The sequence below is a fragment of the Phycodurus eques genome, chromosome 12, assembly GCF_024500275.1.
Source record: "Phycodurus eques isolate BA_2022a chromosome 12, UOR_Pequ_1.1, whole genome shotgun sequence".
Taxonomy (NCBI): domain Eukaryota; kingdom Metazoa; phylum Chordata; class Actinopteri; order Syngnathiformes; family Syngnathidae; genus Phycodurus; species Phycodurus eques.
The window spans coordinates 23,362,732-23,506,910 of NC_084536.1; the positions used below are offsets into that span (position 1 = coordinate 23,362,732).

The following is a 144,179-nucleotide window of genomic DNA, read 5'->3' on the forward strand; positions in this document are numbered from 1 at the left end:
GGTTATCAATATGTGTGTATGAGTGTGTGCGTGCGTGTGTGTGTCTGCATGTATAGTTCTGTGACTCACGATGGCTGACACACATTAGTGAGAAGAGGAAGGGCTCTATTAATGTGAGATCACCGTTTTCTGGTATGAAGCATATGTACAAAAAACAGGCTGACATTCCACAATATCACTTACAAATGACAAAATATGAAGACTATATTCACATAACCAGCATTTTTTCTCTTTTCCTAATAACCAGGACTGAAATCAAAGTTGAGTTTACCTACACTTATTGCACGGCAGCCCCGCCCTGAGCAGCCGTGGGCCAATGGTTAAGATCATCGCCTGCCACCGTGGGGGACCTAGGTTCAACACCCCGACTGTACCATCCGCCAACATCCCCTGGACTCACGGCTGTGGTGTCCTTGAGCAAGACACTGATACCCCGAAATGCTGGGCGCTTCAGCTGCCCCCTGCTCCAGTGTGTTCCACTAACGTGTGTATGTGTTCACTGTGATGGGTTGAATGCAGAGAACAGATTTCGTGTACATGCATGCATGTTCATGACAATAAAAGGTGATTTTTCTTCTTCTTGGGCGCCGCGGCCACAAGGGGGCGTCAAAAAATGTGGTCCAAGTATTTATTTATTTATATATTTTGAGGTTTTTTTTTTTTTTTTTTTGAGCAGGGAGCGAAGGCCCTCGATGCATTCAAAGGCCCCCGAACAGCGCTTAGCACAACAAAACAATTCTTGCTCTCACAACGCCGCCAAACAGCAACACACAACAATAACCACACATAACAGTTCGTTACAATATTGAAGGGCAATAAGAACATCTTAAATACATTAATTATTGAATGTGAAACTAAAAAGTTAAAACAACTGTTTGATGATAAAGATAATGATGATGATGATGATGATTTTGCTTTAACTGATTTGTTTCCTGATCCAGATGATTACGATGTTTAAACTATAACATTCATGTATGACAAGTTTACTCTGAGTGTAAATGTATTTGTTTCATAAAAATGATTCTACAGTTAAAAAATCGAAATGAAGTGACTGTAAAATGATATGAGAATTTGTGCAAACACATGATAAACAGGAGGGAAATGTTAGATATATCGTAGAAGTTATCACTTATTTGCTTAGCTTGCATGAGTATTATGGACAATTTTTAGAAAGAAAGATGTCTCGCCTTCAAGAAGACGACTCAGCAGGAATCATCAGAGAGAAGGACGTGGCCGGGACGTGGCAGGTGTTGGTGCCATGTTTTCACCTTGAAACCCTCCCCTTAGTGTGTTGTGTCTTGTAAACTTAGAAACCTCCCTATTTTCAAATAAATGCAGGAGCGACGGGGGAGATTGTTTAGAGCGTGTTGAGTGGCTGTAACCTGAACAATCTCCCATGCGCCCTCCTCATGAGAAAAAGAGACCAGCGTCTTCATTCCTTTTGTGTCTATTCATTATAATGTTGGGTAAGATAAATCCAACAAGGACGCATATCAGAGCGGGGACAGGGCCCTGTATAATCGAGCTAGAAACCAGCTGACTAAAGAAATTAACATTGCAAAGAGGATCTATGCAGCAAAGTTGGAAAAACAGTTTAGCGCAAACGACTCTAAATCAGTCTGGCATGCATTCCAATCGCTGACTAATTACAAGCGACGATCCCCCCAAGCTGAGAACAATAGCACACTAGCCAACGACTTGAATACCTTCTACTGCAGATTTGAAAAGGACAGCTTCACACCCCACACACACCCGATCGCAACCCCGACCACAATCACACCTCTGACTTCTGCGTTAACCATCCATGAACAGGATGTGAGACGCATCTTCAAACAACAGAAGATTAATAAAGCGGCAGGCCCGGACCATGTGTCCCCATCCTGCATCAAAGTCTGCGTGGACCAGCTCGCTCCAGTCTTCACTCAGATCTTCAATAGATCAATGTGCGAAGTTCCATCCTGTTTCAAACGCTCCACCATCATTCCAGTCCCCAAGAAACCTACAATCTCTGGTCTGAAGGACTACAGGCCTGTCGCTTTGACATCTGTGGTCATGAAGTCCTTTAAACGTCTCGTGCTGGACCACCTCAAGAGTGGCACAGGTCCCTTGCTGGACCCCCTGCAGTTTGCCTACCAAGCGAACAGGTCTGCGGATGATGCGGTCAACATGGGACTGCACTTCATCCTAGAACACCTCGACAGTACAGGGACCCACGCGAGGATCCTGTTCGTGGACTTCAGCTCAGCGTTCAACACCATCATCCCTGAACTCCTTTCAACCAAGCTTCTCCAGCTCAGCGTCTCACCTGCCATCTGCCAGTGGATTTACAGTTTTCTGACGGGCAGGACACAGCAGGTCAGGCTGGGGGAGGCCACCTCATCCACACGCAGCATCAGCATTGGGGCGCCCCAAGGTTGTGTCCTCTCTCCGCTGCTCTTCTCTCTCTACACAAACGACTGCACCTCAGCGAACCCGACTGTCAAACTCCTGAAGTTTGCAGATGACACAACTGTCATCGGCCTCATCAAGGACGGTGACGAGTCTGCATATCCTGCGGCTTCTGAGAAAGCACGGCCTTCTACACAGCGGTCATCAAATCAGTCCTGTGTTCTTCCATCACAGTCTGGTTTGGTGCTGCTACAAAAAAGGACAAACTCCGACTGCAACGGACAATCAAAACTGCTGAAAGGATTGTCGGTACCCCCCTACCCACCATTGAGGACTTGCACGCTGCCAGAACTAAGACAAGGACGTGCAAAATACTCTCGGACCCTCCGCACCCCAGTCACCAGCTCTTCCGGCTCCTTCCCTCAGGTAGGCGCTACCGATCAATGCAAACTAGAACTAGTAGACATTCCAACAGCTTCTTCCCTCTTGCGATCAACTTCTTAAACACCTAACCTATAATTCCATTACAACAAGCTGGAAATGTTTTGACTTGAGTTCGTTGTCACATTTCTGTGGGGCCAATTATGTATTACTTGTGCACTCACTGTAGTTGTCTCGCCATGCTGCACTATTTGCATATACTGGCCACTCATGCCAGAGTAGCATCTGCTCCATTTGCACACTGATTGAGAAGTATCTGTAACATTTGCACAACCAACATTGTCCCAGATGATCACACTACTCGTCACTTTAAACCGCATACACTCCTTGAAGTCTCAGCGCCCTTTGCACAATGGTTATTGCACCGGACTATTGCAATATTAGTCATTCGAACTGCTCTAAGTGCTAGAGGACTCTGCATCTTTTTGCACAATTGTTTTTTTATCAATGTCTTTATGTCTCCAAAGTGTTCTGTAAATTGACTGTCTGTTGTACTAGAGCGGCTCCAACTACCGGAGACAAAGTCCTTGTGTGTTTTGGACATACTTGGCAACTAAAGATGATTCTGATTCTGATTCTGTGATGGTAAGTTTCAGGGACTCATTGTTCCGGGGTTGGGACTCATTGTTTCGATGACATGCATCCCGCGAGTCACAAAGTCTCAAGTGTAAAATGATCTATGATTATAGCTTACAGCAAAGAAAAACTTGAAATTTACCATCTATGGAAACTAAAATAACAACGAAAAAAAAAACAATGAAAATGATTTTTAATGTAGACCATAGGCAGGAGTAGGTTAGTTGATGACTCCAAATTGCTCGTAGGTGTAAATGTGAGCGTGAATGGTTTTTTGTTTAGATGTGCCCTGCAATTGGCTGGCAACCAGTTCAGTGTGTACCCCGCCTTTCGCCCAAAAATAGCTGGGAATGGCTCCAGCGACCCTGGTGAGGATAAGCGGTATGGAAAATGGATGGATGGACCGTAGGCAGGAATTTGCCCTCTGAAAAGTATTTTCTCAAGTGTTGGAATGACTTTACATAATTTATGAGAACTGTAATAAATAAAATTTTCAACCAAATTGTAATTTAATGAGCTGTACCTGTATTGTATTTGTTAAGGCAGAATTTTTAATGCAGCTCTTGTATTGGATCTCATTATAGAGTGTTCAGTTTATACTTATGGTGTGATGTTGGTGAGTGTAAAGTGTATGGATTTAAGATTTATCACGGGAGCTGGCACAACTAAGATGCAGTTTTGCATTTTATGAGAATGAATATCGTGGCACTGATGTAAAATATTAAATAGAACTGACCACCATCACAACAACACATCTCTCTGCACTATTTTTCGTTATTTACTCCCACTAAAGTTGCCTTTGTTAGCTACCTAATTCAATACAAGAACTGTTCTTTTTATACCCTACATAGAAATTTCCACATTTCACCAAATAAGGCTTCACTTACACATTATAGACAATACTGTTTACAGTGTGTGATTGTAGTTGCATTGCCTCTCCTTCAAACAGTCAAAGAGAGAGCACACTTCCAATATGTGAAAAGAACACATGGAGTGGAGATTCCGTGCTGTGCAAACACAATACTGTCTGTAATTTTAGCGCTTTCTGCACTAGTTTCAGTATGTCAAGTAAGTCCAATGTGAAATTTAAATCTTTTTATCCACATTGTGCATCCTTAACGGGAGCAACCATGGACCTACAGTCTGTCAATGTGGACAACGGACTGAAAAAAAGGTAAGAGTTAGGGATAGGTAAAAGTATACTTAAGGCAAAAGTAAAGGTAAGGGTCAGATAACGAAAAAAGCCAATAAGGTAAATGTAAAGGTAAAAATAGAAGTAAGGTCAGATCAAGAAAATGAAAACGGGAAGGTAAGGTAAAGGTAAGGTTAAGGCATTGGGAGGATGAGTGTAAAAGATATGGGAAAGAGAAGGCTAAAAGTAAAGGCACGTGCATAAGTAAGGGAAATATAAACATTGGGAAAAGAAAATGGAAACTAAAGCATAAGGTAAGGTTAAAAGTAAATGAAAGTAAAATGTCAAGGCAAGAGCAAGAACTTTAAATGTGAAGCTAAAGGTAAAAATGAGCCTTTTATGTACAATTTCTGTTTACTATCATTAGTGGTTTTTCAATGGAAATACAAAACATAAATCAATGCATCTTGACTTGAAAGGCCTTATACTGCAGCCACAGCATTTCCCACCATCGACTGAACTTTTCGTGTAGCTGAAGTACTGATTCCAATGTTGGGGGGTGATAAGCACATAGGGAAGCCCGAAAAGAGGATAGGTCCCTGTAAAGAGATTAAAAGCTTGTCAAAGAACTGAGCAGCGACCAAAAAACAATACGGCAGGTCCCTCAGACTCTCACAGTAATTGGGTCCCATCGCCTCCTCGTCTTCCCTGTTCATATCATGATATAAATGCACCACCCTCTGAACATTATTTACCAACGTAGATCAAATTGTTCTTGTAACCTTTACCTTCTGCTTCCACATCAGTGAGGCTCAGAGGCATCCACAACATCCCCCGGTCAATGGAAAATCGATGACCAGTCTCTAAGTCCATAACAGCCTTTCCCAAACGTACCAGTACCCCCTTCAACTTACCCCATTCTGCCCTGCCTGCAGCCTCCAGAATGGTCCCAACAAACCCCATTTAAATGCACCATGTTTAATCACGTAAGCAGGTTTAAAACACAACACAATTTAGTTTATTTAAAAAAAAAAAAAAGGCAGCTACCGTAAACTAGACCCGCACAAATAGATTTTAAAGTAGAAAAAGTCAGGCCGACTGCCAGTACTTGAAATGTATTTTAGGTCCTGCAATTGTTTGTTATTACTGTTATTATTATTATTATTATTATTATTATTATCCATCAATTTTCTACACAGCTCATCCTCACAAAGGTCACGGGTATGCTGGAGCCTATCCCAGCTAACTCCGGGGAAACAAACAACCATTAATACTCACATTCATACCTACGGACAATTTAGTCTTCAATTAACCTACCATGCATGTTTTGGGGATGTGGGAAGAAACCGGACTACCCAGGGGAAACCCACCCAGGTACAGGGAGAACATGCAAACCCCACATAGGCGAGGTCTTGAACCCAGGTCTTCAGAACTGTGAGGCAGATGTGCTAACCAGTCGTTCACCGTGCCGCCTATTATTTTTATTATTATTTAGGTCTTTTTTGTTGATAGTAAAATTGTATAGAGGATTTCTGCCATATTAAACATCTTATGTTGTGAGAAATCAAATTTGGGGGGAACATAATGTAAATATGTAACAGAAAACAATTACACATCTCGCTCACCTGCCAACAGGGAACCGCAGTTTGAGAATCCCTGCAATACAACTACCTTATAAAAATGTTCTGCTTTTGCATTACACACAGACATCTGTAAGTAATGTGACCACTTAGCACTTAGAGCAGTATTCAACCTTTTTACACCAAGCACTTCTCCTTGGTAACAACCTTGCTCCTCAGGTAAGCGCTACCGATCAATGCTAACTAGAACTAGCAGACATTCCAGCGGCTTCTTGCCTCTTGCAATCAACTTCTTAAACACCTAGCCTACAATTCCATTGCAACATGCTGGCAATTTTTTGTCTTTTTGTCTTGAGTTTGTTGTCACATTTCTGTTGGGCCAATTATACATTACTCGTGCACTCACTGTAGTAGTCTCACCACGCTGCACTATTTGCATATCTGTTGTTGACCAACACTGGCCCCTCATGCCACAGTAGCATCTGCTCCATTTGCACACTGACTGAGGAGTATCTGCAACATTTGCACAATCAACATTGTCCCAGACTATCGTACTACTCGTTTGAAGTCTCGGCGCCCTTTGCATAATGGTCATTGCACCACACTATTGCAATATTAGTCATTCAAACTACTCTAAGTGCTAGAGGACTCTGCATCTTTTTGCACAATTTTCTCAATGTTTCAAAAGTGTTCTCTGTCAATTGACTGTCTGTTGTCGTACTAGAGCGGTTCAATTACCGGAGACAAAATCCTTGTGTGTTCTTTGGACATACTTGGCAAATAAAGATTATTCTGATTCTGATAAAGACCTATCAGAGACAGACAACCAAAGAATACTGGAGAAGTAAGAGCTCTCCTTGGCTTCCTAGGTTATTACTGGACATTCATATAGGACTTCTCTAGGTTAGTGAGATCACCTTTTAAGCTTGTTGAGAGTCCCAGTGAGTTAAGTAGACCCACTAAAAACCCATTAAACAACTCTAAGCAGAAAAGTAACAGTGGTCAGCTTCCTTCCAAAACTCCTGTTTCCAGGACGCAAGAACACAGTGCAGTTGTAACACGCTTTGTTGACATATTTGTATGGTTTTCATTGTGGGTTCTCAATAACAACGCCGTTACTTGAAGAATTTACTTTCTATCGGACTTGATGGTATCATGTGTACAGACAGGGAAATCTCCATGTCTCTGCTCTGCGCTTCTCTACTCCAGACCGCAAACGCCCCCTAGTGTCTGGAGGTATAAGCAGCATTCGCATGATAGGCAGAAATGCATTTGCTGTTATCATTACATGTTCCCTTTTTTTTCTAACAAAATAAACGCTTTCAACTTTCATAAACATAAACTCTCTTTTTACTTGTTAAACTAAACTCAGTTAACAATAAATCAGCTTGTACTAACCTCAGTCTGTACTACAAAAGTACAGAACTGTACTTACAACCACAATTCCAATGAAGTTGGGACGTTGTGTTAAACATAAATAAAAACAGAATACAATGATTTACAAATCATGTTCAACCTATATTTAATTGAATGCACTTCAAAGACAAAATATTTCATGTTCAAACTGATAAACTTTATTGTTTTTAGTAAATAATCATTAACTTCAGATTTTATGGCTGTAACACGTTCCCAAAAAGCTTGGACAGGTGGCAAAAAAGACTGAGAAAGTTGAGAAATGCTCATCAAACACCTGTTTGGAACATCCCACAGGTGAACAGGCTAATTGGGAACAGGTGGGTGCCATGGTTGGGTATAAAAGGAGCTTCCCTGAATTGCTCAGTCACTCACAAGCAAAGATCAGAATCAGAATCATCTTTATTTGCCAAGTATGTCCAAAACACACAAGGAATTTGTCTCCGGTAGTTGGAGCCGCTCAAGTATGACAACAGACAGTCAATTTACAGAACACGTTGGAGACAGAAAGACATTGACAAAAAAAAAAAAAAAAAACAGTCACTGAGCAGTAAAGGGTTGCTAGTTATCTGGTAATGCCGGTAAATTTTTTTTTGTTTTGTTTTTTTACAATTGTGCAAAAAGATGCAGAGTCATCTAGCACTTAGAGCAGATGGGGCGAGGTTCACCTCTTTGTGAACAAGTGCGTGAGAAAATAGTCGAACAGTTTAAGGACAATGTTCCTCAACGTACAATTGCAAGGAATTTAGGGATTTCATCATCTACGGTCCATAACATAATCAAAAGGTTCAGAGAATCTGGAGACATCACTGCATGTAAGTGGCAAGGCTGAAAACCAACATTGAATGCCCGTGACCTTCGATCCCTCAGGCAGCAGTGCATCAAAAACCAACATCAATGTGTAAAGGATATCACCACATGGGCTCAGGAACACTTCAGAAAACCAATGTCAGTAAATAAAGTTTGGCCCTACATCCATTAAGTGCAACTTGAAACTCTACTATGCAAAGCAAAAGCCATTTATCAACAACACCCAGAAACCCCGCCGGCTTCTCTGGGCCCGAGCTCATCTAAGATGGACTGATGCAAAGTGGAAAAGTGTTCTGTGGTCCAACAAGTCCACATTTCAAATCGGGCCAAAGAGGAAAAGAACCATCCAGACTGTTATGGACGCAAAGTTCAAAAGCCAGCATCTGTGATGGTTTGGGACTGTGTTAGTACCAATGGCATGTGTAACTTACACATACGTGAAGGCACCATTAATGCTGAAAGGTACATACAGGTTTTGGAGAAACATATGCTGCCATCTAAGCAACGTCTTTTGCATGGACACCCCTGCTTATTTCAACAAGACAATGCCAAACCACAGTCTGCACGTGTGACAACAGCGTGGCTTTGTAGTAAAAGAGTGCGGGTACTAGACTGACCTGCCTACAGTCCAGACCTGTCTCCCATTGAAAATATGTGGCCCATTATGAAGCGAAAAATACGACAACGGAGACCCCGGACTGTTGAAAAACTGAAGCTGTACATGAATCAAGAACAGGAAAGAATTCCACCTGGTTCAACTATGCGTGTCCTCAGTTCCCAAACATTTGGTGAATGTTGTTAAAAGAAAAGGGGATGTAACACAGTGGTAAACATGACCCTGTCCCAGCTTTTTTGGAACGTGTTGCAACCATAAAATTCCAAGTTAATGATTATTTGCTAAAAACAATAAAGTTTATCAATTTGAACATTTAATATCTTGTCTTTGTAGTGTATTCAATTAAATATAGGTTGAACATGATGTGGAAATCATTGTATTCTGTTTTTATTTATGTTTAACATAACATCCCAACTTCAATTGGAATTGTGGTTGTATTAACGATTGCAATTATAGAGTATATATGTTGTGCAATTGAACAGTATGCACAATTATTTTGATTACATAATGTACTGCAATAACTTCCCCTCGTTAATGTTCTTGACAAAATTTTGAAACTGGAAATTCAGACAAATTTGGACGTGTTCGGGAAGTGAATTCCTATCAGTCGGCAGCTCTGCATCTGAGTGATGGTAATCAAACGTTGTTAAATTAATACCACACTCAATAGAGAGCATTACAGGTACATTTCAACAAATTAGAAGTGTCAGAAGCTTAATTAAGTTAGGTAGTTCAATTCAAAATGTGAAACTCATATAGATGCACTATACAAATAAACAAGATGAAAATGTGTTGTGATTTTTATTTTAAATACATATGTATGATTTTGATGATTACACTGGGATTTCATTTGCTTTGTGTCCCACGTCTGAGACGCACAAAAATGAGCAGGGACGCATAAAACATGAACAATCTGCGACCATCGACGCACAGCATTGCTTACCTGTGAGTGTGTGTGCGTGCGTGTGTTTGTCTGTGTGCGTGTGTGTTTATTACTGTGTCACAGTGGAGTTTTTACGCTTCCGCTGTGGTATTATAATTGAGGTTTATTGACAATCAGACTTGATCAGTCGAACAGAACAAAGTTTCTAGAAGGGAAAGAGAAACAGACAAAAGACCAAGCACGAATTGTAAACAGGGTGAGAGGAGTAAGTCATTACATTATCTACAACAATGAAATATTAAATATGAGTGTTGCATGGAGCTGTAGTGCTACACCCTGTGAGGGAATGGACAGGACAAGCTAGAACAGGACAAGGACAGGAGAAGAAGCATGCAAGGGTCGTGAACCCGGCTGTACAAGTGAAGTGTGGTGGGATTAATTATGTAAATTATAAAAGTCTACAGGACGAGAGTATAAGTGAGGGCTTACACAAGCGATTTGCATATTCAGGAGTTATTTGTCGCAGTAAGTGCGTGACCCCACACCCAGTGAAAGAGTCTAGGGGTGTGTGCCTGCAGATACATGCAAGTGAATTGACACCGTTTTAGATGCACAAAGACTGACAGAAGTGTCCTGTAATTGCTGTGGGCGCACTGCGGGGGCTGAGGACCCCACCCAATCAATCAAGGGGCGGGATCGGGCCCAGGGGTCCACCCGAGAGCATCCCGGCGGACGGGACACTTCCCACACCGAGAGACCCAGGGTGGTCCGCCGGCCCCACCGAGGCGCCCCGACAACTGGCCACCCAGTGGGGGCCGCAGGGACCCAATGCCACCCCCCCAGCCAATCCCCCCACCCCTCCTCCACTCCCAGGAGAGCCAGAAGCCCCAGCCCGCAGGGCCCCCGATGCAGCCAGTCCCCGCCCAGCCCGAGGGCAGGAGAGTGTCCCTTGTTTGTTGGAAAGGAGGGCGGATAGGGGCACACGACAAGGGAAGGATAAGGGGGGTGGGGAACCCAAGGAGCAGCCGCGAACCATGAGAGGTCAGCCCCAACACCAAGCAGTCATCCAGCCCAGGGGGCCTGGTCTCAGGATCACCGCCATGCAAGTAAGTGAGAACCACATCCCCCCTGTTACTATGACTACCAGGTCCCCGACTGGCAGTCATTGCCCCCCCCCCCCCCACCTCCGAGTGGTGTGGTGCATTAAAATCTGGAGAGGTCAGTGAGCCGAGGGGGTGGGGGCAGGGCTGCCAGGCACTAATTTTTCTTACCATAGGGGTCTTTGGAGCCCTCACCTAGGACCTGTTTGTCATGGGTGACCCTGCCAGGGGCATAAATCCCCAGACAACTTAGCTCCTCGGATCATTGGGACACACAAACCCCTCCACCACGATAAGGTGGGTGATGTACCAATGTGGCGGCTCGATGGACGACTGGTTAGCACATCTGCCTCACAATTCTGAGGTTGTGGGTTCAAATCGATGTGGAGTTTGCATCGTCTCCATGTGCCTGTGTGGGTTTTCTCCGGGTACTCCGGTTTCCTCCCACTTCCCAAAAACATGCACGGTAGGTTAATTGAAGACCCAAAATTCCCCGTAGGCATGAATATCAGTGTGAATGGTTGTTTGTTTATATGTGCCCTGGGATTGGCTGGTGCCCAGTTCAGGGTGTACCCTGCCTCTCACACGGCTGGGATAGGCTCCAGCACGCCTGCGACCTGAGTGTGGAGAAGCAGTACGGAAAATGGTTGGATGCATGTAGCAATGTTTTTATTGTTATGATTTTATACACAGGGGTCACGGTAGGCCGACTGGTTAGAGCGTCAGCCTCACAGTTCTGAGGACCCTGGTTCAATCCCCGGCCCCGCCTGTGTGGAGTTTGCATGTTCTCCCCGTGCCTAAGTGGGTTTTCTCCGGGCACGCCGGTTTCCTCCCACATCCCAAAATCAAGCATAGGTAGGTTGATTGAAATCTCTAAATTGCCCCTAAGTGTGAATGTGAGTGAGAATGGTTGTTTGTTTATGTGTGCCCTGCGATTGGCTGGCAACCAGTTCAGGGTGTACCCCGCCTCCTGCTCGATGATAGCTGGGATAGGCTCCAGCTCTCCCGCGACCCTTGTGAGGAGAAGCGGCTCAGAAAATGGATGGATGGATGGATGGATGGATTGTATACACTACCAAACCAGCAGATGGTGCTGTAAGTGCTGCTAGAGAGGTATTCCCAGGCACAGCTTCAGAAGTAAACGCTGTGGCCGACTGATGAAAGTCTCCTCTTGTTTGTCCGCACTTGTCCACAGTAGTCTATTGGCTGCACAGGGAATACTACCTGTGTGCCACTTGTTGCAGCTCAGCTTCCCCTAGGGCTGGCGTCGGTGACACTGGCGCTTGATGTGAACGAATGAATCCGCCTTCACATTTCTACCTTCCGCCTCATGCCTAGAACTGGCACTGGTTCCGTCTAACTTGGTAACCACATTTATTATAATGAGTTTCACAATGTTTTCAAGAAGAATGAGAACCTGCCAGTCTGTTTTGCATATGTACAAGTATATAAGTGTAAATTGTGCAGGGTGACCTAATTTGTATAAGAAATATAAAAAATGCCTGACAAACCTTTCTACATTTCTGATGGCTGTTCAAAGTCGGAGACACCGTGATTAAATTTAACTCAAACTGAGAACTCTTTCTAACGCGTTGACCCCCTCGTGGAGCTAGATCAGGACACGAGAATCTAAGAGCAGCTCACAATATGTGGGAAAGAAACATAGATGTGGCTAAAGAGCCACATCAGAGGGTTTGTATTTTACACAGAATCCAGTGAAGGCATGATTTTACAGCCACAGCATACACTTTTATCCAAAGATAGCATCCCTCAATCACATACTGTAATTACATTAAAGTAGATGATATCAGAGTCAGCATCCGTTGTGACGGAGAGGTGGCAAAAGTACCCACACTCTGTACTTAAAGGTCCACCTTTCTACTACTTTTATGCATAACATATAGGTCAAAATGAGTGTGTGACAAAGTTTAAGGTAGACATCTATGCAGTTTGTCATTTGAATGCAAAAGTCCTTTAACACCAAAACCACTTGCAAAAGACATGATTTGAAATCGCGCACAGTGTGACGTAGTTTTGGTAATTATATTCATATATTATACCTGACCACTTCGTGACTGTTACCCGCACACTCAACACAGCATTTCCGGGTTTTAACGACCGAGCCTCAGCCGCTTCAGAGCAATCAAAATACACTGTATACATTTGTTGTGTTGTATAACAATACTTAAATATATTTGTAATTTTCGATCGAACTGTTGTGGATAAAATAGCGAAGCTTGCATTCGTTATCGCCAGCCGGGGTCCTCCGGTCACTTCGACTGATATGACTGGGAGCGAAAGACGAACACAAAATGACCCCTCTGTTGATATTCACCCTCTTTCTGTCACCTGGTTCGAGCGTGCCAGCGGCCTGCTGGCAATGACTGAGGTGGTGGAGGCATGTCCTGCGCCCAGCAAAACATATATTGCCACGGCGACTCCCGTGGGGCTTGGTGAAAGCACGTCGGTGTGGCGTGGGGGATAGTGTTGTTTCGTTCGCTAATGTTTCGTTCAGAAGAACGAATCTTTTTAGTGAACGAACTGAATTGAATCAGTTTATGCAATGATTCCTTCTTTTAGCTTGGCCGCCGTGAGGCGAGGGAGTCGGCTGGGAGCGGAAACGGAACTGTAGAAGCGTTCTGTCACTCACTTCTGAATCTTCGGCGAATGACCAATGAGCAGCCAAGCGTGCAGGCGGGGGGGCGGGACTTAATGCAACGTCAAATGTGATTTGCGATTCGCCAGCGTTGTCACTCACTTCGGCGAATGACCAATGAGCAGCCAGCGTCAAGCAGTCAGGGACTTAAGTGAATTGAGTGATTCGTTCAGTGAACTGGTGTACTGAAGAGTGATTTGTTCGTTGAATTTATCGTTCGCGATCCGTTAGACACGAGTGATTCGTTCGTTGAACTTCATTTGGAGCGATGTACTAGCACGATGAGTGATTCGTTTGCGCAAGGAATAACGTACTACGCAGTGAACGTACTCATGAGTCCTGACGTCCTTGCGGGGATAGCGTTCACTAGCAGCTTCAAGCTAACAGCAAATGTTTGAGTCAGTCAAGCACATGAAAACAAGTACACATTTAATATAAATGTACCTTAATAATAAATGTTTTACGTAAGCCTCACAGTTCTGAGGACTGGGGTTCAATCCTGGCCCCGCCTGTGTGGAGTTTGCATGTTCTCCCCGTGCCTGCGTGGGTTTTATCCGGGCACTCCGGTTTCCTCCCAGACTGTATTTGTGTTCTGTGTGATAAATAATGCGATCAAATACGGCACTTCTATGACCGGTTTAAATTAACAGTCTACAGAACAAATACATTTGAAGCAGAACATAAAGACATCCAATCAAAAGACAGATTTAATTGTTTTATTTCTTAAAATAACATTACAGCTGACAATGAAAAACGGACATTAAAAGATGAGGTTATTTTGTTAGACTCCCATTCGCCCCTATTGGCCTGAAACTATCATGTTTCTCTCAGTGGGCATGTTAACTTTATTTTCACCAGGCAGCAAACGTAACACTAGCTAATGTAACATTCGAAGATTGCTGAACTAGGAATCTAAGAATGTGACCTCTATCCATCAGATGCCATGATATAGACCAATTAGACACTAGGTGTTTTTCATATTTAAATTAGCGAGGATGAGCGATTCAGTCAGAGAAAAGCTCATTTACCAGAATATGAAGATTTGGTGAGGTTTATAGCAAGACACGGGCCCTTTCGCTTCCTCCACACCGACCTTATGACTGCCAGAGACTTGCTTTCCGGAAACCCCCCTGACGTCCAACAGTACAATCTTTCACGTCCGGAGAGGGCGGCCATGGAAAAGTACAGCAGTGACTCATTGGCGGCCAGACTCATCGGACCCTCCTCCTCTCCTCTGGGGGCAGGGTTCTTTTCTGTGACAAAGAAAGACAAGACCCTCAGACCGTGCATTGATTTTAAGACATTGAAGAATATAACATCCATCCATTTTCTGAGCCGCTTCTGCTCACTGGGGTCGCGGGCGTGCTGGAGCCTATCCCAGCTGTCATCGGGCAGGAGGCGGGGTACACCCTGAACTGGTGCCAGCCAATCGCAGGGCACATGGAAACAAACAACCTTGCACGCTCACAGTCATGCCTACGGGCAATTTAGAGTCTCCAATTAATGCATGTTTTTGGGATGTGGGAGGAAACCGGAGTGCCCGGAGAAAACCCATGCAGGCACGGGGAGAACATGCAAACTCCACACAGGCGGGGCTGGGGATTGAACCCGGGTCCTCAGAACTGTGAGGCTGACGCTCTAACCAGTCGGACACCGTGCCACCAAGAATATCACAATCAAAAATAAATACCCGCTTTCGTTCATTGACCCAACTTGTACCTCTCAACCAAGCAACCTGTCACAAAGCGTAGTAAGATCTGAATTGGATTGGACCCAAAAGCAGACTGAGGCAGAGGGAGTAGATTTAGAATAGTTTATTGTAGGTTGGCTCAGGGTAATATCCAAGGTGAGGTGGAAGCAATATTTGGGCTTTGCAAACTTCAACCAGTGACTCATCAGAGACTACAGAGCAAGGTTGCAGCGACCCATCTCTCCAGTTTGTGCTTGAGGTGGATGCCTCTAACTCAGGTGTAGGAGCTGTCCTCTCCCAGAGAGGTTCAAAGGCCCAAAGGTACACCCCTATACTGTCTTCTCCAGAAAATTATCCCCGGCAAAGAAGAACTATGATGTCGGCAACAGAGAGCTGTTGGACGTGGTGGCTACACTTCAGGAGTGGAGAAATAGGCTGGAGGGAGCTAAGGTTCTGTTCCTGGTACTCACCGATCATAAGAAAAAAAACTTACTTTTTTGCAGTCAGCTAAATGCCTTAACTCCCGTCAGTCTCGTTGGGCTCTTTTCCTTGGACAGTTCAGCTTCTCTGTCTCCTATTGCCCAGGCACCCTTAACATCAAACCAGACACTCTCCCCAACATACATGATTCCCCTTATGGCTTCTGTGCAGAACACAGAAGCCATCCTCCAATCTTCCTGCTTCATCGGAGCGGCAGTGTGGGATATCGAGCCGGCAGTTCTGCAGGCACAAGAACAATAACCTGATCCTGGTTCGGGTCCCAGAAACCGACTCTTCGTCCCAGAGCTTGTTCGCTCCCAGGTCCTCCAGTGGGGACACTCCTCCAAGTTAGCTTGTCATCCTGGGTTAACCGAACGCTCCAGTTCCTTCTGCAGCGTTTTTGGTGGCCTAAAATGGCTGAGGATGTTAAGGAGTTTGTCGCCTTCTGTTCAGTCTGCTTCAGGGGAAAGGCCTCCCATTGTCAACCTATGGGTGTCCTGAAGCCCCTTCCTGTCCCTGTGTGCCCCTGGTCTCACCTGGCCATTGATTTCATCACAGGTCTGCCGCCTTCCAATGGTCCGCATTGCCAGATTCGTTTCCGGTGAGGGTTGGTCCCCGCCAAGGCTTCCCTTTGTCACCGATTCTGTTCATAACTTTCATTGACAGAATTTCTAGGCGCAGCCGAGGCATGGGGGGGGGGGTGTCTGGTTTGGTGGCCTGAATATTGCATCGATGCTTTTTGCAGATGATGTGGTTCTTTTGGTTTCATCAAGCCATGAGCTCCAACTCTCACTGGAGCGGTTCGGAGCCAAATGTGAAGCGGCTGGGATGAAAATTAGCACCTCCAAATCTGAGACCATGGTCCTCAGTCGGAAAAGGGTGGAGTGCCCTCTCCAGGTCGGTGATGAGGAGTGGAAGGAGTTCAAGTATCTTGGGGTCTTGTTCAGGAGTGAGAGAAGAATGGAACTGTCATGTGTGTGTGTGTGTGTGTGTGTGTGTGTGCCAGGTTTTGTCTTCCTCTCTCGTTTCTCACACACCTGCTCCTGTGAGCATCTTCACCACCTGTGCCTCGTTCACCCTAATTACCTATTGTATTTAACTTCGTGTCACATTCCCTCTCGTTGCCAGTTCGTTGTACCTTGTCGTCACGTTCCAGCATTCCTTGTCACAGACTCACAGTAAGACTTGGACCCTGTTCCGATTATCGACCTTGCCTCTTTGCCTCATGTTCTTGGATACTGTTGCCCTTCTTGGATTGCCTGCCCGTGTACCGACCTATGCCCGTCTATTAAACCTCTCTTTTTGGAAACTGTCCATTTGTTTTGGAGTCTTGCATTTTTGGGTCCTAGCCTCTGTTCCGTTCATGACAGAACGAACTGGCCATAACATGGACCCAGCAGACTCAGACCCGGTGCGCAAAGCCCTTCAAGCGCAGGGTCAACGCCTCTCGAAGCAGGATGAGCAGCTTGCTGCCCTCCACCTTCATCTAGAGGGACTGTCAAGGCATCAGGACAATATGATGAGACAGGTGGCCTCACAGTTTGAACTTCTTATGAAAATTATCCAAGACAAGGAACCAGTTGGCACCACACCCAATACCGCCACGGTATTTCCATGTGAAACAGTCAACATGCAGCCACCTGCCACCTCCGCTGCTGTCTGCCCACAGCTCTCTCGACCGGAGAGGTTCTCGGGAAATTCTGGGAACATTAAGCCGTTCATCACGCAGTGCGAACTCCACTTTGAGCTCCAGGCAGCTGCCTTCCCCACCGAGCGGGCAAAGATCGCTTTCGTTATTTCCCACCTGACTGGTCGTGCGGAGGCGTGGGCTACTGCTGAATGGAGCCGCAATTCCGCCACGTGTAATTCATGGGCTTTTTTCGTAAAGACTATGGAGCAAATTTTTCAATTTTCCACTCCTGATCGTGAGGCAGCTTGCTCCCTTGTCACCTTACGACAAGGCATGCGCAGGGTGTCAGATTACACGATTGATTTTCGCATTCTAGCAGCTGAGAGTCATTGGAATAATCGGGCGCTACTCGATGCCTTTTTTCAAGGACTATCCCCCGCCGTCAAGGATCATTTAGTGCCGCTAGACCTGCCGACCGACTTGGACACTCTCATCGCTCTCGCCGTAAAAATCGACAGGAGGCTTTTGGATCGCGAGCTGGATGGAGATCGGCGGAAGGCTGCGTCACCGCGCACTTTGAGGACGAGCCTCGGTGACCAGCCAAACCAAGGCAGATCCCCTGGTTCCGGTCTCAGCCCACTGGCTAACGTCCCCACGGAGGAACCCATGCAACTGGGCAGGTTCCGTCTCTCCCCTGAGGAACGTCAACGCCGGCTGAGGGAAGGGCGGTGCTTCTACTGCGGTCAGTTGGGTCATTCCGTGAGCAACTGTCACGTCAAAGTTGCCGGTGCCGGTAGCAAGGGCACGGGAGAGGTGAGTCTGAATTTGATGAAGGAAGACCCTACACGGGTTCTTCCTAAAGTGACACTATGCTCTCCTGATCAAGAAATTCATACACCTGTATTAATTGACTCTGGTTCTGACGCAAACTTACTCAACTCCATCCTCGTTAAACTCCATCCACCTTAGAACCTTTGAAATAAAACGCCACCGCAACACCTATGCTGCAGACGGCAGTTTTATGGGCAAAATCACTCACCGCACTCAAACACTCACATTGACATTTCCCGATTCTCACTCGGAACGCATTAGTTTTCATGTTTTTGACGCCATGAATCAGGACCTTATCTTAGGGAACCCATGGTTGAGATTACATAACCCCCACATTGACTGGTCCTCTGGGCAGGTTATGTCATGGGGCAGCAATTGCGCCCGGAACTGTTTCAAGCCGCCATGTGATGTTCAGGGTCATGTTTCTAAGGACAATCCACAGACCCCATCTGGGGATCCTGATTTATCTCAAGTGCCCACCTGTTACCAGGATATTAAAGACGTTTTTTCCAAGTCCAAGGCCAAATCCCTTCCACCCCACAGACCTTATGACTGTGCTATTGACTTGCTGCCTGGAACCACACCCCCACGAGGCAGGTTGTTCTCTCTTTCAGGGCCGGAACACAAGGCCATGAAGGAGTACGTGGAGGAATCACTGGCAGCCGGCCTCATTCGCCCATCTTCATCCCCTGCGGGAGCAGGATTTTTCTTTGTGGACAAGAAAGACAAGACCCTGCGACCCTGTATCGATTACCGGGGTCTCAACGATATCACTGTAAAAAACAGGTACCCTCTTCCTCTCATCTCCACCGCCTTTGAGTTCCTGGAGGGAGCCAAGGTTTTCACCAAACTGGACTTAAGAAATGCATATCATCTAGTCAGAATAAGGGAGGGGGATGAATGGAAAACAGCATTTAACACACCAACAGGACATTATGAAGTATTTGGTAATGCCTTTTGGGCTTACTAACGCTCCAGCTGTTTTCCAGAACCTCGTCAATGATGTCCTGCGTGACATGCTGAATGTTTATGTTTTTGTTTATTTGGATGACATTTTGATTTTCTCCCCGGATGAGGAGACTCACATTATTCATGTCCGCTCTGTTTTGCAGCAGTTACTGCAGAACCAACTATATGTTAAGGCTGAGAAATGTGAGTTCCACAGGGCGTCAGTTTCTTTTCTGGGTTTTGTCCTGGCTCAAGGTGAAGTCAAAATGGACCCTTGCAAAGTCGATGCAGTAATTAATTGGCCTACTCCCACGTCACGCAAAGATGTACAAAGGTTCTTAGGGTTTGCAAACTTCTACAGAAAATTCATCAGGAATTTCAGTTCTATAGCCTCTCCTTTGCATGATCTTACCTCGCCACACAAACCTTTTGCATGGAACCCGCTTTGTCAGGCAGCGTTTCAAAAACTTAAGTCGAGCTTTACCTCCGCTCCCATCCTTACTTTGCCAGATCTCCAACAGCAGTTTGTAGTAGAGGTCGATGCGTCTGATGCCGGAATAGGAGCAGTGCTCTCCCAGAAATCTCTCAAGGATGATAAATTACATCCTTGTGCTTTTCTCTCCAAAAAACTGACCCCAGCTGAGAAAAATTATGACATTGGTGACCGTGAACTGCTGGCAGTCAAGGTGGCCTTGATGGAGTGGAGGCACTGGCTAGAGGGGGCACAGACTCCGTTTTTAGTATGGACAGATCACAAGAACCTTGAGTATATTAAGACTGCTAAAAGATTAAATGCGAGGCAGGCTAGATGGGCTCTGTTCTTTACTAGATTTAATTTCACGCTATCCTACCGACCTGGTTCTAAAAATGGTAAGCCAGATGCTTTGTCACGCATTTTCTCCGAAGAGAATTCTTTGTCCGACCCAAAGACTATTTTGCCCAAGTCATGTTTTATTTCCGCTTTTGTTTGGGACATTGAAACGGCGGTTAAAGGGGCTCTGAAAGACACTCCTAGCCCTGACAATTGCCCTGAAAACAGGCTTTATGTGGTTCCGACCTTAAGGGGAAGAGTCATCCACTGGGCTCACACGAACCGCACTGTATGTCACCCAGGCATTGCCAAGACTCAATCAGTGGTCGAACAGCGCTTTTGGTGGCCTAATATTAGGAGGGATGTTATTGATTATGTCAATGCTTGCCAGGTATGTGCTGCCAACAAGCCCTCTCATCAACGTCCTTCTGGGGAGTTGCGACCCCTGCCAATACCACAACGTCCTTGGTCAGACATTTCCGTAGACTTTGTGACAGGATTACCGGCCTCTAAAGGCAATACCACCATTCTTACAGTTGTTGACAGGTTCTCTAAGATGGCACACTTCATTGCACTTCCAAAACTCCCCTCAGCTAAAGACACTGCCGAGCTGATGATTAATCAGGTTTTTAAGTTCCATGGTTTCCCCAAGAATGTGGTGTCTGATAGGGGTCCCCAATTCATTTCGCAATTTTGGAAGGAGTTTTGCAATCTCATAGGTGCTACCGTCAGTCTGTCATCTGGGTTTCAATATCTGGTGGACTGGGAGGGCTATGGGCCTGAGGAACGTTCATGGGTACCGTCTGCGTTTATCATGGATGATTCGCTCATTCGGGACTTCCACGTTGCGCATCCAGGGGCCCCAGGGCCGTCTGGGGCCGGCCGTTAAGGGGGGGGTACTGTCATGTGTGTGTGTGTGTGTGTGTGTGTGTGTGTGTGTGCCAGGTTTTGTCTTCCTCTCTCGTTTCTCACACACCTGCTCCTGTGAGCATCTTCACCACCTGTGCCTCGTTCACCCTAATTACCTATTGTATTTAACCTCGTGTCTCATTCCCTCTCGTTGCCAGTTCGTTGTACCTTGTCGTCACGTTCCAGCATTCCTTGTCACAGACTCACAGTAAGACTTTGACCCTGTTCCGATTATCGACCTTGCCTCTTTGCCTCATGTTCTTGGATACTGTTGCCCTTCTTGGATTGCCTGCCCGTGTACCGACCTATGCCCGTCTATTAAACCTCTCTTTTTGGAAACTGTCCATTTGTTTTGGAGTCTTGCATTTTTGGGTCCTAGCCTCTGTTCCGTTCATGACAGGAACAGGACATTGACAGGCGGATCGGTGCATCTGCAGTGATGGAGACTTTGTATCGGTCCGTTGTGGTGAAGTAGGAGCAAAGCTGAAAGGCGAAGCTCTCAATTTACCGGTCAATCTACGTTCCTACCCTCACTATAGTCACAAGCTGTTGGTCGTGACCGAAAGAACAAGTTTCTGGAAACAAGCGGCTGAAATGAGTTTACTCCGCAGGGTGACTGGGCTCTCCCTTAAAGATTGGGTGAGAAGCTTGGTCATCTGCGAGGGGCTCAAAGTAGAGCCGGTGCTCCTCCACATTGAGAGGAGCCAGATGAGGTGGCTCGGGCATCTGATTAGGATGCCTCCTGGACGCCTCCCTGGTGAGGTGTTCTGGACATGTCCCACCGTGAGGAGACCCCAGGGATGACCCAGGACACGCTGGAAAGACTATGTCTCCAGGGTGGCCTGGGAACGCCTCAGGTTTCCCCCAGAAGAGCTGAATGAAGTGGCTGGGGAAAGGGAAGTCTGGGCTTCCCTGCTAAAGCTACTGTCCACACGACCCAACCTCGGATAAGCGGAAGAAAATGGATGGATGGATGGATTGATGGATGGATGGACATCAATGATACTTTGACGTGATAGTTTTGGGGAAAATGTATCGTCTTAAAAATTTGCTATCATTACGGGCTGAAAAATAATATATCGAGAGAGAACAAGAGCAATGGATAACACACAAAAAAAACTGTACAAATGTACAAATACAAATAAAAATCTGAAATATAGCAGGACTGCGACCGTCATATAGCGGACCATTACTGTAACTGTACTTCGTGATGATAAGTTGCAGGGACTCATTGTTCCAGGGCTGGGACTCATTGTTTCTAGACATGTGCATCCAGGGACTCACATAGTCTGAATTGTAAAATGATCTATGTCGTGACAATTCACTGTCATTATGATGCAATACAATGCCATTTCGCCTTTACTAAATTTCTGAAGCCACACACCATCTCCAACATTTTAATATTTATTATGCTTGACCGCCATTAATTATACTCTTGATCTCATGCACTCGAAAATGGCATCAAAAAACTGAAACGGCAGAATACATGTCAATTTGTTGAACAAAAATAGATTTAAATGGAGCAGCACTGTGAAATATGACACCTGCTCTTAATGGTTCTCAGCTTGTGTCGGTTTACTGCCGTAAAGATGATGGAAGGACATTCTTGTGGGTTGTCAGCATGACAGTCACATCTGACACCCTGACACCCAATGGGAGCAAAAATAATATTTAAATGTTTTGCAGTTTCACCTCATGTAGACCAAGGCCAGGGAAACATTAGACCCAGAGTATCAATCCATATTCCACCACTTATCCTGTTCAGGGTCATGGGTGAGATGGAGTGAGAGGATGCATACACCCTCGATTGGTCCACTGGTCCGTTACAGGCAGTGTTGGGCAGGCTACTTGGAAAATGTAGTGAGCTAAGGTACAAGCTATTCTACATTAAATGCTGCTTAACTACATTGAAGCTACCCACAAGAGAACTGTAGCTAGCTAAGCTCCAATAAAATGACAAAAGTGGCTATACAGAGCTACTTCAGATGGGTGGAGCCTCTAAAATAAAAATCAAATTTCCAAATTTTGTAATTGTATTTGTAATACCATTAGGGTATAAATAAACACTGAATTCAAATCTGATGGACAATCATGCTTCTTACTATCACAGCAATATCAATGTTATAAATTAAGTGTATTTTTTATCTGGGGCCCATGGTTCAACGGTGCTTTGGGTGGCTTTCAGTGTGTCATCGCCAGATGTGGTTATTCAGCTGGCCTGGCACACATTGTCACTAAAGTTAAAGTACTACACACTCAACTGACATTGAAATAACCTTTTATGGACAGTTTCACATTGTACAGATTGCATTTGCTGCGTTTGTGTACTCAGAATATTGAACCCCAAAGCGCAGCCACACAAAATGTTATTTAAACAATGGAGCACAACTACGTGAGCAAGGAAAATATACACAATTAAAAAACGTATAAGTGTGTGTGTGTGTGTGTGTATATATATATATATATACACACACATATATTAGTGGTGTCACGATTCATTCATTAGATCAATGTATCGATTTATATTCCGGTGGCACGGTGAACATCTGCCTCACAGTTCTGAGGACCGGGGTTAAAATCTGGCTGCCCCTGTGTGAAGTTTGCATGTTCTTCCCTTGCCTGCATGGGTTTCCCCCGGGTACTCCGGTTTCCTCCCACATCTCCAAATCATGCATGGTAGGTTAATTGAAGACTCTAAATTGCCCGTAGGTGTAAATGTGTGTGTCTTTTTTTTTATGGCTGGTGACGTGGTTACAGTTTTACCAAGGTCAGTTCTTTTTGGGGAAATCTAGCAGTCATTGCTACCTGTTCTGGTGTTAGTCACCTCTGGTGACTGTGTGGCATTTTGTGAGCTGTCGATTAGTAGATGGATGTCCACATAGTTTCTCCTCAAAGCTGTTTCACGATCTGTCTTGATGATGCAAGGTCTGGGTGTGAATTCCAGCTGAACCAGTCCCCTTTCCAGTTGAGTAGCACAGAAGGCGAACTCTGTCCCCCCGTTGGTTTTATCAGGTCTTTATGTACGAACATGTTAGTTCCATTACGACATCCAATCAACATCTGACCTGGTGAGGCACCAATAGGCAGTGGTGCGCTCCTGCAGATCAATAAAGTTGTCTGAAAACCTCTTTTCCTTTGTGAGCCTTTTTTATTAGTCCTTTCATGATATTAACTGAGCTTTCTGCAAGTCCATTTGACCTGGGGAAGTTTGGGCTTGACTTTTTGTGGCAGAAACTCCACTTTATCACAAATTCTTCAACTCGAAGCTTGAAAACTGTAATATGTTATCTAAAAACAGTTCATTTTGGACTCTGTGTCTTGCAAATACAGTCTTCAGAAAACATATTTCACAAGAAGTTGTAGTATGAATGATGTCTGTGTTCATTCGTGGCCAAGAGTTGACTTCGCGTGTCCTCCATTTACATTTTTATTATCGTAGTTGTCCTTTTATTTTTTCTTTAGTTTAGTTTAGTTTTCTAACATTTCCTTGCTTATTGCAGGGAGTATTAAAAAGCTTGTTCCCTTTCAATATGATGCTGTCCACAACTGTCAGTTCTGTTGTACACATCCAATATTGCTGTATGTCTCTGTGTGTGTTCTCATGGTCATGTATGCCTTTCTCTTTTCCGATCTTGTTTGTTCTCTTTTCAGAGACAGGGAGGGATGACATTGACACTATCTACTATCATGTCCACATAAACCTGTATTTCAGCATTTTTTGTTTCGTCTGCAATATATGGCGAACGGGATGTCGATTATTGTAACGAGAGTAAAAGTATCGATCCTTCTTCACATAAATACTCAAGTCAAAGTGAAACGTATAGTGCATTTAAAGTACCCTGACAAGTACAGTGCCGAGAAATGTTATTGAGTAAATGTAACGGAGTAAATGTAGCGCGTTACTCTGCTTAAAATCTACTTCATGGTCGTGATGATTTGTTTTAATTTGAAACCCATGCTTTTGTTTTGAAACCACACCGGAAGCTGTCATAGTTTTATTGAGCTTCTTGGTTTCGGTTCATGTCAGCGTCAGAAACCGATATGACAGGTCTGTTGTGAAGTTTAAAAGCTCAAAATTTACTTCGTTAAGTCGTCGTGTTCTAATCACGGCCATTTTGTATATTTGAATTAGATTCAATGCAATTTTCCTCTTTACAGAAGGCCTCCGTGTTTAATCGCTTCCGGTGTATCTGTCATTTTATTTGCGAAATAGTTCTGATGTATTCGTATGGAGGATTATTATTGTTCTGTTTATATTACATTATAAGTTGCACTGTATTACATTAAATTGCTGACATGCAAGTCAAGATTGTTCGCACTGTGTTATGGCGTCGTAACGTCAGAACTATCAAACAAGAGTTCCTCATGTTACTTGTACTGTACTCTAGTTTTTCAGCGCAGTGTGTTTGTGTTCCAACATAATTTTTTTGTGCATTAACGTACTAGTTTGTGGGAAAATGTCTGGTAAATGTGGTGAATTTGTTCTTGCTTGATGATGCAAAAGAAATGCAGATATATGCCCATGTGTTGTTATGTTTAGTCTCTTTTAGCAAATATGGGGAAATAATATTCATTTGAGTCTGCGGTGCTGTCTATTTCTAGTTGAATTATTAAACACTTTAAAAAAAATCGTTCCTGTTTTTGGTTTATTCGAATAGATTCACTGTAATGTTTTGCAAATAATTATAATATTTATAATAATATCCTGCGTGGCCCCCTAATTTAATATTATTGCATTGATAAAAATGCAAGTGGTCATATTTACTTTGGAGTGTCATCTTTCTACAGATATGGCTGTGTTCGACAAGTGCTCTGTGCTTTTGGACCTGAAAAACTTGCCGTTGAAGGAGAGGAAGAGTCTGAAGTTGTCCGTGACGGAAAATGGAGGCAACCTTTGTTTCGTGGTCACAAAACAAGTAAGACTCCCTCCGACTGTTGTGCGTTTGTTTGCACAGGCTTTCTGTTTTTTTTTTTTTTTTTTTTTTTTTTTTTTACACGATAACCACATTACAATACAACACTCTCTCTTTTTGTAAGTTTTCAATTTCTCAAGAATTTTATCAACCACACACACAGCAAATATTCAGTGTGTTTCATTATAACTCCTCACTAATGAACTAGTTAGCGAGGAAGAGTTACAACATCATGAAGATAATGTTGTTTTGTGCAGCCACTGGATGCTAGAAAAAAAATCCAGGGGTCAAAATTATTTGTACTGGAAGACTAATAAGAAAACTGTCACTATTACGCCTCATTGTGCTGTTTCGCCTCATTGTGCTGTTTCCTTGGCAAATTGGGCCACCTTGCGCCACAAAAAAAGGTGACAGGAAAACATTCAAAGTCAGAGAGACACACACTATGGAATTTTAGAATGACTGGGATGACGATAGGATGAGTTTATTTGCCATATTTTCTCCCTATTTGTTGTCCGGCGACATAGTCCACTCCAAAAACAAACAAACAAACAAAAACATCTCCTTTTGCCCCTTGTGAAAATAATAGGTAGTGCTTTTTGGCTGTAATTACCTTTACCATTACCTCAGAGGCTGCCGCATGATGTGGTAGACTTTGTGTATCTTTACCACAACACACACCATTCTAGCCATCCATTTCCTATACGCCATATGCTCAGCGATAGTTGGAGCCTATCTGAGCTGACTTCGGGGAAAGACAGCCCACACCCTGGTCTGGTCGTCAGTCAATAACAGGGCACATATAGAGACGGACAACCATTTACACCTTGACTGAGTGGGTACTGCAGATAATCTGCCGGGGAAGTGAATCACGAAATCGACAGTGACTCATTACATTATATCTGGATCTTATATTTACATATAAGGATGGGAATGAGGATGGAGCCTGGCAGCTACATCCTCATTACCAATTTACTCACTATCTTTACTCTAAACGTGTCCAAACCATTCAGAGAAGAGAGTGATCACAGGACATTATATTTACATATATTTTATTATTTTCACATACATTGGTCCCTTGAGATAGGAGCCATTTATTGGCTGATTTTTTTTTTACTTTGAGAGGCTTCAAGCTGTTTTTTGCCTCTCTCAGCTGATGGTTACTGTTAAACTAAACATCAAAGAAAGAGAATTACACGTATATTTAAAGCAAGCACATGGGCTCTGCTACCTGATTGCTAACACAATGGAAAACTCCATGAAGACATTGGCTAATAATTAGCATCTATGTGGCGCTGTTGTTACCCTTAAAGCAATGGATATCTGTGTCATGAACGGAACAGAGGATAGGACCCAAAAATGCACGACTCCAAAACAAATGGACAGTTTCCAAAAAGAGAGGTTTAATAGACGGGCATAGGTCGGTACACAGGCAGGTAATCCAAGAAAGGCAACAGTATCCAAAAACATGAGGCAAAGAGGCAAGGTCGATATCGGAACAGGTTCAAGTCTTACTGTGAGTCTGTGACGTGGAAACAAGGAATGCGACAACAAGGTACAACAAACTGGCAACGAGAGGGAATGAGACACGAGGTTAAATACAATAGGTAATTAGGGTGAACGAGGCACAGGTGGTGAAGATGCTCACAGGAGCAAGTGTGTGTGAAACGGGGGGGGGGGGGGGGGGACAAAACCCGGCACACACACACGACAGTACCCCCGGCACACACACGACAGTACCCCCCCCCCCCCCCCCCCTTAACAGAGGGCCCTGGGGCCCCTGGATGCGCAACGTGGAAGTCCCGAATGAGCGAATCATCCATGATAAACGCAGACGGTACCCATGAACGTTCCTCAGGCCCATAGCCCTCCCAGTCCACCAGATATTGAAACCCCCTCCCCCTCCGACGAGACGACAACAGCCGCTTCACAGAGAAGACAGGGCCACCATCCACAAACCGGGGGGGAGGAGGGGGCCTGGAAGGCGGGACCAGAGGAGACTCCCGGGCTGGCTTGAGTAGGCTGACGTGAAAAGCAGGGTGGACCCGCATCGACTTTTGGAGCTTCAGCTTCACGGTGACAGGGTTGATGATTTTTGTGATGGGGAAGGGCCCAACGAGTCTAGGAGCGAGCTTCTTGGACTCCACCCGGAGTGGAATATGTTTGGCCGAGAGCCAAACTCGCTGACCCACTTTGTAGTTCGGGGCCGGCGTCCTCCGACGGTCAGCAGCGGCTTTGTAGGACCGTCCCTGGCGCAGCAGCATCTGGCGGGCTCGCTCCCAGGTCCTCCTGCAGCGTCTCACCAAGGTTAATGCCGCTGGAACTGTGGACTCTGGGGCTATGGCAGGAAACCGAGATGGTTGGTAACCATCCACAACATGAAAAGGCGATAGACCAGTGGATGCAGAGGGGAGGGAATTGTTGGAGAATTCGACCCAAACCAGTTTCTGAGACCAGGATCGCGGCTCCTGTGAAGCGAGACATCAGAGCCCAGTCTCCAGGTCCCGGTTCAGCCTCTCGGTTTGGCCGTTGGTTTCAGGATGAAACCCAGATGACAGACTGACGGTAACACCTATGAGATTGCAAAACTCCTTCCAAAATTGCGAAATGAATTGGGGACCCCTATCAGACACCACATTCTTGGGGAAACCATGGAACTTGAAAACCTGATTAATCATTAGCTCGGCAGTGTCTTTAGCTGAGGGGAGTTTTGGAAGTGCAATGAAGTGTGCCATATTAGAGAACCTGTCAACAACTGTAAGAATGGCGGTATTGCCTTTAGAGGCCGGTAATCCTGTCACAAAGTCTACGGAAATGTCTGACCAAGGACGATGTATTGGCAGGGGTCGCAATTCCCCAGGAGGACGTTGAGTAAGTTTGCGTCAGAACCAGAGTCAATTAATACAGGTGTATGAATTTCTTGATCAGGAGAGCATAGTGTCACTTTAGGAAGAACCTGTGTAGGGTCTTCCTTAATGAAATTCAGACTCACCTCTTCCGTGCCCTTGCTACCGGCACCGGCAACTTTGACGTGACAGTTGCTCACGGAATGACCCAACTGACCGCAGTAGAAACACCACCCTTCCCTCAGCCGGCGTTGACGTTCCTCAGGGGAGAGACGGAACCTGCCCAGTTGCATGGGTTCATCTGTGGGGACGCTAGCCAGTGGGTTGAGACCAGAACCAGGGGATCTGCCTTCGTTTGGCTGGTCACCGAGGCTCGTCCTCCAAGTGAGCGGTGACGCAGCCCTCCGCCGATCTCCATCTAGCTCGCGATCCAAAAGCCTCTTGTCGATTTTTACGGCGAGAGCGATGAGAGTGTCCAAGTCGGTCGGCAGGTCTAGCGGGACTAAATGATCCTTGACCGCGGGGGATAGTCCTTGAAAAAAGGCATCAAGTAGCGCCCGACTATTCCAATGACTCTCAACTGTTAGAATGCGAAACTCAATCGCGTAATCTGACACCCTGCGCTTGCCTTGTTGTAAGGTGACAAGGGAGCAAGCTGCCTCACGATCTGGAGTGGAAAATTGAAAAATTTGCTCCATTGTCTTTACGAAAAAAGCCCATGAATGACACGCGGCGGAATTGCGGCTCCATTCAGCAGTAGCCCACGCCTCTGCACGACCAGTCAGGTGGGAAATGACAAAGCGATTTTTGCCCGCTCGGTGGGGAAGGCAGCTGCCTGCAGCTCAAAGTGGAGTTCGCACTGCGTGATGAACGGCTTAATGTTCCCAGAATTTCCAGAGAACCTCTCCGGTCGAGAGAGCTGTGGGCAGACAGCAGCGGAGGTGGCAGGTGGCTGCATGGTGACTACTTCACATGGAAATACTGTGGCGGTATTGGGTGTGGTGCCAACTGGTTCCTTCTCTTGAATAATTTTCACAAGAAGTTCAAACTGCGAGGCCACCTGTCTCATCATATTGTCCTGATGCCTTGACAGTCCTTCTAGATCAGAAAAAAGTCCGGCCCCCGGGCCAAATCCGGCCCGTGTTCATATTTCCACTGGCCCGAAGCCTCTGTCATAAAACCAATAATATGTGGCCCGGCAGTGCAAAATACACGCGCAATTTTATATTTCACCACAGGATGGCAGTAAACTTGTGGCTGAACTCTCGCGGGGCCGTTTTGCTCATGATCTGTTTTTTGCCCATTTCTAAAATGGCAACTGGAAGTAAGAAAAAGAAAGTTGATTGCGAGGGCCGACGTTTCCAGGACAAAATGGAAGTCTGAATATTTTTTCACTGAGTTTCGAAGCAACTGCGTCTGCCTAATTTGCCAAGAGACTGTGGCTGTGTTCAAGGAGTTCAATATAAAGAGGCACGACCAGACGGAACATGCGAATTACGACAAGCTAACTGGGAACGAACGCAGTGAAAAATTGAAGCAACTGGAAGCTGGTTTAACGGCACAGCAACACTTTTTCACAAACCTTTTACTGAGGGTGGATTTATTAAAGATTGTGTGATGAAAATGGTGGAGAACATTTGTCCTGAGAAAAAGCAACAGTTCGCCAATGTTTTCCTGGCTCGTAGCACTGTGTCACGAAGGAGCGAAGAAGTTTCTTCTGATATTAAGAGACAGTTGGACACAAAAGGAGTGGAGTTTGAATTTTTTTCGTGAGCCTGTGACGAAAGCACGGATGCATCCGACAGCGCTCAGTTACTGATTTTTTTTTTGAGAGGAGTGGACAGTGAAATGAACGTGCGTGAAGAGCTACTTGACCTCCAGAGCCTTCAGGACCAAACAAGAGGGAAAGATTTATTTGCTTCCGTTTGTTCCGCCGTACATGACATAAAATTAAAGTGGAATAAAATCACGGGGATTATTACGGATGGCGCACCTGCCATGGTTGGCGAGCACAGTGGATTATCAACCCGAGTGTGTCACAAAGAAAGCGAAGAAGGAGGTAAAGCTATAAAACTCCATTGTATTATTCGCCAAAAAGTTCGATGTGCCAAACCGTTTCCGTGGATCTCAGTGACGTTCCAGCCCACCTGCAGCTGGAGCTCATTGAGCTGCAGTGTGACACAGAGTGTCGCAGCCGGTACCAACAACTCCCTCTTGTCAACTTTTACCAGCAGCTGGATAAAGACAGGTTCCAAGAGATTCGTACATTTGCTAAGAAAATGTTGAGCTTGTTTGGCTCGACATACTTGTGTGAGAAGACATTCTCAGTCATGAACATGAATAAGAACAGCGTGAGGACAAGACTAAGTGACTCCCACCTGCGTGACATCTTGCACATTAAAACCACCGCTTTTGAGCCAGACCTGCCCCATTTACTGCAGTCGAGATCTCAGTATCCCCCTTCACATGAATGCAAACATGTTGTTTGTTGATTCTGATGAATAAAGTTTGAGTCAAATTTCATAAAAATACTTTATTTTGCATTTCATTAATTTTTATTTTAACCTTCATTTATCCAGGTCAGGCAGTTATAAGATCTACCTAGCAGCAGACAGCATAGTAAAATAAAAAATACAAAAAAGCATTTCCCTCGTCGGTAGCATGTAAAATTAATGCTGTCTCATCCTGCTTCGAGAGGCGTTGACCCTGCGCTTGGAGGGCTTTGCGCACCGGGTCGGAGTCTGCTGGGTCCATGTTATGGCCAGTTCGTTCTGTCATGAACGGAACAGAGGATAGAACCCAAAAATGCACGACTCCAAAACAAATGGACAGTTTCCAAAAAGAAAGGTTTAATCGACGGGCATAGGTCGGTACACAGGCAGGCAATCCAAGAAAGGCAACAGTATCCAAAAACATGAGGCAAAGAGGCAAGGTCGATAATCGGAACAGGGTCAAGTCTTACTGTGAGTCTGTGAAACACAAAGACAAAACCCGGCACACACACACATGACATCTGAACACAAACGTTGCTCGAACACCCCTGGTATTTGTTTTTGTGTAAAGCGACTTCGGGTATCAGGAAAAGCTCTATATAAGTCCCATCTATTATTATTATTATTATTTTTTTTTTTTTTAGTATTATTATTATTATTAGTAGTAGTAGTAGTATTATCACATGTAGACAGACCATATAAAAATACTGACAAGCATATATTCTTAATCATTTGTGAAGAATGACTAATAGTGCTGTTCTGATGAGCTGAGGGGAGTTGAGACATCGCTGTATATCCATCTGTCTGCCTTATATTGCTCCAGGTGGCCAAATACACACACCAGAATGAGCAGCACAATTGAAGGGGAAAGTGTGACACAAGCTGTTTATTTTTTGTAATTGTATTTAATAATGTCATTACTGTATGTTTTATAAAGTATTATATAGAAGGCTAATTCTCTAATTTAAAAACACATTACACATTTTTGGCCAGCGGAGGCTGGAACGGATTAATGGGATTTCTATTCATTCAGTAGGGAAAAGATTAGTGAAAGATTCGTGGTTTGAGTTACAAGCGTGGTACAGGAACAAATTAAACTTGTATCTCAAGGTACCACTGTATTGTGGTAATTATGTGAATTATATATAATTTCTTATTTTGAAGAACTAATTATAAAAACAAAAGTACAGTATATCACATTTAATATTGCAAACATTTCTTGACGACCCCCAGTTACCTCACAATTTTTTATTTTATTATCTATTATTATTTTTTTTTTTTACAGTAGCCTTTATTAATAGCCTAACTTTAATCCCCAAACATCCATCCATCCAGTTTACAAACCGCTTATCCTCACTAGAGTCGCGGGTGTGCTGGCGCTTATTGTATCTCAGCCGACCGGGCGAGAGGCGGTCTACACACTGCCAGCCAATCACAGGGCACATACAGTATAAACAAACAACCATTCACACTCACATCCATACCTACAGACAATTTAGAGTCTTCAGGTGACCTACCATGCATGTTTTTGAAATGTGGGAGGAAACCGGAGTACCTGGAGAAAAGACACACAGGCACGGTGAGAACATGCAAACTCTACACTGGGAGGCTGGATTTGAACTCAGGACCTCAGAACTGTGAGACAGATGTGATAACCAGTCGTCCACCGTGACACCTAATCCCAAAACAATTTTATATAAATTCACACTTATTTTTACAATATTACTCTTAAAAGTAAATGGCCTCCAGATGATTTGTGGCGTAGAGACTCTAAACTTTCAGTATCAACCCGGGCTTCCCCGACATGCAGTGCTTGTCTCTCAATCGAGATGTATTGCTTTCACATACCTTGGGTCAATTTCCTGTTTAGACTGGTTTGGCGCCAACTTGTGGTATCTTCGAGCATTATAGGAACCTTATAAAAACTCCAAACAGGTCTGTTTTCAGCGATTAATGGATAGTTTCCAAAAGAATGCAAATAGGAGAATTTGTGAACCGCGACTAGGTGGGGGATTACTGTACACAAGATAACTACGGCAATCATTTCCACTGCGAAAAATGGCTGACATCACCCAGCTAATCCGGAGTAACACATTGTTTTGAATGGGTAAAGAACCATATCAACTATTTGCTTCATTTGCAGTGCTCCTTCGTCGTGGTCAGCAACGTGTCACACCTAAGCTCCAACAGGCTGCGCAGCATCCACAGGTTCCAAACGCCAGTAGTGGGGCTGGAATATGTGCACAGCTGTCTGCAAAGAGGTGTCCTACAACCTGTAGAGGACTACAAGCTGGACGTGTCCTCCTTCGACACGTTCTCTCACATGCTTCCTCTCTCTTCAACTAAGCCAAGTCCATTCAAAGATCAAGGTAACATTTATTTCGCAACTGTCCATCCATCCATGGCAATTGAGAGCAGATTTTCACTTGCAATGCCGACCTAGCAGTAGACAGCACAGTAAAACAAAGCAAAATAAAAGCAAATAAAACCTTTTGTTGCAGCAAACTAGATTGAGTCATACCTCAAATCAAATGTGTTGACGAGGGCTTTCCAGATCTGCAATTCTTTTTGTCAATATGTAACAAAATAATTTTTGGCTTGAAAAGATCAACTCCTCTACGCAAATATGTAATTCAACACAAAATAATGTATATTCACGACATGTTTTTTTGAGAGCTTCTTACTGTGCAATATTTATCTGATGGTCTCCAAAAGTATGTCAATAGCCACTCAGCTGATATGTATTTGGTGCCTCTTGACCTTGACCTGTAGGAGGAGCCTCGACGTCAGAGTTCAGCAGTAACAAGGTAAAAAATGTGTTATAAACCATATCCAGTCATCCTTCAAATTGAAGTAAATACTTCGGACATTCCGCCGCCATTTGCTTTACGGAGACCTGGCTTTGCGACGCTGTACCCGATGGCGCCGTCATGCTTCCCGGCTTCCATCTTCACCGGGCAGACCGCGACATGGAATCATTGGGGAAAACAAAAGGTGGCGGGATATGCTTCTATATCAACGGAAAATGGTGTGCGGACGTCACGGAGCTCAGCACACACTGCAGCCCGCATTTGGAGTCGCTGTTTTTGAACTGTAAGCCATTCTAATCGCCGCGTGAGTTTGCATCATTCATTCTGGCTGGCGCGTACATTCCGCCTCAAGCTAACACGAAAGCCGAACTGCTAACGCTCGCCGAACAAGTCAACAAAATTGAAAAAAAAACACCCCGACTCACCCATCATTAACCTCGGGGACTTTAACAAAGCTAAACTCAACCACAAACTCCCTAAATACAAGCAGCACATCGACTGTCCTACCAGGGAAAATCACATTTTTGACCACTGCTATACTACGCTAAAAAACGCATACCGTGCTAATACCTCGTGCCACCCTGGGCTCATCTGATCACTGCTGAATTCACTTAATACCGACGTACAGGCAGGAACTTAAATGCGCAAAGCCTACAGTGAAAACAGTGAAAAAGTGGACCAATGAAGCAAAGATGGAACTTCAAAGCTGTTTAGACTGCACAGACTGAATTAGAAAATTCAGCTGGCAGCCTGGATGAATATACGGACACTGTTACATCCTATATCAGTTTCTGTGAAGATGTGTGTGTACCAACAAAGTCATTTCGCACATTCAACAACAACAAGCCGTGGTTCACTGCCAAACTTAAGCAGCTTTGCCAAGCCAAGGAGGACGCATATCACAGCGGGGACAGGGCCCTGTATAATCGAGCTCAAAACCAGCTGACTAAAGAAATTAACATTGCAAAGAGGAACTATGCAGCAAAGTTGGACAAACAGTTTAACGCTAACGACTCTAAATCAGTCTGGCATGCATTACAATCGCTGACTAATTACAAGCGACGATCCCCCCAAGCCGAGAACAATAGCACAGTAGCCAACGACTTGAATACCTTCTACTGCAGATTTGAAAAGGACACTTTCACAATAGATCTCTGGAACTGTGCGAAGCACCATCCTGTTTCAAACGTTCCACCATCATTCCAGTCCCCAAGAAACCTGCAATCTCGGGTCTAAATGACTACAGGCCTGTCGCCTTGACATCTGTGGTTATGAAGTCCTTTGAACGTCTCGTGCTGGACCACCTCAAGAGCGTCACAGGTCCCCTGCTGGACCCCCTGCAGTTTGCCTACCGAGCGAACAGGTCTGCGGATGATGACACTCACTGTAGTTGTCTCGCCACGCTGCACTATTTGCATATCTGTTGTTGACCAATACTGGCCACTCATGCCAGAGTACCATCTTCCCCATTTGCACACTGATTGAGGAGTATCTGCAAAATTTGCACAGTCAACATTGTCCCAGATTATTGCAGTACTCGTCACTTTAAACCTCATACACTCCTTGATGTCTCGGCGCCCTTTCCACAATGGTCATTGCACCGGACTATTGCAATATTAGTCATTCGAACTGCTCTCAGTGCTTGAGGACTCTGCATCTTTTTGCACAATTGTCAAAAAAAAAAATAAATGTACCGGCATTACCAGATAACTAGCAACCCTTTACTGCTCAGTGACTGTTTTTTTTTTTGTCAATGTCTTTATGTCTCCAAAGTGTTCTCTGTCAATTGACTGTCTGTTGTCGTACTAGAGTGGCTCCAACTACCGGAGACAAATTCCTTGTGTTTTTGTGGACATACTTGGCAAATAAAGATGATTCTGATTCTGATTTATATGTGCCCTGCGATTGGCTGGCGACCAGTCCAGGGTGTACTTCGCCTCTTGCCCAGAAATAGGTGGGATAGGCTCCAGCATGCCCGCGACCCTAGTGAGGATAAGTGGTATGGAATATGTCACATTTATGTTTGTTTGACGTAGGGCGGGGCGATTCATCGTTTCATTCAATATATCAAATTTTTTTGGGTCACGATTTAAAAAATGTCCTCCTCCTGTAGCCTGCTGATGTGCACTGTTTACACTAACGCCATGGTGGTGAACTAAAAGGAGCTACTTTACTAAAGAGGCATGGTTTTGTCAGTCATTTGGAATTGGTGCGGGTGTGCAGGGTCAGGCAATGAGCAACAAACAGTGTGCTGCAAAGTATGTTTAGAAAATGTTGAAACAAGGCAAGTAATACGACCAAATTATTTCAGTATTTAAACTGAGACATGCGGCAGCAAATGTTGCTCTGTACACGACACAGAAGGGTAAACTCCCGGTAAGAAATGGACAACATGAGTAGTATCATATCATTGTTTAACATACAGTCCCCTCCAAAAGTATTGGAACGGCAAGGGCAATTCCTTTGTTTTTGTTGTATATTGAAGACATTTGGGTTTCAGAACAAAAGATGAATATGAGACAAAAGTTCAGCGTTCCAACATTTATTTCATGGTATTTAAATTTAGATGTCTTAAATAACTCAGGACTTTTGTTTGAAGCCACTCACTTTTCAAGTGAACAAAAGTATTGGAACAGACATAATTAAATTAACTTGAGTGAATGTACATTTAATATTTGGTGGCATTACCTTTACTTGCAATAACTGCATCAAGCCTGCAACCCATTAACTTCACCAGATTGTTACATTCTTCATTTGAAATTATTTTCTAGGTATTTACTACAGCCTCTTTCAGTTTTTGTTTGTTTCTGGGGGTTTCTCCCTTCAGTCTCCTCTTCAGGAGGTAAAATGCATGCTCTATTGGGTTAAGGTCCAGTGATTGACTCGGCCAGTCTAAGACCATCCACTTTTCCCCCCGATTAAGTCGTTTGTTGTGTTGGTAGTTTGTTTGGTTCATCGTCTTATTGCATGATGAAGCTTTTCCAGATTAGTTTGGATGCATTTTTCTGTAAATTGTAAAATGGTTTTGCAGACTTCAGAATTAATTCTGCTGCTACCATCATGAGTTACATCATCAATAAAGACGAGTGAGCCCCTTCCAGAAGCAGCCATGCAAGCCCAAGCAATCACATTACCTTCACCATGCTTCACAAATTATGTGTTTTCATAAACAGATCCCTTCTTTCTCCATACGTTGGCCTTTCCATCACTTTGGTAGGGGTTAATCTTGGTCTCATGAGTGCATAAAACCTTGTTCCAAAACATTTTGTGGCACAGCTCTGTAGTTCTTTGCAAAATCCAATCTAGCCTTCCGATTATTTTTGCTGATGAGTGGTTTGCATCTTGTGGTATGGCCTGTATATTTCTCCTCTCAAAGTCTTCTTCGGACAGTGGATTGTGATACCTTCACCCCTGCAATGTGGAGTGATGTCGCTGACTGTTGTCTTTGGGTGTTTCTTCACAGCTCTCACAATGTTTCTGTCATCAACTGCTGTTGATACCCTGGGCCGACCTGTTTGATGTATGTTGCTCACTACACTAGTATTTTCTTTCTTTTTCAGGACATTCCAAATTGTTGTATTGGCTATGCCCAATGTTTGTGCAATAGCTCTGATCGATTTTCCCTCTTCTCTCAGGTTCAAAATTTTATGTTTTTCTCTCATAGACAGCTCTCTGGTCTTCATGTTTGGTTAACAGCAAATGCAGTTTTAACAGATGAAACCCAAAGCCAAAAACAAGACCTAGCTAATGTTGAAGCAATCAATCTAAAAGGCAACACCTGAGCAACCAGAAACACCCATCAGTCACATGTTCCAATACTTTTGCTCGATTGAAAAGTGTGTGGCTTCAAATAAAAGGTGCTCTGTCCTGAGTTGTTCAACACATCTAGATGTAAATACCATGAAATAAAAGCTGGAATTCCGAACTTTTGTCTCATATTCATCCTTTGATCTGGAATCCAAATGTCTTCAGTATACAACAAAAATAAAGGAATTGACCTTGCCGTTCCAATACTTTTGGAGGGGACTGTATGACAAGAAAGAAGCTCGATAAATGGCAATCACTGAGTTGATTTCACTGAATGTTATTAAAGTCAAGTTGCCCATTTATACGTTGCAAAAGTAGTAAATTATCCACATACTGATCCACTAAAATGGTGGGTGCGGCTGGTATGATACACTACTGTAAATAAAATCTGTCCTACAGCTTATCCACATGAATTACACATTCATCGGGCCTGTGTTGATTAGTGCAGCATTAGTGATTTTGGCCGCCAAAATGTTCTGGGCAAAAATAGCCCAAAAGTGCATTTTTGGTTTCGGAGTGAAAGACTTTTTTTCACCGAAATAAAACTACTGAAATAATATGTCACATATTGATCAATGACAGCCGGCGTACGCAAGTATGTACACCTCAGAGTGAAGAATCATTTACTATTAACAAGCAATGCCCTATCGAGATTTGCTGAATATTGAGTTGAATGGGAGATCACTTGTTATGACATAGTGCCATAAATCAACCATAAATATAAAATAAGCATAAATGTTAAATAACACATATTCAACAAACTACTGGTAACATAAACACACATTCATAACAAAGATAAACACTTTTTTTACTGTAATAATTCAAATTTGCATGTCACAATGAATTATGTGAACCACGGCTACGAGCCCAAATGGCGCGTTCTTATTGTCGCCTGCAATCTTGTCGTTGTGGGTTTTTATTACAAAAAAGAATGAAAAGTCTTTCCAAAGAGAGGAAAAGGTACAAGTCTTACGAGTTGTCACCCCTTACAGAACCCCAGACAAAAAGCCCCTTCGTTATATCAAAGTGAGGGAGACAGAGAAGGAAAGCAAACAATTACCTATGTCCAGCTGTACTAGTAGTCACAACATAACTAGGAACAAGTATTACGCACACAGTGCCCGATAGGACTCCTTCTTCAGCTTGACGGCATCCCTCACTGTTGGTGTCCACCAACGGGTTCGGGATTGCCGCCACGACAGGCACCAACCACCTTACGGTCACAGCTCCGGTCGGCCGCCTCAGCAATGGAGGCGCGGAACATGGTCCACTCGGACTTGATGTTCCCCGCCTCCCCCGGAACATGAGCAAAGTTCTGTCGGAGGTGGGAGTTGAAACTCCTTCTGACAGGAGATTCCGCCAGACGTTCCCAGCAGACCCTCACAATACGTTTGGGCCTGCCACGTCGGACCGGCATCTTCCCCCACCATCGGAGCCAACTCACCACCAGGTGGTGATCAGTTGACACCTCCGCCCCTCTCTTTACCCGAGTGTCCAAGATGTGTCCAAGTCGATCATCAAACTGCGACCTAGGGTGTCCTGTGCCAAATGCACGTGTGGACACCCTTATGCTTGAACATGGTGTTCGTTATGGCCAATCTGTGATGAGCACAGAAGTCCAATAACAGAACACCGCTCGGGTTCTGATCGGGGGGGCCGTTCCTCCCAATCACGTCCTTCCAGGTCTCACTGTCATTGCCCATGTGAGCATTGAAGTCCCCCAGCAGAATGATGGAGTCCCCAGCGGGAGCACCCTCCAGCACCCCCTCCAAGGACTCCAAGAAGGGTGGGTACTCTGAACTGCTGTTTGGTGCATAGGCACAAACAACAGTCAGGACCCGTCCCCCCACCCAAAGGCGGAGGGAGGTTACCCTCTCGTCCACCGGGGTGAACCCCAACATACAGGCGCCGAGCCAGGGAGCAATAAGTATACCCACACCAGCTCGGTGCCTCTCACCGTAGGCAACTCCAGAGTGGAAGAGAGTCCAACCCCTCTCGAGAGACTGATACCAGAGCCCAAGCTGTGCATGGAGGCGAGTCCGACTATATCTAGTCTGAACTTCTCGACCTCACACACCAGCTTGGGCTCCTTCCCTGCCAGAGAGGTGACATTCCACGTCCCTAGAGCCAGCTTCTGTAGTCGGGGATTGGATCGCCAAGGTACCCGCCTTTGGCCACCGCCCAGCTCGCACTGCACCCGACCCCTATGGCCCCCTCCCACAGGTGGTGAGCCCATGGGAAGGGGGACCCACGTTACCGTTTCGGGCTGTGCCGGCCACCAGGCGCTCGCCTTCGAGCCCCACCTCCGGGCCTGGCTCTAGAGAGGGGTCTGGTCCCTCACCTAGTACCTGTTTGCCATGGGTGACCCTGCCAGGGGCATAAAGCCCCACACAACTTAGCTCCTAGGATCATTGGGACACACAAACCCCTCCACCACGATAAGGTGACGGCTCAAGGAGGGGCAACTTTATACTAACGTAATTATTTCCCGTATTTTTCCAATACGTTTGGGCATGCCAGGTTAGACTGGCATCTTTCCCCACCATCGGAGCCAACTCACCACCAGGTGACGATCAGTTGACAGGTCCGCCCTGCTCTTCACCCGAGTGTCCAAGACATGCGCCCGCAAGTCCGATGACACAACCACAAAGTTGATCATCGAACTGCAACCTAGGGTGTCCTGGTGCCAAGTGCATGTGTGGACAGCCTTATGCTTGAACATGCTGTTCGTTATGGACATTCCGTGATGAGCACAGATGTCCAGTAACAGAACACCGTTCGGGTTCTGATCGGGGGGTTTCCTCCCAATCACGCCCTTCAAGGTCTCACTGTCATTGCCCACGTGAGCATTGACGTCCCCCAGCAGAACGATGGAGCCCCCAGCGGGAGCGCTCTCTAGCACCCCCTCTAAGGATTCCAAAAAGGGTGGGTACTCTGAACTGCTGTTTGGTGCATAGGCACAAACAACAGTCAGGACCTGTCCCCCCACCCGAAGGCGGAGGGAGGCTACCCTCTCGTCCACCGGCGTGAACCCCAACATACAGGCGCCAAGCCAGGGGGCAATAAGTATACCCACACCTGCTCGTTGCCTCTCACCATGGGCAACTTCAGTGTGGAAGAGAGTCCAACCTCTCTTGAGAGGACTGGTACCAGAGCCCAAGCTGTGTGTGGAAGCGAGCCCGACTATATCCAGTCGGAACTTCTCAACCTCACACACCAGCTCTGGCTCCTTCCCTGCCAGAGAGGTGACATTCCACGTCCCTAGAGCCAGCTTCTGTCGTTGGGGATCGGATCGCCAAGGTCCCTCCCTTCGGCCACTGCCCAGCTCACACTGCACCCGACCCCTATGGCCGCTCCCACAGGTGGTGAGCCCAAGAGAAGAGGGACCCATGTTATCCTTTCGGGCTATGCCACCAGGCGCTCGGCCTTCGAGCCCCACCTCCAGGCCTGGCTCCAGATGGGGGCCCCGGTGACCCGCTGTCCGGGCAAGGGAAACCTCAATCCATTCATATTTTTCATTTTAGGAGTCTTTTAGCTGTGCTTTGTCTGGTCCCTCACCTCGGACCTGTTTGCCATGAGTGATCCTACCAGGGGTGTGAAGCCCCAGACAACTTCAGTCCTCGGATCATTGGGACACACAAACCCCTCCACCACAATAAGGTGACGACTTCTAGGATTTTCAGCCAAATGTCTTCTCGCTATGTTCCTACCTTGATCTATGCTCACAAGCTGTGGGTCCAAGCTGTGGGTCGTGACCAAAAGAACAAGACCACAGTAAGGTGTTCTGGGCATGTCCCACCTGGAGGAGGTCCCAGGGATGACCCAGGACACGCTGGAGAGAGTATGTCTCCCGGCTGGCCTGGGAACGCCTCGGAAGAACTGGACGATGTGTCTGGGGAGAGGGAAGTCTGGGCTTCCCTGCTAAAGCTTCTGCCCCCTTGAATAAGTGGAAGTAAATAAATGCAATATTTTTTATTTATTCATGTTAAATTGTCAGACATTTACACTGTTTTATTAAAATCAAATAAAGGGTTAAAATATTATATTTGCGTTTAAAGGGACACTTTTCTGAGTTTTGAATAAAGTCATTATCCTTTGATGTAATAATTGTTTTGAAGGGAAAAAACAATCGGGAATAAGATTTTGGGTAAAAAAAGTTTGGGTTTTCATTTTAAGGCCTTATCGCCCAGCCCTAGTTTAAAGTCAACAGGAGAAAGGCAGGTGAAGGATGGAATATATAGTATATGTGTGTAGGTGGAGGAAAAAAAACTGTAAAAATTTAGGTTTTGCTTGCACAAATCCCACCTTGATATATCCCCACAGGCGGTGCAGATAGAGTGCCATAAATATGTGGTGCAGACGTGAGGACTCATGGAAAAACATCCCATGCAGCATGTGCACTCTCCTCTGTTTACACAATGCAGACAGATTGAATCAGTTCCAACACCCACCCAGTTCCAGCCAAGCGACTTTTGGCTCTTGTCGATCACGGCCGTCATTTGCTCACGGCACCGACGCGAATCAAAGTGTTGTGCTCTCTTCTGACTGATGTATGGGCCCATTGATAAAGCGTCAGGCTCACTTGGCTCAACACAGACAACTCGAGGTCATTCAAAGGTTTCTAGCAGCAAACTGGAGCCACAAAAAGATTGTGAATTTGAACATCAGGTGTGTGTGTAGGAGTTTTCAGTCACATTTCTTTGGAAGTAGAATGTCAGAGGTGTGGATTCCCTACTTGTCCAGGCTGTCACAGAGCTGATGACACTGCTGTATCATGTGACTAACTGTGTGTGTGTGTGTGTGCGTGTGTGTGTGACTGTGTGACTGTGTGACTGTGTGACTGCTTTTGTATTTGCAGTGATCGGAGCCATCGTCAAGCCTTCCAAGGATGAACCCTCCCCTCCAGATAAGATTGGACGTGTACCAGACAAGTTCAGGTGCGTATCGTGCCTGGGCACATCAAGGTGTTGGATTATCAAAATAGGATTAGGTATAGAGAGACCAGCCATGCAGCGTAATCAACCTGTGGACGCATGGCACCGCTCCCTGGTTCTCGTCAGCCTCTTTCACACCGGCTTTGAAGGCAGGCCCATTTGTGTTGAAAGCAATTTCCGAGAGGCTGATACTATCCAGTGTTGGGAAGATTACTTTGGAAAGTTTATTTCGTTGAAAATATTATAGGAGTGTAACTGTTTCAATTATTTTCTCATTTATATAACTAATTACATTAGATTACATTTGGATTGCATTTGAATTACATTTCTTAATTTCGAATGAATGCATCCACACGACCCTTGGATGTTTCCTCTATAAAAGTGGATTAAAACCTAAAATCATTATTTTGGAATTAACCACATATTTGTTCTTCACATCAATAATAAACTGGTAACAAAACATGATGAAATGTAAATACATAATAAAAGAAAAAATGTTTGTTGCATTACTGTAATGGATTACAATTACATAATCTAGTTATATGCAATTAGTTACTCCCCAACACTGGTACAATCTTCAATAGACATTTAACTATTTGAATGTGCCACTACAGCGATATGAAAGCGCACGGTCCCCTTTTGACGAAGTTCTGTCTGACAGATGAATAAATCGCTACCATTGCGCCACTGATGCATCACGTTTGCCTATACTGAAATTACGTTTTTAAATGCATGTAAACAAATTAATCTGACTGTTTGACCTCTGAAAACAGATTTATACTCACAGGCTGTATATGTTTGCCGAACAAGGAAATGAATTCATGCTACATCAATTAAAAAAAGACAGTATTTATGGTATATAAAAAAGGAAAAGTGTTTAGAAAGTACAAATTACAGACATAAAAATCTGCACTACACAACCCTGTGTCAGATTTTTGTGATATCAAAATTAATCATTTCAAACTTTTTCTACCATTAATGTGTCCTATGTGACAAACACGTGTGCTGTCACAAGTGGGTCTTCTACACGGAGGCAACCAATCAGAGGAAAGGGGCGGTCTTAGCCAAATATGGACAAAGCGGATACAAAACTGGGTCAAACAGAAGTAGCTCTCAGAGGGGCCTTTTCTGGACACTCGTATAACAAAACCAAGGTGTTTTCTGAAATGAAATTGACACTTTTATTCTAAGTTCATGTTAGAGAGTCGCTCTATGGAGGTCTAAATAGACAAAATACAGGACCTTTAAGACAATTGAGATGCTCCTCAATATGATGAGACCAACTTCCAGGTTGTGGTCAAAGCATCGAGGAGGTAGAAACGTTGCAAGTAAGAAAAATTAGTTACAGCATTAGAGTCTTCAGTGAATCTCACATTTTTTGAGAATGTAGGAGAGAAAAAAAAACACATACAAACTCCACACAGGAAGGCTAGAAGCCATATTCGAACTCCGAACGAATGTTTCACACAACTAAAAGAAAATATTGTATTCCACTGCATGTGCAGCATTCTGAACAACAGCTTTCACTTGCAAAATTATTATAGATGTCATGGTTGTTGAGTTATATAAAGCCTGTATATATGAGAACGATTCCCTTCTCTCAGCTTGCACATCACTGCCATCTGCTATAGACTACCAGGCTTATCACTCTAAAGCTCCTTCAGAATGGACTCCTGAATCACTTCATTGAAAATACTTATCTTGGCACTTCTGCTGTGGATTTTCCTAGGATTTATAAGGAACAGGATGAAGATATTCTAGGATATCCAGATGACTTCAATGTGGCCAAGTATTCCATGTTTCATAAGGTGGCTGTGAGGCGCCATCACTTTGTGCCTAACTTGTCAGAGGTAATAATGTGCTATAATGAACTCGTCTGTCTAGGATGACAGCAGAACTTGGTGTGTGTTGGAGCTGCAGAGTGCCAAGGGAAAGAAGGGGCAGCAGTACCGCGTGATTTGCTACTGGCAGGACGTAAGTAAAATAAACTATTTCTTCTCAAAGTTTTTTGAAATATTGGTCACATCTAGTTTGTTTTTGTGCTAACTTGCAGACGGTACAAAGTGACATGGTGACGTTCCCCTCAACCTCAGAGCAGGCTGTGGAGGTCTTCCAGACACTGACTGACACCCTGCTGGCTTCGGGTCTACGCCTAATGGCTATAATCCCTCTGCAGGACCAGAACCTTGGCTCGCACGCCCTGCAGCAGGTTCTCCAACCCACCTCACAATTTAAAACACAAATACAGAGTAATTATGAAAACAGTAGCAGCCAATTAGTCTCTCCAGGGCGTTACTGAGACATAAAAGACTGTTATACCATAAAACAGCTCAAGCTTCCTCTGTGGATCAGAAGTAATACTGGCAACATTGTGAGGTAGCATAACATTTATTGTGAGGGACACAAATACTATTCCAAACAAAACTGTCTCTGTTACCTTTTTGTGTTTAGTTGTTTTAATGATGTACTTCGTCACTCTTGTTTTGAGAAGACCCATAAACACAACCCACATCAAGTTTACAATGATCCAATACGAACAACATAATAAATAGTAAAGTGAGAAACATTTATGTCTGGGGCGATCATTTTGCAGCAAAACATCAGCTTATTATGGCATTAAGTTAAGAGGCAATTATTATCTAGTCAAAATGCAATTTAAGGCAAGACATGTTTCTTCTTCTATTTGTGGGTCATTTTGTCTGCATCACCTGCAGAAAGCACCGAAACACGTGATATTCATTCGAAAGTATTTTGGTCTGATTTTGTTTGTTATATTTTTTTGCGTGATCAACGTGCGTAGTGCGTAGTTTCCTAAGTGGAACTGTGATTTATCAAGGAAAATTCCCGACAGGTGTGCATATTGCAATAATACCCAACAGGTGTGTATAATATGCGTATTGATTCCAAATTAGCATTTGGCGTGTAGCATGCGTGGGGGATCGAAGGGGGGTGGCTAGCTGCCGCCTACCAGTGCTCACCGACTGCTCCCAACTGGAATAAACGAAGGACTGAACCCATCATCCATCCATTCATTTTCTGTACTGCTTATCCTCACTAGGGTCACGGGCGTGCTGGAGCCTATCCCAGCTATCTTCGGGCAAGAGGCAGGGTACATCCTGAACTGGTCGCCAGCCAATCACAGTCTCTATGTCATAAAATCTCATATTTTTGTTATTATTATTTTAAATACATTTTGTTTGAACATTTACGACTGGGTATTTCGTTAATTTGGAACATCATATTATGAATTATTATATTATCTTACGCGGCACGGTGGATGACTGGTTATCACATCTGCCTCACAGTTCTGAGGACTGAGGTTAAAATCCCCGCCTGTGTGGAGTTTGCATGTTCTCCCCGTGCCTGCGTGTTTTTTCTCTGGGGACTCCGGTTTCCTCCCACATCCCAAAAACATGCAGGGCAGGTTAATTAAAGACTCTAAATTGCCTGTCGGTATTAATGTGAGTGCGAATGGTTGTTTGTTTATATGTGCCCTGCGATTGGCAGGCGACCAGTTCAGGGTGTACCCCGCCTCTCACCCAGAGATAGCTGGGATAGGCTCCAGCATGCCCGCGACCCTAGTGAGGATTAGCGGAACGGAAGATGAATGAATGAATATTATCTTACATTTTCCTTTATTTTATTTTGAAAAGCACAAGAAGGTTACACTGCAAACTTCATAGTAGGAGTTGGATTGACCACTCCAGCAAAAAAAGAAAGTGAAGACGTATTATTTCCATCAGGAATTGGAAAACAAATTTCTCTTCACGTCATCAAATGGGAAGACGTTATGCCTCATATGCAAATACTGTGCAATTATAATCAAACGAGCCAAGCTCAAGAGGATGCACCTTACTCATGACAACCTCAAAGATACTGCCACAGAAACGTATTTCCGAGTTAGCCCTTTATTGGCTAAGCACAAGGAACCATAGGGCTGGTGAATTGAGAGCTAATGAGTGTGACGGCACCCATCTTATTTGCTGACTTTGAATACAAAGAGGAAATTAAAGCAAAGATTCAAAGTGTGCACAGAACCTCAGAGATGGAAGTTATTTCCATGATCCCAAACAATTATGTGCCCGTCTGAACCAATTATTAATATGATTTGTCCCTAGATTTGTGAAAGTACAAAGCATGAGTCAATTAGTTGGTTTTGTAACCAACCCTTTCCACAAAATTGACAGAAGAGCTGAGGGAAAATGCAGGAGCTGTTTACATTAGCGTTGGACATGGAAATTATCCATTCATCCATCCATCCATCTTCTACCGCTTATCCGAGGTCGGGTCGCGGGGGCAGTAGCTTTAGCAGGGACGCCCAGACTTCCCTTTCCCCAGCCACTTCATCTGTCTCTTCCGGGGGGATCCCGAGGCGTTCCCAGGCCAGCCGAAGGATGTAGTCTCTCCAGGGTGTCCTGAGTCGTCCCCGGGGTTTCCTCCTGGTGGGACGTGCCCGGAACACCTCACCAGGGAGGCGTCCAGGAGGCATCCGAATCAGATGCTCCAGCCACCTCATCTGGCTCCTCTCAATGTGAAGGAGCAACGACTCTACTTTGAGATCCTCCCGGATGACCGAGCTTCTCACCCTATCTCTAAGGGAGAGCCCGGACACCCTGCGGAGGAAACTCATTTCGGCCGCTTGTATCCGGGATCTCGTTCTTTCGGTCACGAGCTGTGGGTCGTGACCGAAAGAACGAGATCCCGGATAGGTGAGGGTAGGAACGTAGATTGACCGGTAAATCTTTACCACAACGGATCGATACAAAGTCCGCATCACTGCAGACGCTGCACCGATCCGCCTGTCGATCTCCCGTTCCATTCTCCCCTCACTCGTGAACAAGACCCCAAGATACTTGAACTCCTCCACTTGGGGCAAGATCTCATTCCCGACCTGGCACGCCACCCTTTTCCGACTGAGGACCATGGTCTCAGATTTGGAGGTGCTGATTCTCATCCCAGCCGCTTCACACTCGGCTGCGAACTTCTCCAATGAGAGTTGGAGGTCACGGCTTGATGAAGCCAACAGAACCACATCATCTGCAAAAAGCAGAGATGCAATACTGAGGCCACCAAATCGGATCCCTTCTACGCCTCGGCTGAGGCTAGAAATTCTGTCCATAAAAGTTATGAACAGAATCGGCGACAAAGGGCAGCCTTGGCGGAGTCCAACCCTCACCGGGAACGAGTCCGACTTACTGCCGGATATGCGGACCAAACTCTGACTCCGGTCGTACAGGGACCGAACAACCCGTATCAGGGGGTTCGGTACCCCATACTCCCGAAGCACCCCCCACATGATCACCCGAGGGACACGGTCGAACGCCTTCTCCAACTCCACAAAACACATGTAGACTGATTGGGCGAACTCCCATGCACCCTCGAGGACCCTGCCAAGGGTGTAGAGCTGGTCCACTGTTCCACGGCCAGGATGAAAACCACACTGCTTCTCCTGAATCTGGGATTCAACTTCCCGACGGACCCTCATCTCCAGCACCCCTGAATAGACCTTACCAGGGAGGCTGAGGAGTGTGATCCCCCTGTAGTTGGAACACACCCTCCGGTTCCCCTTCTTAAAAAGGGGGACCACCACCCCAGTCTGCCAATCCAGAGGCACTGTCCCCAATGTCCACGCGATGTTGCAGAGGTGTGTCAACCAGGACAGCCCTACAACATCCAGAGCCTTGAGAAACTCCGGGCAAATCTCATCCACCCCCGGGGCCCTGCCACCAAGGAGCTTTTTAACCATCTTGGTGACCTCAACCCCAGAGATAGGAGAGCCCGCCTCAGAGAACCCAGACTCTGCTCCCTCATGGGAAGGCGTGTCGGTGGAATTGAGGAGGTCTTCGAAGTATTCTTCCCACCGGCTCACAACGTCCCGAGTCGAGGTCAGCAGCGCCCCATCCCCACTATACACAGTATTGATGGTGCACTGCTTTCCCCTACTGAGACGTTGGATGGTGGACCAGAATTTCCTCGAAGCCCTCCGGAAGTCTTTCTCCATGGCCTCACCGAACTCCTCCCATGCCCGAGTTTTTGCTTCAGCGACCACCAAAGCTACATTCCGCTTGGCCAGCCGGTACCCGTCAGCTGCCTCATGAGTCCCACAGGCCAAAAAGGCCCGATAGGACTCCTTCAGCTTAACGGCATCCCTCACCATTGGTGTCCACCAACGGGTTCGGTGATTGCCGCCACGACAGGCACCGACCACCTTACGGCCACAACTCTGGTCGGCCGCCTCAGCAATGGAGGCGCGGAACACGGTCCACTCGGACTCGATGTCACTCGCCTCCCCCGGAACATGAGCAAAGTTCTGTCGGAGGTGGGAGTTGAAACTCCTTCTGACAGGGGATTCCGCCAGACGTTCCCAGCAGACCCTCACAATACGTTTGGGCCTGCCACGTCGGACCGGCATCTTCCCCCACCATCGGAGCCAACTCACCACCAAGTGGTGATCAGTTGACAGCTCCGCCCCTCTCTTTACCCGAGTGTTCAAGACATGCGGCCGCAAGTCCGATGACACGACCACAAAGTCGATCATCGAACTGCGACCTAGGGTGTCCTGGTGCCAAGTGCACGTGTGGACACCCTTATGCTTGAACATGGTGTTCGTTATGGACAATCCGTGATGAGCACAGAAGTCCAATAACAGAACACCGCTCGGGTTCTGATCCGGGGGGGTTCCTCCCAATCACGCCCTTCCAGGTCTCACTGTCATTGCTCACGTGAGCATAGAAGTCCCCCAGCAGAACGATGGAGTCCCCAGCGGGAGCGCTCTCCAGCACCCCATCCAAGGAATACAAAAAGAGTGGGTACTCTGAACTGATGTTTGGTGCATAGGCACAAGCAACAGAGGGAGGCTACCCTCTCGTCCACCTGGGTGAACCCCAACGTTCAGGCGCCGAGCCGGGGTGCAATAAGTATACCCACGCCTGTTCGCCGCCTCTCTCAGTGGGCAACTCCAGAGTGGAAGAGAGTCCAACCCCCTCTCGAGAGGACTGGTACCAGAGCCCAAGCTGTGCGTGGAGGCGAGTCCGACTATATCTAGTCGGAACTTCTCGACCTCACACACCAGCTCGGGCTCCTTCCCTGCCATAGAGGTGACATTCCACGTCCCTAGAGTCAGCTTCTGTAGCCGGGGATCGGATCGCCAAGGCCCCGCATTGCACCCGAGCCCCATGGCCCCTCCCACAGGTGGTGAGCCAATGGGAAGAGATTATTGATGTTGAATTGAAATCAATGTGGTCACTCATGAGTGGAGATAAATTTCCTCTGATTATCTCATGTATGTTATTTTATTTTTAAATTTGAGCATGTTTCTAAATGCTATTTACTTGAACTGAAAGTTATTGTGCATTGAAGAGAAACACCCATAGCACTATTTCATGTTCCTTGTTTACATTTTATTTTATTCCTACTTTTGAGCATTTTTCTGAATTTTACTTGAGTTATTGGATATGGAAGAGAAGATACAAAAAGCAGGTAGTTCATGTCCCTGTTTGACATTCAATTTAATTACATTTAATGTTCATTCTGACATTTGTTACAACGCTACATTGGTATATTTTTTACTTTTTTAATAGTTCAGACTAGCGGTACTAACCTTTGCATGTAGGTATGCACTGGTCCTGTCAAAAGTGAAAAAATAAATGACAGAACAGCTTTACCTGTGGCTTTTGTGTTTTCAGAAGATATTGTCTTGGTAGATCTCAGCTTACAGTGTGTGGAAAAAAAAGTGGTCTTGGGGTTGAAGAGATTGGTTACCAGTGGTATAAATTGTGCACATTTGTCATTTGGTCCACATGGTATGGTAGTTTTCCAAACGCTGGCTATACACATATAATGCAACAAACAAAAATTTCAACGTGTTTTATGTGTGTATATTTGTTTTGTTATCAGTTCAGTGTGTAAAGAACAAAAATGTTGAAAATAATGATCTGCGGTATGTTTTTTTTTTTTTTTTTTTTTTTTGAGGAAACATCCATGGGCCCTGTTGATGCATTCATTAAAAAATTAGAAATGTAATCAAATGTAATTTGTTATATTACTTTGAGAAATACTTACACTACAAATACATTTTTAACAGGGTAACTTGTAATTTTAAGCAACTACATTTCCAAAGTGATCGTCTCAACACTGCCCTTTATAATGGTAACCTTATTATAAAGACTTATGCATGCTTCAGCATTCACAGATTTTACTGTGCACTCGTGCTAAAAGTGCCTAGTATGACTAGGCTTCACAGAATAAATGGTTATTCCACACTTGAGTAGGATTCACACATCAATAGGCTGATGTCATGCAAGGTGCCGAGGACACTCCGACACAGTCTGAAAGAGTCTTGCAAATGTCACAGGGTTACTCAACTGCCTGGCAAGTCTTTTATGTCACTATTTTGCCGCTGATTGATACGTAGCTTGTTCAACTGGCAGCTACTGTTGGAGGAGAAGGTGAACGCTGGAGTCTTGTCACAAGATGTGGCCGTCTTTGTGGAGCTGCTGTGGACTGAGGCCCTGGGTTGCCTTGGCAACATCCTCCGAGTGCCTGTTAGCAAACTCTGCCTCACTGACGTAAGGCTTTCCTGTTTGTACCATATCCAACATATTTTTTTATTGCAACCCCCAGGAGAGATGATGAATATTGACTATTGCATCATGTACAGAGTAGAATTCTTCGATAAACTCAATATACGTGTGTTATAGATTTTCCAGTCCTGGTTTCACAAAAGATATGATTTGAAATCCAAACTACAAGTCACTCCCTTTGACGTTATCCCCCTGGAGTCTAACGCACTTTCCCAGCCTTCTCGGCCACATATTCATGCAGCCCTGAAAGGATTCTTCTGGGATCCTCTGTAGCTCAGTTGTCACAACTATCTTGATGTCATCTTCCACATCTTCAAAACATCACCTTGAGTTTGGGAAAGAGCAAAGGTTCACATGGAGAGAGGTCAGGTGAGTATGGAGGTTGCTCCAGCACTGCGATATTCTTGTTGAGTGCTTCGGCCAGTGCATTGTGAGAAGGCGCTTTGTCATGCTAAAGCAGCCCCGAGCTCTTCTCCTGCCTCAACTCCCACCACTTCTCGCGCACTGAATGAAGAAAACACCGCAGGATGTTTTTGTTGAAATGCTGGTTGATGGTTTGGCCAACACTGAGGGGGAAAACTCGGAGTTTGTCGTTTGGGTTTGAAATAATCTTTTGTGACACCAGTCCTGGAGGTTTTCCGACACACCTCAAATTGTGTTTGTTACCCAACATACGCTACGTGCTTTTGTAAACCTGAAGACTATTGAGTCATCAATGAACCTAAAATATGTTTTGGAAACGTCGAAGACAAACCTAACATGCATTTGTAAACTGAAGACATCAATTAACCTTACAATGCTTTTGGCAACATCAAAGACATTTTAGTCGTAAATAAATTGTCTTCAAATGTGATTGTGAAAACTGCAACCCAAGTAAGCATAAGTGGTATAGAAAATGAATAGATGGATGTGTTTTTGACAACCTAGACAATTACGTCTTTGTTATAAACATGCATGTATTTTGTAAATGTCAAGTAATCGTTGATGAACACTGCAGATAGTTGAGTCTTCAATTAACCTAACATACATGTTTTTGTAACTAAATATAGTTGTCTATTTGCAAAGAGAATTAGAATTAGAATTAGAATATTTTATTGTCATGAACATGCATGCATGTACACGAAATTTGTTCTCTGCATTTAACCCATCACAGTGAACACATACACGTTAGTGGAACACACTGGAGTAGGGGGCAGCTGAAGCGCCCTGGGAACATTTGTAAAAAGTATTCATCGCTGAATCTAAACAACTCCATATTTTTGTAAATATAAAAAATATGAAAAATATAACTTAATCTATGAATTCAACATTGTTTGTATCAGTGCTTTTCGCAAGTATTAAAACCAATTTTTAATTTTGTCAACAGTCTGATAAACCCAAACGTGTTTTTGTAACATTGAAGACAATTCGATCCAAGTTTCTGTCATTGGAAACAATTTCGGCACCAATCAATATTTTTTTTTAAGATAAAATAATTTTAATCTCCAGTCAATCAAACATCTACGTGTATGTAAATCCCAAAAAATGTTAAGAATCTTCAGTGAAATAAACATACCTGTTTTTGTAAGCATTGAACACAATTTAGTCTCAATAAGAGAAAGTCTGACTACCTGGGGAGAACTCACAAAACTCTACACAGAAAGGCCCAAGCCCACATTGATTCAAGCAGAAATATGACTCTGTTTTTGTGCTCCATCCTGTGTGTGTTATTAGGTGAGCAGAGCGGAGGGCTTGTTGATTCAAGCGCAGAGAAGACTAAAGGAGGGCAAACATGATGGAGTGCTCTCTCTTCTGCTTGAAGTTTACTCGCTGCTGCCACACATAACACCCAATGTAGCTTGTGATGCCAAGCTGGTCTCCCAAAAACTGGACCTCTGTCAGGTATGACAAAACACACGTTCAGTGTGTGTAACATGCACTAATAAGTACGCTGTAATAATAATCATAATAATAAATAATTAATAAAGACTTAAGTGTTTCCACACTTCACATTTGTGATGCAACAGATAACCGTCCATTGTAAATAATATTGGCGGCTTGTAACAAGCCACAACCCAAAGAGGGTTTTGTTTTGCCTCCTCAATTTGGTTGCACTTTCTTCTGTTTCTAAAGCCTGTCGAGACCACTTTGATGAACTCACAAAAATACCCTCAAGCCTGTTCTTTTTCTGCTTTTGAACATTTGAAACGCTGACAGCCTTCAGCAGCAAATAATATACTCATTTATATATATATATATATATATATATATATATATATTTTTTTTTTTTTCATCTCATTTCATGGATAATTGTTACATTTTTTTCTAATTGTCACATACAGTATTAGATCCTTATGGGTCAATTGTAGAGACAAAAAAAACTGTAAGCTCAACTTAAAATAGCTTTAAAATAACCTTAAATATTTTTCCACGTTACCCCCTACAACTGTTAAGTGTAATGTATTTTAAACACAAAGAAGCAGTGGTAGAAGCACATTTGTAAAGCAATAAAGACATGATTAGAATTTACAAGCCAGGAACAACAGTCAGCAACTCTTAACCCTGAGTGACTAGAACCTATACTTTTCCATAAGTTGGGCAAAAATGACTTATCAGAATCAATGTGTTTCATGCCATTTTGGCTAAGAATAGTCAGTTGTATTATTACATTTTGGTCCACACAAGTCTGTTTTTATGTTTGAAGTTGTTTTAGTTTGTAACTTTTTTTAACCTTTGTAACAAGGTCTGTAGGATCGTATTGAATTAGGTTTTCAGGTGGTCTAGGTCCACCTAGACTACAGTTTTGGGCCAATCCCGTCACTGACTCTTGAAATAGCTTAGTTGTATACCTAGCAGCCATGATCGCTTGGATAAGACATGGAAGGGAGTGATTTGAGTGACAAGCAAACCTATTTATCATTATGTGGCTATATAAATGAAAGCAGACTCACACAAACATGCATACAACTGCATTATATGCAGGAGCTTTAGCACGCTTCTTGCTACAAATTGTTAAATAGCCATATTTAGATGTACAGATAAACACTCTTTCACACATTAGTTATGAATGAGGACACAAGACACACTCAGTAATGTTGGATCATTTGTTGATACTTGATAATAGCATGCACTGTCACATAATAGTCATGAATGACACACATCTACGCACACAGAGCAGTACAAATGTTAGCTTGCTAGCTGTTTTTAGCAAACTGTCAGCTTACCGATTGTGTTGATACGTGATAATAACACATACTCTTGTATACAGTTCTCATGAATGCTATGCAAACACATTTTTTTGTTTTGGTTTTTGCGAGTAAAATATGTGGTGTAGAGTTGATACTTTTAAACAGTCTCGTGTGTTCGATTAAAAATATATCTGTATTCCTGACAGTCACAGTTGATAAGAATAATAGGTTCCCATCAAATTCCATAGGAAATGAATGCAGGTCATTTGTGACCCACTTATGGAAGTTTGGGGTTGTAATACAAAAATAAAATAGGATGTCAAAAACATGTTTTTTTAGGAATACCTGGAATGTTTACTTATGATAATTATTTTAATTACAAAGATATTGCAAGAAAATTACCTCTCTGAGTCATTTTTGATCCACTTGTGCATTTAAGGGTTAAAATATAAGCAAAAATTTAGTGTGCGGCAAAGCTTGTACGTTTGGATGGAACGCTTTTGTAGTGATCCTTCCACAGGTTCACAGATGGAAGCGATGGCGTTATGACTTTTACTTTACTCTTACTTTTACTAGATCCAGGGTGTAAAATTCATTTTTGTCGTGGGCCACATTTTTCGTAGGGTTTTCCTAAGAGGGCCGTTATAACTGCGAAATCATATGCACCTCTGCTGGTTCGTGAAAGCCACAATCTTTTCCTTGACAAAAATGCAGTCTTCTTGACCTGATTCCAAATCAGTGCCTGGTAAATTATCAATGCACTTTGTCCCTCCCACCTGTATTGTTGCAGCCAAACACAATAAAGTAAGTCACCATTTTTTGCTATTTTTTTGGCAATCAGTCAAATTTCTCTATTCAAACACTCAAAGTAACAAAAAAAAATGCATCGACCTCCAACATTGGGCGTGTCCACAGGTGTGTGACGTCACAGGAAATGTATTTATACATAAAAATTTTAAAGGTAACGGTAGCACTGACGCTAGCGCTAACACAACACATGAGGTGTCTGGCTGGAATTCACTCTGGAGGTGAATTCTGATTTTTTTGCCCAATGTGAATTCACTCGACATGGTGGCCGACTGGTTAGAACGTCTGCCTCACAGTTCTGAGGACCGGGTTCAATCCCCGGCCCCGCCTGTGTGGAGTTTGCATGTTCTCCCCATGCCAGTGTGGGTTTTCTCCGGGCACTCCGGTTTCCTCCCACATCCCAAAAACATCCATAGTAGGTTAATTGACAACTCTAAATTGCCCGTAGGTGTGAATGTGAGTGTGAATGGTTGTTTGTTTGTATATGCCCTGCCGATTGTCTGGCAACCGATTCAGGGTGTACCCCACCTCTTGCTCAAAGATGGCTGGGATCGGCTCCAGCACGCCTGCAACCCAAATGAGAATGAGTTGTACGGAAGATGAATGAATGAATGAATGATCATACAGTCTGCAGTGGCCCGATGATAGCCGGATGATAGCTGGGATAGACTCCAGTACGCCCGCGACCCGCGTGAGGAGAAGCGGCAGAGAAAATGGATGGATGAATTCAGTCTGCAGGTGAATGCAAATTTATTAATTAATTTACATGTACTGTATCTAATTTTTTCATGTTAATGTCAACAGTACAATTATGATTTTTTCATATCCAACCCCAGGCCTCTTTCGTATGTGGCTGTGAATTGGATATGTATCGGACGCGAGTGCAATATGGACTGTCACAGCGCGCTCATCCGACTTATACGTCCAACTCGGGCCACCTCGCCTTGTTTCCGCGTTTTGTTTTTCTTTTTTTTCCGCGGAAACTCAGCTTTGTCTTCTTGACTTGGCGAAGCTCGTTATCCTGCTTCCTCCACCTGCGAACCATGGATTCGTTGATCTTGAATTCTCTCACGGCTGCTCGATTCCCATGTTCCTCCGCGTAACTGATAGCTTGCAGTTTAAACTGTGCTTCGTAAGCGTGTCTCTTCGTAGGTGACATTTTCGGGGGTCCTTAGCCAAACCGATGTTGTTTTGCACAATGCACACCCCGGAATTTCTCCCAGTCAGTCAAGCGGTTAAAAAAACAAAACAAAAAAGCCATGTCCGCTTTTCCTCTGTGTAAGCAGCGTGTCGGCAGGAAATGCTAAAAAATCTTTTTTTTTTTTAAATAAATAAATATCTAAAAACAAGTCAAGCGGAGAGCTCATCACACAACAACATTTATAGATGTTGGAACTCGATGCACACATAAGGCACGCTTGCATTATAAGGTGCCCCGTCCATTTTGGAGAAAATGTAAGACTTTTAATTGCGCCTTATGGTCGTGAAAATACGGTACATAAAAAGCACTTGTCGCTCTGCCACACACATGCAGCTCTCATCACGACTGAGAATCATTGTTTCTCCTTGTCTAGCTAATTCGAGACATCCTGAACGTGAGTGAGATGACTCTGAGAAGCCCCGCCCCTTCCTGCGTTGGCAAGTTTCGTGCCCTGAGGTGCAGCATTGAAACGGTCGAGCCCAGCTGCCGCGAATACCACACTGTGTTGTCTCTGTTCCGGGGCAGGTAAGATGACATCCACGATATCAAAGAGGCACAAGGAAATCGTGCAAAGCCAGTCAAGATAGAAGCTAAAGTAGCATACAAATCGCAAAGCAAAAGTCAAAACCAATCGACCTATACAACCAGAAACAGCTTGCTCGCGCCACCAATTGTTACTCAGCCTCATCATAGCATTTTGGTCGACAAGCTACAACAGAATACTATTAATATACAGATGATACCAGTACATTTTTTACCTTCCCGTGATAAAAGGGGCCCCGAGAGACAGCTGACATTGGCCCATATCAGTGACAAAACATTAGTACTGCTTGTGCCATTGTTTTGTGAATCCCCCGCAAAGAGACCCTGAGAGACGGCTGATTTTTGACCATGTCAACGACACAACTGGAAACCAGACACTGCAATGACATGTCGGATTTTGGGAATCTCCCTAATCTCTCTTTACTAGCAAGCTTGTTGTCAACAAACAGACAACAATTCAGTTTTTGCCTTCCAATCCCTTTTGTTTTTTTTTTACTTGATTTTTTTTCATTTCGAAAATATTGTACATGCATCATCCATGTTCGATACCGCTTATCCTCATTAGGGGCGCAGGTGTACTGGAGCCTATCCCAGTTGACTTCGAGTGAGAAGCGGGGTATGCCTAGACTGGTCACGAGTGCATTGCAGGGCACATATAGACAAGCAATCGTTTACGCTCACATTCATACCTAAGGACAATTTAGAGTCTTCAATTAACCCAAAATACATGTTTCTGGAATGGAAGGAAGGAGAAAACTGGAGAAAACCAACGTGGGGGTAAGGCCAGAGTGTGGATATCATGAACCCATCACCTCTGAACTGTGTGGTGGATATGCTAACCAGTCGGCCACCCTGCCGTCCATATTGCATGCTTTTTTTTTCAAAAAAAAGCTATTTATACAATGTACACAGTATGTGAAGTTTGCTTTCAGTGTTGGTACTTCAGTTATTTGTTATTATTTTTATTTGTATTTGGCAGTTATTGACTAAAAGTTATCTTTGCTTTTCCGTTGTGCTGGTTTTTGTTTTTAAAAAGGAGGAGCCTCCATGGTCCTTCTTACCTGTGGTCCGCAGTGAGTATAGAAATGCCTCTGACCATAATTACCTTTAAAAGAGCAAAAAGAAATGAAAAACTATAAAATGTATCATTGAATAAACAGAGTGCCACCAGGAAAGTGTAGCTTCTCTGTGGTGTGCTTGGTCTGTTTGATAGTGTTGGTCTGTTTGATAGTGTTGCTGAGCAAAAGGTCAGTTGTGTGACGCGTATGCAGTCGTCCGTCCCACCTTATTGTATGTAGCCATTTTGTGTAGCGAGTTTCTTTAACACACGACACTTGGAGCCTTTCTGACAAACTCAATAGATGACTAGCACACGTATTTGGAGACACTGTAGTTTCATCCCCACAGAGACCTTTTCAGCTAGAGCTCCCGTGGGTCTGCTTCAGGCTTGATTGATCCCCAGTGGGCTTATAAAAGCTTACTTTTCATTCATAAGTGCCACTTGTGAAGTACTTTATTTGGCTTTTTCAGAGCCATGCAGATCCATCAGGTGCTGCGTGTCAGCAGAGCCGTGGAGCTTCAGACCTTTAAGAGCAAGTTCGGCAACGTCAAGTCCCTCCTTCACTCCTCCAGAGCCAGCAACTTTGTCGGAATTCTGTCGCGGTGAGTTTAAGCGTGACAAACACATACAGTACATGCATATACCGACAATATACACGCAACACACAGATGCCAAATTGTTGGTCGTAGGTGATCCACTACATGCTGAGCATCTTACTCCAACCCTAATACAATCCATTCTGGACCTTTAAAAGCCAAAGCCTTGTATCAGTGAAGTATTAAACACGTCCCCCCCCCCCCCCACACACATAAAATGTCCTGTTTATTCTCCTAATATAACTTTTTTCTCGATAAATTTGACTTTTTCCTCGTAACATTATGACTTTGTTCTCATAATATGACTTTTTCTTGAAAGAAACCCCAACTTTTTCTAGCCAAAATACTACTTGTGTAATTCCACAAATTATGATTTTTAATGTAAGATTATAACTTTTGTTTTAGGTGAATGTCAATAATAGTCATTTCACACTATATCAGGCTTCAGACATAGCCGCCCTCGCTACTTATGGATTTCAAATGTGAAGAAATAAAAAAACAATTTCTTGCATATTCCCCACTTTTTCATGCCATCCGTCTACTGCTTATTGTTTTATTAAATTTTATTAAAGAAGCTCATTTCTGCAATATGTAAGAATATAAATACATATTCATTTCATTATGTTATACTTTCTGCTCAGAACTAACCAGGTTACACAGTGTACTCCTTGTAAATCTACTGTATATACTTTTTCAATTATTAAATGATTCTTCATAAGTTCGTGTCTAGAATGTGTTTTCAGCAGTGTGGGAGGGTGATTCCGCGCTGAAAATATAGAAACCCTATTTTGGGCGTAACGTCTGTTATTTGCCGATTTTCACATGCAGGAGTTTCTTGAACCCAATGATCGATAGATATGTTTGACCTTCACTCTTCTTAGTGGTTTGCTGCTACCTTGTGTTGGAGTGGAACATCATGGGATTGAACGAACAGATGCTGGCAGTCTTGGAAATGGCATATACTTCAGCGATAGCATGAGGTCAGTAAGCATTGACAAAATTATTTTAAACATTGAATATCCTCACACACGTGTTCCTCAGCGCTCGACTGCTGTGCATTGTTTCCTCATTTTACCATCCCAAACCATCTTCACTATGCATGTCATGCTATGCCCTCCATACAGCACCTGCCTAAAGTACTCGAAGCCCAGTACCACGGATGGCTCTCGGCTGTTGCTGGTGTGTGACGTAGCCCTGGGGCGCTGCCTGGAGTTTCACCAGAGAGACTCCACGCTGACTCGGGCCCCTGAGGGACACAACAGCGTGCACGGTGTCCGCCGCACTGCCACCAATTACTCTGAGTTTGAGGTAGGGCTGCAATTTTGTACATGTGAATAAGTTAGTTCAGTTTAGTTTGATGGTGTTAATCAAAACAATATTGGTACAGTATTATTATTGTAGAGGCAGATTTGTGTGGTACAGCTCTTGTAGTGATCTCAATGGATTTGGAGGCGTATGATGAAGTATTTATCTATCTAGCTACCTATCTCATATTGAGTATACAGTGAAACCTGCAAAATAGAACACAGTTAGTTCTGTGATTCTGGCTTATCTCCAAGTTATTCAAATTTCAAAACATGAAATAATTGACAATATGTAAACAATGTTAAGCAGAGATGTCAAAAGTACTGTTATTCACCACTTACTGTAAGTAAAAGTACTGATACTTTTGTAACTCTGGTAAAAGTAAAAGTACTGAAGCCACTCCCTAACATAAGTAAAAGTACAAAAGAACACCAAGACCAGAATTGACACCTTTCCCGAGTCAGTATTCAACGTTATATCAGTTAGCACTTTGGTAAGAGCAGATTCTGTACTGTGATGAGTTTGTAAACATGATTGAAATTTGTCAAAAAGTCCATTTAAGTTCAAGAAATTGCTGAGTTGATTAAAAATAACTTCCTCAACAATCTTGGCTATGAAAGGGAGATTTGAGATGTGTCTATAGCTTGCGTGGAAGAAGCATTCTATTTTTTAGAAGGGGCAAAATGGCACCTACTTGAAGCACTTTAGGAAACTCACCTGACTGAAGTGAGCAATTGAATATTTGCTGCAAATCAGCTAGCACAGACTTCGCAATAGCTTTGAAAAAGTCAGATCGTATTGAGTCAAGACAGCTCGTTGATTGTTTCAGCTGCTGAACTTTTCTCTACAGATTTCTGGTCAACTGTATCATTCATATCTATCATTCTGGTCAACTGTATCATTCTGGCATGGTAATGGAGTTTTTCCTGGGTGTATTCAGATGTAGTATCCCCGTACAGGGACCGAACAGCCCGTATCAGGGGGTTCGGTACCCCATACTCGTACCCATACCCCCACAGGACTCCCCGAGGGACACGGTCGAACGCCTGCTCCAAGTCCACAAAACACATGTAGACTGGTTGGGCGAACTCCCATCCACCCTCGAGGACCCTGCAGAGGGTGAAGAGCTGGTCCACTGTTCCACGGCCAGGACGAAAGCCACACTGCTCCTCCTGAATCTGAGATTCGACTTCCCGACGGACCCTGCTCTCCAGCACCCCTAAATATACCTTACCAGGGAGGGTGAGGAGTGTGATCCCCCTGTAGTTGGAACGCACCCTCCGCGATGTTGCAGAGGCGTATCAACCAGGAGAGCCCTACAACATCCAGAGCCTTGAGGAACTCCGGGCCAATCTCATCCACCCCAGGGGGCTTGCCATCGATGAGCTTTTTAACCACCTCGGTGACTTCAATCCCAGAGATAGGAGAGGCCGCCTCAGAGAACCCAGACTCTGCTTCCTCATGGGAAGGCGTGTCGGTGGAATTGAGGAGGTCTTCAAAGTATTCTCCCCACCGACTCACAACGTCCCGAGTCGAGGTCAGCAGCTCCCCATCCCCACTATACACAGTGTTGGTGGTTGCTTTCCTCTCCTGAGACGCCGGATGGTGGACCAGAATTTCTTCGAAGCCGTCCGGAGGTTTTTCTCCATGGCCTCATCGAACTCCTCCCATACGCCGGGTTTTTGCTTCAGCGACTACCAAAGCTGCATTCCGCTTGGCCATCCAGTACCCATCAGCTGCCTCAGGAGTCCCACAGGCCAAAAAGGCCCGATAGGACTACTTCTTCAGCTTGACAGCATCCCTCACCGTTGGTGTCCACCAACGGGTTCGGGGATTTCCCGCCACAACAGGCACCGACCACCTTACGGCCACAGCTCCTGTCGGCCGCCTCAGCAATGGAGACGCGGAACACGGTCCACTCGGACTCAATGTCGCCCACCTCCCCCGGAACATGAGCAAAGTTCTGTCGGAGGTGGGAGTTGAAACTCCTTCTGACAGGGGATTCCCCCAGATGTTCCCAGCAGACCCTCACAATACGTTTGGGCCTGCCACGTCGGACCGGCATCTTCCCCCACCATCGGAGCCAACTCACCACCAGGTGATGATCAGTTGACAGCTCCTCCCCTCTCTTTACCCGAGTGTCCAAGACATGCGGCCGCAAGTCCGATGACACGACCACAAAGTCGATCATCGAACTGCGACCTAGAGTGTCCTGGTGCCAAGTCAGGACCCGTCTCCCCACCCGAAGGCGGAGGGAGGCTACCCTCTCGTCCACCGAGGTGAACCCCAACGTAGAGACGCCGAGCCTAGGGGCAATAAATATACCCACACCTGCTCGACGCCTCTCACCGTGGGCAACTCCTGAGTGGAAGAGAGTCCAACCCCTCTCGAGAGGACTGGTACCAGAGTCCCACTATATCTAGTCGGAACTTCTCAACCTCACACACCAGCTCGGGCTCCTTCCCTGCTAGAGAAGTGACATTCCACGTCCCTAGAGCCAGCTTCTGTAGCTGGGGATCGGATCGCCAAGGTCCCTGCCTTCGGCCACCGCCCAGCTCGCCTTGCACCCGACCCTTATGGCCCCTCCCACAGGTGGTGAGCCCACGGGAAGATCTATTGTTCTGCGCAGCCATATTGTACTGAGGAGCCAGACATTTTCCGATGTGAATAAATTCTTCTCCTGTTCTACAGTATGTCTAGCATCACATTTTTCCTCTTTGAGTTTATCCTTTTGTTTAGATGCTGTCCAAGCTGACCAAGATTTGCTGACATTCTGCATTATGACTCCAAAGTTCGACTTTTGATGCATATTTTTACAAAACCTCCAAATTGTTCCACTTACGGTGGAGTTTGACTTTGGATGTTCCAATGTAGTACAAATGAGGTTGCAGAGCACCAATAGTTTCCTGGGTGAGACTGCGGTCTAGTGTTGAGCGCATCCACCTCACAGTTCTGAGTTTGGTTGTTTGAATCCAAGCTCTGGCCTTCCTATGTGGAGGTTGCATGTTCTCTCCATGCGTGAATGTGTTTTTTTCCTGGTACTGCAGCTTCTTCCCACATTCCAAAAACATCTTTCTTAGGTCAATTGAAGATGCTAAATTATCCGTAGATGTGAATGTTAGTGGGAATGGTGTTTGCCTACGTGCCCTTTGATTGACTGAGACTTTACCCTTCCTCTGACCCAAAGTCAGCTGGTATAGGCTCCAGCTCACCCTCTACCCAGGTAAGGACAAGTGGTATAGAAAATGGATGGATGGATAATAGTTTCCTCAATAATTATAGTAGCTAAACTTACCTGGTTGCGGTAAGAAACAATCCCTTTCTCAGTTGTCACAATGATATCTCTATTTAATTCCTCTTAGAAAGAAAGGTTGCAGTTCAAATATGGCTGTCGCTAATTCTGTTCCACTATATTCTCCAGGGTGATGAGTACGTGGTGTACAGTCCAGAGCAGGTCAAGCTGAAATATGTTGTACGGTTCAGCGTCGATGGAGACCAACTGAAAGTGTTCAGTCCAGCTGTGGACACCTCTACTGAGTCGTGTGTGCCCCCTGCTGACATAGGTGAGCACTGCACAGCACTTGCATGCTAGACTTTGCTGTCGAAAAATTATTCACGTTTTTTTTTCTTTCATTTGGGAAGTCAGTGGTAGGTCATCCTGAAGTGTCTTTTCTTTAAAAATGTATATCATAAGGTCTCATCTCCACAAGATGCCATGTCGTTGCTAATTCCATTCAAGCCACCGACACGAAAAGAAATGAATAAAAATACAAAAGTGATTTCACGTTGAAGAACCTCAGGGGTCGGGTTCACAAAGCTTCCTCTTGTAGCATCGCTCCTAATTGGCAGTAAAACTTCCTTCGCCAAGAGTTTCCTCTCAGGATCAGTTGGCAAAGTAGCTGAGCACAAGTTTTTAGTACAGTAACTGATAGAAGATTTAATGGACCAAACTGCCATCCCCACGGCAAGCACGCGTGTCAGTGAGCTGCATGGGAAGTACTTATCATTCATTAGGAGCGCAATGAATTAGAACGACTTCTTTTGTAAGCCAACTAAGTTGATCTTTATAGAGAAAATAGAGGCATTTAAATATGATTCCACTGCCTATAACACTCAGGAGGGGAGATAATGACATCATGATAGTGGTAATAACGTGTGTGCTGCGTGTGTGCGCTACGTATGTGTATTTTCTCAGCAGTCTTTCCTGATGATGATGGCGTTGGAAGCATAAAGAACCCATTGGACGACGTGACTGCAGGATTGCTGGACAGCGCAGGGCAGCAGCTTCCCCTGCTGGCCGTGCATGTGAAGTGCAAGTTGATGGATTTGCTCTCTCATGTAGGAGCAATTTTTACTTTCAGTGACTTCGGTTATATGTCTTCAAGTTGCAGCATCCAAGAAGACTGACATTTATTTATTTATGCCTTTATCCTTTTGTAGGTCATCATCTTCCAAAGGTACACCAATAAGAGCGATGTGCCCATTGAGGCCAAGTATGTCTTCCCTTTGGACGATTACGCAGCCGTGTGTGGCTTTGAAGCCTTCATTAATGGGAAACATGTGGTGGGACAGGTACATTACCTCAAAATGTCCTTTTAGTTCAAGGAACAGTAACAAGCTAAGGCTGGATTTACACGTTGTCACCAAATGACTCAAATCTCATCTTTTTCTCCCATGTGGCCGAGATCAGGTATGCCTCAAGGCAGTGTAAGCAGACAAAAAATACATCCTTAACAAGTCATACAATCCTTAATAAGTCTTCAATTACATTTTCTCAAATTGAGGACCTAATTATCTGTGCCAAAGACACTTTCCCTTTAATGTGGCATGTGGTGCTAATTTGAGCAGCATTTAGGAGTTGGAAGATAGACCAGTGTGGTAATGGAGTTGGTTACGATTACAGGTTACCCATGTGTAATCCTATTTTTAAAATGTAAGAGTATTTTCACTCTTTCAAATACTTTGTCAAAGTAATACAACTAATTACATTTGATTAAATTTTTATTACTTTTCTTTATTTTGACTGAATGCATCAACAGAACCCTTGGATGTTTCCTCTGAAAAGGTGGATTAAAACCATCCATCCATCCATGCATCCATTTTCTGACCCACTTCTCCTCACTAGGGTTGCGGGCATGCTGGAGCCTATCCCAGCTATCATCGGGCAGGAGGTGGGGTACACCCTGAACTGGTTGCCATGCTAGCCAATCGCCGGGCACATCCAAACAAACAACCAGCCACACTCACATCCACACCTACGGGCAATTTAGAGTTGCCAGTTACAGTACCATGCATGTTTTTGGGATGTGGGAGGAAACCGGAGTGCCCGGAGACAACCCACACAGGCATGGGGAGAACATGCAAATTCCACACAGGCGGGACCGGGGATTGAACCCCGGTCCTCAGAACTGTGAGGCAGACGCTCTAACCAGTCAGTCACCGTGCCGGATTAAAACCAAAGATCATTATTTTGGAATTAACCACATATTTGTTTCTTACATTTAAAAAAAAAAAACTCATAACGGAACATGAGGAAATGTAAATATATAATAAAACATTTGATTTTGGATTATATGTGTACGTCAGCGGCACAAATTGTTCACTGATGTGAATGGTTCTTTGTCTATAATTTCCCTGTGATTGACCTTGTAAATAAAATCAGCTGGGATAGACTGCAGTTCCCCACAACCCGAATGAGGACAAGCAGCATAGAAAATGAATGGATGGGCCTTTTTAACAAGTCTTAAAACTTTTTTTTGCTCTTCCATACGCCCACATCCTTAACGTTCATGCATGTCCAAGAATAGGTTAATCAGTGACAAACCAACAAAACAGACATACAACTGCATCATGCTACACTGTAAATTTACTTCGATAACATGTAACAAAACATAGTAACGCTGGGTCTTTTTTTTTTTTTTTTTGCATGCCACGTAACTTTCAGTTTATATTTTTCTTATTTGCTCACGTTATTCTCTTAAAAATGTGTTAAGACTAATCCTTGTTTTGAAATAAGGGTTACAAAAAAGACAGAGAAAAAGCAAAACAGCAGAGCAGTGTTAATCCTTAACTAAACTCTGCGTGGCGGTCAAGCTTTTGAAAAAGTATGACAAAAAAAGCCACCTAAAGCCAAAATAAGAACAAAATGCATGCACACATCACACACATTTGACAATCTTTTTGACGAACAGCAACTGTAGGTACTAATACGGAATTGGGGGTTCAGTGTAAATCCTGCCTTGTCTGGTATTTTTCAAACCAGTTTACCTGCATGTCCTTGGCTATCAGGTGAAGGAGAAAGAGCAGGCTCGTAAGGAGTACAAACGGGCTATAGAGAAGGGCCATGGAGCCTACCTCATGGATCAGGACGCTCCAGTATGCACACATCACACACACACACACACACACACAGACATCCCCACTCTAAAGGAGCCAGTAGAGTTGACGTGACCTGCATTGTGACCACTGCACGCTTCCTTGCAGGACGTTTTCACCATCAGTGTGGGGAACCTGCCAGCAGGTGCCAGCGTCCTCATTAAAGTGACCTTTGTGTCCGAACTCATCGTCAAGGATGGGAGTGTTTTTTTCACCCTACCTGCTAGTGTTGCACCATGGCAGCAAAGTGCAGCGTTAAATCAGACTACACAGGTAAGATGGGCCTGGCTAGGATTCAAAGAGAAACTATTGTGCCTTTTTACTATATTTTTAGGACAAATAAAACATGAAAAGAATTCTGATTCTGGTGGCCTCAGAAGGTTTTTGTGCTTTCAACAGGTGACTGTGGACAAAGTATGTGTGACGGATAATGCAGCAAGTACAAGGTTTGGTTGAAAGTAGATGTTTGATGATGATTATTTTTTTTATTTTATTTAACAAATGGAAAAAAAGAGCACAGAATTGGAAATAAAAACTCGTCTTTTTTTTCAAATAAAAAAGAAATTCCCCCTAATTAATCCATACTCAAACATTTAAATTAAAAAAAAAAAGATTCTTTTTCATTTGGTTAAACTGGTGCTTTATATAAAAAAAAATAAGATGTCAAAAATATAATTTCATAAAGTAGAATTTAGAGTTTATAAAAGCCTGAAAGAACCCATATTGCCCCATTTGATCGACGTGGCCATAAAAGTTTTCTTAACGTCTCTGCACCCCTGTGGTCCTTTAAAGTTTTGTTTGTATAACAAAGAAAAGTTGCCTTGAGGAAATTTATCTAGCAAATAAGAGAAACCTTGTCTCTGACAGTTTCAGTTTTGGAATTTGAGTTTCGTATTTGTAATAAATATGCTCATGTGGAACTACTGTAGTTCTAATTATATGTAAACAACTTCATTAAAAATGATTACGAAAAATGAAGCAAAGACGAGCTTGATTGATGAATTGTCAGTCTGGCATCAAAGCAGACCTGTCTGATTTTTGCATTCAGTATAAAACCACTGCCATTATAATGTTGTGAGCACTCACCTGGAAAAAAAAGTAGAGAAAAAGCCAAGCAGACTAAAATATTAATCCTGCAAATGGAGCACAACATCTCAGCTTTTTGGGCGAACGTCGAACTTACTTAAACATGTAGGTACCCTTTTACCACTTCTACCATATGTTTCCTTGATTCAGCGTTGTTATTGTGCTGATTCAGAAATCGGTGTTCAAGTTTCTGATCGGCTAAAACAGTGGTTCTCAAACATTTTACATCGACTACCACCTACAAAATACTTAAGTACTTGTATTAAAATAGAATTGTGTCATAGGACGTCACAAATGAGACAAAGGTCTCATTCTTTCAAGGTATATTTAATATTGTAAGACTGTAACATTATGAACAGTTCTGCGTTTAAACGTAGGAAAACAAAATATATTAATTAAAATGTTCTGCGTGTAGAACTTAACTTAAAACTACACCAAAGTAAAAACTAAAGTAAATTAAGTCCTAAAAGATTAAATGCAAATATATTATCCTTAAAAGTTAAACACAACTGTAGTTACATAGTAAATATTTCACATACCACTAGATAGAGCCTGCACTTGTGGCACCAGTACCACACTTTGAGAATCACTGGGCTTTGAAATGGCCTCATAGCACTGTTATTTTGGCATGTGACATTAGTGTATCAGAAAAAAATGGACTGTTATAATATGTGCTTATACTGTATGTAGAGTGTGTGCTAACAAAGTCATTGGTCCCCATCAGAGAGTTCAGCCTTGACATGTCCATTGAGATGCCATATGAGATCAGCAGCCTGCAATGTATCACACACAAAGTCAAGATAAAGGTTGGTCACATTGCCTTGATTTATTATTCTTTAATTGGAACAAACTAGTTTTCATGTCTTTTGAACATGCAGCTTCATTACAAATGTACAGTTTTTGTTTTTTGTACTTTTCAAGACATATTTGCATATTTTAGTTCACATTTAAATGTATGATCTGCAATGCTTCAAGAGCTCACACAGATGCCTTTCAACATCACACATCATCACAATGCCGTGACAGCGCCGATCATTTCAGCTCTCTCTGATCACAATGTTAAAGGTAGTAAATGTTATCCCGCAGAGGACTGACTGCAAGGCAGTGGTGAGTGTGCTGCCAGGGCAGGTCATGACTCCAGAAGGGTTCCAGCTGTCAGTCACTCTGTCGGAGGTTCATCTTCCCAGGATGTGGGTGGAAAAACACCCTGACAAGGACAGCCAGGTCTGACAGTTTGGTGTCCGTCTGTGAGCCTTCATCTACAGCTTCGCTCCTGGAATTAGTTTTTTATGACATCATTATCTATCCCGTAGGCCTGCATGTTAGTTTTCTACCCTAACTTTGAGATGAAACCCACTTCTGGAGCCGATGAAGTTGTCATTTTGCTGGACACGTCTGAGTCCATGCGTGGAGAGCCTCTACTCTGGGCACAGAGGATTGCCCAACATGCCATCAAAACCCTCAAGGGTGACCTTAAAATCAACATCGTCTTGTTTGGCACAGGTCAGTAATGCTTTTTTTTTTTTTTTTTTAGTGCAACTGCCCCTCTTATTTAATTGTTGCGAAGTCCTGTCAAGTTTTTGGAACCAATAACACATCACTAACCAGCCCAGGAACTTTAAATCCTTAGTAGTAGGAACTTAATCTTATGTTCATCTAAATTTCAAATATTTTTGATACATCTAAAAACTAACCTTTTATCCAGTTGAGGCAATTGAGAACTGTTTGTCATTTGCAATGCCAACCTGGCTGCAGACAGTCTTTGAGGTAGGGAGTTATATTATATATAGGTACATTGAATTAATATATTTATGCTGTTTCCTGAAGCCTTACACAGTTTCACAACAAATCTGAGATAAATAAATCACATCTACTGTATAGTCATCTGCAGGCTTCTACATTTATTTATATAAAGTGGGTATGGAAAGTATTCAGACCCCCTTAAATTTTTCACTCTTTTTTTATATTGCAGCCATTTGCGAAAATCATTTAAGTTAATTTTTTCCACATTAATGTACACAAAGCATCCCATATTGACAGGAAAAAAACTGAATTATTGACATTTTTGCTGATTTATTAAAAAAGAAAAACAGAAAAATTCACACAGCCATACGTATTCAGACCCTTTGCTCTGTATTTAGTAGAAGCACCCTTTTGAGCTAATACAGCCATGAATCTTTTTGGGAATGATGCAACAAGTTTTTCACACCTGGATTTGGGGATCCTCTGCCATTCCTCCTTGCAGATCCTCTCCAGTTCTGTCAGGTTGGCTGGTGAACATAGGGGGGCAGCTATCTTTCCAGAGATGCTCAATTGCGTTTAAGTCAGGGCTCTGGCTGGGCCATTCAAGAGCAGTCACAGAGTTGTTCTTAAGCCACTCCTTTAGTATTTTAGCTGTGTGCTTAGGGTCGTCTTTTTTGAAGGTGAACCTTCGGCCCAGTCTGAGGTTCTGAAGCACTCTGGAGAAGGTTTTCGTCCAGGATATCCCTGTACTTGGCCTCATTCATCTTTTCTTTGATTGCAACCAGTCGTCCTGTCCCTGCAGCTGAAAAACACACCCACAGCATGATCCTGCCACCACCATGCTTCACTGTTGGGACTGTATTGGACATGTGATGAGCAGTGCCTGGTTTTCTCCACACATGCCACTTAGAATTAAGGCCAACAATTTCTATCTTGGTCTCATCAGACCAGAGAATCTTATTTCTCACCATCTTGGAGTCCTTCAGGTGTTTATTAGTAACCCCATGCGGGCTTTCATGTGTCTTGCACTGAGAAGAGGCTTTCGTCGGGCCACTCTGCCATGAAGCCTCCCGACTGGTGGAGGGCTGCAGTGATGGTTGACTTTCTAGAACATTCGCCCATCTCCCGACTGCATCTCTGGAGCTCAGCCACAGTGATCTTTGGGTTCTTCTTCTCACCAAGTCTCTTCTCTCCCAAATGCTCAGTTTGGCCGGACGGCCAGCTCTGGGAAGGGCTCTGGTCGTCCATTTCAGGATTATGGAGGCCACTGTGCTCTTAGGAACCTGAAGTGCAGCAGAAATTGTTTTGTAACCTTGGCCAGATCTGCGCCTTGCCACAATTCTATCTCTGAGCTCTTCAGGCAGTTCCTTTGACCTCATGATTCTCATTTGCTCTGACATGCACTGTGAGCTGTAAAGTCTTATATAGACAGGGGTGTGGCTTTCCTAATCATGTCCAATCAGTATAATCAAACACAGCTGGACTCCAATGAAGGTGTAGAACCATTTTAAGGATGATCAGAAGAAATGGACAGCACCCGAGTTAAATATGAGTGTCACAGCAAAGGGTCTGAATACTTATGGATGTGTGATCTTTCAGTTTTTCTTTTTTAATAAATCAGCAAATATTTCAATAATTATGTTTTTTTTTTCTGTCAATATGCGGTGCTGTGTGGACAACCCCAATTCCAATGAAGTTGGGACGTTGTGTTAAACATAATTATGGGTGTGTGTGGGGTGTGAAACTGTCCTTTTCAAATCTGCAATAGAAGGTGTTCAAGTCAGCAGCTAGTCCTTTATTGTTCTCAGTTTGGGGGGATGGTCGCTTATAATTGGTTAGCGATTGTAATCCATACCAGACTGATTTAGAGTCGTTAGCGGAAAACTCTTTTTCTAGCTTCCATCCATCCATCCATTTTCTGAGCCGCTTCTCCTCACTAGGGTCGCGGGCGTGCTGGAGCCTATCCCAGCTGTCATTGGGCAGGAGGCGGGGTACACCCTGAACTGGTTGCCAGCCAATCGCAAGGCACATACATACAAACAAACCATCCGCACTCACATCCACACCTACGGGCAATTTAGAGTCTCCAATTAATGCATGTTTTTGAGATGTGGGAGGAAACCGGAGTGCCTGGAGAAAATCCATGCAGGCACGGAGAGAACATGCAAACTCCACACAGGCGGGGCCGGGGATTGAACCCGGGTCCTCAGAACTGTGAGGCTGACGCTCTAACCAGTCGCTCACCGTGCCGCCTTTTTCTAGCTGTACTGCATAATTCCTCTTTGTGATGTTAATTTCTTTAGTCAACTGGTTTCTAGCGCAATTATACCGGGCTCTATCCCCACTTCGATAGGCGTCCTCTTTATCCTGGCGAAGTTGCTTTCATTTGAACCACGGCTTGTTGTTATTGAACGTGCAAAATGACTTTGTTGGTACAAACACCTCTTCACAGAAACTGGTATACGATGGAACAGTGTCCATATATCCATCCAGGCTGCCAGTTGAATTTGTGTCCACAGACTGGAGTGGAGACAAAAGAAAAACTGAAAGATCACACATCCATAAGTATTCAGACCCTTTGCTGTGACACTCATATTTAACAGACTGGAGTGGAGACACTCCAGTCTGTGCAGTCTAAACAGCTTTGAAGTTCTATCTTTGCTTAATTGGTCCAATTCTTCACTGTTTTCACCGTAGGCTTCACACATTTAAGTTTTTGCCTGTATGTTGGTAATAAGTGAATTAAGCAGTGGTCAGACGAGCCCAGAGCTGCATGGGGGATAGCACGGTATGGGTTATTTCGCGTAGTATAGCAGTGGTCTAAAATGTGATTTTCCCTGGTAGGACAGTCGATGTGCTGCTTGTATTCAGGGAGGTTGTGGTTGAGTTTACCTTTCTTAAAGTCCCCAAGAATAATGAGTGGTGAGTCTGGGTGCTTTTTTTTCAATTTCATTTACTTGTTCAGCGAGCGTTGGCAGTGCGGCGTACGTGTTATCTTGAGGAATGTAAACACCCGCGAATATGAAATAATATTCTATTTTATAACAACAAAGAGTAATAACATACCGTATTTTCGCGATCATAAGACGGACCGTATTAAAAGGCGCAGTCTCAGTTACGGGGTCTATTTCTGTATTTAACACATACAAAAGGTGCACTGTATTATTGGGTGCAGGCATGGTAAAACATACGATAGCTTAAAACATACGGTAGGATGCATGCTAGCGTATGTTTTTAAAAAGGCAGTGGGAGCAAAACTGAGTTCGGTTGTACTTTATTGAGTATTTAACAATGTAAACGGTGAGTTCGGTTGTACTTTATTGAAGTATTTAACAATGTACTCACGTTATTTTTTGATCAATCCTCATCCACAAATCCATCAAAGTCCTCATCTTCTGTATCCGAAATGAACAGCTGGGCAAGTTCTCCATCAAACATGCCGGGTTCCCTCTCGTCATAGTCTTGTAGCCGGGGGGCTGTTCAGCAATGATGCCGGCGTTTTCCTGCTTCCTCCTCTTGCGAACCATGGATTCGTTGATCTTTAATTCTCTCGCGGCTGCTCGAGTCCCATGTTCCTCCGGGTAACTGATAGCTTGCAGTTTAAACCATGCTTCGTAAGCGTGTCTCTTCGTACGTGCCATTTTCGACGGTCCTTAGCCAAACCGATGTTGCTTTACACAATGCACATACTGGCGCTATATACAGACTGGGGGCGTGCCTTTCGCGTCCTCTTTCACGTGCACCCTTCCCCCTTTAATGTCTGCATGTTGTACTCAGTCACGTCCACCTTTCCTCTATAAAAGCAGTGTGTCGGCAGGAAATGCTCCCAGTCAGTCAAGCGGAGCGCTCATCAAAATCACACATTTACAGATTTTGGAACTCTGTGCACACATAAGGCGCGCCGCATTATAAGTTCCCCATCCATTTTGGAGAAAATTTAAGACTTTTAAGTGCGCCTTATGGTCGTGAAAATATGGTAATTAAATAGAATTTAAAGCATTAAAAAGTTTGTGCATCAGGATTTAATGCTGCGTTCAGTACAGTGTCCCGCGCCTTCTGGTCTGCCCGCCTTGGCCACCGGAAGGCAGTACTGTATCATACATTCATACAGACACAAACAAAGAAGAATAGACTTCTTCTTCTACTGTACTACTGCTCAGTAAGTTGCTGTAATATTAGTCATTTTTCAGTTGAAGATGAAGAATATAGGGCTGTGAGTATTGTCTACATGTGCTGTTCCACCATATGTGTTCAAATATCCGTTGCTTGAAGGGTTGTAAAATCGTGACTTTAGATGCTGATTATAGCATGTTAAAGGCATTTTACATTCATGTTAGCACAAAGTCAGCGGGCCGTTCTCAAGGCAACATAGTTTGCTCATTTTAAATACACAATGTGTAATTCTATTTGTTTGATGTTTAGTTTGACAGTAAACTTGAACTGGAAGTAGCATTAAACAATTTGAAACCTTTTTTTGATTAAATGTTTGCTATTTGACAAACTGCTGCTTGTTGTGAAATGAGTTTAATTGACCCCTCCTTGAGCCGTCACCTTATCATGGTGGAGGGGTTTGTGCGTCCCAATGATCCTAAGAGGTAAGTTGCCAGGGGCTTTATGCCCCTGGCAGTGTCACCCATGACAAACAGGTCCTAGGTGAGGGACCAGATTACCATGTGGTGGTGAGTGTGCTCCGATGGTGGGGGAAGAAGCCGGTCCGACCTGGCAGGCCCAAACGTATTGTGAGGGTCTGCTGAGAACGTCTAGCAGAATCCCCTGTCCGAAGGAGTTTCAACTCCCACATCCGGCAGAACTTCACCGACGTCTTAGAGGAGGCGGGGGACATTGAGTCTGAGTGGAACATGTTCCGCACGTCCATTGCCGAGGCGGCCGACCTGAGCTGTGGCCGCATGGTGATCGGTGCCTGTCGTAGGGGCAATCCCCGAACCCGTTGGTGGACACCAGCGGTGAGGGATGGTGTCAAGTTGAAGGAGTCCTATCAGGCCTTCTTGGCCTGTGGGACTCCTGAGGCAGCTGATGGGTACCGGCTGGCCAAGCGGAATGCAGCTTTGGTGGTTGCTGAGGCAAAAGGTTGGACGTGGGAGGAGTTCGGTGAGACCATGGAGAACGATTTCCGAATGTCTTCGCGGAAATTCTGGTCCACCATCCGGTGTCTCAGGAGGGGGAAGCAGTGCACCATCAACACTATGTATAGTGGGAATGGGACACTGCTGACCTCGACTCGGGACGTTGTGAGTCGATGGGGAGAATACTTCGAAGACCTCCTCAATTCCACTGACACGACTTCCCATGAGGAGAGCAGAGTCTGGGTACTCTAAGGCGGGCTCTCCTATCTCTGGGGTTGAGGTCACCGATGTGGTTAAAAAGCTCCATGGTGGCAAGGCCCCAGGGCTGGATGATATTCACCCGGAGTTCCTCAAGGCTCTGGATGTTCTAGGGCTGTCCTGGTTGACATGCCTCTGCAACATCGCGCGGACATCGCGGACAGTGCCTCTGGATTGGCAGACTGGGGTGGTGGTCCCCCTTTTTAAGAAGGGGGAACGGAGGGTGTGTTCCAACTACAGGGGGATCACACTGCTCAGCCTCCCTGGTAAGGTCTATTCAGGGGTGCTGGAGCGGAGGGTCCGTCGGGAAGTCGAATCTTGGATTCAGGAGGAGCAGTGTGGTTTTCGTCCTGGCCGTGTAAGAGTGGACCAGCTCTTCACCCTCGGCAGGGTCCTGGAGGTCCATTATTTTACAGATAATACATTGCTTACCTTGGAGCTGACAAAAGTGCGGCTGATGATTTTTGAGGGAGGCAACTGACACTGCGGACAACAACTTTCAATCAATAGAGAAAAACAAAAACATATTGAAACCTTTTAAAATATTCAAAATGGATTGTTCGATTCAAACTTGGAAAGTGCCAAACCGCTGTCAAAGCTGTTCTGTGATTGGCCAGTCAGTATTTTGGGGATGTGGCTTACCATAAATCAGTTGGATATGATTACATGGAAGCACAAAGGACCACCTACCACAAGCTATCCATCCATCCATCCATTCCTGGTCAAATCATTGCTATCATAAAACCAGTCCAATAACACATTTTTAATGATTTCCTATTAATTTTTAGCATCAAAAACCATCACATATATTTGTCCTTTGTGTTTTAGATTAAAGTACATAAACTCCAAAAACTCCACAAATTGTGTGATTTGATGATGGACTACAAACACAACGATGAGCCGCAGTATACATGCATCATTATTTTATTTATTACTGTCGACTCATTCCAGATTTTCCACCGCACATTCTGACTCGGTTGGTTTTGTCCTCAATAGCACTGTGAGAAACTGCAAAAACCAGCCATATTAAATGCATAATTCACAATGAGGCGGCACGGTGGACGAGTCGTGACAGCGTCAGCCTCACAGTTCTAAGGACCCGGGTTCAATCCCCGGCCCCGCCTGTGTGGAGTTTGCATGTTCTCCCCGTGCCTGCGTGGGTTTTCTCCAGGCACTCCGCTTTCCTCCCACATCCAAAAAACATGCATGAATTGGTGACTCTAAATTGCCCGTAGGTGTGAATGTGAGTGTGAATGGTTGTTTGTTTGTATGTGCCCTGCGATTGGCTGGCAACCAGTTCAGGGTGTACCCCGCCTCCTGCCCGATGACAGCTGGGATAGGCTCCAGCATGCCCGCAACCCTCGTGAGGAGAAGTGGCTCGGAAAATGGATGGATGGATGAATTCGCAATGAGACACTTTAATAAACAACAAAGGAGGAGAACAAGGGTCTCCTGTCCTCTCGCATTGTGGCTGTTGGTAAAGAGACACGTTTTATCCAAGAGGAGACTGTGGAGAGCAGAAAAGTGTTAAGGAAGGAAGTGGAGGAAGTGTTAAACATGTTTGTGTACTTTTGTAATTTCCAGCAATGTATTCTCAAATGTAATGACATGGCAATGACTTGTGGTCATCTTAAACTATATATATTTTTTATTTTGATTTGTGTTGTAATGTCAGATCACACACAAGCTTTCCTGACACCGCAACCGCTTGATGAAGCGAGACAGGCTGCTGAGAACTTCATAAAGGTCAGTCCTGACTACTAATGATCAATTTTTTTATATTATCGTCATGCTTTTATGTTATTAGGAACAAAGGGTTAAACTTACAAAGGACATTTGTAGCTAAATGTCAACAAGAAAATCTGTCAGAAGAAGCAATAAAATTCTCAACTTGCTTATCCTCAACCAGATGGTCACCCTACTGGGACTCACTAGTGACTCTTAAAAACGTAGCAGGTGTAAAATGTAAAAAAAAAAAAAAAAGTACAGTAGGGGAGAGTGGAGTGAGATGAGCCAGTGGGTAGGTTGGCATGTGACTAAATATTTAGGCAGAGGAATGTATTTCATGGCATCGGTGAAGGTAAGAGTCACATGGCAGAAGTGGTTTGACGTTTATGTCCCGAAAAACGTTTTTTAGTCATGAAAGTAAATTTACTCTATCATAAGGTTCATAATGTTTGTGTCAAGACCAAAGTACATTGTTTTCTATGTGTTTTATGCATTTGTGAATATATCTATGAGCTGTGAAATTGGGTGCTAAAGCGAGCATAAAAGTGCACCGTATTTTCTGTCGGGGTTAATAAATTTAAAATGGTAGCCATGGGGCAAGTTGCGCACTATGGGAAGCCGCAAGTTGAGCAGCATGCAGTTGTTGTTGGCATGCATGGGGTAAGTTGTGCCAACTTTTTGGGAACTTTGTTTAATTATTGCAAGCTGAAGCTGTTATGTGCCCATTGAATCTGCTTGTTTGTAGACGGGTGCAGCATCCTGAAATATACAATCATATATTAGTCTTCCCCCAAAATTTTATTACTTTCCTGTAGTCATCCTGAAAAAGAAAAGTGTCGCTGTCAATTTACCCCACTGTCCCCTATTGTGTGCTCCTCCTTGCTGTTTCTCCAATCAGTCTCTTTCGCCAGTGGGGGGCAGCACTGAGCTTTGGCGGCCCCTGCAAGCGCTTGCCCTGCTGCCTCCATCCAGTGGCGTCCGCAATCTTTTCCTGCTGTCCGACGGCCACCTCCAGAATGCCGATGTTACCATGAAGCTGCTCAGGGACAATGTTGAACATAGCCGCCTCTTCACGTGTGGCATCAGGTCAGACAAGGATCAAGTGGGTCACAGGTCACAATGAAAAATGTAGGACATTTGCTACTGGCTTATGATTAAAATGCAGGTAGCACTTTGGATAGGTTGAAGTAACTTTCTTAGAAAGAGACATTTTGACTCATGCTGAAACACACACTAGAATCTCATATTTGCAACAGTTTAAAAATTCATGCAAGTCTTTTGAGAAATTTCAAGTAAGGCCTCGTACACATAAAGACAATTGTCCTGTTTTTTGTGCCGATTTTGCCCTTTCCCGACCAAGCACCTCAAACGCCAGACAATCTTAAATCTTATAAGATTATCTTATAAGATTGTCCTTAGGTCTGAAGTGTGTTAAGAGTGGATTTGTCCCGATTTTAGGGACCAAAACGGGTCGGGGCCGACAACGTTAAATAACAAACGTGTTCAACATTTACGACGAGAACTCTTCGTGTGTAGGGAACGCCGACTTCGCCCGAGTCATGGCGCCGAGAATGGTGACGTGGAACAGAATGTAGCCAATCAAAGAAGCACCCAAGACTGACGAACACGGAAACGACCGTAAATGAAAACAAAAAAGTCTTACCCAATGTCGTTTTGTGTAGAAAATGGGTTCCCCAGACGGCAAATATTTCCAAAGCAAGTCGTTTTTTTTTTTTTTTTTTTGACAACATCGCCATTTTACCAGGCTCGCGGTTCCGGCAACCTTCGTGAACACTCGGGTAAAAGTGTTTCTTCTTCTTCAGTTTTGTGAGATCACGTGTGATCACGCGAGACTTCGAGATTGGTGGTGCAACAGAATCTTTTTGTGTGTGGTCTGCTGTGTTGAGGACAACCAAAACTATTGAATGCCCGATTTTTTAATCTTTATGTGTGGGGTCTGTAGCAGATACAAAATCTTTTAAAAGTAGAACAAAAGTTTATATGTGGGTCTTAGAGAATATTTTGGGTTCTGACTGCAAAATAATAAGCAAATATACTATATAATATACAATATATATATAATATACAGCTTTTTAGCTCCCGAGGAGCTAAAAAGCTATTAATTTTGTCTTTAACGCAGAGGAGGTTGTTAAAGGCAAAATTAATAGATTTTTAGCTTTAAGGGATATGATATCAGGCCTGCCATGCAATTCTTAAAATAAATAAATACATAAATGCTTAAAATGTTTTTGTATTTGGCTGGCCACCCGAAGTCAGCTACAATAGACTCCAGCTCACCCCCAACCCTTTTAAGGATATGCTGTATAAAAAAATGGATGGTTTATTATTTTTTTAAATGAAAAATATATTTTGTTCTTTTTTTTTTATTTTAGCCCACAAATGCTCGTAATGAAATAAAATAATAATTTAAAAATCAAATTCAAATCCTCTTCTATGGAAATCTGGAAGACACCCTCTCACTATTGAAGCGCAAACTTAAAACATTCTTCTTTGATATACAGTTTTACAGCTAGGATTGATTTATAATCAAGCTACAATGTCACTTTACTTCTCTGATGAGGGATTATAATATAATTTAATTAGGGATAATTGTCTCATTCTTTTCTGCCTTTTTTCTGATGATACAGATGGTCAGTTACAACATGATCTTTTCTAGTTTCACAATGATGAGAATTATTTAATTTGGGGTTTGATGGACAGTTATGAAATTTTCCAATATTTTTCTGTAACGATGGACAGACATTTTCCAGGTTACGGATCTTTTGCATTATACATACATACTCTAGCTGTTTACTTGTTTTTCTATTCATCTACTGTATATCTAATTTACCGGTTACTCTTCACTGTAGTAGCAGAGGCAGAGCCAGGACCCCCCCCCCCCCCATCACGTGGAGTGCTGGGTAATGTGCTGTATCTAGAAAAATGTCTATTATCACCTCCATCATCATTTCTACCTCTCTGCCTGTATCCAACTTTGTCCCATTCCTCGCGCACCAGCTGAATAACAAAATCAGGGCAACTAGATGATACCTATTGTTTTTTACAGGAAATCATGAATGATACAACTATGGAATCATTGTTTCCAATGGGTATCACTCTGCTGGAATGTTCTCACAATATTGATACTCAAGCTGCCTTTAGAGTTACTTTAACATTTAACGCCCTGTCGGCCTCTTCTGTAAGGTGGAATTGACCAGGACGACACTCCTTCACTACCTAAAGTGATGGTTAAATTTAAAACGAATATTATATGCAACATAAGTCAACAATAAATATGACAGCTAAACAAGGTTACTACACATTCAACAAACTACTGGTAACATAGACAGAAACGACAATTAACGTAACAGTAGGGATGTTAATTAACATTAATTATTGCAAAGAAAATCCACACTGCATTGTAGGAATCGCGTGGCTTACGTATGTATTACGTATGCTTGTTTTTGTTAGCATTAGCAGGTAGCTTTGTGAGCAATCACGCAAATAGTTTCACAGTGGGCCGACTGTGCGCTGTCTGGGCTTCCTGTTCATTACAGGTAGTTAGTCATGGTTTAGTGTGGTGTTCTCAAGAATAAGTCTTGTATTTCTTTTTTTTTTTTAAATTCAATTTATTTAACAATCTGCACATAGCTACTGTTTAATAGCATCCATTCGTTTGACATGAGGCTGCATTTTTCTGCAATTTTCTTCTTTATTGACGTAATATTTTTCTTGGTGCCCCCTAGTGTTCTGACTGAGATACCCCAGTTGGTTAAAATGGTACAAGATTATCTTGTTTTAATTAATGCCTTGTTTTTGATACTGGAAAAAAAAGAAATGGCTAGTTTAAACTGAAATCTTTTTATATTTGCTTGATTTATTTTTATTAGTGTTTGAAATTGCCTCACTAGAAATGTGTGAAGAGAAGAAAATGCAGTTTTCTGCTATTTGCACAATGTGAATTTAAGAAAAATACTCTTATCTAAAATGGAAACCAGTTGGTCGTTCATCCATCCATCCATTTTCTGTACCGCTTTATCCTCACATATTAAGTGAAATGTCTCAATTTCTTTTGTGTATTCATAATTGCTCTTTAACCTAGCAAATATTAATTTTATCCAAATACTTGATTAGTCAATAGAATTCTCAGTAGGATACTCGATTACTAATTGCAGCATGACTGGATGCATTTCTCAGTTGTGACAGGTCTTTTTGATTTCACTTCCGAATTAAGTGAGAAAAACGTCATAGCATGTTGTATAATTTTTCATAGAATAACTGAAAATGTGCTATCAATCGATTTTGAATGAGCAAAATGTACATCGACGATCGACTTCGAAGGTGGGACATTTTTCATCAGCACACAAATCCCCACAAAAAAAAAAACTAACATTCTACCCGTGCACTGAGCAGCTATTCACATTCAGAACCAAAACAACAGAAATCTGTAGAAAGCAGACCAATTTTAATGCAGTTACTTGATTATCATTAATGTTGTATGTTCACAAATTTAATATTAGCAAGGACCAGAAAGGGGACCAAACCATTTTTGCTTCTGAAACTGAATTATCTTTAATCACCAAAGTGTTATGCAGAGAAATGTTGTCACGTGTTGCGGGCTACAAAAAAACGGACGACGGGCAGCAAATGGCCCCCGGGCAAAAGTTTGGATAGCGTGCTTTATTAAATCTTAATTTCTTTATTAAAAAAATATATATATATTGGAAAATTTCAATGATACTTTGCAAACTGTTCCTTTTATTCAAATTATAATTATGGGCTCTTTTTGTATCTGTTTTCTTCTTTTTAGCTCCACTGCCAATCGACACATGCTGAGAACGCTGGCCCAAGCAGGGTGTGGAGCCTATGAATATTTTGATGCCAAAAACAAGTACGAGTGGGCAGAGAAGGTGAGGAAATAAATGGGACACTAGCGGTCATGTTTGTCGTACGTTATGCTTTAAACATTTGGACTGCTGACAGTTGCTATGGAAACAAACCTAGGACTTGTCCTGTCTCGGTTGCAGGTGGCATGTCAGGTGAGGCGCATGGCCTCTCCTGGCTGCAGTTCTGTATCAGTGAAGTGGCAGCAGTTCAACCCATCGGCACCTCCTCCTGTGCAAGCCCCCAAGCAGCTCCATGCACTCTTCAACGACTGCCACACACTGGTTTATGGTTTCGTGCCACACTGCACACAGGCATGACAAATTTCTGTTATTAAATTCAATTAATTTGAACATGAACAGCACGGCGGGCGACTGGTTAGCACATCTGCCTCACAGTTCTGAAGTTGTAGATTAAAAGCCGGGCTCTGGCCTTTCTGTGTGGAGTTTGCATGTTCTCCCTGTGCCTGTGTGGGAATTCTCCGGGTGCTCCGGTTTCCTCCCACATTCCAAAAACATGTATGGTAGATCAATTGAGACTCTAAATTGTCCACTGGTGTGAATGTTTGTTTGTTTATATGTGCCCTGCAATTGGCTAGCGACCAGTTCTGGGTGTACCCCCACCTCTCGCCCAAAGTCAGCTAGGATTGGCTCTAGCACACCGCCAATCCGAGTGTGGATAAACAGTACTGAGAATTGATGGATGGATAATTTGATCTTCATCTTCAGAATCATCTTTATTGGCCAAGTACGTATGTTCAACACAAGGAATTTGTTTCCAGTCGTTGGAGTCACTCTAGTACAGTGATTCCCAACCAGTGTGCTGTGGCACATTACTGTGCCATGAGCGATCTTCAGGTATGCCGTGGGAAATTATAAAATGTTACTTCACTGCTCAAAAGATTATTCATTTAAAAGAAATAATGTATCTTTGTTCCTCTATTTATGCCAGTGAGGCATAGTGACAGACAGAACAAATAAATGCTCTACTATTAGATGGCAGCATATACATACAGTAATTATTGTGTATCTACTTTTTGTGACATTTTTGTTTGTTGGTGTGCCGTGAGATTTTCCGATTGTAAAATATGTGCCTTGGCTCCATAAAGGTTGGACATCACTGCCTTAGGTGTCCTCTTAGCCTGGCGGAGTTGGTGAAGTATGGCTTGATCTTAGTGAACATGTGGATCGTCTTGGTTTGAACACAAACATTTTCAAAAACCTGATTTAGTATGTCACTGTTTGTATACATCCAAACTGCCAGTGGATCTTTCAAAGACATTTCAATCTGTGCTTTCAAAACAGTCATGTAAATTCCAGAGGAGCTTTGTTTATTCCACCTCTTCAGTGTTTTTACCACAGGCTTTGCAGATTTGTGTCTTTGCGTGTTTGTTGGTATTAAGTGGATTTAACTGTGATCAGATGAACGCAAAGCTACACAAAGGAAGTTATATGAGTCTTACAGCATGCTATAGCAGTGGTCTATAATGTTAGTCTCCCTGGTGGGACAGTCAATGTGCTACTTATATTTCGGAAGTTTATGGTTGAGTTTTGTCCCCAAGAATAATGAGTTCATCTGGGTTTTATTGCTCCAATTCAGCTGCCAGCTCTTCACATTAGCCTGAGGTGGAATGTAAACAACGGCGAAGATAAAAATAGAAAAACTTCTACGTTGAGTAGAACTGTCTTCAGTTCAGAAACAGTCTCCAAATCTGGACTGCAGTGTTTGTTGTGACATCCATACTCCAACTTTCGTTCCCTTACAAGCATATTACACCACCTTTCATTTTACTTGAAAGCTCAGTGAGATGGTTTGCTCGGTGAAGTTGGAAGCTGGCCTGTTGTAGCAAGGATGCATTCAATGAGCCAAGTTTCAACGGAGAGTAGCAGAACTTGCAATGCTTTCATTTGAAATCCTCGCTGGCGAAGCTTCACCAATAAGATGGCGCCCCAAAACTTTGTGGATTTGTCAAAGTTAGCAAGAAAAGGGTTCGGAGTAGACTGCCTGAAGTTTAGCTAGTCTTCCTTTGTATAAGTAAGTGGCATAGGGTCACCAAGAATGAAGAAAAATAACAAAAACAAAGAATACAGTACATACGCTACATACATATTAAATAAGTTGAGATGCTCACTAAACTGAAGTCGAACAGTATTTGCTGAAGTTGGTTTGGACTCAGAATTTATTTAATTTAGAAGAGCATGTTTTCATATTTTACAAACAGAAAATGTTTGAAGCCTTGGTCTATAGCTATTTGATTCCTGATCTCAGTTTTCCGCACTGTTGTAGGCCACCCTGCTCGGAAATCTTAGCGGCCAGGAGCTGAGAACCATGGTGTCCACTAGTGAACTGCAGAAGACCAGGGGCACTGTAAGAGGATGCGGCGCTTTGTAAAATAACATGGGGTTGTTATGATCCTAATGATGATGTGGTTGGTCATGTAATGTCTTTCCATTCAGTTTCTTCACAAGCTGACAGCGAGAGCTCTCATCAGAGACTATGAGGATGGAAACTTGGATTCCAACGAAGCTGAACATGAGGTGTCATACAAATATATATAGTAGTTTAACACCGTCCTTGTGATTTATACAATTGCCATAAAGTAGAACTACTTACCCTTTGAAGACTCCTGGCAGACAGGATCTGGGTAGTAAAATTGCAATTTACTGTCATAAAAGCATAATCACAAGTGAATCATTCTAATATCAATGTGTTAGAAAGACCTTTAAAAACACATTTTTAACATGAACTGTCACAAGTATGAAATAAAATAAACTAGTATTGAAATGTAAAAATGATCAAACACGTACTTTATAACACAACCTTTTGATAACAAGTGAGCAAGCATATGGCGGCTTGCCTGTCACTCAGTCTTCCTTCTTGATGGGACTCAAATACATGACACCACTTACAGAAGATCTAAATCTAAGTCAATTGTTCACAGAGAGCTAATGCCAGTGAAAGCCCTGTCAAGCCAAAGAAAATCAGAAAGTGGTGAAAAGTGTGTTATAATTCTTCATCCTTGGGGTATTTTGACAAAAGCACCTCACAGACATTTATTACGACACCTGGCAACTGTTTTAAATGGTATGTCCTCTGTGTCCTCAGGGGATGAAAAACCAGTTGAAGTCCTTCATCATTGACTTGAGCAAAGAGTTCTCCATCCTGTCTCAGTTCACCAGCTTTGTGGCCATTGAAGAAAGGGTTTGTTGTGTTTCCTTTTCGCTTTGACTGATTCATGACTGTTGCCACACAAATATGTCATGACAAAGGTCTTTTAGAGCTTTCAGGAGGCGGTTCAAGAGGGGGAGGGCTTCACGGATGTCCCCAAGTTGTTGGCGGAAGAAGATGTGGACATCCTCCCCTACATCAACTGGGCATCTCCTCAGGCCGGCATAGAAGATGAGGAGGAGGACAACATGGGGATTTGTGACGATCTGTTTGGCTTTCTGCACAGTGTAATGTCACATCACTTGGTTGTTCATTTTACCTATGGTCATCTTTTCAAGTGTCTGTCTTTCCAAGTGTCTATAAGTGTCTTATGTCTGTGGTTTCTTGCAGGATTCAGTGTCTCAACCAGACTTCATTGGGTCGTTAGCGTATTCGTCTACGGTTTGTCGCTCTGCACTAATGTGTTTCTTTTATTAGGCATATCTGCGTAAAGCCTATACTAAACTTTTCATATTTTGTTTCTTTTCATAGAGTCCCAGTCTAGCTTCATCCCTTTCGTCGTCAGAAATGTTCTATCAAAATACTTGTGGCTTTGAGACGCCACCCAAAAGGGCCATCGCAAAACGCCCCAATTTGAAGGGTATTGCAGCAGGATTTGGACTGATGGACACCAACGTTTCCCATACTTCTCTTTCTGTTGAGGGTGCATTTTCAACCTCATCTTTTCAATCTCTTGATGCTCCTCCAACTTCTGCTGCAACAAGTGATCCAAATGTAAACAAACCTCCACCAGGCAGCCTGTCAGAAGTTCACCGCTTCCTGTGCAGCGCTTCCTGTGCACCGCTTCCTGTTAGCCATCCTTCCTCTGTTATTCCTCCACCTGTTGGCCAGCCTTCCTTTGTTGCTCATCCACTCCCACATTTTGACCTAAGTGCTTCTGCTCCTTCACCACCACCTCCTGGCAGCCTTTTTGTTCCTCCTCCACCACCACCTGTTGACCGTCTTTCATTTGTTCGACGTCAATCTTTTGGCCAGCTTTCCTTTCCTGCTCATCCACTTCCACATTTTGTGCGTGAGTCTTCTGCTCTTCCACCGCCACCTCCACCTGGCAGCCCGTCATTTGTTCCTCTTCCACCACCACTACCTGTTGGATGTCCTTCATTTTTTGCTTATCCACCTCCATCCGTTGGCCATCCACCATTTGTTGGTTTTCCACCACCACCTCCACCTATCAGTGTATCTTTCGATGCTCCTCCACCTCCACCTGGCCATCCATCCATCACAGTTTTTGGAAGTTCAACTCCGTCGCTTGGCCTGGCTGCATCCACATACGAAAAGAAAGAAAAGAAAACAAAATTCCAATATAAAACTTCAACCCAGCGTGAAAACAAATCCTCTGCTGTTGGTTTTTCATTTGGGGGCCAAGCTGCAAGCAAGGCTGAACTTGCCAAAGTGCAACAAAAAGATGATTTTGGAAGCAGAAACTTTGCTTCAGCCATGCCAAAATTGAAAGTAGCTCATCACACTCTCTTGTAAGTCTTTATACATAACTCCTATTTTTATTCAGTCATTTAAAAATTCTTTAAATTGTTGTTGTGTTTTAATCTTTGTGATTGTTTTAGTTTTTGTATTGTGTGCTTGTACTTGTGTGTGTGTGTATATATGCATTATCATTGGGCAGGTCAATACTGAAATATCAATATTCCAACATTCCCACTACTAAAATTGATTCCCATGACAAAATGTTAATATTTATTAATATTTTTGTATATATTTCTTCAAATAATACTTTTTAATGATATTAACTATGTTAGACAAGTAGTAAACCCCTTTCATGCATAGTGGTCACTACAGTGGACACCTATCGAAAAGCTGTTTTTCTTCTAAACACATGAGTCTGGATATTATAGTTGCGCATCAATGAGCCCAAGTGTGCCATCCCATCCCACTGGTCTGCTGTTGTAAGTGGAAGAAAAAAATGTCTTCAAAAGATGTCACACAGACTGCCAAAACTGCAGCACACTGATGATTTGATCTGTCCATTCCGCCAATGACTTGACACGTGACCATCCACTGATGTGCAACATTGATACACAGACTCATGCATATACTGTAGTAGAAAACAGGTTTATAATAGGTATCTACTTAGTGTCTATTACGCAGCTTTGACATCGAGACTAAAGCATATAAAGTAAACAGCTTTTCAACAGCTGTCAAGTATAATGAGGTTGAAAATTTTTTTTTATGCATTTATGAAAAAAAAAAAAATGTAAGCACATTAATTAAACATCAGTGTTGGTATTGTGGGTATGTTAATCACACAATATACTAATCTCATCATGTATTGCAGGCCCATGTATGGCAGCGCAACGTCTTGCGGGGCAGAGTCAGCAGGCGGTGTCGATTACATAATGCATAAATTGAAATGGTCAAAAATCTTCCCAATGCAGACTTCAGTAAGTCAAAAAATGACTTATGAAATGCATCTATGATTAACTTTGTAACCATTTTGCTGCACACTTATCGGCCATCTCATTTGGTACACATGCACAGACCGCTTGAGATCTATCGCAGCACCAAAATGTTTTAAGCCACACACCCTCTGCAACAGCTTATATTTGTGTTGCAGGACGGCTACTGGGAGTTGACCACAGAACTGGGCAAATGCGTCAACATTGACCTCGATGTCTTTGCCAACGTGTTCCTCGAAAATAAAGGCATCCGCTCTCTCGGTGAGATCCAATTCCTCCCCTGCGCATCACTGAATAACGTGATACAATATTATCGCAATATTTTGCCAATAGCGTACGTCTACGTCAACGTCTACAGCATGCAACGATTACGCAGTAATCGATGTACACTGTGTTTCACCACGTACCATTATGCTTACATCCATTATTAAGCATACTGTTTTTGTTCCTTTACCTAAATTATGGGGATTTCGAGTGAATATATGTATATATTTTTTTACAAAAAATAAAAAGAGTTTCGAACTTATTTTTATCACGTCACAAATGGTAGTAGTTTTGTGATTGGATGATTGAGGATATGGAGGCAGAACTTCCGCCTGGAACAGATTTCCACCTTACGCCACGGAGCAGACAACGAGTTTTCAGCCTTACATCAAAGTGTTATGCACAGAGTCAATGTTTGTCCAGCAGAACGAGTTGAAGCACAGCATACTATAAATCCCTCCGTATGGCCACACCAAGACCGTTCGCAAACTGAAATTAATACGTAACTAGAGTGAGGCTGTCACGATTGAATCTTTTTGGAATCAATTATCCAATAGAAATCATTCCAAAAATAATATTATTATTATTATTTTTTTTTAAAATAATGATTTATTTACAAAAACAGGCAACCACGGCTCGTGGAAAAAAAGCTAAAGGTTCCAAAACCAATAATCAAAGTAACAAATAAACACTTGAGTGAACCCAAAACAGGAAACACGACATTACGAGTGACGTGACTTACAGAAACAACAAACGACATTACAAAATGAACCATCAAGCACTGAAAGAAACCAGGGAACTAAAAACAAATTGACGAGACAAGGAGGAACACCTGGACAAGAGACAAGTGGCTGGAGGGAGCTGATTGGTTGACACAAGGTCAAGGGTTGACGACAACAGGTGGACACAATAACCAAATGAGCACACAAGACATGAACAACACGGGACACAGGAAAACATCCATCCATCCATCAAGGCCAGTCTCGTGGCCGTCCAGGCGTGTGGTGCTTGGCTGGGCTATTCAGGAGGTCGTTCAGGACGCCAAGCATGAGGGTTTTTCATGGGTGGTTCAGGCGGATGGCCATGATGCCGGACCCAACGGGAATGTAGTGGCCAGGCAAGAGGGCCAGGGGGCTGTCACTGGGCGCGGGTCGCCGGAGCAAGGTCGGGTGGCGGCCACACAGTGTGTACCGCTGGAGCCTGCAGCTGCAGAGGAGCAGGAACAGGAGCCTGCTGCGGCTGCTAAGGAGCAAGAACAGGAGCCTGCTGCGGCTGCCGGGGAGCAGGAATGGGAGGCTGCTGCGGCTAGCGGGGAGCAGGAACGCAAGCCCGCTGCGGAACAAGGTGACTTGGGGACAGGTTTGGACGGACGTGACTTGGTCGGAGGCGTGGAACAAAGTGTGGAAACGGCTGACAAATGGGGTTAGAAATGGGCAGAAAAACGGGCCAGCGGAATTTGACCTTTACTTGTGCGCCTCCATTGGCCACCACGCAGAGGTCCCGGATAGATGGCCAAACGGGTGCCCAAGTAAAGGTCGGAAGGAAAGGACTTGCGTGTGTACTCAAAATCATTATCTGCATGATGAGGGATACTCAAGTGAGTACACGTGGCCAAAAAAGAAAAGATTGGCAGAGTGCAGTCTTCCACCGAGGTGAAAATGTTCGCAGGAAAAACCGTCAGGTAACTGAACCCAAGGTACTGCACGGATGACCGGAAGAAAGTAGAGTGGGATCAACCACCGCATGGCGGATGGTAAAGAGTCGAAAGTGGAGCCGGATAACCAAAGCATGGCAAAGAGTCGTCTACCTGAGTCTTTGGGATGGAATTTGATGAGAGCTAGCTATCTTGGCTATCACCGGCTATCTTGGCGAGCTATCTTGGTTCCTCTTTGTGATTGCAGGATCAGAAAAGGGAAGACGTGACAAAAATTGACTGGGACGAGAAAAATGACTAGTGGAAGAACCGTAAAAATGAAAATCGGTGTCAGAAAGAAGCTTAACTAATTCTTCATAATTGGATAAATCTGAAACAAAAAAAATAAGTGAAGGGGAACTGTTAGGGCTTGGTGAATAACTAGGACAAGTGGGGGACACAGGTGAAAAGGACAGAGAAGAGAGAACAATAGGGCTTACTGGAGGAGGGTAGGTTTGGTCGGCAGGCTGAGGGCGCTGGGACGCAGACTGGCGGCGTGCAGGGCGACGCCGTGCTCTTCCTGCTGGGTCCTTTTGTGGTCGGTTCATTCTGTCAAGTTCGGGCTTTCACAGTGTTGGAAGACAAGTCAAAACTTGGAGGACCCAAGTGCAGGGAGGCAAGGCAGGAGTGCAGGAATTACAAAAAAAAAGTATTTATTTACAAAAATAGGCAACCAAGGCACGTGGAAAAATCTAACTAAAGAAAGTCCCAAAACCAATAATCAAAGTAACAAAGAAACCCAAAACAGGAAACAAGACATTACTAGTGACAAGACATACAGAAACGACAAACGACATTTGACAATAACCAAATGAGCACACAAGACATGACAAACATGGGACACAGGAAAACATGAAACAAAATAGATAGAATCTAAACTAAAACACAGACCATGACACCGTTCCACTTTTTTATGTTGAGAATACCCTTATCACGGGAAATACCGTCCACATTTAGCCTGCCACCTTGCTTACATTTGGTACTGAAGCTCTGTGTGGCTCAGCCGATAATAACAATAATAAAATTATAAAAAGAGGCAACTGAAAGCACCGGATGAAAGGATGGACATACGAAAGTTTTTCAAGAAAGTAAGTCCTCATCACTGCTCAGCTAACAGCAGAACGTCCCATACTAATTAGCTATTTAGTGTGCTAATTCTAATTAGTCTGAAATGCATTGAGTTCTGGTTGATTTTTTGTGTTGTTGTTTTTTGTTGTGTTTGTGAAATTTGTGCTTGTGCGAACCTCCCTTATTCACTGAAAAACTCACTGTTTCGCATTTTGTGGCACCAAAAAACTGCCAAGTGAGTTGAGGAGCTTCGCTGAGACAAAGGTCATGCTTTGCACCCCTCTTGTGACATCTACAGGTAATGGGAAAAACGTTTTTGGGAGGCGTCAATTACTCACAAATATTCCCTCCCCTGCGAGAATAGCAGGGAAACACTGTCGTATCAAAGTCACAATTGTGGTATTGTGACAACATAGATGTTACACATGTAACACAGATGGAACCGGAAATGGAACTTGTAGGAAAGAGTCTGGCTGCAAAGAATGATATGAGCAATACATTTAATTAAATGTACATTGCATACATAAATAATTTAAAAAATAATAAATGTTACAAAGCGGATGCTATTGAGCTCAATCGCCTTCTTATTTTCTGCAGAATTCAGCAGAATTCATAGTCCCAAAAATATTTTTGGATTGGTGGTTTCCATGCAGTTGTTGATGTCGTATTGATACTTTTATTCCCGGTAGTGACCTCATGCTTCTGCTATTTTTTTATTTTCATTTTTTGCTTGTGGCGCGGCACAGGCGTAAAAGCCCGTGCCAACATTCTGAGGCTCCTGGCAACTCTTCTGGTCCTGCAACTGATGCGGTTGGAGAAGCTTCCGGAAGGTGCACTGCTGCGCACGCTCTTCTGTCTGGAGGACACTCCTGTCAGGTGAGGCTCACACAGTGATCATCACAAATAGAAGGCTCAGAATTCCCATTGTAGTCTTTCCGTAGTTCAATCAACAGGTGAGATGTTTTCAGACGAGTGCCTCACTTCATTTGCAGACTGGTACAATCAGACACAGTGTTCTGTCATCTAACACAGTCAAAACTAAGGGTACGTTCGGAAATTCACTCCAAGCTATCTCTCTGGACTCCGGAACGTTCCGAAACTCAGACCTTGGTTGGAGTGTGCCGTTCGGTTATGCAGAGCGCCACACTCTGGGAGTGCCGGAGCGCACTATCGCCGCATTGACTGAGGAGACAGAGCGCCCGCAGCGGCAGGCAGATATTTGCAGGCAGGACTGACACAACCTATATGGCCGATGCACTGACGTATCCCTGCCAATGGCCAACACACTCATTCATACATTTATAGAAACTACCACGTTCTGCCTCTCTGAATACTGCACTCTCAGAGCGCAGTGAGAGCATCAGACTGAATTTCCGAATGTAGCCCAAGTATAAATGAACACAGCATCAGTTCCATGATCAGGACAAAATACAGTGAAGTAGGGCTGCAGGATTATGGCCAAAATAATAATCACAATTATTTTTGATCAATACTGTAATTGCGATTATTCCTCATGTTAGGGAAAAATCTGTATTTTTTTTATTGCACTACTTTTCAACAAACAATATGAAACAATTTTCAGTGCAAAATGAATCTTTAAATAAGAATAAATGATAGATAATAAAAACTACATGCACCAAAAAAAAATTCTACTTTACCAAGGGCTAACTGAATAAATATGCTATTACACAGTGCAATCATGAATTGCAACTTAACGGAAGCAATGGATGCATAGAAGGCAAGAACATTAGTCTGCAAGCACCGACTTTTCATTTGAAAATCCCCATAAATATAGTGAATTGTCAAGGACGGACGGGTAAAGTCTCCGTTGCTCTGCTTGATTGGTCAGTTGTGTACGGTCATAAACTGCAAAGAACTTGACAGTTGTGATTTCCCTCTCTATTTGCCCCCGGCGTTTTTTCATTGCGGTCAGGCCAGCCGAAACGTTGAAGTCAAGGAAGCCACTACGACGATTGTCTTGACATGCCCCCTCACTGCCAATGTGCTGAAAGGGCCAACTTCAAATAAAAGCTTCATATACTGCATTGGGCATTGTAGCGTATATGAGTTAAATAAAAATGTAATTAATTTCAGAGAAAAGAATAAACTGGAAGCGACGCCTGCGTTACTTCTGGTTTAGCGTAATTTTAAATTACAGCGTTATATATCAAGCTATCATATCTCGTAAAGGGGGCACCACGTGACTTTTTATCTGTATAAAATTTAGAGGAAGTGATGAGAAACGTTTTTTTCCTCAGTCTCCTTTTGAAGGTTGCTATATGAGAGCCATAGGTTTTTTCTCGAACCCAAACACAACAATGCAGGTAGTGAATTTTTAGAGAAAATTGAATGAGCTCTAACATGGGGAATCTACAAAAGGGAAATAATGCAGGAAAACAAAACAAAACAAAGGACAGACGAACATTGGCAAAGGAGACTGACTTGGGATGTGAGGTTGGAATGACTGGGTAGTGACAAATGCATATAGTTGGGGATTCCTGTTCTCGTTAATTTAAACCCAAATATGCACTAATCTGTACTTTTAGTAGACCGCAAGTTGGACTTACGTGTGTTGACCAATTCAGGCAGGTGGCTCCACCTTCCGGGGTTGGCAAGAGCGCTCACGAGTGATGGTTTGAAGAAAAAGGAAGGAAAGAAGAAAAGACGCACTTCAGGTGCAGGATGGCCGGTGCGCTGGCAGTGGCATTTAGGGCTTTCATTTTGAAGTTGGCGCCAGAATGCGGTGCCGGCCCTTCATGTAACCTGAACCATACGTTTGCCCCCTGGCGGCTGGCTGACTAGGTTGCAAATTAAGCACTTTTCAGCTGTCCCCGCATTTTAAAGTGGCACGAAACAGACCCAAAAATTCGACACACCACAGAGAAGAGTAATATTAACAAGCTTGCCAAATTTAAATGAATAATATTTTTTTCAAAATCGCAAAGTATATAAAATCAGGCTTCAAAACTTGAATAATCAGGGCCACCTCTCAGCTCTCAGACACTGTGGGTGTGTCGAATGGGACGACGTCACTTTGTCCTTATATAGGGGGGAGGGAACTCGCGCTAGAAGGTATACGTCCCAGTCCCGTTTTTTTAGCCCTGCCCATAAAATCAGGAAAATTCAAACGGTGAAAGAGATGCTTAAACAATATCTGAACAATTCAGCACTATATTGTTATGTCTTTGCATATGTTTTCAGCACCTATCTTTAGACATATTTCATGTATTTAGAAACAAAACAGATATCTGCTTAGTGCCACTTTAAATGTAAAACAATCGCAGACGATCAGGAGCATTTAATTATGCCAGCCAAAATCGCAATCACGATTAAATTTGATGAATTGTGCAGCCCTACAGTGAGGCATACCTCTTTTTGTAAACACAATGAGAATTACCTCGTTCTTGCCAAGGGAGGTTATCTAAAATTTGAGACTTCAGCTGTTTCTTCTTTCTGAAGCTTTGGTTTGTATGTCTTCAAATTCAGGACTTTCTGTATGTGTGTCCATTTTTTTGCTGACTCTCTTCTTTCCAAATTCTCAGCGAGAACTAATTTCTTTGGACCGCTAAGCCCAATTCTATGTGACTTAAAGGAGTAGCTCTATTTTCGTAGACAGTGTTTCCGCGGTGAGGTGCAAATGGCGACGGAATCTGATTTTCAGGCAAGTGCAAGGCTCGCTGTGCATGTTCACCAATTTGGCAAACCAGTCTGCACCAAGCTGGGCATTCCGGCACAGCGAGGGTGTTACTTCTAAGATGCACCTAGTGAAGAGACAATTTGGTGACAGAAAGTCGGTCTAAATATCCGCCTGCTCATACCACGTCTATATACTGGCGCAAGATATAGACTGCTGGTTAAATGCGATTTTGATTCATTTTGGGCACAGGCAGACAGATACTGAGTTCCGCGGACATTTTTAAGTCACCGGGGGTTATCACCAGCTTGTTCTCAATACCAGCTCATATTGTCTGTTGCCATATGAGCCAAGAGCGGTGACATTGCTCCACTCACGCACAGATCGCTGCGATTGCGTATCATCGTCTTCCGCACAGAGATGTCTCAGTTGAGACTGTCATTGCGCCGCATTTAAAGGGAATGAGACGACCCGCTTTGATTGCCAGTGAATGAAGTCCACTTTAAACACAACCACAGTGGTGCAGCCCACCGACTCACAGATCTGCCAGGCTACTCGCCAGAATTTTACCAACACCCGTCAAACCCGCCCCTGGCATACTTGGCCACCCTGCACGCCGGATTTACACAGGTCACAAAATTATGGCCATTTATGTCATATAAAAGCTGTGTGACATGGATGTCATTTACATGTTTTGTTGTTTGATTCAAACCAGGCCGCCCCACTGGCAGAACGTGAAGAAGGCGGTGTACTGGGTTCGCTGGGCCGACCGCCAGTACCCGTGCATCTGCAGCCGCCTGGAGTTCGGTTTCACGTGGGAGTCGGCCAGCCGCCAACTCCTGGGCTATGACGCCCTCCCTGCCTTCTCGCCTCTTGCCAGCCTGGAGCTGAGGAGCAACATACTTGCTGCTGTGGTCGTTGGCTGATTATTACACACTTACGTACACTGATTAAAATCAAAAGTATTGGGGAACAATTTGAAAAAAAAATTCTGTTGACTTAGATTTTTATCCTGATTAAAAATAAAATTGCCATGCTGATTCCAAAATTGCAGTCAGTTTTTGTCGAGCACATCAAGTTTTTTCTCCACAGTTTACCCTCCAGATAAACAAAATTCCACAGATTAGCTATAGTAAGGCTTGCCAGCTGATTACGATTGGACTCATCTACAGCTACTGTACGTGGCAACTTGTTTGTGCAGTCACAATTGAGATGAGAGGTGTGTGCAGCTCCCAATAGGTCAGTACTATCAATATCCGCAAACAGAAAGCTAGCATAGTAGGAATTAAGAGGATCTTTTCTCTTAACCTTCTAACCATGGGCATACCATTGTAAGTTCTATTTCGTTTCATGCTGTTTTTTTTTTTTTTTTTTAGTTTTTAAAGCTCGTAACTATTCCATCTTAGTGTTTTATTTACATAGGTATATATTTCCTTTGTTCCACTTTGTTCAAAAACCTGACATGATAGAGAAAAACTGAGATCAGTTTTGGATTCTGCACCCAAATATTTATTGAAAACAGCTGTCAGAGCTAATGCAACAAAGAATTGTGTTGCCCAGTGTTCGCGCCTGTTCTTATGCCAAATATGACCAGGTTTTTGATATAATTACAATGTCAAAGTTGCCCCCGGAATGGGCGCGTCCTGTTTTGACCAATCAAAAGAAAAGGATATGTCCCAAAATACTAAAACACGGTGTTTAGCCCACTGGAAGTCAGTTCACTTTCCATGCATGGATTGTGTGCTCAGGATTTGTCTGCCTTGAATAAATCGACTGTGATCTGCCAAGCTTGGACTCCAGAATCTTTTTTTTTTTTTCATGTTTGACTATTCTTAAAATAATTTGCAAATTTTTTTCCATTGAACGCTAGGCTTGAACGCTAGGACAACTTTGCCCCGTTGTCTGTGGACCTTTGCTCAGGTCCACAGACAACTTTTGGAGTGTGGGGCACTGAGGACAGACAGGGGAGCTTCACTGCAGCTAGTTCACCAAGGGGTGACTCCCCAGTCTGTCGTCTGCCTTTTTGGAAAACACAACACTATCCCAGCTGACTTTTTGGGCGAGAGGCTACAACAACCGCAAAACACAAAAACCCCAAGAATAGTGCCAATTGAGATTATCATTCTACCAATTATCCCTTTCCATTTGCCAAACCATCTTTTAATGAGATCATTAAACGGGTTAGTTATTCCCGATTATTCTTTAAATTCATTGGATAAGGCTCTCAGACCGTTAAGCGTTTTGCTAAGGCTCCCATCTGAGGCCGTATTATTGGTAATGAACGTGCAGCAGCTTGCGCCAAACATGAAGCACATGCCTCCTCTTTCTGCCAATATGGAGTCGAGTGCCAGCCTGTTCTGATAGGCAACTGATGAGGTGGCAACCAGTTGGGCATGCATGTGGTTTATGCGATCTATGTTTTTGTTGGGTGTTATCCATTTGAAAACCTGCTGCAATTTCATCAACTAATTTATTAGTAATCCGGGATGCCTCGCGGGACTCCTACGGTGTCAATGTAGACTGGACTCCCAGGCATGGGGTCCACGGCCCTTTTCCTCTTCGTTAAGGTGGACAGCGGGATGGACAACTGTTTGGCAATATCCAGGTCCGATGCATTGTATATCTGTATGGGCGAGAGAAGAGCGAGCAAGGAACACCTCCCAGCCCAATTTGGGGCCAGGAATCAAAACCTGACATCCACAGAACCACCATACGTCAGCTCTAGCCATAGTCAATTGAGAGACAGAAGTGCGAGCTGACATCAATGGTTCGCACATAGATCTTTTCATTAATTTCGGCAACATAAAACAGATTGGTAGATTCATCACACAATTTGGAGTAAGCCAACAGGGGCCACTTTTTCCCTATCCTGCGATCTCCAAATTCCATCTATCTCTGATTTGGTTGCTCCTTTCTTTTTCCACTGTTGTTTTTCGGTTGGGGCAGCTGCCTTGCTGATCCTCTTTGCGTTTGCCAATTGTCCACTATTTTACACACCAGGTGGGGTTTGATAGCAGCCTGCTTGGCTACTACATCGGCACTGGCATTACCATGTGCCTTAAATGTACCAGCTGTGGAGTGACCTACTACTTTGATGTGCAAGACTTTTGGTAATTATTGTATACTGATTCTACCAATTCCAGGAGCAATTTGTGGTGTTTCACGAGTGTGCCTGTGGTGGTCAGGAAATCAATTATTTGCCATGTAGCCATGTCTTTAAGCAGTGCCCTGCAGACAGGCCGAGTCTGTGTATATGTTTACAGTCTTACCTTCCGCTAGTTGACATGCACGGTGGACCGCATGGAGTGATGCCGAGTGTGGTGGAGGTAGTTTTTCTGCTTTCCGGATTGAAAACACATTCTCTTCTATGTTTGGTGTCGTGATTGCATATGACGCGACTACATGTCCTGTGTTTCGGTCGAAGTGACTGTGCCCGTCTGTAAACGTTGTCATGTCTGGGTTTTCCTGTGGTGTGCTGTGTAGTCTGATTGTTTGTGCCAATTCCTCTTCCATGGCTGCCTCACAATTGTGTACAGTGTCATCATGGTCTCCTTGTCTCTCATGGTCGCTTGTGTATTGGTTGGGAAATGTAGGTTAGTTTGTTTTAACATCTGAGTAAGCTTTAGATGTCTTTTGGGTGAAAGTGTGACTCTTTTACTGTTCAGGATTGATGTTAGCGCATGGTTGGTATGTATGTGTATGTCGCCCTCTGTTGTTACGCGAGGTGTGACGACAGCGGGACGGTAAGAGGAAGCCCAGATAGTTCGACAGTCGGCACTGCCCCATTCACTAGTATCAAGTTACCCATAAAGCCATGTTTTCTCTGGTGGAGGTTTACAAAACTATCTGTCGTAAAATGTGCACTGCAGAGTCTGGTGGTGTTGATGTTCAGCTCGCTATCTGCGTGTGTCTTTTTTATTTCCTCATTTTTTTGGAGGTTAAATAACATCACCGACCTGTTCTGTAAAATTGAGGTATCCAGCAAAGACGCATTTTCGGGGTCTAGCCATCGTTAGCTTGCTAACTGCATGCTGGAGTGTTTAACGGGTCTTGTTATGGAAGCTAAGCACAGCTAACTCACAACTGAGCAGCAGCCAAACGAAATGACGTCACTTTGTACTTACTGAACAAAAATATAAACGCAACACTTTTGTTTTTGCTCCCATTTTTCGTGAGCTGGACTCAAAGATCTAAAACCTTTTCTACATACACAAAAGGCCACTTCCCTCAACTATTGTTCACAGATCTGTCTAAATCCGTGTTAGTGAGCATTTCTCCTTTGTCAAGATAATCCATCCCACCTCACAGGTGTGGCATATCAAGATGCTGATTAGATAGGATGATTATTGCACAGGTGTGCCTTAGGCTGTTCACAGTAAAAGGCCACTCTGAAATGTGCAGTTTTGCTTTATTGTGTGGGTCTGGGGGGTCAGAAAACCAGTCAGTATCTGGTGTGACCACCATTTGCCTCACGCAGTGCAACACATCTCCTTCGCATCGAGTTGATCAGGTTGTTGATTGTGGCCTGTGGAATGTTGGTCCACTCTCTTCAATGGCTGTGCGAAGTTGCTGGATATTGGCAGGAACTGGAACACGCTGTCGTATCCGCCGATCAAGAGCATCCCAAACATGGTCAATGCGTGAAATGTCCGGAGCGTATGCTGGCCATGCAAGAACTGGGATGTTTTCCAGGAATTGTGTACAGATCCTTGCAACATGGGGCCGTGCATTATCATGTTGCAACATGAGGTGATGGTCGTGGATGAATGGCATAACAATGGGCCTCAGGATCTCGTCACGGTATCTCTGTGCATTCAAAATGCCATCAGTACTGTAAAATGCACTTGTGTTCGTTGCCCATAACATACACCTGCCCATACCATAACCCCACCACCACCATGGGCCACTCGAACGTTGACATCAGCAAACCGCTCACCCACATGACGCCACACACGCTGTCTGCCATCTGTCCTGAACAGTGAATAACGGGATTCACCTCTCCAATGTGCTAGACGCCATCGAATGTGAGCATTCGTCCACTCGAGTCTGTTACGACGACGAACTGCAGTCAGGTCAAGACCCAGATTAGGATGACGAGCATTCAGATGAGCTTCCCTGAGAGGGTTTGTGCAGAAATTCTTTGGTTATGCAAACCGATAGTTGCAGTAGCTGTCCGGGTGGCTGGTCGATCTTGGAGGTGAACATGCTGGATGTGGAGGTCCTGGGCTGGTCTGGTTACATGTGGTCTGCGGTTGTGAGGCCGGTTGGATGTACTGCCAATTTTTTTTTCTGCCATTCCTGCAGTTAGCATGCCAATTGCAGGGTCCCTCAGAGCATCTTGCAGCATCTGTGGCATGGTGCTGTGTGATAAAACTGTACATTTCAGAGTGGCCTTTTATTGTGGCCAGCCAGTGGCTCACCTCTGCAATAATCATGCTGTCTAATCAGCATCTTGATATGCCACACGTGCGAGGTGGAATGGATTATCTCGACAAAGGAGAAATGCTCACTAACACAGATTTAGAGTTTAGATTTGTGAACAATATTTGAGGAAAATGGCCTTTTGTCTATGTTGAAAAGGTTTTAGATCTTGGAGTCCAGCTCATGAAAAATAGGAGCAAAAACAAAAGTGTTGCGTTTATATTTTTCCTCAGTTCATATAGTGGGGCGGCACGTTGAACGACTGGTCAGAGCGTCTGCCTCACAGTTCTGAGGAGCGGGTTTCAATCCCCTGTGTGGAATTTGCATGTTCTCCCCGTGCCTGCGTGGGTTTTCTCCGGGCACTCCGGTTTCCTCCCACATCCGGAAACATGGATGGGAGGTTAATTGAAGACTTTAAATTGTCCGTAGGTGTGAATGTGAGTGCGAATGGTTGTTTGTTTATATGTGCCCTGCGATTGGCTCGGCAGTTCAGGGTGTACCCCGCCGCCTTCCCAATGATAGCTGGGATAGGCTCCAGCGCTCCCGCGAACCTTGTGAGGATAAGCGGCACAGAAAATGGATGGATGGATGGCATATAGTGGGGGAGGGAACTCACACTAGGAAGTATACGCCCACGGGGCTGTGTTTTAGCCACACCTACAAAATCAGAAAAAATCACACAGTGTAAAAGATGCTTAAGCAATATCTCAACAATTCAGCACTATATTGTTAAAGGTTTTCAGCACTTATCGTTTTTTTCCCATTTTTTTACAACCCCAATTACAATGAAGTTGGGACGTTGTGTTAAACATATATAAAAACAGAATACAATGATTTGCAAATCATGTTCAACCTATATATAATTGAATACACAACAAAGACAAATTATTTAATGTTCAAACTGATAAACGTTATTGTTTTTAGCAAAAAAAATAATTAACTTAGAATTTTATAGCTGTAACACGTTGCAAAAAAGCTGGGACACGGTCATGTTTACCACTGTGTTGACCTTTTCTTTTCAGAATTAGAATCATCTTTATTTATTTGCCACTTCAAGGAGTGTATGCAGTTTAAAGTGACGAGTAGCGCGACAATCTGGGACAATGTTGATTGTGCAAATGTTGCAGATACTCCTCAATCAGTGTGCAAGTGGGGCAGATGCTACTCTGGCATGAGTGGCCAGTATTGGTCAACAACAGATATGCAAATAGTGCAGCGTGGCGAGACTACTACAGTGAGTGCACGAATATATATAATTGGTCCGACAGAAATGTGACAACAAACTCAAGACAAACAAATTGGCAGCATGTTGCAATGGAATTGTAAGTTAGCTGTTTAATAACTTGATTGCAAGAGGGAAGAAGCTGTTGGAATGTCTGCTAGTTTTAGTTTGCATTGATTTGCATTGATTGAGGGAAGGAGCTGGAAGAGCTGGTGACCAGGATGTGGAGGGTCCGAGAAGATTTTGCACGCTCTTGTCTTAGTTGTCTTGTCTGGCAGCGTGCAAGTCCTCAAGGAGGACAGGCAACCTGTGGTCTTGAGGTGGTCCAGCACGAGACGTTCAAAGGACTTCATGATCACAGATGTCAAGGCTAGAGGCATGTAGTCATTCAGACCCGAGATTGTAGGTTTATTGGGGACTGGAATGATGGTAGAGCGTTTGAAACAGGATGGTACTTCGCACAGTTCCAGAGATCTGTTGAAGATCTGTGTGAAGACTGGAGCGAGCTGGTCCGCACAGACTCTGAGGCAGGATGGGGACACATGGTCATGGTGTCCTTTTCAAAGGTATTCAAGTCGTTGGCTATTGTGCTATACTTCTCAGCTTGGGGTGATCGTCACTTGTAAGTGGTCAGCGATTGGAATGCATGCCAGACTGATTTAGTCGTTAGCCCTAAACTGTTTTTCCAACGTTGCTGCGAAGTTTCTCTTTGCAATGTTAATTTCTTTAGTCAGCAGGTTTCTAGCTCAATTATACAGGGCCCTGTCCCCGCTCTGATATGCGCCTTCCTTCGCTTGGCGAATTTTTTGGCAGTGAACCACGGCTTGTTGTTGTTGAATGTGCGAAATGACTTTGTTGGTAAACACACATCTTCACAGAAAATAATATAGGATGTGACAGTGTCCGTATATTCATCCAGGCTGCCAGGTGAATTTTCAAAGACACTCCAGTCTGTGCAGTCTAAACAACTTTGAAGTTCTATCTTTGCTGCATTGGTCCACTTTTTCACTGTTTTCACTGTAGGCTTCACACATTTAAGTTCTTGCCTGTATGTTGGTATTAACTGAATTAAGCAGTGATCAGACAAGACCAGAGCTGCACGAGGTTTGCCACAGTATGTGTTATTTAGCGTAGTATAGCAGCGGTCTAAAATGTTATTTTCCCTGGTTGGACAGTCGATGTGCTGCTTGTATTTAGGGAGTTTGTGGTTGAGTTTAGCTTTGTTAAAGTCCCCGAGAATAATGAGGCGGGGGCCGGGTGTTTTTTATTCAATTTCGTTTACTTGTTTGGCGAGCATTAGCAGCTAACTTCGTGTTAGCTTGAGGCAGAATTTAGACACAATCAGAATCAGAATCCTCTGTATTTGCCAAGTATGTCCAAAACACACAAGGAATTTGTCTCCGGTAGTTGGAGCCGCTCTAGTACACCAGACAGTCAATTTACAGAACACTTTGGAGACATAAAGACATTGACAAAAACAATTGTGCAAAAAGATGCAGAGTCCTCGAGCACTTACAGCAGTTCGAATAATATTGCAATAGTCTGGTGCAATGACCATTGTGCAAAGGGCGCTGAGACTTCAAGGAGAGTATGCGGTTTAAAGTGACGAGTAGTGCGATCATCTGGGACAATGTTGGTTGTGCAAATGTTACAGATACTCCTCAATCAGTGTGCAAATGGAGCAGATGCTACTCTGGCATGAGTGGCCAGTATATGCAAATAGTGCAGCATGGCGAGACAACTACAGTGAGTGCACGAGTAATACATAATTGGCCCCACAGAAATGTGACAACGAACTCAAGTCAAAACATTTCCAGCTTGTTGTAATGGAATTATAGGTTAGGTGTTTAAGAAGTTGATCGCAAGAGGGAAGAAGCTGTTGGAATGTCTACTAGTTCTAGTTTGCGTTGATCGGTAGCGCCTACCTGAGGGAAGGAGCTGGAAGAGCTGGTGACCGGGGTGCAGACGGTCTGAGAGGATTTTGCACGCCCTTGTCTTAGTTCTGGCAGCGTGCAAGTCCTCAATGGTGGGTAGGGGGGTACCGACAATCCTTTCAGCAGTTTTGATTGTCCGTTGCAGTCGGAGTTTGTCCTTTTTTGTAGCAGCACCAAACCAGACTGTGATGGAAGAACACAGGACTGATTCGATGACCGCTGTGTAGAACTGTCTCAGCAGCTCCGGTGGCAGGCCGTACTTTCTCAGAAGCCGCAGGAAGTACATGTTGACTACATCATCCGCAGACCTGTTCGCTTGGTAGGCAAACTGCAGGGGGTCCAGCAGGGGACCTGTGACACTCTTGAAGTGGTCCAGCACGAGACGTTCAAAGGACTTCATGACCACAGATGTCAAAGCGACAGGCCTGTAGTCATTCAGACCAGAGATTTCAGGTTTCTTGGGGACTGGAATGATGGTGGAGCGTTTGAAACAGGATGGAACTTCGCACATTTCCAAAGATCTGTTGAAGATCTGAGTGAAGACTGGAGCGAGCTGGTCCGCGCAGACTTTGAGGCAGTGGGGACACATGGTCCGGGCCTGCCGCTTTGTTAATCTTCTGTTGTTTGAAGATGCCTCTCACATCCTGTTCATGGATGGTTAACGCATAAGTCAGAGGTGTGGTTGTGGTCGCGGGTGCGGCCGGGTGGGTGTGTGGTGTGAAACTGTCCTTTTCAAATCTGCAGTAGAAGGTATTCAAGTCGTTGGCTAGTGTGCTATTGTTCTCAGCTTGGGGGGATCGTCGCTTGTAATTAGTCAGCGATTGGAATGCATGCCAGACTGATTTAGAGTCGTTCGCGCTAAACTGTTTTTCCAACTTTGCTGCATAGATCCTCTTTGCAATGTTAATTTCTTTAGTAAGCTGGTTTCTTCATTCATTTTGAGAATGAATGATGCAAACTCACGAGGCGACTAGAATGGCTTACAGTTCAAAAACAGCGACTGCGGGGTGCAGTGTGTGCTAAGCTTTGTGACGTCCGTACACCTTTTTTCGTGGATATAGAAGAATATCCCGGGGCCTTTTGTTTGCCCCGATGATTCCCGGTGAAGATGACACAAAGCCAAGTCTCCGTAAAGCACAGGGCGACGGAACGTCCGAAGTCTTTACTGGTCTTTATCAGTTTTAACAACATTCAAAAAACATTTGGGAACTGAGGACACTAATTGTTGAAGCTTTGTAGGTGGAATTCTTTCCCATTCTTGCTTGATGTACAGCGTCAGCTGTTCAACAGTCTCTGTTGTCGTATTTTACGCTTCATAATGCGCCACACATTTTCAATGGGAAACAGGTCTGGACTACAGCCAGGCCAGTCTAGTACCGGCACTCTTTTACTATGAAGCCACGCTGTTGTAACGTGTAGAATGTGGTTTGGCATTGTCTTGCTGAAATAAGCAGGGACGTCCATGAAAAAGACCTTGCTTGGATGGCAGCACATGTTTCTCCAAAACCTGTATGTACCTTTCAGCATAAATGGTGCCTTCACAGATGTGTAAGTTACCCATGCCATTGGCACTAACACAGCCCCGTACTATCACAGATGCTGGCTTTTGAACTTTGAACTTTTTGAACTTTGCGTCCATAACAGTTCTTTTCCTCTTTGGCCCAGAGGACACGACGGCCACAATTTCCAAAAACAATTTGAAATGTGGACTCGTCGGACCACAAAACACTTTTCCACTTTGCATCAGTCCATCTTAGATGAGCTCGGGCCCAGAGAAGCCGGCAGCGTTTCTCCAATCCATGTGAGACTTGTGTAAAGACGCAGCACAAGACCAGCGTGTCGCCGCAGCACAAGACCAGCGTGTTGCCGCAGCACCAGACCAGCGTGTCGCCGCAGTAAATTACAGCAACATGCGCAAAGGCGCATGTTGCTGTAATTCATGACTGACAGGCAGTATCCCCGATTGTGATGGAACTAAAGGACCGTGCGGGTTATGAAAAGCGATTCTCCAGGCAGAGCAAAGATTAATCGCTTTACTTTGAATGAAGTGACACGCTTGTATGAAAAACACTTTATTCATTAACATTTTTCTTCAGTGTTGAGACATCTTTTTTAAAGGTTTGAAAATTCATTCATATGCAGCAAACACTGATTTGACCATACATGTAAGTAGATTTTTATTTAATTTTTTTATTTAGAAGGGGTTAAAATGGAGAAAAGGAGTTCAGGTGGTGTTAAACGCAGAGCTGAAATCCACGAACAGGATCCTCTCGTAGGTCCCTGCACTATCAGGGTGTTCTAGGATGAAGTGCTAGGGTCACGGGCGTGCTGGAGCCTATCCCAGCTAACTTTGGGCAGGAGGCAGGGTACACCCTGAACTGGTTGCCAGCCAATCGCAGGGCACATACAAACAAACAACCACTCGCACTCACATTCACACCTACGGGCAATTTAGAGTCTCCAATTCATGCATGTTTTTGGGATGTGGGAGGAAACCGGACTGCCCGGAGAAAACCCACGCTGGCACGGGGAGAACATGCAAACGTCACACAGGTGCGGCCGAGGATTGAACCCCGGTCCTCAGAACTGTGAGGCTGACGCTCTAACCAGTCGTCCACCGTGCCGCCCTGACAAGAACAAAGAAGATAAAACATAGCAACGAACGGGAAGCAAACACACGAAGAAACACTTCTGGCTTTTTGCCAATGTTTGCCGATTCGGGACGAATCTACTCTTAACACACATCAGACCTAAGAACGATCTTATAGGATAATTTTATAAGATTTAAGATTGTTTGGCGTTTGACTTGCTTGGTTGGGAAGGGGCAAAATTGGCACAAAAAACAGACCAATTGTCTGTATGTGTGTGTGCCTGAGTAAAACAAAATGGTGAGGCCACCTGAAATGGTGATTATAATGTTATTACAACTGGTATTACTTTATATGAAGTACGACCGTATATAACCTTTGTATTTCATGTACTCTACAGAGCCAGGTCCAGATTCTTTTTACAAATATGAGTATATAAAATCACTAAAATGCATAGTTTTATGCGAAGCAGTATCAAATTTTTCCGCATGCCATTTGGCCTGCTGTTTAGAAACCCAATAAAATTTCTTTTCATGGGGCCCAAAATCCATGGCAGCGCCCCTGCTTGAGATTGCAACACAGCAAAGCGCTTTCCAACCATTAATGAGCATTTTACATGAAACAAAACTGTCACTGCACACCACCAAACAAAAATGGCACAAAAAAGATCAATACTTAAATAATGATGAATTTTTTTCAATTTATTCACAGATCGTGGTCAGCGTGGCTGACGAATGTCACGGACTGTTCATTTTAAAATGCTTGCTTTTGGTCAAGTAATGTCAGCCACCACCCATTCACGCTGAAAATGGTTTCCTAACGTCCCTCGTTGTACAGTATGTAAACTGTTCTAAGCTATTTTTTTGGGGGAAAAAAAGTCATATAAAACGATTTGAGCAAAACCTTTCAAATGAAAGCCCTTAAATAGTCATGAAAAATGTTAAGTGATGCCCATGCCACATGAACTGCTCAAATAAATGACTTAATTCAATTATTGTGAATTAATTTGCTCCCTGTGGCTCAATTTAAAACATACTTCAAAAATGTAAACAAAAAAAATGTCCGACAGTAATTCATCCGATGATCTAGCTGCAGCTTTTCTTTGTTTTTGCCAATTTAATTTCGTCGACGCGGGTAGATGAGTGTTGGGTGCTGTCCGTCAATTTTTTTTGTCCATTTCAGTTCGGCCCCCTGAGAACTGCCATTGTTCACAAATGGATACTATTGGTCAGTATCCACATGGGTGTTGTTAGGTCCGCTGTCTCAGCGCCCTGAGCTCTGCCCCAGAGGGCGTTTGTGTGTGTGTGTGTGTGTGTGTGTGTGTTGATTTCTTGCAAGTGTGGTGCATTGGAGCTACTCAGCAGCTGTTTTCCATCTCCAATTAGCTGCCCTATTTAAGATGGCCCACCACACCACCAGATTTATCTTCTATCACCTTTGAGTTTGTCATCTTAGCACCCTTACAGTTTTTTGAGAATTGTTCTGATCCAATCTTGCTTTGTCTCCTGCCGCTCACTGACCACTGGACTCGTTCCTTGCAAGCCTGCTCATCTCCAGAACCTGCCGACCCGGACACAGCCCACAAAACCACCTCGCCCACCAAGTGATTTCCCAATAAACATTTGTTCTTTAACTGTCCATTCCCTCACCTCTGCATTTGGGTCCAACTCATTACCAGAGGCCTGACAGGTGTTTTATTAAAAGAAAAAATAAATAAATTGCTGACCAATGTAAAGTGTTGAAAATGGCGTGCTCTCTTTCACTGTTAAATGTTAATGGCTCAACAAACATGCTGTTTGTTTGTTTTTAATTTCCCCAAAAGTAAGGGTTTTGGAGATGCAAGGTTTCCACCCGACGCCAGCGTTGTACCTTTTATCACTCTTTTTACTTCTACTCTGTCTGTACTTCTACTTAAATAGTGTTTGAGTTGTTTTGCCATCTATGAAAATGGTTCAATATAACAGCATGGAGAATGTTTTGAAACATCAAATGGTCCAATAACAGAATTTCACACATTTGTTTCACCTCTTTGTATAATATGTGGCTCAGACAGCCCAACGGATAACCTTGCGTTAGTGACGGTCTGTTGTGTCAATGATACGACTCAAATAGCAATTAAAACATTTGGACACACAAAGCAAATGGTACTGGAAAAATAACCTCTACGTGGGATGATCATAAGCACTGATGTTGATCTCTCACTTACATACTGACGCCCCCTACGCCCACACCCACTGAAGTCGCTCGTCCCAGCCTTTTAAAAAGGTGCCCTGTGAGCAGTGTGTCCCATTCCACTCCAGGACCCACCGACCATGGGCATCGCTACTCCGCTCCTCCTCATCCTTCTCCTTCATCCAATCAGCTCAGCCATCGGGAGCACGCCAACATGCAAAGCCATATGGTGAGTTGATATTTTTGAACCATACATGCACATCAGGTTCAGACAGCTTTACTTGACATTTTGATGCTGGTGTTTCTGTCCGCGCAGGTTATTTGAGATGACCTGTGCCCAGCCCATGGGAGCATTAAAGCAGCAGGTGAAGCCCTGGAGCACCAAGACCTGCAGGGACAGCCAGGAGGAGTGCATGTATGAGGTCAAGTCTCTTATATCATTATGAAAATCTATTACTGTACCCATCACACGTCAGACTAGATTTTTTTTTTTTATAAATAGAGAAAATTACTTAAAACACTTGAGAAGTTTAATGTAGAAATTAACTACTGTTGAAACCATGTGTTTACTTACGCTATATAAAAAGACATCTCCCCTCATTGTCTGACATGAAAGCAGTTTAAACTTTTGTTTTGGTCAATTAGGATTACCAAAATGATTTCTCTTTGTAAATGCCAGAACAATTAATGTTTTTTAAGGCAGTTTGTATTACTTTTTTCAAAGTCAGAAGCTTACACACAGCAAGATTACTATCCCTTTAAACAATTTGGGAAAACTCAGATAATGATGTCATTTCTTTGGAAGCTTGCAAAAGTTTCAGTCATTATGGGGGCGGTGGGAGGTGTGCAACAATACAGGAATTGAAGGTCTTTCTTGTTTTACAAAGTGCTTCTCTTTATTGTCACATTAATGAAGTTGAAGAGCAGAACATTAGTGGTGGTCTCGACACAAAATACAGCACAACAAGGTGGCCTACAAACTTGACTCTGTTACACCAGTTCTGTCAGGAACAATGGTCCAAAATTCCTGCCAACTATTGTGAGAAGCTTGTGGAAATATATCAAAATGTTTGACTCTAGTCATACAGTTTAAAGGAAGTCACTGATGGTGTAGGCAGCGTGGGTTCAGTTCCCACTTAGTGACGGTGTGAATGTGAGTGTGAATGGTTGTCCGTGTCTATATGTGCCCTGTGACTGACTGGTGACCAGTTCAGGGTGTAGTCCGCCTTTCGCCCGAAGTCAGCTGGGGTAGGCTCCCGTGACCCTAACCAGGATAAGCGGTGTTGAAAATGGATGGATGGATACAGTTTAAAGGCAATTGTACGGAATATTCATTAAATGTATTTAATTTAATACCCACCCACCTGAATTTGAAGAAAGTCATGAAAAATTGTCTTGAAAAAAATCCTACCTGGATTATTCTGGCGTTGAACAAATATAATACATTTTCGGAATCTGCTTGACCTAAAACAGGAAACGTTTAGTCTGATTTTATTCTTTCTTCCAGGCTTTTTATATAGTGTATGTAAACATCTGGTTTCAACAGTACTGTATATAGTCACAGTCTAATGTATTGAAACTTTACATTTTCACATTAAAAAAATGTTCCTTCAACTGATAAGAAATTATTTTTTGGGACTAAAAAAAAGAAAGAATAATTACGCCATGAAAATATATTTTTTTAAAGATTATAACATAACGTGGGTCCCCCTTCCCATGGGCTCACCACCTGTGGGAGGGGCCATAGGGGTCGGGTGCAGTGCGAGCTGGGCGCTGGCGATCCGTTCCGCAGCTACAGAAGCTAGCTCTAGGGACGTGGAATGTCACCTCTCTGGCAGGGAAGGAGCCCGAGCTGGTGTGTGAGGTCGTGAAATTTCGACCAGATATCGCCTCCACACACAGCTTGGGCTCTGGTACCAGTCCTCTCAAGAAGGGTTGGACTCTCTTCCACTCTGGAGTTGCCCACGGTGGGAGGCGCCGAGCAGGTGTGGGTATACTTATTGGTATACATTGGGGTTCACCCCGGTGGGCAAGAGGGTATCCTCCCTCCGCCTTCGGGTGGGTCCTGACTGTTGTTTGTGCCTATGCACCAAACAGCAGTTCAGAGTACCCACCCTTCCTGGAGTCCTTGGAGGGGGTGCTGGAGAGTGCTCCCGCTGGGGACTCCATCGTTCTGCTGGGGGACTTCAATGCTCACGTGGGCAATGACAGTGAGACCTGGAAGGGCATGATTGCGAGCAATGGCCCCCTCGAGCAGAACCTGAGCGGTGTTCTGTTATTGGACTTCTGTGCTCATCACGGATTGTCCATAACGAACACCATGTTCAAGCATAAGGGTGCCCACATGTGCACTTGGCACCAGGACACCCGACATCGCAGTTCGATGATCGACTTTCTGGTCGTGTCATCGGACTTGCGGCCGCATGTCTTGGACACTCGGGTGAAGAGAGGGGCGGAGCTGTCAACTGATCACCACCTGGTGGTGAGTTGGCTCCGATGGTGGGGGAAGATGCCGGTCCGACCTGCCAGGCCCAAACGTATTGTGATGGTCTGCTGGGAACGTCTGGCAGAATCCCCTGTCAGAAGGAGTTTCAACTCCCACCCAGGTCTCGGGGGGGGCGGGGGACATTGATTCCGAGTGGACCATGTTCCCCGCCTCTATTGCCGAGGCCTGTGGGACTCCTGAGGCAGCTGATGGGTACCGGCTGGCCAAGCGGAATGCACCTTTGGTGGTACCTGAAGCAATAGCTCGGGCATGGGAGGAGTTCAGTGAGGCCATGGAGAAAGACTTCCGGACGGCTTCGAGGAAATTCTGGTCCACCATCCGGCATCTCAGGAGGGGAAAGCAGTGCACCACCAACACTGTGTATAGGGGTGATGGGGCACTGCTGACCTCGACTCGGGACATTGTGAGTCGGTGGGGAGAATACTTCGAAGACCTCCTCAATTCCACCGACACGCCTTCCCATGAGGAAGCAGAGTCTGGGTTCTCTGAGGCAGGCTCTCCTATTTCTGGGGTTGATGTCACCGTTTTTAAGAACGGGGACCACTACAGGGGGATCACACTCCTCAGCCTCCCTGGTAAGGTCTATTCAGGGGTGCTGGAGAGGAGGGTCCGTCGGGAAGTTGAATCCCAGATTCAGGAGGAGCAGTGTAGTTTTCATCCTGGCCGTGGAAGAGTGGACCAGCTCTACACCCTCGGCATGGTTCTCGAGGGTGCATGGGATTTCACCCAACCAGTCTACATATGTTTTGTGGACTTGGAGAAGGCGTTCGACCGTGTCCCTCGGGGGGTCCTATGGGGGGTGCTTCGGGCGTATGGTGTACCGAACCCCCTAATACGGGCTGTTCGGTCCCTGCACGACCGGTGTCAGAGCTTGGTCCACATTGCCGGCAGTAAGTCGGACTCGTTCCCAGTGAGGGTTGAACTCCGCCAAGGCTGCCCTTTGTAATCGATTCTGTTCATAACTTTTATGGACATAATTTCTAGGCGCAGCTGAGGCGTAGAGGGGTCCGGTTTTGTGGCCTCAGTATTGCATCTCTGCTTTTTGCTGATGATGTGGTTCTGTTGGCTTCATCAAGCCGTGATCTCCAATTCTCACTGGAGCGGTTCGCAGCCGAGTGTGAAACGGCTGGGATGATAATCAGAACCTCCAAATCTGAGACCATGGTCCTCAGTCGGAAAAGGGTGGCGTGCCCTCTCCGGGTTGGGGATGAGATCTTGCCCCAAGTGGAGGAGTTCAAGTATCTTGGGGTCTTGTTCACGAGTGAGGGAAGAATGGAACGGGAGATCAACAGGCGGATCGGTGCAGCATCTGCAGTGATGCGGACTTTGTATTGGTCAGTTGTGGTAAAACGGAGCTAAGCCAAAAAGCAAAACTGCATAGGTGAGCTACCCTCACCTATGGTCACGAGCTGTGGGTCGTGCCCGAAAGAACAAGATCCAGGATACAAGCAGCTGAAATGAGTTTCCTCCGCAGGGTGTCCAGGCTCTCCCTTAGAGATAGGGTGAGAAGCTCGGTTATCTTAGAGGATCTCAGAGTAGAGCTGCTGCTCCTCCACATCAAGAGGAGCCAGATGAGGTGGCTGGGGCATCTGATTCGGATGCTTCCCGGATGCCTCCCTGGTGAGGTGTTCCGGCCACATCCCCGGAGACGACCCAAGACACGCTGGAGAGACTACGTCTCTCGGCTGGCCTGGGCACGCCTCGGGATCCCCCAGAAGAGCTGGAGGAAGTGGCTGGGGAGAGGGAAGTCTGGGCGTCCTTGCTAAAGCTACTGCCCCCGCGACCCGACCTCGTGTAAGCGGTAGAAAATGGATGGATGGATGGATACAACAATAGCAATGTGATTTTCAGTGCATACTATTGATTGCTATATTAATAGGTAAAGAAAAGCAAAGGATAAAAAAAAACATGATTAAATACTGCACATATTATGCATTTCCCCCCCCCACAATTTGAAACAGTTCCCAGGTCTCTTGAAATACGGTCACTGACATACTTCAGTTGAAATGTACAAAGCATAAAGCATGACAACACATTTATTATCCACTTGTAACACTAGTTAAAACTACTCGAATAATGGGGGCCCTGTCTCGTGGAAATTTGCCACATGTGCAGCAGACATATCGTCAAACACAAATACCCTCACTCCCACATCAACAGCTTTGCTGAACATTCAAGTATGTACCGGTTATCATTACCGATAATGATGCAAATTCATGTAAATCAGTGCTGGTCTGCTTGGCATGATCGTGTCAAGCTCTGGCCGTCACTTGAAAATGTCGGATCTTTGCCCAGCCCAGCTGCCAAATTACAGGCTTAGAAACATGGTGTGCAGTGTTGGGAAAGTTAATTTTTAACTTCTTTCTAAAGTTCAATTCACCATTCCAAAAATGAACTAGTTGAGTTCATAGTTCATAATTTTCAATATGTTGCTGACAGGCTGTTACCCTCAAAATACTGGCATTTCATTTCCCCATTTTTGCCATCCATTCATTCCACACTAGTAGCCAACTGCAGCTTTCACCCTACAATCTCAAAATCCATCCATCCATCCATTTTCTGAGCCGCTTCTCCTCACTAGGATCGCGGGCGTGCTGGAGCCAGCTGTCATCGGGCAGGAGGCGGGGTCCACCCTGAACTGGTTGCCAGCCAATCGCAGGGCACATACAAACAAACAACCGTTCGCACTCACAGTCATGCCTACGGGCAATTTAGAGTCTTCAATTAGCCTACCATGCATGTTTTTGGGATGTGGGAGGAAACCGGAGTGCCCGGAGAAAACCCACGCTGGCACGGGGAGAACATGCAAACTCCACACAGGCGGGGCCGGGGATTGAACCCGGGTCCACAGAACTGTGAGGCTGACGCTCTAACCAGTCGGCCACCGTGCCGCCCAATCTCAAAATCATGAGAACAAATTTGTTGCTTGAATGGCCTTTTATTCAATCTCGAACAAGATGGCGCCTACCAGTGTGGTCGCCTCGGTTACGCGCTCTCTAGTATTGTTTTTGTTTTTGTGTTTTTCGTTCGTCTTTGGAGACATTACACGACTCACTTACACAAGGGGAGACTTGCTCACCATAAAGGAGGCTACTCAGGACTTTCTTTCACCAACAGTTTTTCCCCCGAGTTACTCACCGGAGCAGCGACCGCGGCGCATGGGAACGGAGACGACGCCACAGAGGGAAGTGAGCCGGCATCCAGGTGAAACTCCGCAAGAGAGGATACAGATTGGCGTTTCCGTCCATCCACCTCACGAATGTACGCTCCCTACCCAACAAAATGGACGGGCTTCATCTTCTGATAAAGACCAGTAAAGACTTCGGACGTTCCGCGGCCATGTGCTTTACGGAGACTGGGCTTTGTGAGGCTGTACCCGATGGCGCCGTCATGCTTCCGGGTTTTCATCTTCACCGAGCAGACCGCATCACGGAGTTATCGGGGAAAACAAAAGGCGGCAGGATATGCTTCTATATCAACGAAAAATGGTGTACGGACGTCACGGAGCTCAGCACACACTGCAGCCCGCATTTGGAGTCGCTGTTTTTGAACTGTAAGCCATTCTAATCGGCGCGTGAGTTCGCATCATTGATTCTCGCTGGCGCCTATATTCCGCCTAAAGCTAACACGAACGCCGCACTGCTAATGCTCGCCGAACAAGTCAACGAAATTGAAAAAAAAACACCCGGACTCAACCCTCATTATTCTCGGGGACTTTAACAAAGCTAAACTCAACCACGAACTCCCTAAATACAAGCAGCATATCGACTGTCCCACCAGGGAACATAACATTTTGGACCACTGCTACACTACGGTAAAAAACACATAGCGTGCTATACCTCGTGCAGCCCTGGGCTCATCTGATCACTGCTTAATTTACTTAATACCGACATACAGGCAAGAACTTAAATGCGCGAAGCCTATGGTGAAAACAGTGAAAAAGTGGACCAATGAAGCAAAGATAGAACTTCAAAGTTGTTTAGACTGCACAGACTGGAGTGTCTTTGAAAATCCAGCTGGCAGGCTGGTTGAATATACGTACACTGTCACGTCCTATACCTCTTCTGTGAAGAGGTATGTGTACCAACAAAGGCATTTCGCACAGTCAACAACAACAAGCCGTGGTTCACTGCCAAACTTAAGCAGCTTTGCCAAGCCAAGGAGGACGCATATCAGAGCAGGGACAGGGCCCTGTATAATCTCGCTAGAAACCAACTGACTAAAGAAATTAACATTGCAAAGAGGAACTATGCAGCCAAGTTAGAAAAACAGTTTAGCGCTAACGACTAAATCAGTCTGGCATGCATTCCAATCGCTGACAAATTACAAGCGATGATCCCCCCAAGCTGAGAACAATAGCACACTAGCCAACGACTTGAACACCTTCTACTGCAGATTTGAAAAGGACACTTTCACACCACAGACCCACCCAGCCACACCACCAACCACAATCACACGCTCAAGACTGTAGAGATGATCACGGACTTCAGGAGGCATCCTTCACCACAGCTGCCGCTCACGCTGTCCAGCTGCCTTGTGTCAACCATCGAGGCCTTCAAGTTCTTGTGAATTACAGTCTCTCAGGACTTGAAGTGGGCGACCAACATCAACTCCGTCCTCAAAAAGGCCCAGCAGAGGATGTACTTCATGTGGCTTCTGAGAAAGCACGGCCTGCCACAGGAGCTGCTGAAGCAGTTCTACACAGCGATCATCGAATCAGTCCTGTGTTCTTCCATCACAGTCTGGTTTGGTGCTGCTACAAAAAAATGACAAACTCCGACTGCAACGGACAATCAAAACTGCTGAAAGGATTGTCGGTACCCCCCTACCCACCTTTGAGGACTTGCACGCTGCCAGAACTAAGACAAGAGCGTGCAAAATCCTCTCGGACCCTCCACATCCCGGTCACCGGCTCTTCCAGCTCCTTCCCTCAGGTAGGCGCTACCGATCAATGCAAACTAGAACTAGCAAAGATTCCAACAGCTTCTTCCCTCTTGCCATCAACTTCTTAAACAGCTAACCTACAATTCCATTACAACATGCTGGCAATTTTTTTGACTTGAGTTTGTTGTCACATTTCTGTGGGGCCAATTATACATTACTCGTGCACTCACTGTAGTAGTCTCGCCACGCTGCACTATTTGCATATCTGTTGTTGACCAATACTGGCCACTCATGCCAGAGTAGCATCTGCCCCATTTGCACACTGACTGAGGAGTATCTGCAACATTTGCACAATCAACATTGTCCCAGATTATCGCACTACTCGCTTGAAGTCTCGGCGCCCTTTGCACAATGGTCATTGCACCGGACTATTGCAATATTAGTCTTTGGAGCTGCTCTAAGTGCTAGAGGACTCTGCATCTTTTTGCACAATTGTCAAAAAATAAAAAATAAAATAAAATGCATTACCAGATAACTAGCAACCCTTTATTGCTCAGTGACTGTTTTTCTCAATGTCTTTATGTCTCAAAAGTGTTCTCTGTCAATTGACTGTCTGTTGCCGTACTAGAGCGGCTCCAATTACCGGAGACAAATTCCTTGTTTGTTTTTTGGACATACTTGGCAAATAAAGATGATTCTGATTAAATGAGGAATTAAAGCAAAAACAGGACTTTTGTCCTTAATGTGCAAAGAAAAACTGGAATGATGGTGAAATCACATTGATAATTTTGCATTCCTCACAGCTCTGGCTGACTATATTGACAAAATATTTTATCTCATCTATTCTTATATTACAAAAAGTAAATTCCATATTATCACAGTGTGATCGCGCAGTGTTTTAACTAAAGCATTCTATTCAATAATTTTCAGTCATACATTTTTACAATGATGCACTACATTACAAAACAACCAAAGAACACATTCAATCCCATTTACGCAGTGTCCCTGAACGCACCTCGCGCACACAGGCTGCTGCGATGTGCCTGCCGAATGTAAACATGAATGTCAGTTGCCAAATATGGCGTTCAGTTGAATTTTCGAACTTCGTATATAGTGTCCAGAGGGGTTTTGTCCTGGAAGTCCCTAGCAAAACCTGGCACTCATGAATGAAAATGAACTTTGGTTCGAAAACCCCTTTTTGATGCCAGAATGAACGCGTTCTCAATAAGGTTGTGCAGTTTAGTTCACGTTCACCCAAGATTTGAACTAGTTCATGAACTTTCGTTCATTGAACTTATTCAGGTAAAACACTGGCGGTGTGGATGCGGTATCATGTAAATTAGCCACAATCTGGTGTACCTCAGAATGACATTGTGTCTTTCTTTGTGGATCTAGAGCATAGGTGTCAAACTCAAGGCCCAGGGCCTCTGGTCCGCCACATCATTCAATGTGGCCCGCAAAAGCAAGTCATGTGCGTCGACTTCATGTTTCTTCATACCACAATTGATTGAAAGGTTTTAGCATTTCTTGGGTTACCAATGCCCCTTTTAAAATAAAATGAATAATAGTTTAACAGTGTTCATTAGCTTCTGATTTCGAAAATAGTTATCCATCAATTTGTTGTGTATTTGTAGTAATATGAGACGATTATACATTTACATGGTTTCACAATCATAACGCCCCTCTAAGGGAAACCATAACAACGATGTGGCCCGTGCCAAAAATGAGTTTGACACCCCTGATCTCGAGAAAGCCTATGGCACCACCTTGAATGGGGCCTGTTTGTTTGGTTTTGTCAGTTGGTGAAGGACTCTGCCTCATACCTTCAAATCAGGCACACGTCACCCAGCACCCACTCGACCAGCGAGCTCTTCTTTGACTTCAACCCCTCATCAGCGCCCAACTTCTGCTGTGTGAAGGTGGGTGTCATTATGCTGTTCGATTATTCCCAACTGAAAGTGTCATTCTGTCACAGGCCACTTCCACCACAAAGTCCTCCAACTCCACCAGCAACAACTACTGCCTCCTCTACAACCTAATGAATGGTGAGTGATAATGGATGGACAAAAATTTGGGAAACACTTTTTAATAGATTAATCAATCAATCATAGGTTGGACTAGATCACTTAAATTGAATTCATAATTGTTCATCTTATCAAGAAATGTTGGACAATTGTATGCTTCCATTTGTATGGGAACAGTTCCATCTGATGCAACATTGAGAGCAATTCCTCAGGGAAATGTTTGTGAGTTACATTTTTTTTTTCGAAAAAGGCTGTAAATTCTCTAATTAAAAATTCCATATAACTACCACCCAACTCCACCGGGAAAAATATATAAAACACAACATTCAAAATGGTGTCGCTACAATACTCCAATATTCTTCCAAAGTAACGATCAGCGAGACGCAATATTAAGTGGAATTTCTCAGGGAAATGTTTGAGGTCCACTTGTTTTCTATAGAACACGCAAGTTAAAATTCCCTAAGAACAAATTCAGAATAGTCTTACCAGCAATGTCAGCTGCCTTCACAAATGCTCTGTCTGGACAATTGAACAAAAAATCCCACACACACCATTACACAAAATAATTAAATTAAACCTTCTATTCATTTTCTATACTGGTTATCCTGTTCAGCATCATGGGAAGCTGGAGCCTATCCCAGCTGGCACATATGCAGGGCACATATTGAGACAGACAACCAGTCACACATTCACACTGTACCTGAGTGCGTAATAATCTCATGCTGCCTTTCCCATACACACTCTAAAATGTAGTAAATGGACCAATGGAAAATCGGTTGACCGCCGTGTTTGGCCCACAAGCTGGACTTTGGACACCACTACTATTTGTAGAATAAACATGTCCCAATACCTTTGTCCATACACACTATTTGTACCCATTCACACTTACTAACCTAATATGTTCCCAAGACATTTATGTTCATACTGTGTATGTACCGTTTTGGTTATGATGACAGTCAGAGCCTTTTTAAGGTACATTAGTGTACTATACAGTTGTACATTGACTTATGCTTGCCCCAACTTACAAATTGTTTGTAGTTATGACCTGTCGCTTGGTCGATTTGAGTTAAGAGTGAGCTTCAGACATGCCTCCACTTGAGTAAAGTGAAAAAAAAATGCCGCAATTAGGGTAATTGTTAACTTTGCGATGCCCTTGCATGTGGGCAAAGAGAGCCACTGTTGCCAATGCACATTCAAGTGTTTAGTGAAAGGGACAGTCAACCACTCAATACAAAATGAGACGCTAACACACAAACTAACCAGTAAACCTGGCTCCAGCTCCTGACGTCACTCTCGAGGCCACGCCCCTTACTCTAAACCACACACATTCAACACAGCGTGTATAGAAATTAGTCTGTATACAACCACTTTATTTGTTTACCTTTTATTTTGTTTTATTATGATTTAATACAGTAATGTGCTATTTTCTTTATTAAAAATACATTTAAATGTATAATTTGATAAATGGACTAAAACTTCTTAGTCAAGGTAACACTCTTGTATTTGTCACGGTTTCTGATCCTGAATGTGTGTTTTCCGCAAATCAGGAAGCGGGCTGACCCAAGTGCCAGGCGTCAGGGAGATTTGCAACGAGAACATGTGTCCTTCGAAGAAGATGGCCATGTGCCGTTAAGATGGACGTGGAATCATTGAAGTGAATGTAAATCACTCCAAACATATAAACTAGTGGTTCTCATCTCTTGTCACCCAGGTGCCCGCATTTTCCTATTGTTGCAAATACACACCCCACTTTCATAGAAGTACATTTGTTGAAAAATAGCCTCTGAAAACATATGTAGTATACTCATGTTCCCTAGCTATATCGCTGCTCACTTACTCCTGATTTAGTGCATTACAGAGTTTTTTTTCCATAGTCATATCACGCAAAAATCATATTGCGGGACTTCGTGTATACTGTAATTTATTTGGAGGTGGGGGTCAAATAAAGGCTTCCGAGCCTAAAACATAACAAAAAAAAACAAAAGAGAAATTCATTAAAACACATATTACAAGGAATAAAACAGTTCTACTGTACATTACTGTATGTTTAATAGTTTAAAAGGTGTAAAAGAGTATCGAAAGTTTTTCGAAGTAACCCATTTAAAAAGCACTCGCTTACTGGATCAACTATGATGTTTCGAAATGATTCAGGTTTAAAACTACTGAACTACGCAAATACATGTTGCATTGTTGTCATTTTTCTCAATAAATTCATTTGTTTCTGTGTCAGACGTGCTTATTTGTTGTGTGGATCCAGTGCGGAATTGTAAATGTGTACGCTGTTTTAACTAGAAAGAGTGTATCTGTTTTAGCTATTGTATAACAGCTTACATCGCTCTGGGTAGACTTTACAAGATTTTGGAGAGTTTGGAGTGTGTGTCCATCCATCCATCCATTTTCTACCGCTTATCCGAGGTCGGGTCACGGGGGCAGTAGCTTTAGCAGGGACGCCCAGACTTCCCTCTCCCCAGTCACTTCATCCAGCTCTTCCGGGGGGATCCAGAGACGTTCCCAGGCCAGCCGAAAGACGTAGTCTCTCAATCGTGTCCTGCGTCGTCCCCGGGGTCTCCTCCCGGTGGGACGTGCCCGGAACACCTCAGATTTGGAGGTGCTGATTCTCATCATAGCCGCTTCACATTCGGCTGCGAACCGCTCCAGTGAGAGTTGGAGATCACGGCTTGATGAAGCCAACAGAACCACGTCGTCTTCAAAAAGCAGAGATGCAATACTGAGGCCACCAAACCGGACCCCCTCAACACCTCGGCTGCGCCTAGAAATTGTCCATAAACGTTATGAACAGAATCGGTGACAAAAGACAGCCTTGGCGGAGTCCATCACCAGAAACGAGTCCGACTTAGAGCCAGCTACACGGACCAAATTGTGCCACTGGTCGTACAAGGACATATCAGGGTGCTCAGTAGCCCATACTCCAAAAGCAACCACCACAGGACTCCCTGAGGGACACGGTCGACTGCCATCTCCAAGTCCACCAAACACGTTGGGCGAACTCCCATGCACTCTCGAGAACCCTGCCGAGGGTGGTCCACTGTTCCACGGCGAGGACGAAAACCACACTGCTCCTCCTGAATCTGAGATTCGACTTCCTGACGGTCCCTCCTCTCCAGCACCCCTGAATAGACCTTAATCAGGGAGCCTGAGGAGAGCGTGCGTGTGTGTGTGTCACAAACTGCTACTGCACCAAGGAAGTACATGAACAACCGCCCCAGTGAATGATAGTCAAGGCTACTTTTTTCATCTTATCATTATCATTATTATCTTTTCTTCTTCGTTTCCTTTTCTACACCTCACTTTTCTGTAGTGCCCCTAGATTGGACGAGAAATCACAGTTTCTGTGAGTTTTTTAAGCATTTTTAACATTTAAGATATCGGTCTGTCTGGTGGATGGCAAATGAGGAGGCGGCTCGCGAGAACGTTTCAGGCACACGCTTGTGCTACAAAGAGCAGGTTTGTTCATCTATTTAGCTCTCTATGAATTATTAACAATATTCCTAAAACAAATTCACCGTGAAAGCCTCACCAGTGCTTCGTTTCTAGCCATTAGTATTAAACTGTTTTGAACAGGGATTCCTGATAATGGAGACATTTTTTCCAAGGAACCCCTCAAATTCTAACACCAATTAAACATGTTTTTTCTAGGAAAAAATGGCCCAACAAGTAAAATCATAGCTGAAACAATATAAATAACAATAGGTTGCTGTTTTCCTCTTTGTTTTATTGCCAAGCAATACAATCAATCAATCAACTTTTATTAAACAGACTTATAGTCCATTAGAAAAGATGTACTATATGTGTTTTCTGCACAATAAGACACATAAAAGTACATCAGGAAAATCAGGCTTTTAACCCTTTTAACCCTATGCAATTACAATAACACAAAAATGAATCTTAGAAATTTCACCTGCACTGTACAGTACACGCAGGTATTTATTTCACAGTCACAGTGAATTCACTTTTGGTTAAAAAGTTACTGTATCGATTTCCAGCCACTGAATTGTTTCAGATCGTATCAATCTAAATAAATCAATATCGTCCTGGAATCGAATCGGCAGCCACGAATCGTGATACCCCTAATATTATATATTATATTATATATATTTGGCGGCGTAGGTTAATTATCGGCTCTAAACTGCCCGTAGTATGAATGTGACTGCGAATGGTTGTTTGTTTCTATGTGCCCTGCGATTGGTTGGTGACCAGTTCAGGGTGTACCCGCATCTCACCCGGCGATATCTCGGATAGGCTCCAGCACGCCCACGACCCTAGTGCGGGCGTGCTGGAGCCTAGTGTGTGTGTGTGTGTGTGTGTGTGTGTATATATATATATATATATATATATATATATATATATGTATGTGTATATATATATATATATATATATATATATATATATATATGTATGTGTATATATATATATATATATATATATATATATATATATATATGTATGTGTATATATATATATATATATATATATATATATATATATATATATATATATATGTATATATATATATATATATATATACATATATATATACTATGCTACACATATATATATATATATATATACTATGCTACACACATATATTATACACACACACACACATATATATATATATATATATACACACACACACATACACACACAGTATATTTAAAAAAAAACATTGCACCCGCTTTCTTTAACCTTTGTGGACAACGTCAAACGGTCAAAGCAAGATGATGTTTAACTCCACTTTTCCTAACCGACGCATTGGGCAAGTATTGCTGAAATAATTCTTTCGCATGAAATCGCTGTAAACTTCATCAGTGGCGTGTTGCTTTAATATTGCTGCCATAAAGGGTTATGCGCAGCGTAGCACATCTCCCTTGCTTTCGTAAAAGGTTGGTCAGGGCTCAGGAGTAACCTATGCTAAAGGTGGGTTAAAAATTGCATCGAGGCACCTGATCTTTTCTAAGCATTTTTAGAATTCAAACAACCTTCCTCCAAGTACTTGCGGTCATCTCACTTAGCTAGGAAAGTTCCTCAACAAAAAAAACACATCCCGAAGAGGCCCTACTTTTCTCAACAGTCTCATCAAGTTAATGTTTATAGTGTGCAGCTGCTGCAACAGAAGGACACGTGCTTGCAAATTGCTATGAAGACAATACCGCTGCAAGTAACCCAGTGTGAGTAACAGAGCCAGGTTCAACATGCTCAGAAACTTGTTTGCAAGTTGACCATTGTGAAATAAACAGCCAGAGAATTTCCAGATCAACCAGTCTGTTTATTACTTGAGCAAACAATTTCTATTGTTGCAAGTCTATCATGGGTGGCTGTTAACCAAAATCATCCTTCTGTACAGTTTATTATAGTGTAACTATAATCAAATAATAAGTAAAATAAATACAAGCATTGCATTGCAAAAAACAAAAAAAACAACCTTTTGCATGGAATACTGTCTCATCTGTGTTTGGACGTAGTGATAGATGATTCCACTTACATGTATACATTCGACAGCAAGCATAGATTTGGCAATTATGTGAAAATGTCCAAAGACGTCAAATTAAAGATGTGTCAGACATAGGCCTGTATGAGGACTACGTGTAGTGACACCTAGTCCTCAGTACCTCGAATCTAATATTATGAAACAAAACGGGTTGAAAGTAAATTATATACATTAATTTACTTTAGTCAAACGAATGGACCTGTTTACGTGGGATTCTCTCAGTGTAATCACCCATCAAGTAGAGAGGCTTTGTACAGCAGCTGAATTTCAAATCTTAAGTCAGTAATACTTTCGTAATAATAATAAAAAGTGGAATGTATTCTATATAATCACATGTAACCTAAGAAAAGTTGTTGACTTTCGAAACATTTAAAGCTTTTTCATACCCATTAACACCTTAAATTTGATGCTAAAATTAAAACAACATTTCTGAACATGTGTCGAGGACATCCACCACTGATAACTCAAAACAGTTGGTGCCCTATACTGAAGTAATGAGTTGAGTAATACAATGTTACAAGTGCACTTGAACAGCCAAAAACCTGGGCCCTTCACACAGCATAAAAGACGACGTGCTGCAGGTTAAATGCAGGCTAACGTGCAAAAGATTGACATAGGCAACTTACATTTTGGAAAAATGCAGCAAAACAGAAGTCTAAAAGTGTATATATACTGTACAACCAAACTTGTGGGTTTTCTGATAATGGTAGAGGCTGGGGTTACATACAGGAGAATACTGTGTATTTGCATTTGCATTACAAGGGTCAGTTTTCCCCCCCAACAGATTCACAGTTTTTGTAGCCGATAGTTTACAGTTTTGTACAGGCCGGTACCTCACTGAAGTCCTGCTTGTCCTGTGTGCATGACATGAACGTAGTTACAGCGTCATATTGTTGCTCTCTCCCAACTTTGAGCTAGAAAAGACGTTTGCAGTATTAACAACTTCAGCCCAACAGGAGCCTCACAAACAATGGCATTTTAATAAAAGAATGTGGAACATAAAACTGCACTTTTTACACAGAGGGGATTCAATTAATTTAAGATACTTTTAATTTAAAATGAGATTTAAATAAAAAAAAACATTAAATGCAGAAGCTTCCCCGATCCCCAATTTACTTAAAATATTACTTGAAATTATAATACAGTACTCATGTTCTTCTCCATTTTGTTTTCACTTTTTACATACACAGTATTTATTAATTTATTTATTTTGTTGCTCCAAAATGTTCATTTGCACATTTTACTAAGTAGTGAATGAACTTTTTATTCAGCCAAATCTGATAGTTTAAGGGAAAAACAGACAAATGTGCACAAAAACAGAAAGGTTGGTGCAACAAGGTGGATAAGTGATCTCTCGTCATCCACACTACATTCCAAAGTTTTCAGAACAAAAGCGTTGGGTGGATCCGCAAAAAGCATAAAGACAGTTAAACGCAAGAAAACAGCAGTAAAAATATGAAGTTCCGAGAAAATGATGCTTAGAGCAGTTTGGGACCCCGAGATGGACAGCAACGTTCATCTGCATGATTTCCAGCTAAACATCCCTCCATTAACTGTGACAGGAGACATCTGAGGAACTGCTGCTATTGCTGTTTGTGGTCTGGGCACGCTTGATGTACAGATTCAGTAATTTCATCTGCAAACAAACAAGGACATAACACATTTATACTTGCAGTGTTCCCTCTGTATTGTAGTTCACCCATTGCATGCGTTTTCTTTCAGATTCATATTGCACATATATCGCAAGATTCTGAGTGAATTCTACTTTTTTTGGGTGGTAAAATAAATGCTTTCTAGACTAAAACAGACCGTAAAAAAATAAGAAAAAAAATCACAATGTCCATAGTGTACAGCACTACTGTGCATTACTGTATGTTTAACAGATTTAAGGTTTTTAAGAGTACAGAAAGTTTTTATGAGTATGGTTGAAGTTAATAGGAGTGTGGGGAAGAGTAATAAGAGTCTTGAGAGGGTCATACAGCTTTAAAATATGTTTAAATAATCAAAACAATACGTGCTCACATACAATACGTGCTCATTTCACCTATTCCGAGGGTGGTCCGGAACCTAAACCCCGCAATAAATGAAGAATTACTGTACTTAAATCAACAGGTTGCACTCATAGAGTGTTCTCATCAGACAGACTGAGTTTTGATGGATGAAAGGATTTGAATCATAATTTGTTATTACGGTGGTGCCTTGAGATAAGTGTTTAATTGCTTGTGACTCAAAACACACATATCTCAAAACATCTTTCCCCATTAAATTGAATGGAAATACCATTAATCTTTGTATGTCTTTTACATAGTGAATGTAAGCTTCTGGTTTCAACTGTACTGTACTGGAGGTTCAGCTCCTCTCTCGGCATCTCAGTTTGGCAGTAATATTAATCATTCATCACAGAGGTAAAATAATATATGCCTGTGGGTATTGATATATGGTCCGTCTACATGTGTTGCAGCACTGTTTGTGCTCAGATACCAGTTCTTTAAAGGGTAAGAACACAGTGACATACATGCTAATTGTTAGCCCCTGTGCCTATGGAGTTTCCCATTGTTTTTTTTGCATTCACGTAGCAGAGGCTACGTGGTTGCTTTAAATAGACAACTTGTAATTCTCATTGTTTTATGTGTAGTTTAACAATAACCTTCAGCTGTAAGTGGCAATAAACAGCTTGAAGCCCCCCTTTTTTTAAAGAATATTTATTAATTATATATGGGTCATTCCACAGATGTGGTGAAATGTTATGAGCACTTATTAACGGCAAAATACATTAAAAGGCATCAAATATTAACACACAACAGTATCGTCAGTAATCAACATCAACATGTAGATATAAAATAATATTGTATCAAGAACGTTCCACCTCCAATTATTTTGCAATAAACCATGTCAAACGCATTTTCGTGGTTTTTGACCAGCGCCAAAGTGTGACATTTTAGCAGTCATCAACGGAAATAGGCACAGTGTGAAAAATATTGGCAAAATCATGCAACCACTTCGCCAATATATGCCAAAAGGGTCCGCTTACCACTCAACAGAAGTTAATGACATTCCACGGGGAGATTTCTTAAGAGGCACTTATTAGAAATAGGCATCATGCTCGTAACTTTGTCGGTCAAAACGCGTTACGAGCAAGCGGCCACTCAATTTCATAACTGTAAACAAACAACGACCATTTTACGACGGCTATTTGGAATTGATGCAATAATCTCCAAAAATAATCACAGAAGGATCAATCAATTGCTTCAGACGGAGTCGGAGACAATATTGACTTACATTTTTAAGTGTCGGTCATATTTTCGTTTGAGCGACTTGGACAAAATAAAAACAGGCGACATATTTTGCGACATCGATCACCCAGAACCATTTTCGGCTTACATACGACCAGCATACGGCAGCATTTGAGCTTGATGGGAACCTGGAGGGGCCGGTAGAACCTGGTAAGTGTTTTCAAGAAAATTATGTCAAAATGTTACAAGCTTCGATCTCAAACGGTCAAGTTACTAGCAATGAGGACAAGCGAGTTTGTATAGAATTAGATGGTTTCTTGTTTGATTCGTTGAAGGAGAAATGATTGGTGAATTTCGACCGTTTTCTATCGCTCGCGCACAGGCTGTTTTCTGTGTCTCCTGTCTGCACTGCTGACTCGCTGGTAATTTTGACGAGTCACAGCAGTGTTGAGGATGTAGATTTTCTCCGGGGTAGTCGTTTCCTCCCACATTCCAAAAATATGCATGGTTAATTGAAGACTCTAGACCCACGACCATAGTGAGGATAAGAAAATGGATGGATCTGCAAGAACATACATCCAGTTTTTTGTGTCTGTACAGGCATTCAATATCGTAGCTTATTGTTAGCCTTGGGCTAGAAGTTAAATTATATATGCAACATTAGCAACTATACAAATTATTAATAACTGAACCATACAGTACTTCTATGCAAAATAGAGAGTTGCACCCCATTTTACCAAGAGGTTTATTGATTAATCATTGGACAGTTTTTACATCCAGTATGACCTTGGGATGGGGTATCAAAAACGGTTGTCTTTGAGAACCAGTTCCGTGTAATTCAATTCCAAGGTGTTTGTTTTCTTGCACGAGCGAAGCAAATGTCTTGGCGACATCTGCCTTACACGTCACAGGTAATGCTAAAAAAATCTTTGGTAGTGGTCAGTACCTTGCTGCCTGTTAGTTGTGCCAGGTGGGGTTTGAGCTCCTCGCCAATTACCGAGTATATTGCCACCAGACAGAACACGCTGGCCTTGCGAACGCTGCTCTCTGTGTTGTCATAGCCCTGCAATGAGACAGGTATCATTCAATGGTGTCATGCAGTGCTTATACATAACAGCAAGGACAGCTAGCAGTGTAGGAGGGGACAGCGTACATAAAAACATTTCTAGGAACTAAGGCACTCTCTCTCTCTCTCTCTCTCTATATATATATATATATATATATATATATATATTAAAGCATATTCCTTTTTTTTAGTTTTTTTTAAAGCATTTTACACTGCATAATCATCATCATTCTAAAATTCCTAAAAAGGTAATATAACAAAATAAACTTCATACTGAATCTTAGCAATTCAAAGTTGTCAAAATTGGACTACATCTGTAGTTATTTGAAAATATCTAACATTTTGCTGGCATCATTTTCAACAACGTTTTGCAAGTTGAGCCTAATCTCAGGGAAAACGTGACAATGTTTTTGTTTGTAACTATTCATACCGCAGGTGTGCGAAGATAAGACTCATTAACATAAATTTGGGGAGGTATGCCAAGTTTTTTATGTGTCGCTGAGCAAATGCCATTTTCAAAATGCATTCATGATAAATCGGCGAATCAAGGTACGACAGTAGAGCCTCAATTTATTCACCTGTGCCTTTCTGAAAGAAGTTGCCATAATCAGATGCAGGGCCTATTAAAGACAATTGTTTTCAACACAAATGGTTGTGGACAGTGAGAAAATTCATACTATGGTCAAGCCCCGTGGCGTTATGTTTACCCCGTAATGTTACTGTTTTGACTTCAACGCCTTATGGTGCATTGTACACAGGACAGCGTGCTGGGAAAAGGCTGACTCAGATGGCCAGTTAGAGGCTGAAAACGGTCTCAAACCTGCAGGAGTCCTGGGATGATGTCCACCAGCAGCTGTATTAGAGAGTCTTTAGCAATGCGTTCAATGACTTTTGTTTCCATCTTGATGGCAGCCAGGTTGATTGGGTAATCAGCAGTCTGTACAATTGGGCATAGCACCTTGACACATTGTTCCGGATGGATGGATCCAGCCAATGTCGAAGCAGCCTCCTCAGCCGCACGCACCACCTAAGAATCATATGGGCAAAAACAGTAAAAGAAGGAAATCATCTTTGTCCTCGTGTACAGCACAATTCTCTTCGTGGCATTTTTGAAGGGGACCAGATGAGACATGGGCTCCTTTCCCACTGCCAGTGTTGGGACAGTGGTTTTTCTACGCAAACTAGCTCAAAGTTCAGTTCACCGTTCCAAAAATGAACAGGTCAGTTCACAATTCAACATTTTGAACTAAATTCACCATTGATAGTTCTTTTTCCCTCAATATGTTATTGACAGGCTATTACCCTCAAAATACTGGCATTTCAATGCTCCATTGTTGGCCACCCATTCAGTCCACACTAGTAGCCACCAGAATCTTCCCGGTGAGGTGTTCCGGGCACGTCCCACCGGGAGGAGACCCCGGGGACGACTCAGGACACACTGGAGAAACTACGTCTCTCGGCTGGCCTGGGAACGCCTCGGGATCCCCCCGGAAGAGCTGGATGGAGTGGCTGGGGAAAGGGAAGTCTGGGCGTCCCTGCTAAAGCTACTGCTCCCGCGACCTGACCTCGGATAAGCGGTAGAAGATGGATGGATGGATGGATGGATGATTTGTTATTACGTAGACTTGTAACAAGTGTATAATAATAGCCTACCATCATTATACAGCGAGATGCTGACATTTTCAGAGCCTTCTAACAACAACAGAGAGGATGGTTTTCAAGTTAATAGCCATGATGAAGAACATATGTCTTCTTGTATAAAATCAAACAGGATTAAAAAGAAAAGTAGCCAAAATAGTGAGTACAAAAGCAATAAAGGATGGTGTTTATTTACTGTGTGGAGGGAGGGTGGAGGTCACAGAACAACTAAATAAAGAGTATTTGGTTTGGCTAAACATTAAATTTGTTGTTTGTTTCAAAGAAAAAAGGCTTTAAAAAAAAAAAAAAAAAGAGTGAATCCATACAGTATTTATACATTCGGTGTGGAGCAATGTACCTCTTTGTGAGAATCTTTGTGGGCCTCCAGGGTCTTCATGATGGTTAGCTCCGCATAGTTCTTGAACCGGGCTGGCTGATTCTTTAATATTTCTTTCAAGACACGCAATGCCAAGGCTCGGATCGTATGCTAGCAGAAACAGGAGATAGTAGAAAGATTAACCTACTATAAAAAGTCTACAATCCCGTGTATTTATGAGTTAAAGTATCTTAAAGTATCTTAAAAAACTAGTGAGTATTATAGTATAGGAGTGACTATGAGTCTTCGGCTACATACTTTATTCATCCCAAAGGAAATTATGTAGTCTTGGTTGAAGACTAGTGTTTCAAAACCTCTCTCAAAGCAACTCTGATTAAGGATGAGACAGTTCACGCTAAATTGGATAAATACTTGAAAATAGATGTACTGTATATACTACCTGTATTTCTTACTCCCATTTACATGCAGTTTCAGAGAAGTAATCACATCTCTAACTATTAACATGGAATATTTCTATTGTGTTTTTACAATATTTTTTACATTAAAATTAAAACATGTATTAAGGAAAAGCCCGTTGTCCGGAGCATATACTGTCTGGAGAACATACATTATCTTCTCCTTTTCCCTTGTCCTGTGCTTCAGAAAAGTTCTCCTCTCCACACCAAACAATTTATAAAGCTTAGTAGAACTGGGATAAAGATGCTGTATAAGTACCTTTTATCTTTACTAGGATCAATTGTTGCTTTAGAATTGTTTGTTGGGCTTTTCAGAAATGGGTCACAAGGAGTTACACTTTTCACTCGGATTCTATTTAAATACAAACCCAGGGTTCAAAGGAGGATAATTGCTGAAATCTGCTAGTTGTCCTCAACATTGTATCATACGAATAAGGCATTAGAGGTTACTTACATCTTTATCGCCAAGTGTCTCCAGCAGGAGGAGGAGAATAGTTTTAAAATGTTCATCCCACACAGCCAGGCTGTCTTCTCGTGTGATCTTCAGAAGCTCCACCAGGGCTCCTTTACGTTCCTCAGAGCGCTCATTGTGATTGGACAACTCCTTAAGCAGATCGGCAACCAAGTCAGAGTTGTCCTGACCAACTGTTCACCAAGACAACAACAACAACAAAACAATATTTTATCTTATGACTTGTACCTTAAAATATAACAATAGATTTTCAAATGGATTTAAAGTTTTTCATCTTGCAAAACCAAACTTGCTAATAAGTACTATTACCAGTATACTCTGAAGCTCTGTAATGTTACCTTTTAATGAGCAACATAACGTTATAGATTAAATAAACAGACTGAATTGCAAAATACTTGCATATCAGTCATCAACTGTAGTAGTTGTAATAATAATAATAATAAACAGTGTGACAAGCTTACATTGTGCATTTTGAATTATTTGGAATAAGGATGTACACACACACACACACACACACACACACACACACACACACACACAGACAGACTGAGAGTAAGTGTACAAATACACACAGCCATACACAACTGTTTGTATTGGCAATGAAGAATTTTTAAAAATGTTTTATTTTATTTATTTATTTATTTATTTTTAAGAGGCCCTGCAATAATTCCACAAATATGATATCAACATACTTTTGTGTATGTACCTTGAATAGTTGACTAGTTCTGTTTAGTTAAGAGAAATTACAAATCAATCAAGCATAACTCCAAGCATTAAGTGTAAAGGACAGCAACACACAATCATCAGTACCATCAGCAGAGCCAGCCCAGCCCTACCCAATGTGGCAGCCGAGGCATGATTTTATATGGTGGCCCCCTCCATTCTTTTAACCATGGTCTGTAATTCATAAAATATGTAACCCAGTTTGAAATATACAACCCCAAATCCAATGAAGTTGGGACGTTGTGTTAAACATAAATAAAAACAGAATACAATGATTTGCAAATCATGTTCAAACTATATTTAATTGAATACACCACAAAGACAAGATATTTAATGTTCAAACAGATAAACTTGATTGTTTTTAGCAAATAATCATTAACTTAGAATTTTATGACTGCAACACGTTCCAAAAAAGATGGGACAGGGTCATGTTTACCACCACTGTGTTACATCACCTTTTCTTTTAACAACATTCAATAAACGTTTGGGAACTGAGGACACTAATTGTTGAAGCTTTGTAGGTGCAATTTTTTCCCATTCTTGCTTGATGTACAGCTTCAGCTGTTCAACAGTCCAGGGTTTCGGTTGTCGTATTTTTCACTTCGTAATGCGCCACACATTTTCAATGGGAGACAGGTCTGGACTGCAGGCAGGTCAGTCTAGTACCCGAACTCTTTTACTACGAAGCCACGGTGTTGTAAAACGTGCAAAATGTGGTTTGGCGTTGTCTTGCTGAACTAAGCAAGGGCGTGCATGAAAAAGACGTTGCTTGGATGGCAGCATATGTTTCTCCAAAACCTCTATGTACCACTCAGCATTAATGGTGCCTTCACAGATGTATAAGTTACCCATGCCATTGGCACTAACACAGCCCTATACCATCACAGATGCTGGCTTTTGAACTTTGTGTCCATAAAAGTCCGGATGGTTCTTTTCCTCTTGGGCCCGGAGGACAAAATGTCCACAATTTCCAAAACCAATTTGAAATGTGGACTTGTCGGACCACAGTACACTTTTCCACATTGCATTAATCCATCTTAGATGAGCTCGGGCCCAGAGAAGCTGGCGGCGTTTCTGGGTGTTGTTGATAAATGGCTTTTGCTTTGCATAGTAGAGTTTCAAGTTGCACTTACGGATGTTGCGCCGAACTGTATTTACTGACACTGGTTTTCTGAAGTGTTCCTGAGCTCATGTGGTGATATCCTTTACACATTGATGTTGGTTTTTGATGCAGTGCCCCCTGAGGGATTGAAGGCCACGGGCAGTCAATGTTGGTTTTCGGCCTTGCCGCTTACATGCAGGGATTTCTTCAGATTCTCTGAACCTTTTGATGATATAATGGACCGCAGATGATGAAATACCTAAATTCCTTGCAATTGTATGTTGAGGAACATTGTCCTTAAACTGTTCGACTACTTTCTCACGCACTTGTTCACAAAGAGGTGAACCTCGCCCCATCTTTGCTTGTGAATGACTGAGCAATTCAGGGAAGCTCCTTTTATACCAAATCATGGCACCCACCTGTTCTCAATTAGCCTGTTCACCTGTAGGATGTTCCAAACAGGTGTTTAATGAGCATCCTCAACTTTCTCAGTCTTTTTTGCCAGTGTCCCAGCTTTTTTGGAACGTGTTGCAGCCATAAAATTTTAAGTTAATGGTTATTTGCTAAAAACAATAAAGTTTATTAGTTTGAACATTAAATATCTGGTCTTTGTTGTGTATTCAATTAAATATAGGCTGAACATGCTTTGCAAATCATTATATTCTGTTTTTATTTATGTTTAACACAAAGTCCCAACTTCATTGGATTTGGGGTTGTAAAATAAATTTTATAATTTATAAATTATAATTTGCCTATATAGCCTCATCGGCTATGACCATCAGTAAAAGGAGGACAGGGCCATAGCGTCCCAGGTAGAGATAAAGGAAGGGATGGCAGTTAAGGAAGCTGAGCAAGAGCAAACACAGACAAAAAGTGAAAGGAATGAGGATAGTTGTCTTGTCATCTAGTCTTTGAATTTTTCCAAACTCTCAGCAAATAGTCAAGACAGCGACGGAATCATTACCAGAGAGCATCATCGTGTTTTCACCACTTTCCTTACGTTGGCCTAAAGGGGAGAGGGGGTGGAGGAGACATGATGATGGAGGATGGGAAACAGATTCTGACAACAACAACAAATGCAAAGGTTTGCTTGTGTGTGACAACAAAGGAGCAGTAGTAATAAATACTATTCCATATCAGTGGTTTTCCTGGTTCAAATTGAGGCAGCCGTGGTACCATTCTTACCGCTGCGCCCCCCAACCCATTGGCTCAAAAAAATACTTTGAATTGTTTTGATGTAAGTATCAACATGTATTTTATTGTTTCTTTCTTTTACTTTTTAAATCAGTGATAATAATAATAAACAGCTTGTAAAATTATGATCTTATTAGTTTTGTTATCGTACACTTTCAATGACCATAACCAGAGTGTCACTCAACGGAAAGCAGATCTCCAATGAGGCTGAACTGTTTGCAAAAGTGGGAGAAAAATGTGGAGTGTTTGTTTGTTTATCTGTTTCTTAATTAGCAGGCTACTTTATGGTTTACAGAGGACGACTAACAGAGAGGAGGTTCCATTAGTATTCTGGACTGTGCAATGTTCTTTTACCCGGATTGTCACAAACATTTTATGACTTCTTCTTTAGCACATACACCATCCCCCTATAAAGTTTAATGGAAATCTGTACTTTTTTTGCACAATACGGCCAGCACTATATGACTACTGTGAAAAACGAGTAAAACTATGAAGCTTGAGGTGCCCTAAGACCTTTCATATACAGTACTATTACTGTATATAATACAAAAAAAAATGTATGAACTCACAGTCACGAAACTGCTCCACGTCATCATCAAAAACAGCCTCCTTAAGGGCACTCTTGTCGTAGGTACAGATGGTTTCTCCGTGGCCGTAAGGAGCGAACTCCCGACTTCGTGGCCCAGAGAAGGAGCGCGGTGATGGTGTATTTAGAAGTGAAGTCTTGTTGTCCAAAGCAGTTCGACCCCCTTCCGGTACGTCCAAGCCCAGGCGACCATCAGAACCAGGGGTTGACGCAATTCCTTCTCTCCCAGCCTATAAAAGCGCCACACAGGGTGTGAATACAGGAGCATGTTAAAATTGTATATAGCGTTCAGCTTTTGATAGAAATCAATTTCTTCATCTTTAATGATGCCAGGTAACCCAACTTGCATATATTATTCATAGGATTTACACAAAAAGGTGGAGAAAAAAAAATGTAATCTGAATGTGTACCTCAATTGGTAGAGCTCAGTGTGATATAATGTGCAGTTTACTGTATATAACAAGGGATATACAGGGTGGTTTACATAATTCCCTCTTTTAAAATGCTTGTAAATTATTCATTGATCTTTTTCCCCCTCGATTGTGTGTTCGTTCTTTAATGCATGAATTGTTACAAGCAATGGATATGAGAGAAAGTTAGTTAGCGTTAAGCAGGAGGTTGTATTTAAAATTTGATAGAGGAGTCTGGATCTACTACCAGCTTCTTGAGTCGCCAAGAAATCGCATGAACTGATTTTACTAGGAACCCTTGTGGGATGGAACACATAACTTCTCGTATTCACCCTTCTTCCAAAGTCTTTTGTTTGGTCCAGTAGACCTGCTCCTTTTACCAAATCCAAAGTCACAGGGTGTTAAGTCGGGACTCTTAGCTGGTCACTCATACAAACCACGACGACCCATCCATCTTCCGGGAAGTGGGCATTCAGCCACTGAAGAACAACCAAAGCAAAATGTCTAAGGGCCCCCATCTTGCATGAAACTCAAACCTTCAACATTCTCCAAAGCACTGGTCACTGGCCGGATTTCATTTTGCATCATGATAAGGTACTTTCTGGCATGACATGGTATCGCAAAAAATTAAAGGACCCACAATCCTGTCTGAGATCATTCCAGTGTTACTTAAATGCTCATGGATTAAAGAAAAAACATTGATGGTTCACAATTTATGTGACTAAAGCAGTATGAGAGGACATCTTTAATGACTTACATCACAGTACCGAAATTTCTCATATATAATACGCACCCACAAAGTTCACCTCAAAATTATGGAAACTATGTATCGTGCATTTATACAATGCATGATTTTGCTTCTACTCATATGATTAAATCATGTAGTATTATCTGTATTTTTTTCCCCAAAGAATTATTCTGAATTTAAGCACTTTATTTGACCACATAATTCTTTTTTTTAATTTACTTGCTCTCATTTTGAAATTCACATCCCTACTTTTATTTAGTAAATGAGAAAACACAGTTGTGCTCATATGTTTGATTACCCAGGCAGAATTTGTAAGATTGGTACAATTCTTTACAGAAAACATGAAGGATCAGGCAAAACATTGAATTTTATTTTAATGGGATTCAAATTAAACAGTGAAGAATTTCAGAAAAGCAGTATTATTAAACAAAGCATAACCATAAAGAAATTAATGATGGTTGTTGTTCAGTCATCAGTCATATTTAAAAACAACTATTTCACATATTCTGCCAGGGTATGTAACCTTATGAGCACAACTGTACATATATGCTCATATTGGAATGAAAGTGTAGGCTACACCTTTTTAATAACCACTAGGTGGCGATGGCATATTAGAATGAAAGTGTACACCTTTCTTATAACCTCTCGGTGGCGGTGGCATTTTGGAATGAAAGTGTACAGCTTTTTCATAACCACTAGATGGCAGCATACATTTATAAAATGTGAAAGTTTTTCCCATTTGGCCCTATAACCTATCTATTATGCGCACTGTTGACTTTTGACAATTTTTTTGGGGAATTTTTTTTTGCATTATACACAAGAAATTATGGTAATAAGAAATAAACGCAGTGCATAAAAATACAGCAGATAAGTAACAGAGCAATGCTATGCTGCTGTTGTGCTATATTTGCTTACACTTCAAAATGAATGAAAAATCATTTTCCTATCCAAAATATTATGACTCACTGCATCATCTCGCTTGCCCTCCCGTCTGATTGACTCATTCAGGTCCTCCTGGCTGCGGTAGCTAAAGCTCTGGATGGCTTCAGTGACACCACGGAGTGAGCTGTAAATGTCGTCCGCATTCATGTTCTCAGTGTCATACTCCATCACGCTATCATAAAATCAGAAAGAAATATATTAAAAGGACATGTAATTTGTTGATATCAGTTACGTTTGTTTTGTCACCATTCAAATATTTTTTGCAGGGATTGAAAATTTTTTATTTTGCAAAAGTGTGGTGGGTTAGTACTAATTTATAGAGGGCCTGATTTACTAAAAGGTTTGCGCATAAAAAAAAAACGGCGTAAACTTGATTCCACACGCAAACAGATGTGGAAGTTGATGTAATAACCGGGCGCAACCTGAATTGCTGCGCAGTTCATTTTGCGTGTTGTGGGCAGAGTATGCAGTACAAAAACAGTTGAATTTAGCACACGCAATGTGATTTTGAAAACCGAAGACGAATTGTACTAGCTGATTTTGCCTCTTTATATAGTGTGCGACTCTTTTCTGCTCATCTAAAAAAAAAAATTAAATGCCCCCCCCCCCCCCAACTTACTGCGACTTATTGTCTATTGTCTATTTAGCAATGCAGTTTGGGAGCGAGTGAAGAGCTTAGGCACAGGTGTCAAACGCATGGCCCGGGGGCCAGATCCAGGCCACCACATATTTTAAAGTGGCCCGCAAAAGCAAATTATGTATGGTTTGATGCAGTTTTTGCAAGTAAGGGTTATGTCATAAAATATATAAAATATTAAATGTTATTCGCTTTAAGTTAATTTAATCATGTCTGTTCCAATACTTTTCCTCACTTGAAAAGTGGGTGGGTTCAAACAGAAGGTTCTCTGTCCTGAGTTGTTTAACACATCTAGATGTAAACACCATGAAATAAAAGCTGGGATTCTGAACTTTTGTCTCATATTCATCTTTTGATCTGAAACCCAAATGTCTTTAGTATACAACAAAAACAAAGGAATTGACCTTGCCGTTCCAATACTTTTGGAGGGGACTGGAGGTGGACCCAGTGAGGTCTGTCGAGATTTGGACTCCGAGGAAGCATTCCACCACCAGCTGTATTCAGGTCCAAGTTTTATTATTAATTTAACACTATTGCCTAAGATGATGCACCTCCTTCTTGTCGGCTGACTCTTTGCTGTCCCTGATCAGTCCTACAAGGGTGGTGTCGTCAGCAAATTTAAAGATGGTGTTGATGGGGTAAATGGGAGAGGAGTTGTGTAAAGAGGGAGTAGAGGAGGGGATTGAGGACACATCTCTGAGGTTTCCCCCCCCTTAAGGATCAGCGCGGAGGAGGTGTTCTTTCCAATCCTAACATTCTGGGGTCTGTTGCTGATGAAGTCTATGATGTAGATCCATAGTGAACTGCTGATGTCCATGCTGCTCAGCTCAGTTGTAACCAGTTTATGGTGTACAACTGTGTTGAATGCAGGCAGAGCAGAAATCCTCAAAAGCAACCTCACATAGGTGTTATTATTAACCAGGTGTGTGAGGGCTGTGTGGAGTGCTGTGTTAATTATGTTTCCTGTTGACCTCTATGTCCTATACGCACACTGTTGGGGCTCGAGATCATCGGGAAGAAATTCCTTGAAATGAGACAGGATGAGTCTCTCCAGACATTTAGTGATTATGGGTGTTCGAACTACTATGCTATAGTCGTTCAGGTAGCTCACTGTGTTGTTCTTGGATATAGGGTCAACGGTGGCTACAAAAGCAGAGCAGGTTCTGCATCTCGCTGTTGAGCCATGGTTTCTGGTTTGGGAACACTTAGATGCTCTTTGTTGTGGTCACGCGCTCGGAGCAGAAGTCGATGTAAGAAAGCATGGCGGATATGTGGCTTTCCAGGTCTGTCTCCTTTGCAAATACAGCCCAGTCTGTAGTTTCAAAGCAGTCCTGCAGGGCTGCTGTTGCTTCCTCGGTCCGCACTTGAACTGTTTTTACAGACTGTGTCTACAGATTCTAGGTTTATAAACACAGATCAATGACCAAGAGATGTGATCTGATCGACCAAGATGTGGCAGGGGGGTGACTTTGTAGGCATCTGGTAAGTTTGTGTAGACCTGGTCCAAAGTGTTGTTTTATCCAATTGCAAAATGTGCATTCTTAAAAAAGTCTAGGCAGGACAAACTTCCAAGTTTGTATGGTCAAAGTCTCCTGCCGCTATTAAAAAATATGACAATGTTGTGCGTTAGTTTTCCAGGAAGATTTTTATTAATTCTTGTCACATACCCACTGTTTAGTTTTGCGGCCCTTTTTACGCCTTTTGGCAACAACGCGTGCAATCTGTTTGAGTTAACATGCAATTCTGCACCTGCTATTTGAGATCTTGGTAAAATCACGCGCAACACGACCACCAATAGCGCGTGCAATCTGTGAGAGCGAACACGCAATTTAGCACCTGTGAGAGCGAACACGCAATTTAGCACCTGCTATTTGGGATCTTAGTAAATCAGGCTCTTAGTACATTATGTGCTATTCACAGAGACAAATTATCCACATACAGTCAATCAAGTAATGCATTTGTTTCTCAGTCAGCGATGATATGTAATATACAATCAGCTAGAAACTGAGATGCTAGATAACATTGGATCTGGGAGCTTCATCTCTTTTCTTACTCATCCCACCTAATTACCTGGGTGAGTGTGCTCTGCGCAGGACCCCGAAAGAAGGGGCAGCAGGGGTGGAGTTAGGTGGAGGAAGAGGAGTAGGGGCAGGGGGTTGCTTTAACAGTCCGTCGACACCCCAACCCCATAACCGACTGTTGCCACAGCGCGGTTGGGAGGGAAGGACGGACAGACAGCGGTGAGAGAATGAAAGATGGAATTAAACAACAGGAGGAGACCACAAGACAAGGTGGGAGGGTGGTGGTGTTCATAGGAGAAAAAGAACAAATAAATGTGCAGAAATAGAAAAGTCAAAAATGAACCAGTCTTGAGTAGTAAGACCGAAGCTATACTTTAGATGAAAATATTACACAAAGACAATATTCCGCCTGCAAAAAAAAAATCTATTTTATTACTTTACAGTTCAACTACAATAATCAAAGCCAGATGAAACATTATCTTTATTGGCTACTTAGCATTTAAAAATGTTTTAGTTTTTCCAGTTTAATGAGCTGCTAATTCCAAGATCGAGAAGTGAATTGTATGAAACACAAAGCTGCTTCACTGCACTGGCAAAATGTTTTATGCTGTACAGGCAAAATCACCGTACTGCATTTTCTTGAATGGACATATAATAATAAATCAATGTAATGATTTCTGTGTAGTTGTTAAGATTTTTAAGATATCAAAGCATGATAAATTTTGTTACTTAACATCAACCATCAGAGCGCAACAAGTAATTTAGGGCCAACTGGTTTGCTCATAAAAGGGCTGAACTGAAATCTAAACTGGTATGTGTTGTAGCAATTTCTACAACATGCATTGGCAATGTTGGGTTGGCAGATAAATGGCAGTGACAGATTTAAAGCGCTTTAAGTACCTTGAAAATAGAAAACTGCTATTCAATCGAAAGCCAATAACATTTAGCATTACCATTTGAATAAATACAGACAGACGTATCTTGTTCTGACATTTTCCTCTTTTGTTTAAACAATGTATGTAATGTTTAATTCTCAAGCGTATTATCACAATAGAATGCCAGTGTAACTATTTTTAACATAATTTTAATATCTATCAATGAAGGATATTTTCTCAATTCCCAACCTGATTGTTCAACATGAAATATGTTGATTTATTTATCTATTTTGGCTCTGGCACCCCAATTGATGAATACATAAACTCTGATTATATCATCCAACCCCCTTCTCTTCCAAGGTCTAAGAAAAATGCCTTTTTGTCCTGGCTGGAGGGCCAGAGTTTTGCTCTGGATTGTTCCACATCACTGAAAGCAGGAATTCACATCATGCTATCAGTTGTCAGTAACTGAACTAGTTTAGATTATTTGCTAAAATCAATAAATTTGATCAGTTTGAACATTAAATATCTTGCCTTTGTAGTGTATTCAATTAAATATAGGTTGAACATAATTTGCAAATAATTGTATTTTGTTTTTATTTATGTTTAACACAACGTCCCAACTTCATTGGAATTGGGTTGTAATTTAGTTATTCTGATTTAAGCTAATAAAGGCACAGCTACGAAATGACTATTACACATCCTAAAATTCCTTATGCCTTTTTAAATTCATGCCTTATGTTTTTTATACATACAAGAAATGCTAAGAAAAAAACATTTTTAAAAAAGTTTAAACTGAAATTTATGTTTTCTTGCCTCACTGAAAATATTTCTAGACAAGAAAACAGTTTCCTGCTAAATGTGAATTCAAGAAATAACATGGTTTATTATTTAAAAAAGAAAGAAAATTTCATTTGTTTTTTAAATGGCTTATTTTTTCTTGTGTATTCGTAACCAAGCAAAAATCTAATTTATCCAAATACTCGATTATTCAATAAAATTTTTAGTAGGACACTCTAATACTAAAATATTCGATAGCTGCAGCCCTACATGGAACCATAAACATTCCCTAATGTCCACAACAGTACATACACTATTCGTCACTCAGTAGTTAAAAACAGGCTTTCCCGTGTTGGACGAAACACAGGTGAAAAGGGATGTGCTCAAACAAATTTCAACAACTCACTCAGTAACATATTCGTACTTCTGTGGTGAGACATAGAACACTGTGAAGCTGCATTTACATTGCCAATTCCAGGGCATGCACTAGAAAATGGTGGTGTGTTACAAGCAGATGGCTCGTGACTGTACCTTGGAGACATTCCTCCGTGTGAGCAGTTGGTTGGAGAGGTGAGTGGGCTGGTTCGATTGGGTGTGTGGCGAGGTGGCATGCGCCCAATGGAGTTGCTTGGAGACCCCTAAAAGGCCATAACAAATAAAGCATTAAGTTACAAAAAAATATATATATTTTTTTTTAACTGAAAAAAAAAAAAAAAAAAAAAAAAACGTAATTTTGCCTTTTGTGAGTGAGTGTGAGTGTGTGTGTGTGTGTGTGTGTGTGTGTATGACCTGGTTATGTGTGGTGTGCAACACAAAAAATATATCGAGCAGTTGAAATTGAGTTTTCGCTTGAGGGATTACCGTAATTTCTCGTGTATAATGTGCACCCCCCCAAAAAAAAATTGTCAATAGTGCGCATTACACAGGTATAGGGAAGAATGTGAAAAAAAACATATTTTATAAATGTATGCTGCCATCTTGAAGTTACGAAATAGCTGTACACTTTCATTCCAAAATGCCACCATCATCTAAAGGCTATGAGAGAGGTGTACACTTTCACTCTAATATGCCACCGCCACCTAGTGGTTATGAAAAAGGTGTGGCCTACACTTTCATTCCAATATGACGGGTACGTATGTATGACTGCATATATGTACAGTTGTGGTCATAAGTTTACATACCCTGGCAGAATTTGTGAAATATTTTTTGGGTTTTTTTGTTTTAAATATGACTAATGACTCAACAACAACCATCATTAATTTATTTATGGTTATGTTTTGTGTAATGATAATGCTTTTCTGAAATACTTGACCGTTTAATTTGAATCCCATTAAAATAAAAAATTAAATGTGTTTCGCCTGGCCCTTCATGTTTTCTTTAAATAATTGTACCCATCCATCCATTTTCTGAGCCGCTTCTCCTCACTAGGCTCCCAGCTGTCATCAGGCAGGAGGCGGGGTACACCCTGAACTGGTTGCCAGCCAATCGCAGGGCACATAGAAACAAACAACCATTCACACTCACAGTCATGCCTACGGGCAATTTAGAGTCTCCAATTAATGCATGTTTTTGGGATGTGGGAGGAAACCGGAGTGCCCGGAGAAAACCCACACAGGCACAGGGAGAACATGCAAACTCCACACAGGCGGGGCCGGAACCCGGGTCCTCAGAACTGTGTGGCTGACGCTCTAACCAGTCGGCCACCGTGCCGCCAGAATTGTACCCATTTGACAAATTATGCCTGGCTAATCAAACATGTGAGCACAACTGTGTGTTTTCTAATTTACTAAATAAAAGTAGGGCTGTGAATTTCAAAACAAGAGCAACTAAATAAAAAAGAAAGTATTTCGTGTTCAAATAAAGTGCTTAACTTAAGAATAAGTCTTTGAAAAAAAAAATACAGATAATACTTAATGTTTTAATCATATGGGTAGAAGCAAAATCATACACTGTGAAAATGCATTATAAATAGGTAGAAGGGTTTTCCAGAATTTTGAGGTCACTTTTTGGGTGCGTATTATTCACAAGAAATTACGGTATATATAATAAATATTGCCAAATCTTGGCTCACGAAGGATATTAGAGCACTCGTGGTCGTTCAAATGTGCCCTAAATTTAATAAATTACAGCTCAGTTTAATGTTATGAATAACCACAATGTGAGTTCATTTTTTTTTTTTTTTTCATGGAAGAATGCCATATTTTATTGTCTGTATTCACTCAACTTACCACACTGCTACTGGCATTACTAGAGTTCTTCAGGTGGTTGTGCAATAATTTGGTGGCACCATCCTGGAACGTCTTAGGCAGAGCTCCCAGCAGCATAGTAAACTCGGGTGTGTTGAGCTCAAACAATGATATCAGCACCACCTGGGCTGCCTAAGGGCAGTGAGACACATGGAGAAGCACATGCGTTTCATGATCTAGAAGTACATTGTTCACTCAAAAAAAAGCACCAAAACTATGAATTGCTTATGGGACAGAAGACAAAGTATTTACAAAACTGATATACAATGCACATGTCACAGTCAAAGGTCAAAGCTAATTTGAAAGCAAGGCAGCCAAGACAGTCAACATCTTCATTAACTATTATGGCTTTGTCTGTAAAGAAAAGCTGTTAAAACTATAAAAGTGAATGTTTAAATCAGAGAGGAAAAAAAACATCTCATTACTAATAATGTTTTATTGTTTAAATGTGCGTGATATGTGCTCAATTTCCAAAGGAATACTTTTGGTTAAGTAGAGCAGCAGAACGCGTTTATGTTTATTTTGTCAAGCTGGTAGAAGAACCGCTGAGGTATATGTACACTGGGGTAGTGGGTATTGTTTAATTTGACACATTTCACAGTTGCTTGTTCAGCAATATTGTTAATATTTTGTGCTTGTTCTTTGACATTAGTACTCTTCTGGCCAGTATAAAACAAACTTTACCACTGCAACAATTTGTGTGCACTGGGATGAATAGTTATGTTCATTAATGTTCTGAAGAACGGAGTATCTTCAACCCACTGCACATTTTGATGTCTAAAGGGGAAAACATCCCCACAATATAATCGATATACAAACCATGCTTAACTTGACTTCATTCCGTTGCTACAAACACATCGTACATTTTAAAATGTAATCATAATAACAACAACAACAATAATAATATAAACAAACAAATAATATTTAGTTTTCATCTCTTCATTGTCCAGGTTTTCACCTAAGTGACAATAATGTTGGCCAGGACTGTTTGGTACAGTATGGCTAAGTCAATAAGTGCACAATGATAAAATAATTACTTTATCTGTGGCTGTCTCATCTCCCCACAATTAAAGAACCCAAACAGTATTGGTGCGGTTTCTTAGGCAAATTGGCCTCTCGGTCAGTCATTTGGTACATGCATTTCAACACAATGTTGTTCCATACAGTATGTAAGACGAATAGAGTTGTTAGAATTGAAGACAGGCAAAAAGGTGCAAGGTTAGTGAGTTCTAACACTGGCATTCCCAAGCATATTTGTATAGTATATCTGACCTGTAGGTCAATTAATGAAAAGTGAAGCGTTTCTTGCATTATTAATTTTCTGGTTGCATCAAAAAAATGTTTGGTGAGTGAACAATTCACAAAGCACGGACTCAAATTCTCAGTACAGCATATCAGCTAGATCGTAAATGGCAGAGGTAAATTAGAGATGCCACACGCAGTTTCACGTAGTCTTTAAAATGTTGGTTAGGCACAGGGCAGGCAAGAAATTGGATACTTGTCATGTGTTGGAGCTGGTTCTACCTGCTTACACCTCTCTCCCAGGTTGCCCTCAATGGACAGTAAGGCTGTAGCACTGACTCCGCCAGCTAGTTCCTCACTCACCCAGTTATGTAGGGTCTGGGGCACAGTGGCAAGGCAGAATTGGCATTACAAAAAGACACCAGTCTTCCACCATGATACTTGGATGCAATATTGTACCGTTTTTTTTTTTCCATAAAGACATGGGATAGTACAATACAAGTTGAATCAGCGCTCCCTAAAAAAATTAAGAAACAGTTGGCAGACATTTTAAGAGGAACACAATTCTACATCAAATTTCTTGGTGAATATGGCAACCTGAATGTTTCGGAGAAAAATACGATTTCACAGTTTGACAATTTTTATTTTATTCGTTCATGCCTACTTGTTAATTAATTTGCAGTATAGCTGAAAGCACAATAGTTGTTGATGTAGCTCATCACAGTGCTTTGTGTTATACATTTTACTTCCTGCCTTAATACATTTTTTTATATATCTGTGCCTTGTTTTAATGTAGATCACAGGTGTCAAACTGGTGGCCCGGGGGCCAGATCCGGCCCACCATGTCATTTTATGTGGCCCACGAGTGTGCATCGACTGTCTTTCTTGCTAAAATATCAACATTGCAAATCGGCTTCACTTTTAAAAATGTTGAGATACTGAAAGCATTTCTTTGTTACCAACCGCCCTTTTAAAATAAAATGGATTCATACTGTAGTTGAACCAACAGTTTTTACTGGCTTCTGATTTCAAAAGTAATTATCCATTAATTTGTGTATATGTAACAATATGAGGCAATCATATGGGTTTACACCCAGAAAGGCCCTCCGAGTGGAACCATAACTGCGATGCGGCCCGCGACAAAAATGAGTTTGACACCCCTGATGTAGATGGATAACCTCTATTAACCTGGAGTCATTTTTACATAACTTAAAATTATAACCTACTGAGGATGAAGGATAATTTCCCACAAAACACAAAATGAAGACATGTCATAACAGGTGCCACAATGTCTCATCCAAGCCTTGCAAGGGCTGTGACTGAGGTGACAATTAGTCCTGAAAGACTTGCCTGCCTACCCAAAGCTTGCTTCTTGCTCTATTGTAAAGGATTTTGCTTTGGGCTGTCACGATGACAATTTTTTTTAAGACGATATTTTTTCCTCAAAACTATCCTGATAAACGATAGTAATATAATTATAGCTTTTTATGCTTCTGAAATCATGAAAAATAACACCTGCCCTCGAGCTGCAAGATTGTGGTTGGTCCGCTGAAGACGAGTCCTTCACCTGTCAATAAAATATATGTTTACATTCACTGAAGTCAGCGGGGGTTATGCCACGCACTTCCGGTTTTAAGGACTGATCCGCCCGCCTCTTCCAGTCCTTTGCTCTCTATGCCAAATGACTGTAATATTTACAATTAACTCAAGGTACACCAAAAATGTTGCCAAATGAGTTGAGTCATATCATTAAAGCATATTCATCCACATCAATACCTGAGGTCAATATGTACCAATTG

The 144,179-nt window shown here is 43.0% G+C and overlaps 2 protein-coding genes across 9 annotated transcripts in view; one reads left to right on the top strand and one right to left on the bottom strand.

The window, feature by feature from the left end:
* Positions 1-24,871: 24,871 nt before the first annotated feature.
* parp4 (poly (ADP-ribose) polymerase family, member 4) lies at positions 24,872-94,461 on the top strand. Of its 8 annotated transcripts, XM_061692083.1 has the most exons (37): positions 24,872-24,942; positions 25,683-25,810; positions 33,289-33,514; positions 42,621-42,699; positions 44,426-44,504; positions 44,581-44,670; positions 44,750-44,905; positions 51,126-51,263; positions 52,992-53,159; positions 56,827-56,978; positions 58,527-58,658; positions 59,534-59,632; positions 59,777-59,960; positions 63,379-63,520; positions 64,153-64,295; positions 64,398-64,414; positions 65,083-65,128; positions 66,246-66,332; positions 66,441-66,605; positions 66,732-66,778; positions 68,143-68,224; positions 68,505-68,642; positions 68,732-68,921; positions 76,179-76,249; positions 77,130-77,317; positions 81,042-81,141; positions 81,259-81,429; positions 83,402-83,482; positions 83,572-83,652; positions 84,221-84,316; positions 84,394-84,588; positions 84,674-84,724; positions 84,815-85,815; positions 86,634-86,739; positions 86,913-87,015; positions 90,526-90,655; positions 94,129-94,461. In XM_061692083.1, the coding sequence occupies exons 1-37, from the start codon at positions 24,915-24,917 to the stop codon at positions 94,337-94,339; spliced, it is 5,301 nt and encodes a 1,766-aa protein (XP_061548067.1). In that variant the 5' UTR covers positions 24,872-24,914; the 3' UTR covers positions 94,340-94,461. The 8 variants fall into 8 exon arrangements, with proteins under 8 accessions (XP_061548067.1, XP_061548061.1, XP_061548066.1 ...); XM_061692077.1 differs by lacking the exon at positions 65,083-65,128 and having other exon boundaries at positions 64,398-64,529; XM_061692082.1 differs by lacking the exon at positions 65,083-65,128 and having other exon boundaries at positions 64,398-64,529; positions 84,394-84,570.
* A 26,969-nt stretch (positions 94,462-121,430) lies between these two features.
* The window catches only part of clasp1a (cytoplasmic linker associated protein 1a), a 134,856-nt gene continuing 112,107 nt past the window's right edge, over positions 121,431-144,179 (bottom strand). Inside the window, exons 32-41 of the mRNA XM_061692103.1 lie at positions 141,121-141,270; positions 139,424-139,530; positions 137,287-137,412; positions 134,604-134,751; positions 132,463-132,709; positions 128,857-129,047; positions 127,969-128,097; positions 126,793-126,999; positions 125,853-125,969; positions 121,431-123,309 (exon numbers count right to left, since the gene is read on the bottom strand). Of these exons, the coding sequence (XP_061548087.1) occupies positions 123,223-123,309; positions 125,853-125,969; positions 126,793-126,999; positions 127,969-128,097; positions 128,857-129,047; positions 132,463-132,709; positions 134,604-134,751; positions 137,287-137,412; positions 139,424-139,530; positions 141,121-141,270 (1,509 nt within the window). The 3' untranslated portion in view covers positions 121,431-123,222. The remainder of the gene's footprint in view (positions 123,310-125,852; positions 125,970-126,792; positions 127,000-127,968; positions 128,098-128,856; positions 129,048-132,462; positions 132,710-134,603; positions 134,752-137,286; positions 137,413-139,423; positions 139,531-141,120; positions 141,271-144,179) is intronic.

What these genes read in the sequence shown, in the direction of transcription:
- parp4 (XM_061692077.1), top strand. Translation starts at nt 24,915, where the DNA reads ATGTCAGCGTCAGAAACCGATATGACAG. An exon ending in GTTTCGTGGTCACAAAACAA is followed by an intron (nt 25,811 to 33,288) that starts GTAAGACTCCCT and finishes CTTCATTTGCAG; the next exon opens with TGCTCCTTCGTCGTGGTCAG. An exon ending in GATAATGCAGCAAGTACAAG is followed by an intron (nt 66,779 to 68,142) that starts GTTTGGTTGAAA and finishes GGTCCCCATCAG; the next exon opens with AGAGTTCAGCCTTGACATGT.